This window comes from Peromyscus eremicus, chromosome 8b, assembly GCF_949786415.1.
Source record: "Peromyscus eremicus chromosome 8b, PerEre_H2_v1, whole genome shotgun sequence".
In the NCBI taxonomy this organism is placed as follows: domain Eukaryota; kingdom Metazoa; phylum Chordata; class Mammalia; order Rodentia; family Cricetidae; genus Peromyscus; species Peromyscus eremicus.
In genome coordinates, this window is record NC_081424.1 from 18,117,941 (window position 1) to 18,262,119 (window position 144,179).

Consider the following 144,179-nt stretch of genomic DNA (forward strand, 5'->3'; position numbering starts at 1 on the left):
TAAATGCACTGTATTTACCGTCTTGAAGTACAACCATTGTCTATTCCACTTAGTGACACTGAAACAAAATTATTAACTTAAAGCTATTATTATTATTAATTATTATTTTGAGTTTTTAAGACAGAGTTTTTCCGAGTAGCTGTGGCTTATGCTGGAACTTTCTCTGTAAACCAGGCTGGCCTCAGACTCAGAGATCCTCCTGTCACTGTCTCGTGAGTTCTGGGACTAAAGGTGTGCATCACCCTTCCTGGCTAAAACCCCTCTTTTTTAGCTTAAGAAAATTATGCAAGTTCTAAAAGGAGTTATTGATCTGAATATTATATTTAAAAAGCAATGAATTTCATCAAAATTACAAGTCTTAGTAGTCAAATGATAACATCTCCAAAATGATTACAATTAGCCATCCACATAGCAATTTTATAAAATACAAACATTGAATACTCAGGAAAAAGAGCTACAATTTTAAATATCCTCTAACAAGAATTCCAAGGGAAAAGATTGGCTAAGCAATGGCACAAGGAAGCATGGAGAAGAAAAGCAGGTTGGGAGTCCACTGTGGACTATAAGACATCAAAAATAGATGTGGCATATCACGCCTAACAAATTTATGCACCAGGCGGTAGTAGCACACGCCTTTACTCCCAACTTCCTGGAGGCAGAGGCAGACGGATCTCTGAGTTCAAGGGTCATCCTGGTCTACAGAGTGAGTTCCAAGACAGCCCGAGATACACAGAGAAACCCTGTCTCAGACACACATGCACACACACACACACACACACACACACACACACACACACACACACTATCTAAAGTATGTCTTGCTTTAATCTGTCGCTTTTAAAATAATTTAATTTTGCTATATTTTTAATTACAGTAAATTAAACATGGTTAAAATTATATGTAAAGCATGTAACATTAATGTTATTTATTGGCTTTGTTAGGACAGAATTATTATGATATAAACACTGAAAAGTATTCTGGTTTTGCTCATTCCTCCCAAATGAACATTGATATGACATTAACTGGCTTATTGTCTTTGTCTTACAAATGCCACAGTATGTTATAAAATTAAGTGCATTATAAAATAACATCTTATTTCAGAGCTTTAAAATAGTGTAATGGACAGTTTGGCCCCAGAGAGGGACACTAGGAAAATTGTGGTATAAAGATTTCAATTATATACTGTGGAAGTGACCTCAAGTTTTTCTAGTTTTAAAGTATACCTAATTTATTTAAAAGGTTTAGGGTTTATATTTGGATCTTATTCTATTTGCACCCAGAATGCAACTCTGCATGAACAGCTTCCAGAAGAGACTGCTGAATTCTCTAAGTTTGGGATAGAAGAAGAAATCTGTATGCAAAAAGTTACATTTTTTTCCCTTAGCCAGACCATTTAGAAAGTATTTTCTAGTATACTGTTATATCCAAATTGTTCTCCCAAAAATGAAGTGTGCACATATGTCTCTCTGTGTATAAACAATGCAAGAATTTAATAAAAGATAAAATAGTTAATAAGGTTCATTTCATCCACTTATACACAGACCTACAAGCTGTTTTTCAAGTACTATTTTTGTGTCTATTATTACATTTGACTTTTATATGAACACTTTGAAGTTTTATGAAAAATTTCCTCACCTTTGAGTTGCATTCTTTCCTCACCTAAAAACTGAAAGCAAGCAAGCAAACAAACAAAAAAATTCCTTAAAACCAGAAACAGGGGTCTAAGTACATGGCTCGACCTATTGTTCGTGAAGTCCTGGGCTACATCCCCAGTGCTGCATACACATGGTAGAGCACATCTGTCATCTTAGCGCTTGGAGTTCAAGGTTGTCCTTGGCTACATAGTAAGCTTGAGGCCAGCCTGGGTTGCATGAGACCCTTTATTAACAGAAAACAAATAAAAATCAAACCAGACAAATAACCAACCAACCAAAAACCAAAACTCAAAGTTAAAACTAAAACAACATGCCACTTCATTCTGCAAACTGCTTCTCCCATTGCAAAAGTCAACACATTTTTGTAAAATGTGAAGCTCAGCAGTCCATAGACATGCATGCTTTTGCCACATAATAAACCATCCAAATTCTAGTACCTTAAATCAATTGCTACACCTTTGTGTCAGCTATGTAGGCTGGGCTCAGCTTTTCTATGCTCCATGGAAGCTCATGCTTGAGGCTGTGGTCCAGAATGGCTCTGCTCTCCACAGGCCTCAGGTCAGGAAGTTCTCTCTGACTAGTATAACCCTGGGTGTCAGCTGCAATAACAAGCTTATCTCCTAAAAACTAGCCTGGTCAGACCACACGGTGATTGGTGGTCCTAAGGCTTCCAACATCAGCAAGAGCCCTACTGTATAAAAGCTTTTCAACTCATGCACATTTGTTGATAGCAAAGTTAAGAGTCGAGATGGCAATGAACTGACTCGCGTAGGGATAGAGGATGCACAAACCTTTGAAGATAGTACTGTGACAATACAAATATCTGCTAGGGGATCTTCAGCCAGCCTTTTCCTTCTGTCTTCACTTGCTCCTGTCTTGTTTACTTTGCACCTTCTTTGCTCACCCGGTTTTTCCAACTTCCCTCCCCCATAATTGACTTATCCTTTTAACCTTCACTTCTGAATTTCACCCCCAGATTTGGATCCTTATAATAAAGTTTGTATATCTGAGCTTGAAAAGGCTTTTTAAAACTTCATCTGCTCTTGCTCCTCCATTTCCACCATATTGCTCTTCACCCGACTGTCCCTAGTACTTTCTCTTCCACTTGCCCATGTTTTCTTACCTCTGTGCCTCTGCCTATTCTGTTTCTCTATCTGGAACACATCTTGTATTCGGTGGCACTGTGAATGAATAAAACTCCTGCAAGTCTAGAGAAGTGATAGTCTCACTAAAATTATCACTCACTTGCTGTCTGTGGACCAAAGCTGTCCTTGCTCCTGTATTTGTAACACATGCTGTATTTATTACCCTGCATTTCCCCGTATCTGCCTCCTCTACCATACAAAGAGTATTATCACAGGTACTTATTTTGGAGTCAGTATTATGATAAATTTAGCTCTGGGTTAAACGAAAAAAAGGATGTAAAACTGCAACTACTTTCCATTTATAAATATTTACTAGGGGGGCTGGAGAGATGGCTCAGAGGTTAAGAGCACTGACTGCCCTTCCAGAGGCCCTGAGTTCAATCCCCAGCAACCACGTGGTGGCTCACAACCATCTGTAATGAGATCTGGTGCCCTCTTCTAGCCTGCAGTCATATATGTTGTATACATGATAAATAAATAAATCTTAAAAAAAATATTTACTAGGTACCCACCATATGACAAATGCCATTTAGCACACATATTTAGCATTTCATACAATTTGCAAATTGTACTTTTCCCATTTTTTATTTGCACCAAGTCCAACACTCCATGGGAAACAGTTCTTTCACAGTCAGACCACACTGACTGAAAGAGATACTGGATGCTAAGCTTCAACAAAATAACAAACATCCAGTTAAAAATAGTAAAAAAATAATTTTACTTTGACTCAAGGAGTGAATATTCAAATATTTTAAATGTATTTTCCCCTCCATTTTTGACAAGGGCATTATAATAAAAATGTATTTCTCAAGTATTAACTTATTTTCTGTGCAAATATGCATATCTATTATTTTGCAAGTATCTTCTATTAGTAAATAACCAGGAGTTTATTCTTACTTATGATTTTGAAAAATCAATCGGCTTAATATTTTTTGTTTTACTTTGAAACAACTTTAATCCAGAGAATAGCACAAAGGGTAGCAAACACCTATAGCATAAACTATTCTGGTCTTGTAATTTTTCTAGTAACAAATAAGAGATGAACAATTGAATCAACCTTTCATGAGGGTCAGGTGATGAAGAATTACAAGGGAATAAGATTGCCTCATGAGACATTTAGACAGGTATTGAAACACTGTGGCTCAGGACCCACTCTTAAAGGGGAAGTCCCTGTTCTGGAATTGAAAGACATGAGTCCAGTTTGTCTTTGAAAAGATTTTCATGAAAGTTGTTGTTATGATCTGGTAATTGGGTTTTTCCATGGCTGTGGTGAGTTTTAGCAACTAGCTGAGAAATTTCTGACATGGAAAATACTTGTTACCCTCCTGAAAAACAACTTCATTTCCATACAAGACCTACTATTTGTCACCAGGAAATGCTCCTTCTTCCCACAACCATCACCAGCACAGGCCATCCACTCTGGGCCTCATGTCCAGCCCCACCTCTGTTCACTGCCCCACTGGAACCTGACTGTAGCCTCCTTGAAACTCTCTTTCCTGTCTCTCACCCTAGTTATTTATTATTTACATGGATTGATAGTTACAGAAAGAAGAACAGCTAAGTCTACATGGAGCAATAAATTTGGTTCCCAAAGTGTAAACATGTGTATAGATGACAAGGTCTCATGTAGCCTAGGCTTGCCTTCAGCTTCTTATGTAGCTGAGGATAACCTTGAATTCCTGATACTTCTGACTCTACCTTCCAATTACTGTAATGAGGTTACAGGTGTACACCACCATTCCTAGCCTGATCTCTTAATTTAATTTAATTTTTTTTTTTTATTTTTTGAGATAGGTTATCTCTGTGTAGCCTTGGCTGTCCTAAAACTCACTCTGTAGAGCCGGGAGGTCTCAAACTCACAGAAATCTGCCTTCCTCTGCCTCCAGAGTGCTGGGATTAAAGGTGTGCACCACCACCACCTGGCCTGATCTCTTAAGTTCTAACCAATGGATATAGTTTCTATTTGTTGACTTTCTAGTTCCACTTTGCCTTTTTAAAAAATCATTTCTCTCCTTACTTATCCCCTTTAACCTCTACTCCCCATCGTTCTCTCCCATCCCACACTCAATACATACAAAATGACAACATGTAGCATAATTACGATTGAAGGAGGAAGGAACCAGCTTGAAAAGGAACAGAGGCATGATTAGTTTATGTTAACCTGACTATATAGCAAGACTGCCCTCTCTGGCTGGGTCTGGGAGGTGTTTCCAAGTTCTTGGCCTTTCTTTTATTCAAAGAATCGAAAATAAGGGTCCACACAGATTTTTAAAGGAAGCAAGACACTTTTATTTGGAGTTAAGAGGTAGTACAGTTTAAAGAGGGATACATTGTTAAGATTTGCAATGGGCCTCATGAGTGAAGATATTCAAGGGCTTTGATTATTTCTCAGGGCTTTCTTTTATTAGGTTCAAGTGGAGGGACTGGTTACTAAGTGCCATAACTTGAGTGGTTGTCTACTTTGATTGATAGATTAGGTCACACATTTTTTTTCCTGCTTCCGATGTCCTTTCCCCCAATACAACTGATTTTAATCATATGTATATCTTTGCATGTGCATAAGATAGTAAATAGGGAATTCTCCCTTAAAGGTCACTTGAAGACATGATTTTGCCTTGCTGTACATGCACCCAAAACAAGTTCAGCCTGGAGTGGTTTTCCCACTCTTCCTTCCTAGCCACATTGAGAATACACTCACATAGAAACCGTCTAAATTTGATCATTACCAAGGGCATGGACACTTATGCCATTGTTCAGAGATGGGAGTGGGTGTAGCCCAGTGTAGCTGGAGGGTTTAGGGGTTGAAAACAAATGCTACTTGCACTGTTTGCAAAGGGGTGTGTACGCATAATATGTGCAGGTAAAAAACCTGAGCTGCCAAGTGCATTTATTACAAGGGGTGTGTGTGTGTGTGTGTGTGTGTGTGTGTGTGTGTGTGTGTGTGTGTGTGTTTGCATAACACCAAACCAAGTGAGGGTCCTAGGGCACTAAACTATCTCCTAGGCTTTTCTACTTCAAGATTGATAGCTCATATTTTGAGAATCAAGAATGGAAAAATTTCAAGTATTGTACATTTCCTTCTCAGATGAAATAGTAGTTCTTACTTGGTCAGAATGTAGCGGATTCTTAAGCTATTTCTTTATAATATTGCCTCCCTTGCTTTAAAGTATTTTTTGTTGAGATAAAATTTCCCAATTGAATCATTTTGAAGTGTATAATTATATAGTTTTCTATATGCCCACACTATTCAACCACTATGTAGTTCCAGAAAAATCTCATTCTCCTCTAAAACAAAGCCTGTACCCATTAAAGAGGAACTCTTCATTTGTTCCTACTTCTGGTCCTGACAGTAACATTAATTTACTTTTTGTCTCTATGGATTTTCTTGCTCTGATTATTTCCTGTGAATGTAATAATACATTGTCCTTTGTATGTAAGTTTTTTCAGTTTGAATAATGTTCTTAGAGATCACACATAATAATATCATATATTTGTACTTCATTTTTTACGGTTGAACACTATTCCCTTGTATGTTATACCACATTGAATTTCTTTATCCAGAAACTGATTAGGCATTTGTATTTTGTCACTTTTTTGAGTATTATCCATAATGCTATCATGAACATTTTTATATTAATTTCCATTTGCTTGAATGGAATGAGAATCTGAGAATGAAATTATTGGATCATATGTTCATTTTTCTTCATCTGTTTTATATTTCTGCCAGCAATGGATGAAGGTCCCAATGACTTCACAATCTCACCAACAATTATTTTCTATGCCTTGTATTTATAAGATTGTAGTAGCCTTTGGGGGTATAAATTGATACTTAACAGAGGGTTTAATGTGCATTTTCCTAATTTGAGTGATACTTATTATCTTTCACACCAATATCAAATGCCTATGTAAACATTTCATTCATTTTTAGAACACTTTTGAAGCTATTGTTAGTTCTTTGAGAATTTCATACAATGTATTTTGATCCTATTAAACCCCTCCCACATCCACTTTCCCTCCTTACTTTGCATCCTCTCCTTTTTTCTTTTGCTCATTTTAGAAATCAGGATAATGTCTTTTGATCTTGGAGCTGTAAAAGGTTTTATGTATTATAAATATTCAAATCTTATGGGATGACTTTTAACGATTTCCCATTGTGTACACAGATTGTCTACCTTCAGGTAGATGAATTCTGAAGGAATCCAGTTGGTCTACTTTTCCTTAGCTGCTTGCATCCCATTGTGTTTAAGAAGGCTGGGCCAAGTTCAAGGCCAGGGATATGCATGTCAAGGTCTCTGAGAGTTGTACAGTTGCAGATTGTATACTTAGAGCTTTAGTCTAATTTGATTTTTGAGTATTCTATAAAGTAGGATTCTACAGTCACTCTTTGATAAAGCTTTAGCGATGTTAACTGAAAAGTTTTCATTGGCTTGTCTTTCTGCCCTTGTCATAAATTGTGTGTTATTTTCCAGACGACCAGAACCAATGGTATATACATTGTTATGAGAGGGTTCATTGGATGAGCACATATAATTTTAGGCAGAAATAGATCCACGATGGCCAACCTCAGGCTGGAACCATGGAAACAAGTACCAGACTAGTTCAAGAAGCTGGAAGCCTCAGAACAAGGAAAAGAGGCCAACAGTATAGTGGCAGTCTGAGGCTGCAGGCCTGGAATTCTCCTAGAGAGGTATGGTGCAAGTTCATGTCAAAGGTTGAAGAATCTGAAATCTTATACCTATGGGCAAGAGTCCCTGCAGGAAATGCAATGGCTAAAGAACAATTGAGCACACATGTGCATATCTTACCTTCTTCCTGTGCGCTCTCCCTGGCCTCCTCCCCCATTGGATGATGCTCCCACAGTCGGTGCCTGTCTTCCTCAATCAATCTACTTACTTATGTATCAATTGCCCCAGGACACCCTCACAGAGGACTTCCACTGTGGAATGTGCCTGAGTGTGTCTACACATTAGCACTAAAGAGGCAAGCCCTACACACCAAGCAGGCTTGGAGACTTTCAGAGGACTTGGTAGAGACAAGGATGCCAAGTTGTCCCAGGTAAGGAACAGTACCCCTCTGTCTAGCATATCTGTACTGTGTATGCTTTCTGGGTTGTGTGATGGACTCTTGGAGTATTGCAGGGCTCGGGCTCCATTAACCCTTGTTTTACTTTCTTATGACTCCCAAATGAAAGACTAATGAGACAGAAAAGACACCATCACACAAAACATGGAAGGACAGACGGGCTTTGGTTCCATATGGTAACACTGCACGGCATATAGGGAATAAAAGCATAGACAGAGTTTGATACCACCTATAGTTCCAAGTAACACTGGGGACCTTAGAACACATCCCCATGGAAACCGGGGCTATTGAAATCACACATGGCCAGCCAGGATAAGGGCCGTCTTGCCCCATCATCTGAGCACTGCTGTCACTGTATCCTTGTAGAAAAGGTTGACATCAATTCTTTAAACTCTGGGTGCAATTTACTATTGAAGACACCTTGTCTTGGGATTTTTAATTTTGGAAGATTATTGATTACTGATTTACACCTTTTTTTTTTTTTTTTTTTTTTTGTTTTTCGAGATAGGGTTTCTCTGTGTAGCTTTGCGCCTTTCCTGGAACTCACTTGGTAGCCCAGGCTGGCCTGGAACTCACAGAGATCCGCCTGGCTCTGCCTCCCGAGTGCTGGGATTAAAGGCGTGCGCCACCACCGCCCGGCTCTGATTTACACCTTTAATTGTTTCATGCCTACTAATAATTCTTAATTCTGAAGAGTAGCACGAAGAACTTCAATGGTGATTTGAAAAGCAGAGTTTTTACTTTAAATTATGGCCAAAAATTTGTGTAGGGCCTTATCAGATACTAGTTTGCATTTCCATTGATCAGTTTAATTGGAAAACTGCCAAATATTCACTTAGTGTCTATATGACTCACATACACAAACACACCTTCTGAATATCAAGTGGTCTATATTTTAAAATTAAAGGAGAAAATTCCAGTCATTTTCTGAACATTTCTCTCATGGTTATGTGACATGAGTGGATAGAGCCCTTTTGTGAACACAAAAAGGACTTGCGTGGCAGAATGCACCTGAGTGTACCTCTGTTAAAGGTAGCACGCTGTACATGCGAGCACTGAAGTGAAAAGACCTACACGCTAAGGCTCCAAGGATTTCAGAGGACTGGGTAGAGAAGACAAATATGCCAAGCTGTCCTGCTTAGGGAATAGCCTCAGAACTTGGGGTGTGTGGGTAGGTGCGGCTCCAGCCTGCCTTCAGCAACCACAGGAAACTGGTGAGGAGAGCTTTGAGAGAGGCGGCGCCTTTTCCAGCAAGTGCTGTTGAAAATGGGGAAGCTGCACCCCAAGAACAATTTCAGGGGCCCTGAGGGAACGCTGCTCTTGGGGAGACTGCTCCCTGTAACTGGCCCTGCAGTTATCGACCACTCCAGGTCTCATTTTGTTTTGTCTGTGTGATTTCAATTCAATGCTATTTCATGCTAAATTCAAGGCTGATACCTCTTTCTAATGCCCCCCCAACGAAGATACAGGATTGGCTGTGATGAAATGATGGGAACCAGTGCCTGATCCTATCTTTTTCCTGGAGGGCCTGTTTGTCAAGGATATAGAATAGAATGAGGAAAACCACGTGTCAGCCGGTCAGTAGGATCCCAAATCCGCCCATAGCACCCTTCTTTAAAGAAAATTCAACTTACTTTTTAAAAAAAAACAAACACGACTTTCGTCAATTTGGACTAGAATGTGATTAAATTTAAGCAAACATCCCTTGTACCACTCACTGCTTGGCATGACGGCATGAAATGAAAAATTGTGAAGGATGCAAATCTTTTTTTTGTAATAGAACTGCAAGGAAATGGATCTTTTCCTCCCATCTCCAGAGCTTAGAGGGTTGTGAGGCCCAAGGGTCCAAGTCAGTGTGCGCGGTGCAGAGCAGAGCGCACGGTGCAGAGCAGGGTGATGTGACCAGCTCTGCCTTCCAGTCACTGAAGAGGGTGCTCCTCTATCCTTGGATTATTCTGGAAATACATCTGTCCAAAGCGGTGCGAAGACTGGCGAAGTCTGGGTGGTCCTCTAGGTTTTGTTCCCTCTTGTCCTACGCTTGCAGAGTCAAGGCTGTCCTGACGGGTGCCTTAGGTTAGGTCTCCTGAGAATACAGGTGAGGACAGTTGAAGCTTCTTGTCCCAGTACAGAGGAGAGCTGGCTAAACTTTCTGGGATCCTTCAGGAAGTTTTCCGCAGAGAAGTCGTTCTGGGCCTAGGAACAAGGTGAGAGAGAACGAATGAAGGAGAGAACAGCTCAGGCGTGACTGACAGCAGGTGGAAGTGAGCTGGAGCAAGCTTCTGCCCAGACCTGAGCCGCTCGGAAAAAGGCAGCTTGCCTCCACCCTCCCTCCTCCACCCGGCCATCTGTGCGGTGCCTGTTCACCCTGTCCCCTCTCGGCCATCGGGGGGCTCTGAGCCTGCGGCCTCCTCCCTGCCCAGCGGCCACAGGTCCCCAGCCCCGCCTCCCCCCCTCCCTGCCCCGCCCCGGGGCTCTGGGCTCTACACCGAGCTGGGCCAAGCTCCGGGCCGGCGCCGAGATCCAAGCGCTGGAAAGGATGGCCAAGGTCCCTGAGCTGGAAGACGCCTTCGTGCAGGAGCAGCCTTCGCCTCAACTTCCCTCCGAGATCGCGGAGGAGTGCTGCGCGCAGCTGCTGGGCAAGGGCTTGCTGGTCTACCCCGAGGACAGTGCGTACCTGGCTGCCGGAGCAGCTGCGGGCGCCCCGGGCAGCGGGGAGAAAGGCAGAGACCCCAGGCTGCAGGTGGGAGTCAAATCAGGTGAGTGCTCCACTCGCCCCGGCCGGCGGCCAGACAGTGGCTGAGTCCCAAGGACGTCCAACAATAAAAACAAATCCACTCTGAATACACACATAAGTGGGGCGCTCTGTCGGGACCATTTTATTTCACCAGGAAAAAACGTTAACGGAACCACTGTTAACTCCGAGGGTTTTGCTCAACTCCTTCCCTGTTCCTCCTCCTCGGGCGCCCCGTTCAACGCAAAGCAGGTAGACGTGGAGGCCACCGGACTGATCGCATGTTCTCTTGTTCTTTGTCATCCCTTAAACTCGCCCTCAGAGATGCATTTAAGCAATGGTAACTTTTCCTCGGAAGAAGAGGATGCGGACACGCACGAGGGCAAGACCAAAGCGGCCGACACTCAGCTCTCTCAGAAGAAGAGCATCACGCAGATCATGAAGGACAAGAAGAAGCAGACTCAGCTCACCCTGCAGTGGTAAGCCGGCCCTGGCGCGCGCACCCGCTGAAGTCCACCAGCCCGGTGTCTCTAGGACCCTGTCTTTGCCCAAGTTGCTTCTCCCTAAAACTTCCACAAGTTTAAAAGACCCATGAGAAATGCATCCATTTTCTTTTCCCTGCCTGTTCACACGATCCATATTCTGATCATGATAAAAAAGGATATATTTTTTAATAAACAGGATACATTTTTTAATAAAGCCACAGTGATGAATTTTTTCTGTGATTATTTGCTAAGCATGGAATCTATTTATTTGGTGTTTTTATGCTTTCCAGATATGATCCTTCAAAATAACAAAAAGTGGAGGGCAGATACTGTGTCAGTCAGAAAATAGATGGATTGAGTTAGAAGTAAAAAACGGAAAAATCGGTTAAGCTGTCATGATTAAACAATTTTGAATTTTTATAATATATCACATTTATGATTTACTATAGCAAAACATTACAAATTGAGTTTTGCCTAAGATCTTTTAAAACTAAGAGATTACCACCAGGTCTTCTACACATTAACAGCGTTTTGTAACACTCGTATAAAAGGAAGAGACATCTAAAATAAGACCGTGTCATTAAGAACTCTTGCATAATGTGAAGAATTAAGGGCACAAATTTCTCCCCTAATTCAGAATAATAAATGAAAGATTACTTATTTACTGATTAGTTATTTTTTCTAGCTATCTAGTATTATCTAAGAATTAGAAAAAAATCGAAAAATAGAATCTATAAATTCTAGTAAACTTTATTTTTATTATTTAATCAGTAGGTTCTAATTTGCATAGCCTGAAGTTCTGAAACTGTATGCTTGAACCCTTCCAACATTTGAAATATATAACAAATATTCCTGAAAAGTTTTGTTTTGACTGTTGAAGTCTGTTGTCATGATTACCAGTTAAAAATATACTGGAAGTGTAAGTAATTGAGAAATTATCTGGGATGTTTAGGAAACAGCTGCTGTCATAAGGGTAACTGGGAAAATGTTTGGATTTTGTATTTATTTTAAATGATCTCTTCCAGGTTTTCAGTTCAAATTGAGTGACTGGAAACCATCTTGGGTTTGTTTAAAATTCTTACCATATATATGTCTAGCTTAACTCAGTATTTTGAAAACAAAGCAATGACTATAAAAACAATTACCCAAATAAATGGATTGTGGGTATTATATTCCTACCTTTAAAATGCAAGTTTTTAAATAACTATTTCTCACAAGAATTTTCATGTTTTGAAGACTATAAAGCTCTTACATTTTTGTTTGATTTTCCCAATATTCTAAAAAATGAGTTAAAACCTTAAGTTATTTGGATTTTGAAAAATCTTTAAGGCTGTAGAATTGTCTTGGGAGTGGTAAAATTAGAACTGAAAATCAAAATAAAAATATGGCATATTAATTCCAACTTTTATTGTCAATTAGCTATTCAATTTTAGGTAGGCAAATTTATTTGTTTTGAAATACTACATCCTAGTTGGGTTGGATATTATTAATTAAAAGAGTATCCTAGTTAATTTGGATATTTTTAGTTAAAAGAACAATTGGTGTCTGAAACTCATGGATTAAGTCTCTTAACTTTTGTTTTGTGTGCATTGAGAGTATGTTAAATCTGAAATCTTGAAAGACTTGACCCAATTTTAATCTGAATAACACTATATTTACATTTTTCTTGTATTATAAATTATTATGATTTTATTAAGCATGAAATTAGTATAAGTGCATTTTAGTAAAGATAATTTACTGAACAATTAGAAAAAAGGGGATTGAATCTTGAAGCTTTGGTTTCTAGATTGTCATTCAGATAATTATAACACAAATATGTTCATTACATTAAATTTAGTTGAAATTAAATGGAAATCTACCCAGATTTTCGAAGTTTATATAGTTACATCTGTACTGCAGAGTTGTTATATATTTGGAGACTTCTATAGAGACATATTGTTTTAGGTATAGTAGATGATTTAGGTGACCATAGGTTTAATCACAGGAAAAAGATTTCAGAGTGGAATTAGATCATCATTTCAGCTTCTGTGAAGTTAGTTTACCCTGGTGTCTTTTCCAAACAAATACAGTACCATGTTTTCTCTTGTTGTTCAGGATTCAGAAATAGTTTGTGGATGAAAGTAAGGGTGTCTGATGATTGACAAGTTGAAGCCTGGCAATCCCTTTGAATTGAGGATATTCTTTTAAAAATGTAGCATCTTCAATGGCTCCATGTATAGTCCTAGATCAAACAGTAAACTACCGAACACTGAAAATTTATGAAGAAGTAAGACCCAGCATTTTCAATGGAGGCCTGGAAGGAGGGTTTTCTACATTAACATCACATTGTAATTGTACTAACAGCTGATCACTACGGTTCTTACTCTTCTAAAATTAATCCTTACGTTTTGTTTGTGTTTATGTAGTGGCACGCCTGTGCTTGCTTACAACACAAACATATAGCCTTGGAGCTCCTGTGAGTCAGGAGTCTAGACAGGATACCTTGGCACTAAGTTCATGGCCTTGCCAGACAGAAATTAAGAGACTAGTTGATGCTGGAATTTCACGAGACCTTTTTGCTGTCGTTTCTCGAATCTCACTGGATGTTGAGAGAATTTACTCCCTGAACTGTAGAACTGTGGCCCTCAGCTCCTAGAGGTCACCTACCATTCCCTTAGAGGTGGCCCTCTTTAGAAATTGCCATTTGCTTGTCCAGATCTGTAGAGGGTGTCTGATACTTCTTCAGACCTTCCTTCTGTTTGTGACTTCCAGACGTTGTTTCTAGGGCTTGCCAAGTTAAGGGGGATCATCAAGAGCATTTCCGTTCTTAGGAATTAATTAACACTTATACATAACCTTTGTACACATCTTTTAAGTCCCCCGTTACGTTTTGATTATGTAAACACTGGAGAGTGACAATGGGGTAAGCAGTATATCCATAGCCATAAACTGCTATGATTTTTTTTTTTTTTATGGAAAGCCCATTCAAATTCCTCTCAACAACTTTGAGATATATAGCATACAATTTTTGGTTATTTTTATCCTGGTATTATTTTAAACAGCATCCGGACAAAGAAAGCCCATTTATGTCTGCTCATTAATTCACTTGTGTAGTCTGTTTTCAAAAAGAGCATTAAGTCATTGAGGGGGCAGGGAGGTAATATTGAAAAGATTTGACCTAATTCTTGCCCTTTCCTCTCAGGCTTGAAGACAATTACATAGTGTGTGAAGGAGTTTGCCTCCCACGGTGCATTCTTTATGCTCACTATTTAGATTTCTGTAGGAAAGAGAAACTGGAACCAGCTTGTGCGGCCACCTTTGGAAAGGTATATGACATATATTGGCTACTACCTTACAACTAACAAATTAAGTTGACAATGTGTAAAACAATTCATCTGAATGAGCTCTTTCAGAGAATGTTAAGACATTTGCTTTACAAGCATAAATGAGCTTCCTTAGTGTTCGTTTGGAACTGCTATATGTTTACATCTTGATTTTTTTTTTGAGTCTCCAAATACTGGCTATCAGATCTATTGTGAGCTCAAGGCAAGCTCCATAAAACAGTAGCATGTTCCTTCACAAAGGATGCATTCAAGAATACAGTTAAACTACATTGGGAAGCAAAAGTAAGTGAAGGCGAACTCATAAATGCAGACTCTCATTATTTATATTGTCCAGCCAATATATTGAGTTTTTGATAGATTTTTATTCTGCTACTTAAGTAGCTGTCTTAAATCTTTGTTTCAGTATGAATATGTTTATGCCATAGAATTAACATTTTTATGATGGGACTGGTTAAATTTCTGTCATTTCTATCATTAGGATGGGAATCTATGAATCTGACATTAGGTGACTTACATATGTTGATATCATTTTGAGAACCAGGAAATAATATTAATTCCTTGGTAAAACACTCATCTTTGAAATCCCTTTCAGTTGTCTGTCCTCTGATGGTTTAGGATATGTTAGCAGAACTGAAGGAAGTTTTGGTCTCCAAAGTCCAGATCCTAACCTGTAGAAAACTCACTGCCTAGAAAACAATAAGAATGATGGTCCAGATTTGCAGGTTTTCAGGGCAGGAAGAGACGAGTGATTTGAGCAGAATTTTCTATGTACCCCAGGCTGACCTTAAACTAATTATGTAGCTCAGGTTGGCCTTGAACTTGTGATTCCCCTGGTCAGCCTGTTGAGTGTTGGAATTATAGGCATGCATCATTATTCCTAGCTCCCCCCTTTAAAAGGCCACTTTAACAGTGGCTCAACTCCATACTTTGAAGAAGTAATTTATTTGGGGGCAGAAGAGATGCCTCAGGGGTAAGGAGAACTGACTGCTCTTCCAGATGAACCTCTATAACTCCAGTTCCAGAGGATCCCATACTTCTTCTGGACTCTTTAGTCTGTCTATGAATGTAATACACAGACATACATGCTGGTAAAACACCTATGCATATAAGATAAAATAATGTTAAAAAGTAGTTTAATTATTTTGAAAACATGTTTTCTTGTAAGAGAGTGTAATATGGAGCGTGGTGCTCATGGGCTTAGAACCACGCCTGTGATTAGCTTATTTTATACTTGCTGATAATCGGTCTTCTCAAGGCTCAGTGCACCCTCTGAGGCTGGATGAGACAGTTTTAGATGTCCATGTTAGTCCTACAATTTTTCTGAGTCTACCTTATGGCAATTATCCTTAAGTGGGAATCACAGAGCACCTTGAACATCCGATAAAACTAGAAGTAATTAATTTCATCAAATTTTCCATGGAGCTCTCTTCAGATCCAAGGATTCTTTCAGAATGGTGATGGATATTTAATGGGGGTAAACCCCTGAATGGAATTATTATAGAGGAATCTAAACAGTCCTCCTGCGTGTGTAAATAAAGTAACTATTGCTTCGGTAGTTACATCAAGCAAAAATAGATCTTGGTAGGCTCTTCCATGGTAATCGATGTCATTCTTATCAACACACGTGTATTACTTTCCTGTAGCTTAAGTGTTCCTTTTAGTCCACCATTTACTTTCTTAAATTAGTAGGACAGGAATGGCTTGCATTAGAGCTACACAAGTTACAAACTTTATCTTTCTTTTATAGACAATTCGCCAAAAGTTTCCTCTCCTGACAACACGAAGACTTGGAACAAGAGGGCATTCAAAGTAAGACTGGAACAATGGGGTTCTCCTTTATACTTGTAGACGTAAGATAACTGTCTTTATCAGTGAATGGAATCAGATATTTTCTTTCTTGAAGTAGATGAACTAGGAAAACACATAAAAGAAAAGGGTATATATTAGAATAAAAGAAAAGGGTATATATTAGAATAAAGTTTAGAAAGAAACATCTATGAAGACCACCCATATTATCTATCATGCTTTCTCCTGAAATAGGTTAAGTGAATAGTTTTCATGATTTTAAGCCATTGTGGAAGTCACCAGTGTCACGAACAAGGAATGTACAAGACAAAATTTAATGACCAATGAGATCAACAACATCCCCTCAAGGACAAGGTCAACAAGAGAAGGGGAGCTCTGCTGTCCTCCACATTCTTCCTAGACTTTTCTCACTTAGATGATCATTTCAGCCATTTCACATCCCCTTTCCACCATTCAAGACAAAAGGCATTAATAACAACCTGCTCGATCATCTCTCACTGTTAATATGAACATACAATAAGCTGTATGCGGCCTGCATCTGGGCATTCTTGGCTTTTCTTTTAGACCTATCTCTGCAGATCTGCATTTCAGGCTCACCAGTGATTCTTCTGTCCATGTTTTCATTTTCTAACAGAATCAGATTTTTCAGACTGACTGAAAAAGCCAGCAGGTTATACCTGTCATACTCATCATCACGTTTTTGTTTTTCTTCTCTTTTTCCTTGAAAGACTAGATACCATTCACTTCTCCCACTGCTGGGCGCATTATTCTGCCCAAACACTTCTGTAACTGGGTAAAAACCCAAATAGCTTATTTCTACAATTACTCACCTTTCTTGGTTCCTCCCTAGTGCTTGCTCTTTCTGGCAATCCCCTCCTCAACACAGAACCTTGGCCTCTGGCTTCTCAGTCACTCATCTCCCAGTTTCCTCCATCATCCTATCTTACAGACTGTCTCCTGAATTTCAGTGTAGTGCTGACCCATGGAAGGGTAGTACAGCCCCATACTAATTTAAAATTTTCTGGTAACCATAGCAAGAGTAAAATGAAATGAATGGAATTAAAATTAATAAAGTTTTACTTAACCCAGTATATCAAAAATTATTTCAGTAAGTAATCCATATAAAATTTTGAGAAGATATTTTGTTTTGTTCATATTGAGTTTTTAAAATCCCGTATATATTTTTACATCCTCATTCAAAACTAGCCATAGTTAACATTTCTCCTACCTGTGCATGTCTAGTGGCTGTGCCTTGCACTGGCCAGCTCTACCACTTGCAAAAAACTAAGTCCTACTTTTTGAATTCTGCTGACTTTGTCTCTCCTCATTCTCACTTTCATAGTGTCACCTTGACTTTCTAGTCATTTAATACAATATTTCCACATTGGCTTTCCAGAGTTCTGACAGAATCACATCTCTCCCGCACTCAATGGCTTTCCCAGGCACACAATTTCAACTCTTTAAAAAAGTATCTATATTTATCTATTCTCTCTTTCATTCTCTGTCTCTCTGTTCTCTCTCTCTCTCTCTCTCTCTCTCTCTCTCTCTCTCTCTCTCTCTCTCTCTCTCTGTATGTGTGTGCATGTCTGTGTGTCTATACATGCGTCATGCATGGCACATGTGGAGGTCAGATAATAACTTTTGGAAGTCAATTCTCTTCTTCCACCATGTACTTTCTAGGATTGAACTCAATTTGTCAGGCTTGGCAGCAAGTACCTTTATCAGCTAAATCATCTCACTGCTTCACAATTTCTACTCTTAAAGACAACTTCTTACCTCTATATTCAAAGTCTATTATGACTTGGTTTCAACCCATTTTCCTATCTTACTGTTTCTCAGTATATTGCTACGCAAATATCACTAAGGATATATCACTAAACTATCACCCAGTACCCTTTAAATCACCCAAACTGCCTCTCCTCTATAGTAGCTTCCCCTTCTGAGGGAAGTCTTGTAATTGTATTTTGAAATCTTAGCTACTTAAAGGAATGAGTCCTGAACCTTCTCTTCTGAATATTCTCTTATTCTGTTCATTTGCATAGGCTCTTCACACTCTCATAGCTGTTTGTTAGTATCTATCTCAATATGACATTAATTTAGCCCCTTCCTAAGCAATAATATTTTGAGAACAGATACTTTTTCTCATTCGCTTTTAATCCTTCATGTTGTCTAACAAATAATGTATTGTCAATCAATCCTTAGTTCACTGATTTTTTAATTAATTTAAAAAATACCTTGGCTTGTGAAAGAAGAATAAAATACCACAACAGGAACAGGAAAAAAAATAGCCTTTTCCTTCTAACCAAGTCAGCTTTACGTGAAGTTAGGCTCAGTTTGGTTTGATGATTTCTAAAGCACTGTGTTTTGTGAGTGGAGGTGAGATCAGACAGTGTTTGAAGTAGAAAGATAGGGGCAAAGAGGCAAAGCAACACAAGCAGTCCTCTTGACAGGATCTGCAAGAGGGCAGGCGGGCAGGCTGCGGAGAAAGTCAATTCATCCCAGAAGGAGCCTTTAGGATTAGTGATGAATCATTAACCATGTCCATTGTGACACAGCCACACTCTAGTTCTTACGTTGATATAGCAACATTTGGAGACTTCTGGCAACTTATTTGATAATTAAGAGCCATAGACATGCTCAAGGCATGAACAATTTGAGATTTTCTGCCTTGTTGAAATACCATTTGCTTTTTATGACATGGCTATCACCCTTCCAGGTATTTATATATTGTAAGTAGAAATAATGTCCCTTGTGTAAACTAGGTATGTTGGAAGATATAGCAAGATGCATCTTGGAAATGGGTAATACTTTGATGTGATTATTCTTATCCAGGTAACATTCCTGGTTTTGTTTCTAAAAGACATCTTTTTTTTATTTTGGAAGATAGTACATCTAAGATAGCATCCCTAATAGCTGGAGCAAGAATTAAAGTCGGACAAATCAGGGTGAATGCTGTGCTCTCATTTGTGGACGTGTGACCGTTGGACAGATCACTCAGCCTCTATCAGTAAAGTGGCTGTATGATACCTTATATCATTGTTTTGAGAATTAAATAATATATAAATAATATTAATGGAGGATCAACTATGCTTTCAACTTTTAGAAAAGAGTTATAATACTGAGACAAGATAGGAACTACTATGTTTTATAAATAAGGAAACTGTAGTTAGAAGGATATTGACTTGCTTAAGGCTACAAAGATACAGCCCACTAACAATGCTAATATTTATATGAAGGTTCAACTGCTTTAAAGCTTATGCTTTATCAAGTATTAAAAGTAGGAAAACCCACTTGTTTCTAAAAATCAGTCATATTAACAAAATGATTAATTTGTTGAACTTTTTATTATCTTTGTCTTTTTAAATTAAATTTTTAAAAATTCTTTCACTGCTCTAACAGTTCTTTTTTGTTGTCGTTGTTTTTTTTTTTTTTTTTTTTTTTTTTTTCTTCAAGACAAGGTATCTCTGTGTAGTTTTGATGCCTGTTCTGGAACTCACTCTGTAGACCAGGCTGGCCTCGAACTCATAGAGATCCTCCTGGCTCTGCCTCCCGAGTGCTGGGATTAAAGGCATGTGCCACCGCAGCCCGATGCTCTAACAGTTCTTAAGATTCATTACTATCAGATTTTTTCTTAAAGACAAAAATGTTTCATTAATCTTCTCTAATTTATTTCTAGTAAATAAAATTTTCTCTAATAAATTCTCTAATATAGTCATCTCATGAATCCTAGAGATATATATTGTATATGAAAGCCAATTTGCATCACCAATGAATTCTCAGCCTCTTAATTTTAATCCTAAGCATCCTTTATGCAAATAAATTATCTTCCAACCATTATTTCTGCTAGGTGTTTAATACAGTACTCTAAACAATTGCTGAATATTTGTCAAATTACTTTAAAATATAAATGAACTTGTCAATAATTCATTTTAACTTCAAAAAATGAAATTCTATGGGTACCACAGAGTAAAACTCATGCATATTTTATGGTTATAAATAGTTCAAGAATAATACCTTAAGTTGAAATTGAGGTACAAAGCGTGGTTCTTAAGAGCTTTGGGGGTATAAAGAACTATAAGATAAGTTATCTGCTGTTAAAAATTTTCACTATTAATATTAATTAATAAGCATCATATTTACATTCTCAGTAGTGGCTAGCCTCTGGGGACACAAAATGAACAAAAAGAGCCTATATGTGTCTTTGCTCAAAATAGCTTAACAATGTAAGGGGGATGGGTGAACTCATTAATAGATAGCATGAACAGGGTGGACTGTTTGAATCAGTTACATTTTAATTTCTGGTAGACTTTGATCAACCAAATCTTGGTTTTCAGACATGATGGGCAAAAGCTATTATCTTATTTATTGGAGGTGATTTAGTGGGTTAATAAAACTGATATGACAGCTGCTCTTATCACAGCAAGTTATTGCAAGTCCCTGAGCAGCTTAACCGCATCATTTCCTTATCGGTTATCATTTGTGTAGTGTAAACAGCGAACACCAGGGCTCCTAGCTCAGCGGGAACATATGTTTCAGGAATTCTATATGAGAACTGATGAGAAGAAGAAGAAATGTAAGCATAGGTATACGCTGATCAGCTAATGAAGAGAAATGCTAGGCACAATGTGAACATGCTAGCTGTGTAAGAGAGATGTAATGGTTTCACCTCATATACTAAGGATCTGTTACAGTTATATTATGAGCCTAAGAGTTAATTAATCATTCCTGTGCATTCATAATTTACAAATGAGCTCAGTCCCTTGACATAAAGCATAAGTCAGAGGACAGTTGCTGCTAACGAATGAATACAATTTTGTCAGAAAATTAGAAAGACTAATTTTGTGACCAATATTTTCTTCTAGAGAACATAGCCAGTTATACTCAGAATGTTAGTGGTATTTATAACCTGTTTCCCTTAGTAAAATGGATGTAATCATATAGTGATAAAGAACTGTGAAATGCTAGAATGGCCCATAAAACAAGCAGCAGGTAGGGGTACGTAGATCAAACCAGTCAAGCAAATCTCATTCTTATTCACCACGTGTTAGCATAGGTTCTTTTGTTGTAATATTTCTGGAAACACTTCCTAGCAAGATTTATTTTAGCAAAATCTATTAATGACAAAGCAGTGTTGTAAAACGCTGCAGCGGAGACGAAGAATCCATGCATACCCTGCATGAACCACTCCTCCCAGTTTTACGGGGTTAAATATAAACTCTAGGAAGACAGGAGTGCTCGTGCACTATCTCCTCTCTTTTCTGAAAGACACTAAATCATCACTAACTAAGACGATAACAGGTGCCTTGTTAGACCAAAAGAAAGCTTAAGGAGAGACAATTGTTTTATTTGCTCCCAAAGAAGCTAGGTACGAAGCACGGCAGTGGATAGAATAAAAACCCTGAGCTGTGTGTCGCCACCAGCTTCCTGTCTAACATGCTGTCCTCACGTCTGTCCTACACAATACTCAAACACGCAACTTTTGCTTTGCCCAAGTGTTTTATTGGTAACGTAGAAATTCACAGTGACAGGTGCTTACTAAAGAAACTACTGGCTTTAAGAAAGTTTGTGTTTTATTGGTTTTCCAATCTCTAGAACACAATGATTTATAAATGTTTGAGGATTTCCTCAAATCTTAGTGCTTAAGCCGTGGGACGTAGATACTAATGATTGCAGGGATAAGGCCACAATGGGCTAAATAGCTGAGAGTGGAATTCAGTGGACAGAGAGATTAGTTTTGTCTCAGAGGCTAGGCAGTTCCGCACGCTAACAATATCCCTCAAAGTTGACTAAGACAGATCCTATCCCAGGAAGGGAGGGAGACATTCCCAGTGAAGAGTTCAACAGAACAAAAGTAGGAGCCAGCACAAGCTCTTTATGGAGAGCAAGTAATCCAGACAGAAATGGGTAAGTTTACAACATGCTCACTGGCTGAAAGGAGTCACCGATATTCTTATATTACAGAAGATAAAATAAGTTTAGACTTATGATGATCACACATACGTGACTATATATGTTTGACCTTAATTGGCAAGTTATTTTTTTTATAGTTTATGGCCCATTGTTGCCTTTAAAACTTTTTCCACATATTCATTCAATTATTCAACAAGTTTATTGACTTCCTGTTACAGGAAGCTTGCAGTCTAGAAGGCTTTATTTACACATGGAAGGTCAAATATGAAACATCCCAATCAATGTTCCAGGTCCTAGGGATTCACTTGATTATTTATGCTACTCTAACTCAGGATGACTCCTAGAGAGAGTGTGCATGAGTGTACACGTATTCAAACTGTATTTGACTTAAGAATTTCTGATGGTGAGTAAGCTTGAGATACAAAACTAGTTGTTTCTTCTGCATTTTGGGTTTGAGGGCAACATGCACTGTTGGAATACAGAGTGCTCTGGGAAACTGTGGCCTTGAATTTGCCTTCAACCCAATAAGGCTGTTAAATAACCTTTAAATGAACCACAGGGTTGTTAAGAGGGCATATGGGGTGAAAGAATTTGTCATGCAAGCCTGACATTTGAGCTTGGTCTCTAGAAATCATGGTAGGAGGAGAGAACTGATTCCTGAAAGTTTTCCTGATCTCCACACACAGGCACTCACAGTCACACCATACCACACACACACTCGTGTGTCATGTGTCTACATACACAACAAAAATAATAAATAAAATTTAACGTAACTCACCGATTTTTTTCAAGTTTTGTTATGAAGTGGGGATAATATTCTCCTTATAGACTGCATTTGAAATCATGTAATTACAAAATTCTTTACATGAGCAGGAACTCAATAAATGGCAACAACTTCTATTATCATTTGCTATCACCCACTTCAACTGTAGCCTGTGTTAATTTGGAATCACCTTTTTTTTTTTTTCATTCTTTTTTTGCTCCAAGACTATTATTAACTCCTCAAGGACAGAGACCCTCCTCTATCTGTCACCAATAGAGTGTCCCCATCTAGCACACAGAACACAGATTACAGCTGAAGAAAGGAAGACTATCTTTCAATGGTTCCCTATCTCTAGACATGTTCATAAGATGGCATTGATAGGATACGTTTGTCCATCTCATCAGTCATAAATAAGGAGACATTGCTAATGAGAAAAGCTGCTGCTTCTCTGCTGTAGAGGTGAAGACCACTGACCAAGTCAGATCCCTGGTGTCTGTGTTAATATGTCACTTAAATTTGACTAGTGAATAAAATGCACAAAACCTTGACATTGAATTCAAGCAGAAACAAAATCTTTTATTTGTGAACTTTCTTGCTCTAATGGTTGGATTGGTAATAAAAAATAAACAATAAAACCATTTTCTAAAAACAAGAAAGTAGTAAATACATATGAAACAATCTTAATGTCATGAATAGGAAAAAAATACAAATCCACACTAGCCAAGATCTTGAAGGATGTTGCAATTTAAAACAAATACAACTGCAGGTAATTTTAGAACCTGGAAATGTACTTGCTTCTGTGGCGATCAGTGTGGTCACTAGAGCAGGACCAGCAGGCATCTAGCTCAGGAGACCATGGACTGGGATGAACAGCTGGTCTTATCTTCCATGTCTATTTCATTCATCATTATTCTGACAACTATCACAATGGCCAGATGTGATAGACATTCTCTAATGTTTATTGAACTCATGGCTACCTCTTTGATTTATCTGGTTGTGTGCTACCTGCAAAGGCAATGTAGTTCTTTATGGACTGCATGGCAAACCGCTTTACCATGGGATAGGATTATTTTATTATAGGTTGAAAAGGGGGGTTAGAGATGAGAAACAAGAAGACAGGAGTTCTAATAGGTTTATCAGTGTTTGGAGCGATGCTTAGCGTATATTGTTTTAGCAAGTGGCTGAAGTGTAGTTGTTTAAACTGCAAAGGCAAGCGAACAAATAGTAAGCTTTGCAAAAGAATGTGAAGTTATGATATTTTTTCCATTTAAAAAGATTCTCTTGTCTTTGGTTCCCACTTGTTTATTTCTTCTAGTGCAGTGACATTGGACTGGTATCTTAGTTCTAAAGTTTAAAAAGGGAAATATTAATACTTATTTCAAACCCCCAAGCTCATAATCCTAATTCCACTACTATATCTGACCATGACCAAATGTATCTAAATCTACTAGTTTATTCATAGTTTAAGTACTGCTGTTACTGTTTATTACTCATTGTTTAACGGTTTCTGTTACTGCATTTCTTTTGATCAAGACTTTATTAATTAAACTTCTTTCTTTTACCATAGAAATGTAAAATCAGTTCAGTGTTTCTGAGCTTTCATAGACTTATTATTTTTCCATCTCCTTGCTTGTTTTAATATGCCATAGGGATCCTCTTGCCTTGTATCACATAGTATAGCTTTTACAATCTATAAAAGTGGAGCAGTTTTGGGAGTTTTCTGTTTGAGGCTACAGTTTTCCTTACCCAAACTGAGACTTTAAATCTTGTTTTCCATACTTACAAAATATCATTCTACCTGTTTCTCAACTATAACATCATTTTAATGTATATATACACATTAGTTTTAAAAACCACTATCTAACTCAAGTGACCTTGAGTCAATATAAACAGCTCTGCTGCCACGGGCCTTATGTTTGGAGGCTCTGATCCCAGTGTCTTTCAGCTGCTTGTTTTCCTAGAGCATCAGGAAGTCCATGTGTCACTCATGAAGGAGTGAATTGCCTTCATCCATAGACTGCATCTCTCCCTTGGGGCCCGTGGAGGCCTGACACTTCTCCCCTAAACAGCTTTGTTTTCTTGAGCTCTGGGGACCTGCTCCCAATCTATCCACAGGAGGTTACCTTGCCCTACTCATGTACATGACCCTAGACTGAGGAGTGGCTATGGGAAACTTGTGAGTGGTGGAAGGATCTAGAATGTACAGTATTCCTCCCTCTCCTCCACCTAGTGAACAAAGCAAGAGCTGAGAAGTAGTGTAAGGGTGGGTTCCCCCAGCCATCACACTCTCACCTGGAGCTCCATGAATCTAAGAATCCTAAATTCAAGTCTGTTTGCTAGGTCATCATGGGTGTGTCCTGTAAATGTAATAGCACAGTAATATCTTATGTAGCAGTTCATTTAATTGATTTGTATTTTTAAGTAGTTTGACATTCTATATGTACTTCTGTTCTGGGCCATCAAAATATTTAGGTATGGAACTACTACACCAAGTCCTTTTTAAAAAATTTCCTGATGACAAAAGAGTGGCTTGAAGTACATATCTCTATCCTCTACGCTGATATGGGAATGCCAAAAGTAGCATTTGACAATACAGTTAGTCTAGAGTCCAGTGGAAATGGCCTCATCCCTTAGTTTCACCCACTTCCTGACCCTGGATGCATGTAGATGGGAAAGCATGGAGGAAAGGTGGGCAGTGATACTGCCCAGAGACTGTCTTCTGGGGGTGGCAGTCCTTACTGGGTTGGTTCAGTTATTCCTACTTTTCCTTTCTCTTTCACTAACACAGAAATGGCTCATGTCTTGCTCTAGGTATCATTATTATGGGATTGGCATCAAAGAGACCAGTGCATATTACCACTCCGTTTATTCTGGAAAGGGCCTGACAAGGTAGAGTGATGTCACATTCAAGATGCATCTCTGCAGTTCTTTAAATATGCATAATATCTGTTCAATAAAATGACTTCGTAATTTTGCTTATTATGAAAATGTTTTCTTCTAATCATCAAACGTAACATCAGCTTTGTGTGAACATTGTCACCATATAGTCTATATTACTTGATAAATTATACGATTTTAATGGTTAGTGAGAAAATAACAGTGAATTAGGTGTCCCCAAAAGATGAGGAAGAGAATTCAAGGAAGTAGAATTGCCTTTAAATTTGCACTTACTCAGGAGCTGGGGAGGTGGCTCTAGGGTTAAGAGCACATGTTCTTGCAGGGGACTCATATCCTCCAACTAACAACCGTTCAAGATTCCAATTCCAGAGGATCCAATGCTGTCTCTGGCCTCCACGGGCACAGCACACACATGGTGTACAGACATCCATGCAGTCAAAAACACCCATTCATATAATGTAAAAATAAATAAATCTTCTAAATATTCTCATTTACTTATAAGATTGGCTCTATTTTCAGGTTGGATTCAATAAAAATAAAGTTAAAAACGTGATAGTTTTAAAGATACAGTTATTTTAAAAAACTGTGCACTTGAATACTACCTTACCAACACAGAAAGGTTATTATATTAATTGCTAAACACATAATCTTGAGTACCATCTTAGTAAGACAGTAATATATGATTGTCCCATTTGAGTCTCTGTGACAAAAATCCATGTTACTATAAAGAACACATTGTTTTAAGCTGCCATTGACTATCTGGAGCAGGATATTAAGACGTGAGGTTATAGTCAATAAGACCAGTGGGTACACAAATTTTAGAAGAATGTTGATACATACTAATTAAAACTGCTCCCGAGACTTCCTTGTGTTGTGATTACTGAGAATTTTTTTTTTGTTTTTTTTGTTTTTTGAGACAGGGTTTCTCTGTGTAGCTTGGCGCCTTCCCTGAGACTCACTTGGTAGTCCAGGTTGGCCTCGAACTCACAGAGATCCGCCTGGCTCTGCCTCCTGAGTGCTGGGATTAAATTACTTGTAATTCTTAAAAGAAGAAATCTTTTTAAAAGTGAAACATCTTAGGGAAAAAATAAGTCACTTGAGTTATGTCAAGATTAATTCAGATGTTGCAGTAGCAGGTTACTAGTGAATACCCACAATGAAACATAAATACAGGCCAGGACACATCTAAACCTTTAGTATAAAGTGTTTTTGTTTACCTCAAATCTTACCCAACTTCCTGAGATATCTTTTATTTTAATTTCCTCCACAAAACCACTTTTTCTTAGACATTTGAGCAGTAATGATGTTGTGAACAGACTACTTTTAATGTCCTCTGTGTTTTCTTTATAATTATAATTTATAATTATAATTTCTTTCAAACTAATGGAAAATGTATGATTTTTAAGGTTTTCGGGGAGCAAACTGAAGAATGAGGTAAGAATGCTTTTTGTCTCTGTTTCTGCTATGTGTCTTAGAAGCTCAAAAGTTTTGTTCTTTAAATATAAAAGCAAATGTTATTTATTGGGAGCTACTTGGAAACAAGGATTCCAAATACAGTTAAGTCAGATGGAGTGAGAATGTTTGCATAGACCTGCTCAACAGCTTCCAATTCACTTGGGAGGGATAATTTTCAGTGATCTAATACCACAGACTTAGGAACTTGAAAAGTAGACCGCTATTGACCTAAGAATTTTGACTTCAACAATTAGAAAACTCTAGTAGAGGATACAGAAAGAACTGGTGTTTGGATTATACTAATTCAGGAAAAACTTTTAAGAATTGTCAAGAAGCCCCAGCACTATACTGCGTTGTGGTCTGTTCTGCTACTTTGTATACACACACACACACACACACACACTCACATACACACACAAATGCATGCACACACACATGCACATGCACGCACATACATGCATGAGCTCTCACGCATGCACTCTCTCACACCCACAGGTGTGTGCACTTACACACACACACACACACACACACACACACACACACACTGTATGCAATCTTTTCCCCTTGGCTTCCTCTCCAAGCCCTCCTTAAAGAATAGATCAGCAAACTGACTTTATCTAAATGAGTTAGACTACCATTAGTGACTGCATGGCTAATTAGGCACATGATAAGACCTTCATTATCTTCAGTTTAACTAATCATTAATACAAGGTGCCACAGAACTAGATGCACAAGACAGTGTGTTGTACAGTAAATCCTAACACAAGGTAAAGTGTAACTCCATTAATTTGATGAAATAATGCAAGCACATTATTTTAAAAAAATAATAAAAGCCCCCAACCTTCTGAAATGACCAGTTTCTTTCCAGGACTTTTAAAACAGTTAATGGTTAATTATGTAATAAACTCCAGATTGCTCTTTTATCAATGAAATAATGGCTTTTTATTAAATAAACAATTATGAAACTGCAAAAATATTGACTTAGAAATACATTTTGGTTCATTAAAGATTCAGCCAATAGGGGTTTTAAGTGATTTCGCTCAGGTGTTCTTCTCGTCCGATGAGGTGTGGCAGAACTTCTGATCCATCCGCTGATCTGCCATGTGGACAGCACATCTTAGCCCACAGAGGAAAAGGAAACTGCTTCTCACATCTACCTTTTCCTCCTTAGCTGACTACATGCCTAATTCAGATTTAGCTAGTGAAGAGTTTAATAAACTATTCTAGGCACGTTATATGGACTGTGTGTTTTCTACAGGCACCTGGAACAATAGTAATGCAAGTTTGTGATGATGACTAATATCGACACAAGAAAGGACCTTTTAAAAGCTAAGAACTAAGTAATTTGTTGCAGGCAGAGGACCGAGTTCAAGGCCTTGCATGTGTTAGACAGTTTCTACTACTGAGCTGCACCCCCACCTACCTGAAGTGATTTTTAAACGATATTTGCACAACAAAGTTGAAATTTTAAAGTTATTTTGTGCTTAAGGTAATCAACAATTCCTGTTTGCTAAGGACAAGAAATAATCAGTGCAAATCTATGTATACTTAGTGTTATTTGAACATTAATAATTCTGAGATAGGTTGAGGAGCTGCCAATACTGTTGATTTACAGCCAAGGTAAGCGAGGCTAAGAGGTGCATGGGTTTAAAAAAAATCACAATAGGGCTCTGCATTTTAAACCCATGATCAAAGCTATTAATTCACATATTCATGGTACCACAGTCTCCAGGGGACAAGGTAGTATGTAGATATTCATGTGGAATTTAAGACAATCAAAATTCGTAAGACCACAAAGTAACTATGCTTACTGCCCTCTTTGTTTTTTGTTCGGTTTTTTTTTTCTTTTTTAATTGTTGTTTAGCTTCTGCTGTGGCCAGTTTTTGTTTGCTTTTACATTTTGAAGTATTTAAAGCTTTGCAAAACTTTGTAGAATAAAGAATAAAATCCCATATACTCACCATCCCGGCTAAGACTTGAGAATGAGGTGCACTTCTTCCCTTCAACCTGGAGAGAGGAAAAGCAGATGAGGATGCAAACTCTGTGACAACAGGCTGAGGCAGCTTCTGTTAGGTGGTGTTTCTCTCTCAGGTCGTGTGCCGTGAAGGAGCATGGGAAGAAAGAAGTTCGATGAGCTTTAGGAAACGCGACTCTTCTCTAGGAAAGTCAGTTATTCTCAAATGCCACTCCTAGGGAAAAAAATGCAGTCCTAAAGTCCCAGGTGCCCACTGCATGCCGGAACTCTTTTGGGTGACAGATATTAGTTTTGTATTTTCTTGAGAGAAGTAGGAAAATTCAAATAATTTTTGATACTACTTCATTTCTCATGGGTCTTCTGTTGAGACATGAGGAAACTGTAGAAAATAAGAATGGTAGGATATTATAGAATTTGAATGGCAGGAGCCAGCAAAAATGCAGAAATATTAAAAAGCATTCATAATTTTTAAAAAACATGTGTATATAAAAATTAAAATTAAAAGAGATTTTATTGATTAAGTACACTAGTTATCATAAATATTCCAATTCTTTCTAACTTATGTATATATTTATATTCTAAGAGACATTTCTATGGTAATTAATTTTTTGAAAATAATCAAAATAGCTATAAACAGTATAGAAAAAAATACAGGAAATAATAGTTAAGAGAAGCATAAACTTAGAAGAGACCATAAAAGGACATGTCTAGTAGATACCAAATATTATGACTCTGATATAAGCTCAACTATAGACAGAAAAGACAATGCAGTAGAAATTCATTAGCTGAAAAAAAATCCTAGTAGGTGTAAGGATTGAGTGTGATTAGTGTTGACCAAAATAAAAAGGGAGGAAGGTATTTTCCAGACTTGCCTTAAGTCCTTGCTAGAGGAAGTTGGGTTATCAAAACAAAAGGTAACACAAATTATTATAACTATGTCTTTGAGAGAAAAACAAAGTTATCTTTGTTGTTATTGTCATTTTGATTCTTTACCATTATGCTTAATGTTCATTTTAAAACAAAAATTTATCTCTTACAAAATTGATTTTATGTTAATATATGTGCTTGAGAGAAAGAGATGCTGATGGTAGCTTTTATAGTTTAGTTGATATAAAACCCATAGATTTACTTGTTTTTTGTTGTTGTTGTTGCTAGTTTCATTTGCTTGCTTTTTCTTCTTTTATTGTTTGAGAACTTCACACATGCATATAATTTTTTTTTTTTTATCAAATCTGCTTCCCCCCTTTACCCTCGTCAAATGAAACTTGGATAGGTTTTCACAGGTGGCATCTAAGAAGAAACTGAGTCTCCCTCCCCCAGCAAACATCAGTTACAAATAGTTCCTCAGCTAGGGGTAGGACTTTGTGAGTTCCTCCTCCAACCATGCTGGGATTTTGGCTGGCTTGATCTTGTGCAGATCTTGTGCATGTGGTCACAGGCGCTATGAGTTAATTTGTATAAAGGCACTATTATTTCCAGCAAATACTGTTTTGCTACAGGTGTGTACAATTTCTGTCACTTATAATCTTTTGACACCCTCTACTATGATGACCCCTGAGCCTCGAAGAGAAGGGGTGTGATACAGATGTCCCAATGAAAGCTGAGTACTACATAATTCCTTATGTTCTGCACATTGGCTAGTTGTAGATCTCTGTATTAATAACTATCTAATACAAGAAAAAGCTTCTCTGTTAAATATTGAAAGATGCACTAATCTATATGTATAGAAATGAGTTGTTAGGGGTTATTTTAATACTATGCACATTTAGCAGAATGAGAGTATCATGTTCTCCTCTACGACCTATGACTTGTCTAGATAGAGATAGTATTTATAACTATACTCTGGGTTACAGTAGTTACTAATCATGTGAAGCTATTAAACAAAACTTAAAATTGAAATTTTTAGTCACACTGGGTATATTTCAAGTGCTTATAAGTTATATGCAGTTAGCGGTTACTATTCTAGACAGAATAAATTCAGAACATTAACATTATCCTAGAAGTTCTGCTGAAAAGTGCTGCTGCAGGATGTGTAAAAAATTTGGCATGTTAGAAATGTAATAGGATTAGGTTAACCAGATGTCTCAGAGGTTAAGAGTACTTTCTTAACCAGTTCTTGGTTACCAGCATCCACATCAAGTGACTCACAACCTCCTAAAACTCTAGTTTTAGGGTATTTGACACCCTCTTCAGGCCTCCATGGGCACCTGAATTCATGTACACACAACTACACACATGCACATAATTAAAAATCAAAATATAAACATTTTTTAAAAAGACATATAGCCAAGTATAAAGTAGGTAACTCACATAACGATAAAAAAAAATGACTATGACAAAGTGATGATGTTCAAGGCACCTATTCTGGTTGGCTAGCATTCATATCATATGATCAATAAATATTTTGAGTACTAGCAATAAAAGTTGTCAATAAAATTTGCTCAATACAAATATTTGTTAGAAAAATGCAAACCAGGCTTGGTGGTGCACGCATTTAATCCCAGCACTTGGGAGTTCAAGGTTAGCCTAGTCTACAAAGGGAGTTCCAGGACAGCTGGGCTAGAGATATACAAAGAATCCTTGTCTGAAAAAAAAAAACTGGAAAGAAAGAAAGAAAGAAAGAAAGAAAGAAAGAAAGAAAGAAAGAAAAAAAGACAGAGAGAGACAGAGTCAGAGACAGAGACAGAGAGAAAGAAAGAAAGAGAGACAGAGAGTCAGAGACAGAGACAGAGAGAAAGGAAGAAAGAAAGAAAGAAAGAAAGAAAGAAAGACAGAAAGAAAGGATGAAGGAAGGAAGGGAGGAGGAAAGAAGAAAGGAAGAAATGCAAATTTGTTAAAACTATTATGAGTGACTTTTCACAATTATTGGATTAGAAACAATAAAAGGTCTGAAGAAATGCTGTAGTTAGGAATATTGAAGAAAACACCAATGAATACTGTCAGAGGCAATATCTGATGAAGTTGAAGGTGCCATATTTGATGATGGCATTCCTAGAGAAACCATCAGAGAACAAAGGGGCATCTATAAGGATGGAAAATAATTTAAACATCTATTGTGATTTAATCGTAATGAATGAGCTGTCTTTAGGAGTCATCTAAAACACCTAGGGAGTGGGTGACAAAGGACAGTAATGTAGGATACATACTCTATGGTGCCAATTTTAAATAATGGATATTATCCAGAACATATTCCTAGAAAATACATTTTGAAGTATGAATAGGAGTGATCTAGACCACACCCAGATTATTAACTACTCCTAGGGGAGAGGGAAGGTAGCTTGCTTGAGTAAGGAGGGCTGCAAAGGCTGCTTAAACATATACATGACTGTCTCATGTATTAGTCAGGATGGTAAGTCTACAGGGTTTTAGTATCCATTCTGCACAGCTTTGCAAAGTCACAGCAGAAGCTAAACAACAATTGAAAAGAAAACACAGACAGAAGGAGGGTAGTAAGCCAGTTCCTTTGTGAGCTTATGAATTCAGACTGACTTAAAGTTTTAGTTGATAGGCTGGGCAGTGGTGGCACATGCCTTTAATCCCAGAGCCAGGCACATCTCTGTGAGTTCGAGGCCAGTCTGGTCTACAGAGCAAGATCCAGGAGAGGCACCAAAACTACACAGAGAAAACTTGTCTTGAAAAACAACAACAACAACAACAAAATAAAACAACAAAAAAGAGAGAGAACAATTTTTAGTTGATAAATACAGGTTTTAAATGTGGAGAATTTCTCAGAATCCTTTAATTCCTTGCAATAAAATGAAACCTAATTACATTATCCTATGAAGGAAAGCTTTTCTCTTGTTTTAAGTTAGAAACTAGTTATTTTTAAAAAAATGTATTTCCCTTTATTGAAAATAGATTCTTTTCTCATATCATATATCCTGACTATACTTTTCCCTCCCTCCACTCCTCACAGTTCCTCCCCTTCCCCTCCCCTCCAGATCCAATCCCTTTCTATATTTCACATTAGGAAAGAACAGGCTTCCAAGAGACAACCACCAAGCACGACAAAATAAAATGTAGTAAGATTCAGCAAAAACTTTCATATCGAAGTTGGACATAGCAACCCAACAGAAGGAAAAGAGTCCCAAGATCAGGCACAAGAGTCAGAGACCCACTTGTTCTCACAGTCAAGAGCCCCATAAAAATACTAAGTTGATAGTTATAATATATATAGGATCTGGTGTAGACCCATGTAGACCCTGTGCTTGTTGCTTCAGTCTCTGTGAGCTCATATGCACCTTGCTTAGTTGATTCAGAGGGCCTTGTTCTCCTAATGTCCTCTACCCGCTCTAGCTCTTATAATTCTTCCACATCCTCTTGGATGAGATTCCCCAAGCTCTGAGGGGAATAATTTGATAGACTTCCCATTTAGACTCTCTCCCTCTATGTTTGGCTATGGGTCTCTGCATCTGTCCCCATCTGCTGCTTGAGAAAACCCCTCTGAAGATGACTGGATAAGGCACTGAGCTATGATTCTAGCAGACTACTAATAGGAGTCATTTTATTGATACTTTAAAAAAAATACCAGTTGTGTTTGGTTTTACCCTAGGTCTCTGGGCTATCTAGTCTGTGGTTCTTGGTTACTAAAACAGTGTCAGGTATAGGTTCCTTCTTGTGGAGTGGGCTGACTACTCCCACAAGTTTTGTGCCACCATTTCCCTAGCAAATTTTGCAGGCAGGACAGATTAGGTCAATGGTTTGTGGCTGGATTGGTTTCCACAGAAGATTGGTTTTATTAATGATTGACTTCTTGGTTTTTTTGAGCAATATGGTGTTTAGTGTTTTTTAATAATTTTCCCACAGTTCAAGTTTCTCTTTTGTAAAGGTAGGAATTCTTATTAAATTGAGTAGATAAATGATTTTTTATTTACTCTCTCTTGTCTCCTTATCACACCATTGTCATAAGATGTAGACTCCTTTGAGCGTGTGTTCAGGAGTGGTATTGCTGAGTCTTAGGGCAGATCTATATTTAATTTTTTTGAGAAATTCCCATACTGATTTCCACACTGATAGAGGCTGCCCATTTTACACACCCATTAACAATGCATTGTTGTCATTTGTTTTCTTGAGGCCAACCATTATAAAGGGTTGAGATAGAATCCTCAAAGTTGTGTATATGTTGCATGTGTTATGTGTGTGTGCAATTGTGTAAGAGGGTGCAGACACACACATACCACAGTGTGCTTAAGGAGGTCAGAGGAAAACAGTGGGTGTTAGTTCTCAACTTCCACTTGGGGACAGGGTCTCTTTGTTTGCTGCTGTGTATAACAGGTCAGCTGGCCAGAGAGATCCAAGGGATCCACTTTTCTCCACCTCTCTTCTCTTAGGAGAGTCAGGATTACAGACACAGGCTTCCTCTCTGAGACTTTATGTGACTTACGAGGATTCAAACCCTGCACAGCAAGTCTTTTAATCCACTATGTCATCTCGGCTATCAAATTCATGTTTCTTCTTTGGGGAGCATGCTTCAATTTCTTATTCTGTATCTCAACTGGGTTGTTTCCTTGTTTAGTTTTTAAAATTCCTTGTATAACCAGATATTATTTTTCTGTCAGATGTATAGCCAGAAAGGATTTCTCTCACTCTGCAGATTGTCTCTGACTCATTTAAGTGCTTCTTTTGCTATATAGAACCTTTGGAATTTCATAAGGTCCCATTTGTCAACCATTGGCCTTATTTTGCAAGCAACTAGATGGGTACTTAGACACTTCTTCGTTCTCTTCAAGGGTTTTCCTGACTTTTTTCTCTAGCAGTCTTGGAGTTTCAAATCTTGCATCAAGGTCTTTGATTCATTTGCAAGTGATGTAGTTCAGGATGAAAACAGGATCTTCTTTCATTCTTCAAGATGTAGATAACCTCTTTCCCCAGCACTACTTGTTAAAGATTCTGCCTTTTCTCCACTGAGTATTTTTGGCATCCTTGTCAAAAAAATATCAGGTGGTGATAGTAGTGTGGGTTCCTTTTCCTGTGATTCTTCTGGTTTGGGGTAAATTTTGTCTCAAACAGCTAGAATATCAGTCACCATCATCCCTTGGAGAATAATCTCTTATTTTCATAAACTAAAGGGAAGAAAATTCCCTGAGAGCCAGTTTGTTTCTCCTTCACATTAACCATTCATGGCCGGTTGAACAATGTTATATCAAGATCAATCTCAAGCTCTCCCTCCTTGGGATATGCTTTTCAAATATTTGCAGACTGTTATCATGTCCTCCTTTGTCATCACATAGCCACCCCGGGCCACTTAGTTCCTTTCTTTGTCCTCCTGACAAGTCAGACACTCGTACCTTATAACCACATTTGTCTCTTTTCTGTAGGTTCCTTCTTTTTGGCTCCTAGCAATAAGATTAATAGTTTACCCACAAATACTGAAGTCATCAGCCACAAAAGAAGAAAATGAAACAAAACCCAACAGAAACCCAAAGAAACAAAGCAGACTTCTGTGGCCAGTCTGTAGTACATAACCTGGCATCTCCTGTAGCGCAACCATAGCAAGGAGGATACGGAAAGATAGCCAGTCCCTTCTGGTCCTGTGCCACACACTCCAGAGAGCATAGTATCATTTATGACTTTTGCCATCTTTGTGCACAGTTCCCAGCATAACCAAGGAAATGTAGTTTTAAAAGTTTTTCCATGGGCTGGTGTGCCTCTTGGACATCTTCCGCCTGTACTGCTAGCTACAATTACACATACGTATTTCCAATGTGAAGATTTCCAACTATTAAGATAGAAGCATATACTCTACTCTGTGATGTTTTCTATCATGCTAAGCAATTTTGTTGGGAAATTTTTATTTATAATACCCCAATACACAGAGATACACACGCATGACCTACCCCACTCCTTGTCCTTCAATTTACTATACCCTTTTTCTGTTTAGTTAATTTTTAGAGTAAAATTTCCTCCTCAACTCTTTTTGTGTATATTCTCTGACTCTTTGTAATTACTACTTGTATCATGTTTAGTATCCTAAAGTTATAAAACTCCAGTCTGAATTTAAATCAACTAAATTTCAGTGACACATTGAAAATGACTACTTTACACCTCCATCCCTATCCTTTTCAGTTGTATTACAAATCACACTTTATACATATGTGACACCAAACATTCACTGACAGTTATTGTTTATGAAGTTATATAAAAAACAAAATGTGGAGGTAACAAACAAAAGTTACAGTAGCGCAAATGCTTTTCTTTCTATGCATTGGTCTTTTAACTCAAGTGAAAACAGAAAGCAGAGTTGAAACTGACTTTTGTAATTACCTTGTATTTATTTACCTTTTTCCTTAGCTCTTTATTGCTTCGTGTGGAGTAAGGTACTCTCTGGCATTCTTTCATTTCAGCCTGCAATACTCTGCAAGCTTGCAGAGCAACCCTGGTGATATCCAGCTCATCCTGCTTCCATTCTCTGAGAAAGCCTTACTTTCTTTCTAACTTTTTAAACAATATTTTCTTGAACCCTTGAGAACTTCATATAGTGTATTTTGATCATATTCACTCCCCCACGGAACCCACTTATTCCTCCCAGATCTACCCACCTGTCTTCCAACCCATTCCAACTTCATTTCTTCTCTTTCTCCTCATTTTTCTTTAATTATTATTTTTGTATGTATACATACACAAAAATATATAAATACAACCTGCTGGGTCTATTTAGTGTCACTCATATTCAGATATTTTTAGGGCTGACCATTTGGATAACCAATTAGGAGGCTCATCCTAGAGGAAGATTGATTCTCCCTGCTTCATAAGTCATTAATTATCTATAGCTCTCTTTATCTAGGGGTATAACCTTGTGAGATTTCCCCTATCCATGCTGACATATCAACTGATATTGTTATTATGCGGGTCTACTTTACACAACCATAATCTTGTGATTTCATAGTACGGCTTTCCTGTTCTATATAGAAGACACATTCTCTCACCAGATGTCTTGGTCCTTTGGCTCTTACAATCTGTCTGGCTCCTTTCCCATGATGTTCCCTGAGGTGTAGGTGCAGGAGTTATGTTTTATCAATTGGGACTGGGCACTTCACAGTCTGTTATTCTCTGCATTTTGACCAGTGTGTCTTCCTGTAGTGATCTCCATCTACTGCACAAAGAAGCTTCTTTGGTGGGGGTGAAGCTACACTTATCTGTGGTTATAAAGATAAGTATAGTATTTAGAATGCAGTTCAAAATGCCATTTTCCCAAAAAGGTTTGGGAAAATGGCAATAGTAGGTTCTCTAAGTTCCATGGCATCACCAGCCATGAGTAGTTGGTTAGAATTACAGTACGAGGCATGAACTCCCTCCTATTGAAGAGGTCCTAAGTTCAATTAGACAGATGTTGACTACCCTCAAGACAAGAGTGCCGCTATTGCACCTTTGAGGATGTCTCGCCCATATTGATCATTGTTGTGGTTTGTAGGTCCACAGGTGGTTAGGACTGTTACTTGCTTTCCTCCGTTGGCAGCTTGTATACTACCTCCAAGTTCTATGAGAATTAGTTCTCAGAAAGGAGGCCTCCAGGGTAATTCCAGCTCCATTCCTCTAAGTCTCACATATGAAGTGTGCGGTGTCTTCAGCAGCATAGACTTAACCTGTAAACTATGGGAGGAAACAAAGGGACACAGTGCTAACCTACATTGGCTGGAGGGGAATCTCGTGGATATCCCTGACCAACAGCTTGAAAGATTTTTCAAGCCTGGTACTGAGGATTTTGTTAACTAGTATATGACTCTTGGGGGACCATTGTCACTCAAAATGAGATAACTTCATTTAAATTACATATATGCTATACATACATATGTATGTATGTTATATATATATATATATATATACAACTTATATACATTATATATAATTTTAGGTAAACATAACATGATTCCTATGGCTTTTCCAAATTTCCTTAGTATTATTACCCCCTCTCTCCCTCTCATTCTTACTGCCTTCCCCATTTAAAAGCTCCCCCCCCCCCGATTTTTTCATTTCCCCTTTCATATAATTGTGCTCTGCTACTCCTTTCTCTAGAATACCTCCCCCCACCTACCCCTACTTGGTCCTTCTTTACTGTCCCAGTTTCTGCTGTTACTCTAGGTTACATACTCAGATCTAAAAATTCAGAGCTGGGAACTATGCATAAGAGAGAACATGTGAGTGTTTGTCTTCCTGGGTCTGGGCTAACGCATTATGATATTTCCTTGTTCCACCCATTTACTTGAAAAGTTTATGATTTTAAGTTTTCTTTATGGCTGAATAGTATTCCATAGTGTACGTGTGCCACATTTTCATTATATATTCGTCAGTCATAGAACATTTAGGTTATTTCCATTTCTTAGCTATTGTGGATAGAGCAATGAACATGGCTGAGCAAGTATCTGTGAAGTAGGATGCCTAGTCCCTTGGGCATACTCCAAAGAGTGAAATAGCTGAGTTACACAGTAGATACATTTCTAGCTTTTTGAGGTTTCTCCATACTGATTTCTATAGTGGCCGCACCGGTTTGCAGTCCCGCCAACAGTGAATGAGGGTTCCCTTCCTCGACCTGCTGGCCGGCATTTGTTTTCAGTTGTTTTGTTGATCTTTACCATTCTGACGGGGGGTAAGATGAAATCTCATAGTTGCTTTGGTTTTCATTTCTCTAACAGCTAGAAAAAAATGAACAATTTTTTTTGAGATATTTCTTAGCTATTTTTATTTCTTCAATTGCAAACTCTCTGTTCAAATCTACAGTCTGCTTTTTATTTGGATCGTGATTTTTGACTGGTTTTTTGAGCTCTTTCTACATTCTGGATATATATCCTCTCTCAGATGCATAGCTAGCTGGCAAAGGTCCTTTCCCAGCCTCTGGGCTCCCTCTTCATTTGCTTGACTGTTGCCTTAGCTGTATAGAAGGCTTTTAGTTTTATGAGGTCCCATGTATAAATTGTAGATCTTAATTCCTATACACATGGAGTTCTATTCAGAAAGTCCTTTCCTATACTGATATTGTAAAGAGTACTGCCTATGCTGTTTTTTTTCCCCTAGAAGTTTTGATGTTTCAGGCTTTACAATGAGGATAAAACTGTCCTTTCATTAAAAACTAAATTCTAGTGGTGGTGGTGCACGACTTTAATCCCAGCACTTGGGAGGCAGAGGCAGGTGGATCTCTGTGAGTTCGAGGTCAGCCTGTGTTACAGAGTGAGTTCCAGGACAGGCTCCAAAGCTACACAGAGAAACCCTGTCTCGAAAAACCAAAAAAGAAACCAACAACAACAACAACAACAAAACAAAAACCTCTAAATTCTAGCCAGGCATGGTGACGCATAGCTTTCGTCTCAGCACTCAGGAGTCAGAGGCAGATGAATTTCTGTGAGTTTGAAGCGAGCTCTAGGACAGTCAGGGCTGTTGACAGAGAAACCTCATCTTGAAAACAAACAAACAAACAAACAAACAAACAAAACCACACCAACAAACAAACAACAAAAACAAAATTCTTTATTTTCCTAAGTCAGCGTTGTTTTTCTTTTTGGCCTACAGTACTCATCTTTGATGGTCCACTGACAGTGTTCAAAATACATGGCAAACCGAAAGCATAGAAAATCTTTGAAATAAATCTTGAATTATGAAGACTAATTAAATGGAGTGGGTTGAAATCAACTTGCAATTATATCAGCATATGAAGATTATTTCTGTAATAGTTCTTGACTATTCTTAAGTTTTTATTTAATATTTATCACGCTTGAAAATAGAGATTAGGGCTAAAATTTATAGCAATTAGGAAAAACTGGTTTGCATGTTAATATAAAATTGGTTTACATGCTTATATAGAATCTTTCCATATGAAACCAGTGATTTTTAAAGTATTTGATGTTTAAAGACTCAAGAGTCTTCCAAACTTTTTTGTTGTTTTACCATGAAAATTCTAGAAGGTTGTTCAAAGCCTGGTACTGGTAAGACAGGGTGGAAACCCTGCATGTGTACGTCAGTAATCAATCTTTAGTATAGTAAACTTACTCAACACGACATAGATGAACATGAGAAACCCAGAAGTCTGGAGATGCTAGAAGACAGGACAAAATTCCTTCCTTCCCATCCTTTACCATATTTGTAATTTTATTCCTGACTCAAACTTTTGATTGTAACCACATCTATTCAAATTTTTCTGTTAGTTTTAATTTTTGTTTTCTGAAACAGGGTCTCAGGTGGTCAAGGTTGCCTCAGGCTCTCTGTGCCATGGAGGCTGCCCTTGAACTCCTGGTTCTTCTGTTCCTTCCTCCCAAGGATAACTTCCTCTGAAAAGTTGGTTAACTTCTGTTTCTAGAGCGGGAACAATCAGTTCTGGCCTGTGGGACATTATAAACAGACATCCACTCTTCCTGTGTGGGTTTCCCACAGGTGTCTGCAGTATTACACATATCACACAATATGTCTGTGCAATTTTTTTTTTTTTTTGGAATTTGCTGAAGACTGTTTTCCTCCAGAGATGCAAAAGAATGACAAACTTCCGTATTCAGTGTGTGGGGCGCTGATGTAGAGAAGTTCAAATTACAAGTTTGGAAACCAGAAGACTTGGATGCTGATAAAGTCCTAGCAGTAATTAATCCACCTGAGACTCAGCAAGTGGATCTAGTTCTCATCATCTTGCTTATGTTACTGGGAAGCACACAGTTGGGATCCAGCAACCCTTGATTTTGCAGCTAAAATAATTTTAGCAATTCCAGCAGTAGACTTTCCAAAATGTACCATTAACAAATATGAACTTAAGTTTGCTCTCTAAAAATGGCAAACATTCAAAACAAAACTCCCGAGTGGGAGGGAAAATATTTTGATGATGAAGTTACTTAACATTTGGGAGCAAATTGGCTGATTTATCTGGTTAATTCGGTTATACAATTTACCCAAACCTCTAAATGTACACAGTTTGAAATGTTCATTTCTGTTTCATTACCGAATTTGGAGTTCATAACCATGACATTTCTTTTTGTGCCTCTGTTAATTACAGGGTGGTTTTACTCGAAAATACTCCCTTAGCTCAAAAACAGGAACACTTCTTCCAGAATTCCCCAGTGCTCAACATCTTGTGTACCAAGGATGCATTTCTAAGGACAAGGTATCAATTAAAGGCACTTCCCTATCGATTTTCTGATATGTTGGCTCCGTATCTCCTTTCGTTAGGAATCTTATGGCACTTGCAGGAAGCAGTCAAAAATCTGCATTATCAAACAGAATTGATTGATTTATAGGAGAGACAAATGTTTACTAACATTGATTAAACACTTTTCAATTAATTATTTACCATCTCTATGATAGTGCATAATCAGAAGGTGGTAAAATAAATCCCAAAAGGCTAAAGATTATTTTTATTTAAAATTCAAAATTGAGGAAAAAAACTATACTGTGTTTATTGCATCCAGATTTTCAGTGGTAAGCTTTATGTTTTTTTGTTAGTTCCATTTTATTTCAATAAATAGTCACCGAACATTTCTCTAGGACGAAACCTGTTCCTAGCAATGAAGGAGATGCTAAGGAAATGTAAGGGCTACACAAGATGTCAAGGGAGAATTGTTTTCACTGGGTTCATCCTATAAGTATCCCTCAATAAGAATTTCCAATTCATCTTTAATAATGTCTCACACCAAATCTTCTCTTATTTCTGCACTTCTAAAGTCATTTGGTGGGGAATCACTGGCTCTTTATTAGTGGGTACCATTATTGAATCAGAGCTTAACAATCTTTATGTGTTTCTTTCAAGTAAAGCTCATTATATTCACATTGGATGAAAGTGCTTTTTGACACATTTCATATTTTGAGGTACAAACACACAAGGATGTCATTAATATTCAACTAAATCATTTTAGCAATAGGAGTTTTGTAAAAGAGGAAACAAAAATAGGATGTTGTTTTTTTTTTAAACTATTGATACATAAATAGAGATGCAGAGTAACTATAGGACCCATTTGAATGCCATAACGACCATGCCAGGTAAGAAGAGACCAAGTAGTGAAGATAATTTTCAGATGTTGAATATATCCATTCCCTTCTCTTCACACTTCAAATCACAGTTCTCTAGGTTAGCACACTTTTTATTTATAGATATAATTACTCCATACTAGAGAAATTGGAATCAATGTTAACATGTGGGAGCTTGTGGCGGGGGGGAGCTGTGGAAATCAGTGTTTCTTCATTTCTTGGAGGGAGAGTGCTATTGGCTCTCCTTTGTGGAGAGGGTTGCTTGCATGCAAGCATGCCATGAAAATGTTTACTGTGTAAATATACCTGGTGAGAACTAGAGAAGGAGGCAAGTGACAGAGAAAAATAGAGAGGTGAGGCACACGGGCCAATAGTTTATTTCAGTTTCTCTGCTGGCCTCCGAGGAATTCCAACCTTTCACATTAAAATTCTGGTAGGTCATTTCTCACTCAGGTACCCAGGGTGATTGATTATGAGACCCCCTGCCTTCTAAGTTCATTCCCAGTGAACTCTTTCACAAGTCCAGGGACTGACATCCTTCTCTTTGTCCTGAAATACAGCTTAGCCCTTTTACCTTCCTACAGTTGCCAAGATCCACAGGTGATCTATCTATCAGATCCTAGAAAGAGGTTGGGACTGAAGCCAGGGGCAGAAATAGTGGAGAATGCTCAGTGAGGAGCTGATCCCAGTAAATGTCATTGCCAACAGCCAGGGGGGGGGGCGGGGGGGGGACTGCACTTTCATTCTGTTGTGGTCACTCAAGGTGGAGGTCAACTCCACTCCCTGTTCACTGTCTATAATTGACCTGAGCCTTGACTCTTTCTGGTAATGACTAAAATGACATCTATCCTCAGAAAATAAAATCAAATGTGTTTCTGAAGAATGCAAGTACACTACAATTAAAGTTTAGTGTCATAAGGCATGTAAATATTGGATAAACACATGAAATACTAATGATAAGATCTAAAATGTCGGCTGAGCTGTGTGTAAAGCAGCATATTTGAAAAAAAGCAACACATAAACTAGAATTTGTAATTATATTAGTAGATTTTGGAGCCCGACATGTTAATTTTTATTAAATTATGTAAAATGAACAAAGTGATTGCATTATAAAATTTTCATACATGTATATTACTCACTTTGATCATATACGTACCCAAGTTACCTACATTTTTCTGCTTTCCCTTCTCCCACTGATACCCTTTGTATTTCCTAACAGTATCAGGATTTCGAAAATCTTATGGCTTCCCTTCCATCCTTCATACTGTCCTTACTCTCATGTAAAAGGTTTGCCTTGGTGACCTATCTGAAAATAACAGTTTTGCCTAAAGTGTAGAGCAAGTTTCATTTGCTTTGATGCGAACATCCTGCTGGAGATATCCTGTGGTCAACATAACTCCTTGGAAAGAGACTACTAATTTTCATGCTGTCATTATTTAGGGGCAAACTAGACCATAAAGATGGATGCTGTCTTCATAATAAGAGGTAAAATGCAAAATGGTAGGCCAGGCGATGACCACACCACCATAAGATGCTGCTGTGATCCAAAGAGCTAACATTCATCCTTTTTTCAAACATACACTAACCACTTTGTGTGTGTTAATTCATTTAGAACTTTTATTGAGGTGACTCTAGAGTCAAAACCTGAAACCACTACACCACACTGCTCCCAGCATCCAAAGAGTTGATGTAGTTTAGGTCAGATATGTGGTAGGACACCTCTTATTCTAGCGCTTGGGAGGAGGAAAGCAGGCAGATGTCTGTGAGTCTAAAGCCAGCTTGGTCCATATAGTGAATTTCAAGTTGGCCAGGGCTACATAGCAAGACCTTGTCTCAAAAACAACAACAAAAAGTTGATGCATTTTGATGTTGTACATTCATTTTTTCTAATAAAACATATTTTTTATGCAGAAAATTAAGATGATATTTTAGCCAATGGTTCCCTTGCTACTACCTTGTAAAATGCTCTTATTAATAGCATGTTGTATCATGTTACATCTTATCATGTTGTATGGCATCAGATCACCAATTTCCTCATCCTTTTCCTTTGCTGGGCAGTAATCTTGAGATAAGTAAGGATCTGCTCCTTGTTCTAGGTCCTTTGCACTGAGCAAAATGCCTGGCCTATAACAGGAGCATCAAAGTATGAAATAAATAAATAACAAATTAAAAAATTCCTTAGTTAAGCTTTTTCTTCCCTAACATAGGTTGATACTCTCATAATGATGTACAAAACTCACTGCCAGTGTATCCTTGACAACGCAATCAATGGGAACTTTGAAGAGGTGAGGTTACAGAATGCTTCTCTATGGCATTATGCAAACATTCACATCCTGTTCTTAATAAGTTCAATGTGCTCTTTGCTCTACAATTAGATCCAGCATTTCTTACTGCACTTTTGGCAAGGAATGCCTGACCATCTCCTTCCCCTGCTGGAAAATCCTGTTATCATTGACATTTTCTGTGTTTGTGACTCAATTCTTTATAAGGTAAGCTCCTTGGGTTGCCTTAAGCATGAAGAATTTATGTCCTTAAATTACACCCTGAATGCTTGTAAAATATTTACAATTATTTAAAAACCTTTTTACAGTAAACAAAACCAACTCAATGTCTGTTTACATCTAAGAGCAATCCAAAATAAGATGTGGTGGCTAATATTTGAAAAGTTTATGGAATTTTGTTTACCTCTATGAGATGTTTTCATATTAACATAATACAACATCTACCATCTCAGGAGAAAGCAGAATTAAATACTCTCATTGGATAAACACCTTGAAAATCTCTAACTTAAATGCATTAATGTCCATTTCTGTCCTTAACCCAATAAGAGTCTACATATTTCTTCAGAATGGTCACAAGAACAGATCCTGGGACAGATAACCTGGTTGACCCAGCCAAACATTTATTGGGGAGGGAGAGAACATCTTCCACAGTTGTAAGAAGGCCCAAACAGAGGGGGGGGGAATAATATTGCACCTTAAAATGAGCTTGCCTGCATTTACCTGCCAAGTTGTTATATGGAAAACCATAAATTATCCTTTGAGAACGTATTCTGAGTTGGCAAGAAAGTTCAAACATTTTGGGCAAATTAGTTACTTCTTCGTTCTCAGGTTTTCGGAAAACTAGAGGAGACACCAGCTATATCATTCAGAGGCAGCTTTGCAAACAGTTGACAGCTTGACTTGAGGATAGGAAGTGAGGGGCCACATGTTCATTCTCTGCTCAGTAATCACAAAGCGAGAGAATGCAGAGCCAAGTGCAGGGTTTTCTCGCCTTCACTTCAGGCTCACATTGATGGACAAGAAAGAGCAAGGACCATCTTTGTTTTGTTTCTTTTTTTTTATTAAACAAATGCCAATATTTACAAAGAAAGATTCAGTTTGCGCTACGCGATTGTCTGTAATGCTCACCACTTGAGAAAGTGGACATAAGGTGGCTCTGAATGAACACGGGAGAGACCTAGGCTCAGATACACAGCTGTCACCGTCAGAGCGACCCCATTGGGATAACAATTCAGCTCTTCTGAGAAATAACTTTCACACACCCACCTTTCCCCCAACCCATGCACAAATTATTTTTAAAATTTTAGCCCAATGCAAGAATGTCCTGTTCTAAGTATCAATAAAGACATTTAGTTCTCTTCCTCATGGCAGGACCAGGGAGGCACAAAGGGCACAGCAAATAAAGCAGTGTAAACTGAGCATCTGTAAGGTTTTTCCCCACTTACAGACAGCATCTAACTGCTAGTCTGCAAAACAGTGTGTGATTAGCAAGACCAATCCACGAGTAATTCACAGGAGGGCTGTTAACTGTCTCCTATGTTCACATACAAATCCCACATACCCACTCTTGTGGGAGAAAATTCTAACCCTCAGAAAGAAATCATGTTACTCTCTAGGAAAGTAACAAGTAAAAGTAATCAATCAATAATCATTTCTGGTGCTGGGGATGAAGCTCGCCGGGCAGATTGCTGGCCTAGCGTCCTAGAGGTCTTGGTTCAGTTCTTAGCTCTGCCTAAACCTGGGTGGTAAGACACAAGCCCACTCTCCCAAAGCTCTAATCACAATCATTTCTAAAGGTTTATATTAACTCTGTTTGCTTTGGTTAAGGTTCTTACAGATGTCCTCATTCCTGCCACAATGCAAGAAATGCCTGAAAGGTATGTTCAGCTAATAAAACAAGACAGGTCCTCATAAGAATAGCAGTTTCACCTCATACACATGTTAATGAAAAACATTGGCTTGGAATTCATTCTTTTATCAAGAATACTTTTTTTTTCTTTCTATCACCTGGAAGGGGTCTTCATATTTGGGCATCAGAGAATAAAATGGGTAAAATGAAAACCTAAAATATCTTCACTGTGAGACCTGCCAAAGTGAAAGAAAAAGTTGGTATCCAAACATGGTCGACCTCCAATGTGCTTCAAAGTTCTTCAATGAAGACTAGATGGAGAATGCATGGGATAGTCAATGGGAAAAATAAGCAAAATAATGAAATCTGTGAGGGAATTTTGGAGATGATTAACTTAATCTGCAAAATCAGGAAGTGGCATAATGAAATTACGACCTTCTTTCAGTAAAGAAATAAGATCTTAAATACTTTATTTAAAATGTGTGGGGAGATTTTTAACACAGCCATTTCCAGGGTGAAAACATAACTTTGGGGGGAAATGAGCAAATTTTTCTCTCAAAAAAAGTCTGTGAAATAATGTAAGTTATTTTTAGACAGAGGCCACAAACTAAATTATGCCTTCATGTAGTGATCAAATGCACATTGGTTGATAGAAATATTTATTTTTGACATCTTTTCTCTCTTTATGTAATAGTTGGCCTTGGTCTGGTCAATAGTTTTTTCAATTATCCATGGAGCACTTCAAGCATCTAATCTATACTCTGAGTCATTTACACATGATAATTCATGACTATCTAAAACAGTAGTAACAGCTGAGCTTCATTCAATCATTTTTTCTCAAAATACCTTTGACTATAGATAATTGAAAAACTGAAAGCACAATATTAACATTGTTGCAGTTCCTCCGAGAACATTTCCACATTATTGTGTACGGCTCAGAGCTCTCCTTTTAAGGGAAGGCATACTTTCCCATTATTCAGAGAATACTGCCATTTATTTAGTTCACACATTATCGTTAAATGAAAAATAAATGCTTAAACATTATTCAAGAGTGAATATTATAATCCAAAATTACCAAATGAGGAAGCTGGATGTGGAGAGTTCATTAATGTCCCAGCGGCAGCTAGACCCCAGAGTTTGACCGAAACTCGGCTTTTCCCTATGTTTTATCACTGCTTCCCACATACAAACTCATCAACCACACATAGACTGCTTCTGCGAAACAAATATGAGGATTTTAGAGTTTTAAATATTTATATGTTCTTACACGCTGCCAAAGTTTGCAATTTTAAGTGGATTCTATAAGTAGTACGTTTTTGATCACCTGTCACATACAATTATACTTGGATGATAAGAATATATATTTAATTAAACTGATTAAATACATATAATTTTACAGTCTCAACATAGTATCATCTAAGAAGTCAAATATGTAACAAAAAGCTGACACATTTTCCCAAGAAATGTATTTCACAGAAAATAATGAATTGTGAGTTAATAATAATAAGGAACCTATTGATTACTACTTTCGGGCTAGGCTCAAACAAGGATATTTCCCATGAGTCATTTCATGTAATTCTTAAAATAATCCCATGACCAGATACTGTTCTTAGTCCCGTTTAATAGATGAGGAAGCTGGAGTTTGAGGAAATTGAGCATTTTTATTAAGATCATATACAGCAGCTCCAGGCTGAGTCTGTTAGGTTTCAAATTCATGCTTTTGGAAGCGCTGTCCAACAGGATCCATCCATTGAAATGCAGATATTCAATACGTTTTTGAACAATGCAACACCTAACCCAGCGTTTTCTTTGTAGCTTGCTATCAGACATAAGAAATTTTGCTAAAAATTGGGAACAGTGGGTTGTTTCATCCTTGGAAAACTTGCCAGAAGCCCTAACTGACAAGAAAATCCCCATTGTGCGAAGATTCGTGTCTTCTCTGAAGCGACAGACATCTTTCTTGCATCTTGCTCAGGTATGGGGTCCGCCGAGAATATGAGTCACCCAAGTCAAAGGGAACGACTCTTCCAATTAAAGATCTTTCACAATTTGAAGGAAACGAAGCATGCAACATCAAGATGAAATGTGTAACCTAGAGCAAATACTAGACCTGAGAGAGGATGCATAGGTATAGAATTATATCTGTATGTCTGTGTTTTAGCTAACTGTACAGTACACGCATTAATATCCTGCTTTCAGAAATAGATAATGCCCATGTAATAGGATGTATATAGTATAAGAAATTGGATGGACAGCACTCTGAAATTCTCTACACTTGTTTTGCAGTGTTTCTGTGATTCTAATTTATTTCAAAAGTAATGTTACTGTAGTCTCAAAAGCAAAATATCAACTGGTACAAGGTAAAGTTGTGAGCAGTGAGGCTGTGTGGTTCCTTTTTCACATTTACCTTTTAAATTTGGTGTGTGTGTGTGTGTGTGTGTGTGTGTGTGTGTGTGCACATGAGTACAGGAGCAGTGAGGCTGTTTGATTCCTTGTTTACATTTATCTTTTAAATTCAATATATGTGTGTCTGTGGATGTGCACATGAGTATCGGTGTCTGCACAGGCCAGAGGCATTGGGTACCCCAGAGCTGGAGTTACAGGTGTCTGGGAACTGACTGACTAGGTACTGGGAATAAAATTTGGATCCCCTGGAAGAGCAGTACATACTCTTACCCTGTGAACCATCTTTCCAGCCTGGCTGTGTGATATTTAACGTTATTAAACCTTCAAGCTCTCTACTCTTTAAACTGCAACTGACAGTCCCTGTCAAATATGGAGCAGCAAAATAATTCATACATAGAAATAGCACAGACACTTGTCACTGTCACTATAATTATTGGCTCTATGAAGGTTTCGGTATCTTGAATTTAAAAAAAAAGAAACACATTAGAGATAGGTCCAGATAAGAAACGTAACATTTAAAATGTTATTTTTAAATTAATATTTAAATTTAATCATTCTTGCTGTGTGATGATGGATCAAAAATATTATTTTCATTTTGTAAATCTCAAATGAAATTTCAAATCTATCTCAAAGCTGATCATGAGTTTCAGTTATTGTTTTTAAATTTAAAATGATGGAAAAGCTGGAGCAGAGGAGAGAATTCAGTCAATAAAGTATTTGCCATACAAACAATAACGTATTTGCCATACAAACATGAGGACCAGCACCTACACAAAAGCCAGGCATTGTGATAGCTTATACCCATAAAGCCGGAACAGAGAAGACTGAGAGACAGGATCCCTGGGGCTTCCCAGCCAGTCGCTCTAGTTCAATCGATGGGTTCCAGGTTCAGTGAAAGGTTCTGTCTCAAAAAATAATGTGGAGAGAAACTGAGGAAGGCACTCAATGTAGACCTCTGGCCTCTACAGAGACACATACATACAACTACATACAAACATGTATTTACACACAGATAAACTCAAGAGTTATTAATGATTGTCTTCCTTCAAGAAACTACTTTTTAATCAAAGCTGAAGACATTCTCAGGCAGACTGTGACTGATACACTTCAGTGTCTTTTTATTTGTCTATGTGCAGATCGCCAGGCCAGCTCTCTTTGACCAGCATGTGGTAAATTCCATGGTATCTGATATTGAAAAGGTTGACTTAAATAGTATCGGATCTCAGGCACTTCTCACCATCCCCAGCAGTACAGACACGGAATCTGACATCTACAGTGAACGTGAGTCTGTTTAGCTAACAACAGAATCTCCTAGCTGACACTATCGACCCCTTGGTAGGTAACTTATCTGGGGGGCAGGGAGGCTGTGTCATTCATTGTAGGACATTTATCAGCATCATTGGCTGTGTACCCGGTGCCATGAGCAGCATTCTCTCCAGCTGTGACAACCAAAAATGTCTCTGGATGATACTGAATGTGCCTGACAGCAAAATCACATCTGTTGGAGAAACTCTTACGGAAATATTTTTAATTAGAAACAACCAAAAATACATAACCTGGAAATAATCCATATGGCTTTGAGTTTTCTGAATTTTCTCCCACTTTTAAATGACATACAATCACATTTGCTTATGTCCTGTGTTCCTGCCATTATACAGTGTATGACACGTATTAAGATTGTGCCTCAACACAATGCTATTAAAAATACAGATCTGATTTAGCCTTAGACTATTTGACAAAGTTAACCCAACCCATACGAGTGGTTAGGCATCTGTGCTCAATACTAAGGGACAGCAGCAGACTCTTTTCCCATCACTTTCTGTCTGCTAAGAGAGAACACCCTGCAGCTTCCTACAGGATATGGCACAAGCTTGTTCTTGGAGTCCGACATCAAGCCTCATTTCAGTTAGCTACATTACATCCCGGGGTTCAGCAGACCCCAAACTCTTCAACAGTATGATAATCCTAGACTATCTCTTTAAATTTTTCTGAGAAATGTCATCTGTGTAAATGGCTCAGTTCTGCAGTGCAGAGCTTAATTTGTTGAAGATAGAGTCTTTCACAAAGCAGAAAATCAACAAGCCTAGCCTGGGCCATTCATTAGCTTTCAACACTTGTAATAAGTTACTTTCAGCAAATAAAAGTGCTGAATTAAAAAGAAATACTCATTAGAGTAATTATTCCCATCAAGGACATGTATACAAATTACATATACAAAGTATAAACCTGTATTTCAGTGTATCCCAAAACAGATACAATGATGACTAAGCATTTTTGTTACAATTATCAGAAAAAGAAATTAATACATGTCACATATTTATTCATCTCTCTTTCCTCTTTATGCCATAAAATTTCCAATTATTTGTAGCTCAAAGTTCTATCTTGGGTTCAAAGTAGTGTGATATATTTTAATTTTGAATCACTGCATGCTGACTATTCATAGTGACAAGTTTTATTATGAGATTTTTCATATATGTATATGATGTATTTTGATCATATTTATCCTTAATAACCCTTCTTCTCCTTCTCACTCCCACTGATCCCCTTCCTCCTCCCAACTCTTGTTTGTTCTCATTCTGCTCCTCCCTCCTCCTCCTGCTCCTCCTTCTCTTCTTTTGACCTGGCAGATGACTCTATCACTGTGTTCCAAGAACTGAAGGATCTCCTTAAGAAGAATGCTACAGTGGAAGCATTTATTGAATGGCTGGATACTGTGGTCGAGCAGAGAGTGATTAAGGTATTTTTATAAGTAATTCAGAAAGTATTTTTAAGAAAAAATCTGAAACTGGCTGTAATTATTATTATTATTTTTACTGGTGTAAAAAAGATCCAGACTGTGGATTTTTAAATCGTGTATTGTGTATTTGTGATAAAAAGGAAATGGGACCTGCCTAGATGGCCATCAACAGATGAATGGGTAGTGAAAATGTGGTATCCAGTGGAATTTTCTTCATCTGTAAACAAAAATGAAATTTGTTGGAAAATGGCTGGATCTGGGAAGCACAGTATCAAGTGAGGTGATCCAAGCCCCAAAAGACAAAAGCAAGTGTTTGTCCTCGCACATGAGCCTGAGACAGAGCCTGAAAGTACATAGGCATTACAGTGTAACTGTGGGTAAAGGCAAAAAAGGGTGAGAACAGGTGATACGAAAGGATGAGGTGGGAAAAGGGACACGTGGGACATGAGAGAGGTAAGAGACTTAGGTGGGACTGTGGGGAGTTCAAGCACAGTGGAGGGCAAAGAGATGAGGAGAAGGAGCGTCTACTAAAATACACTTTGTTCAACTGTGCCATAATGATATTTAATAGCTTGTATGCTGATTTAAAATGCTTTGTAAAGTTTTTGAAGCCCTAAAAAATTGAAAGACCCAAATATTAAAATTAGGAACACACCAGTTTGAAAGTACTGAACACGGAGTCAGCTACAGGATGCTATCTTTTTCCTCTATCCGTTTATAAAGTTACACCTGAACTATAGCAGTAGTTAAAGACAAACATAGAAACTGGAAAGATTTGAGTCTTTCCAAACAAACGAATTTTCTTAACATTGACTGGAACTGTGATTTATATATATATATATATATATATATATATATATATATATATATATATATATACATTTGAAATTCTGAATCTGGAAGGTCACAATTTTACATTTTCTGTTTGGTTTCTTCAACAGTTTCAGTTAGCTCTCAAAGCCATCCATCATGAAGAGAGGCATTGAGAACAAATATGTCCCTCACTAGCTGGCGCGAGCCACTCCATATCAAGGAAACTGGTTACAGTCTGGGGACTTTTTGTTCTGGAAGGAAAACAGACTCTCGTTCAGGACCAGAGGAGTCAGTTAATCATTTACAGAAAAGTACAACCCTCGCTTCAGACATTACCTCCTGTCCTTCTTAAAGCTTTATCAAAAACAATTGAAGATAAAAAAATAGCCTGTGAATTATTTCACTTTATAATCTAATTCTAATAGGAAACCAAGCTATAAAAGAATAAAGACGTAGTGCCTTGGAAATAACAAGATGAAAAACAAACAAACAAACAAACAAACAAAAAAACCCAAAAAACCAACCACAGACTGAAGTTAAAAATCCGGGGGCAATCATTTTATTTGATGAAATAAGTATGGAGCCACGCTGTCCATCTGCTTGTCTGGCTGTTTGTCTTCCCAGGCATCTGAACAGGGCGCATGCGCAGTGACGTGGCCGAGTTCATAGCTTCATTTTGCTCCTTTACTTTTAGACAAGCAAACAAAACGGAAGATCCCTGAAGAAGAGGGCGCAAGACTTTCTGCTGAAGTGGAGCTTTTTTGGTGCCCGAGTAATGCACAACCTTACCTTGAACAACGCGTCGAGTTTCGGTATTCAGTGTGCCTTACGATGATTGGTTTCTGCACGATTTCACTCATTCTTCGGTTCTCCCATCGTCGACACCTTATTGCTTATTTTTCCTTCTCAAAACATGTCTGACTATCAAGCAAGTTGAGAGCGGTAGCTAGGAGCTACAGTTGGGGAATCAGATCCTGCGGTGTCAAATGCTCACAGTTTCTCTCCTTGAGACACTGCCTAAGCCAGTCTGAGGAGTAGTCTTCTCATAAGGTATAGGTATTAGAAGAGCTGGTGCAAATCAAAACACTTCCCCCTATGTGAACCTTCTGTAGAAGTGCTTGCATAGGTTTTCTGTATAAAACAAACCGTAACTGAGACACTGTTCCCCAGAGGCTCTACTTACTGCATAGCATGGGGACCACTCGCATCCTTCCCCAGTACCCATCATTATGTAGCATGGAAACCACTTGCATCTTTCCCCAGTGCCCATCATTATGTAGCATGGGGACCACTTGTATCTTTCCCCAGTACCCATCATTATGTAGCATGGGGACCACTTGTATCTTTCCCCAGTACCCATCATTATGTAGCATGGGGACCACTCACATCTTTCCCCAGTACCCATCATTATGTAGCATGGGGACCACTCACATCTTTCCCCAGTACCCATCATTATGTAGCATGACTGCCTCTTACATCTTTCCCCAGTACCCACATAGTTGCATTTGAGGAACTAACGTGTAACTTAGAAGGCACAGGCTCCTAAGGTTCTGAACTGTCTTGCCTGATCTTTAAACCCACCACGTAAACTGGGCTGTTAGCCTTTTCAAAAATTGAGTACTGTCTTTGCCCTAACCTTTCTGTGAGCTTACTAACTTTCAGTTATAATACTAAATGTATAGACAGTGAATTGGATTTTAAAAACTTTTCATGTTACAAAACAGGTTAGAGTCAACTCAAGTTTCATCTAGGGTTCAACGGGATTAAAGTTAAATAATGTGTTGCAAGGTCAAAAACAATAGTCTATTATTTAAAATAGCTTTTCTTATATTCCGTGTTTGTTAAAATGCATGGCACTGAAGCCTGACTTTAGCGCGAAGAAAAGACTTTTGTTAGGAAAACTGCTGAGCAGTTCAAAGAAGTTAAAAGTTTGCAGGTCTGCCTTTCACATGAAAATTACTCATTTGCTTTTATTTCTAAATCAAATATGGTTCAAGCTGGAAAGACATCTTATTTGATAAAATTTTCAGACAACGTTGGCCATCGTCTAATTATTTAGTGCAAAGTAAACAGAAATCAAGCAGAAGAGAGGTCATTCTCCACAGCTCAGGCTTATCATGCTCCGGTGGGTGCCCTCTTAAAGCATAAAGCCTGTCTCACTTTCATCCACATTCTCCTTTGATGTAATTAGTGGCCAAAGGGCTGGCAGGACAGTGCACACAGGGAGCTGAGCAGGAGGTACACAGAAAGATTAGAGACCCAAGTTAAGCATGTTGGTCTTAGCAGGTCATTGAAAGTCCAACACGTGTTTGTTTATTTCAGTTGTGCCTTGTAAAGTGTGGTGAGATGGTCACAAAGATAAGTTTTCTCTTTCCTTTTCTCTCTCCTTCCCCTCTTTCCTCCCTCCTTTCCCTCTTTCCTCCCTCCTTCCCCCACTTTCTGTCTGTACATGCCTCCTCTTCTATAAACGAGGTTCTTTCCATCTGATCCGGATGCTTCTGGATGAATACATCCTCCTGGCCATGGAGACTCAATTTAATAATGACAAAGAGCAGGAACTGCAGAACTTACTGGACAAGTATATGAAGAACTCAGGTAACTTCAACAGCTGTTGTACTTTTCATATTCCTTTATTTAAATGTAAGTTTAAGGATCTGTAGGTGCACACGGGGGTTCATTCATATAGTCTGTTTTCCTCCAAGCTCAGCACCACAAGCGTCCTAGCTGAACATTGATGGAGCACCCTCTTCCCTTCATTTAGACACAGCAGTGAAAGTTCCTCAATGGAAACTGGAAGTTTATACAACTAAACATTCTTAATTTCTGAGACTTTAGATAAAGTTAGAGAAGTGTCTGTCGTACCCACAAAAAATCCTTGTAATTCAAAACAGCACATGCAGCAGTACCATGTAGAAATATAACAGGAGATCGGAGGGGGAAGGATAGCCTATTTCAGGTGAGAAACCTGCCTTTTGAAGCCTGTTTAGCCCAGAGTGGATTGTTTAGTGCCCTTCAGAATATACCTGACCATAAACTACCAAACCTAGTACCATAAATATCAAAGCCTTCCAGCCTGTTCCCTGTGGAGTTTCCAGATTCATTACTCAACCAAGATCCATTTTCAATGTCTTTTGCTTGGGCTTGTTAACGAAGAGTATTTCATAATCCTGTCTTTGTCTCTTTAAAATAACATTTGCAGATGCCAGTAAAGCTGCCTTCATGGCTTCCCCGAGCTCCTGCTTTCTGGCCAACCGTAATAAGGGCAGCTCACTTTCCAGTGATACCGTGAAGAATGAAAGCCATGTGGAGACATCCTACGTCCCTCTGCCTCCCGCCCAGCCTGGATCAATACCCCCTGCTCTGCACCCATTCCCAGCTGAGAATGCTGAGAATATGCCACTTACAGGTATGAAGAGAAGCAAGAAAGCACACCTTACATTTTCCAGCACATCTCAGTGGACCCATTTCTCTTAACACTCACAAGTTCAGGAATGCCAAAGAGAAAAACATTTTATATTATAAAAGAAAAAAATCCGTTTTTTAAATTTATGAGTTTTTATTTCTGACATTTTGCAATTGCTATTTATACCATTACTCATGTGATTATCATGCATTGACAGTAACTCATATCAGAAGTATGAATAGGTCTCTTCATTTAATAGAAGAAAACCTATCTTAGATATGCATAAAATCTTTAGGATACATTAAAGATAAAACATGGGTTGCTTTCTAGGCATTGTGGCACACATCTGTAATCCCAGCATTCAGGGGACTGAGGTCAGAAGGTCATTAGTTCAATCTGGCCCGGGTTGTCTAGCAAAACCGTGTCTTTCCCTTTTTTCTTTAATAACAAATTATTTACTTCATAAAAATATACTGCATTGCACTTCAAATTAAAATCCCTTACTGTATATAAACTAATAACACACAAAGAACATTTCGATTGATAGACTTTCCAGATTCTTGCCTATTATTTTAAACATAATTTCTTCATTGGTTCTTGGGGAATTTCATATCATGCACCCGAATTCCACTCATCTCCAAGTCCTCTGTGTTCCCCCACCCCTCACCCTTGCAGTGCCCTCCACCACAAAAAAAATTAAAAAACTCTTTGCTCCTGCTCTCCTCCTTTCCCTCTTCTCCATCATCTCTTCATTCATTGGAGTGGCACTAGGAGCTGTGGTGTGTGTCATGCAGTCATCCTCTTGCCCAATCAGGCTTACTTGCAAATGTTCATTGCAATGAGTCATTGGCCTGGTTCAAGGCCTCTGGGTTCTGATGCCCCATATCACTGCACCCTTACCGAAACTCCCCTCAATATCCTGCCATCATCCTGAGTCATGGAGATCCTGTGGGTATCCTAGGGTGGCCAACCCAAGGCCCAGGATGTAGGTCTGGGTGGTGGCTGTGTGCAAAATTCTGCCTTTAAAAACTGGATTGCTTATTTGATTTTGGCTTTGGTGAGGTTGTCTCTTGTATAGGACAGCTATACAATAATTTTATGCTTTACAGCAGGATGAATTTTCAGTGATTTGAACTGGAGATCAGAGAATATTTTAAATCTTCTCATTGGCTCATGGGCTTTTTAAAAATGTCCCATTTTATACATTAATTCATTGGGCATGCAGAATTTTAAGACAAGAAGGCCTTTTAATGCCATGGTTTAATTAAACCACAGGGAAGCCCAGAGAGTTGGAGACATTTGTAAATCCCATCGCTCACCACTTGTGTTTCCTGATGTTCTCAGCTGTCTCTGAAATAATGGGCGTTACGATATCAGTGCATTTTTCTATTATTAAAGATCAAATCATTTCTTTTTTGTTATGGTACAATCACACTCCTTTGCCCTTCCTACTTGTGAGTTCCAATTAAAAATATTTTTCATTAGCTTGGTCCACAGAGAGAGTTCCAGGACAAGCCAAGGTTACACATTGAAACCCTATCTCAAAAAAACAAAATAAAAAAAGATTTTTTTCATACAGTATATTTTAATCATGTTATTCTCCCTCCTCTTTCTAGCTCCTCCCAGATTACCCCAGATCCCCCCACCTCCCCCACCCTATGAGAAAATGAAACAATCCCAGGTTTTACTCTTACCAACTCCAAGTTACCACTGCTGCTAAATATAGTTGTGTTGTGAATATACATGTGCCTATATGTTCTCCAGTTCAGTTATTTACAGAAAATGGGAATTACTAAGTTGGAACATAGGGCACGTTCATAAATCGTTTGAATACCTTTAAAGCCATGATCCCGTCTGCTTACTAGACTACTCACAGAATCCTCTCACTCTTTTTTTTTTTTCCAGGTCAAATAGAGCTTTCACAGAGTACTGGCCATCTGATGACACCACCTATTTCTCCAGCCATGGCAAGCCGAGGAAGTGTCATTAACCAAGGGCCAATGGCAGGCAGACCCCCAAGTGTGGGCTCAGTTCTCTCAGTTCCAACACACTGCTCAACATATCCAGAGCCAATTTATCCTACCCTCCCTCCAGCCAACCATGACTTTTATGGGACCAACTCCAACTATCAGACTGTGTTCAGGGCACAGTCTCACCCTTCATCAAACCTCTATACTCACCGTGCAGAGCATGGGAGATGCATGGCCTGGACTGACCAGCAGCTTTCCAGAGACTTCTTCAGTGGCAGTTGTGCTGGCTCTCCATATAATTCCAGACCACCTTCCAGCTACGGACCATCCACACACACACAGGAGTCACAGAGCATACAGTTTTTGAACACGGGAAGCTTCAATTTCCTTAGTAATTCAGGAGCTGGCAGCTGCCAAGGAGCAACACTGCCTTCTAATTCTCCTAATGGTATATAACTTTTAAAGACATTCTCTGACTTTTGAAAAGGCAGTAAAGCAATCTGATATTGAGTTTCACCTTTGCTGATCATCATGCCATCTAGTAAAAAATGGTAAAAAAAATCACAGAATCTTCACCCTTGCAGAATGTGTCTGCCACACCCAAACATATTCCTTAATTCTGGTGGACTTATTAAAGTCTATCATACATGATTTAAAAGACAGTGAAAACTTATGCCAGATACATCCAAACAATATTCTGTCATTTGAAAATATTCTTAATGGAAATTGTGTCTTCCAGAGAATTAACAGCACATTTTAAAGATTGGCTCTAAAATCAATATTCCATGTTTGGTTATAAACAAGACAAAATACCTGAAGTTAAGGAAAGTGAAAGACCTCTGAATTCATTAAACTTTCCAAAAGACTTTCTCCTAGGTGTAGGCCAGTCTTTCTCTCAGGAACATGATTCTGTAAATAGAAACTGTGTTTGAGAAGAAGTATCATTTAAAGAGCTAACAGTACTTGTGTCTTTCTTCATAAACATACTTTATAAATTTAGATAAAGAAAATATGGCAAAGATATAGTCAGTCTCAAAATGAATAATATGCCCGTTACCTTTTAACTCAAAAATATAATAGTAAACCATGCCATATGAAAGTGTAAGTCCAACTCTCAAGTTACTAATAGAAATGATATTAACCATTGATGTTTTTAGGACTATACTCCACTGTTGTTCCTACTGAATCACCTTTCCTGGGGTGATTCAGTAAAAAGTAAACAGAGTATTCTTGATCTGTTCTGTTCTAGGATACTATGGAAACAATATAAACTACTCAGAAGCTCAGAGGCTCGGATCGATGGTGAACCAACATGTTTCCGTCATTAGTAGTGTTCGCTCACTGCCTCCCTACAGTGACATCCATGACCCACTTAACATTTTAGATGACAGTGGCCGGAAACAGAGCAACTCGTTTTATCCAGACACAGCCTCTCCAGTTGCATGTCGGACTCCTGTAGTAGGTAAATTGTTTTCATAGGCATTGAAAGCATTTTAAGAAGTGACAAACTTCAGATATACAGAATGATCTGGGGGGAAGTGTACAGGTGAACTAGGCATGTGTGGCCCTAAGGTAATTTATCATTGGATCTGAAGTTGTTTTTGTATTTGAGTGAAGAGTGAATTTCCATTCCTTATTCTTTGTATGATTAGTACATGCCTGATTTAAGATCTATTGCTCCTTCCAAAAAGTAATAACTTATGTTTATTATGTATAAAAATTTTAGTATAGCTGGTTCCAAGGTATTCTAAATAGTAGTGAACTTTATGAGAACAGGAATGACACATTTTCTTCATTCTCTTATGACTATCATTGGACTCACAAGGAAGTGTCAAGAGTTATCTTTAGACCCCATAATCTCCATCAGTACCCCATACCACTGGGAATGTTTGCAAAAGTTTATCCTGTGATAGTAGCAGCTAGCGTTTTCTTAGTTTTTTTTTTTTTTTAATGAGATTGAATACCATGGCAGAAAATGTTGCTATGTTTATTGTTCTATAACACACAATTCAAGCCAAAGTGAGCAAATCAGTGTGCCTGCTATGAAGTCTTCCAGCTGCCTCTTCCAACCTGAGCCTCATCTGTGAAGGGTCTAGATGCACCACCAACTGCACCACTAGTTGGCTGCATGGTAGGAGCTTAGCAAATCCATGAGTGATGGAAGAGTACAAACCAATCCAGAGGCTTCAGGTGTGGCCCCGTGGCAGACCCCTTGACTGTCATGTGTGAAGCCTTGGGTTTGACCTCTAGCACCAAACTAACAACCTTAAATCTGTACATACATTTAGTCCACTTGAATTAATAAGTTATTTCCCATAACGTATGTTTTGAACCTAAATCTATGAGTGCGTTTAGTTTGGAAAATGAATAATGAAGTATCAAAGGGAAAGTATGCATTCATCAAGTGTCAAAAAAAGTGTTCATGTTTATATGAGAGAATTAAATCTTCAGTGGAATTGGTTTTTACACTAGTGTAAGTGAAGGGCATAGGACACCCAATAGAAGCACGGGGAAAATGAAATAAATTCCATCTCTCATCACTCAGTGTACTTTTCCAATCATTCAATAGGAAGCACTTCTTCCCTTCCTGTGACCATCACAAATGTGCCCTGAGTGGTCTAGCAGCTCATCTCCTGCTATCTGCTAATAGTCATTGCTTCTAGGTTACTCTAATGAAGCAGAAAATTCCACTTCAGGAAGTTTCCTCACCACCAGACTAAAATGTGCTGCGTTGCTATTGTTACTGTTAGTTCTGTTTGCTTGTGGAGATAATGGAAGCTTTGATGGAACATGGCTTGGAAGCAGGGTGGATTCTAAGCTTTGGCTGTCAGAGCTGCCTACTGAGCAGACTGCAAACTGGGTTTCAGAGTGGAAGAGGAAGGGAGTGAGTGAACAAGCCCAGTGGGGCCTGGGACTCACTGTCTTCATTAGTTATACATCCTGATCCTTAGAGACAGCATGCATTGCCTTGACAATGGGAAGGCATCAACCATGCCAGAAGGATGTGGACCTCTTGAATATGTTCATGAGGCTTTGTAGAGCAACTGTATATCAGACTCTAGGTATGAGGATACTGAGGGAATCAGGACACAGTTTCTGCTTGGAGGAAGTTTATGCTCTAGAAGGGGAGAGTAAGGCAATGAATGTGCAAATGTATGCATTACAAAGATAATTTCATCATCACAGGCTTTCTCTCATATGTGGAACCTGGATTTAAATAAGTATATATATGTAATTATGTATGTACACACACACACACACACACACACACACACACACACACACACACATATATATATATATATATATATATATATATATATATATGAGAGAGGTACATTTATATATGTGTATGCATATAGGATCATGAAAAAGGAGGAATAACTTAATAGATATGGAATATATATGTATATATATAATGGAATGCATGTGATGAGACAGTAAGACATTGGAATTAACTGAGCAGGGGAAACCAGCTGGAGTGGGAAGGGAGTTTGGGGAAGGCCGGTAGGAGACGGGAACAAACCAGAACAAGTATAAAGACCATAGGTGCTATGATAAAACCCGTTACTAAAAATGTTAACCTAAAGCAATTTGTTAAAAGGTAACTTTAGCTTCTCCGAAGTGTGTAAAGTGGCAGCTGGCAAAGTGGGAACTGTTTGAGACAGGTGTCAGGAGTAGAATCCTGAGGCAGGAGCATTTAAATTGAGAACTGGGCAATCCAGAAGCGTTGAGGAAATTGGATGGAGACGATCTAGACAGAAGAAATGGCCATTATAGAGCCTCTGGGATCAGAAAACAAGTTACCAATTTCTGGGGGCAGAAAGAAAATCCATGTGCCTTGAGCAGGTAAACAAGGGGGAGAGTGGAGCAAAGTGAATTTTAAAAGTCAGTTCAGGTAGGGTTTTATGAGTTATGGCAAGGAGACTGGGTTTTGTTCCTAGAGTGTAGTAAGTCATGGTTGGCTGGAAGAAAAAAAAAGAGTAGAAATACATCACCAAGATCTTTCTAGCTCTTCCCTGGAGGGCAAGAGACCGAAGTAAAGATGAGAGCATGGGGCTGCTATGTTGGTCAGGAAGCAATGGTGATCAGAGGTGCAGGCAGAAGGCAGCAGCAGACGGGAGACATATTTTAGTGACAGGAGTAATATGATATTGAGTTTCCTTTATGAAATAGTACCTGACAGGACAACAAATGGGAAAAATAGAAGAAAATATTATTGTTCTAGTGAATCATGAACATTCACATTTGAAATAGCTGATGTATGCTAAATGCAAAAAAAAACATAAAGAGGTTCAAATTGAGTGGTACTGTGTCAATTTGTTTTCAACTGTTAATTATATTTTTCCCTTCTAGCTTCCAATTTGCAAACCCAGATTTCCTCATCTTCATCCCAGTGTATGTATGGAACTTCTAATCAGTACCCAGTGCAAGAAACTCTGGACTCCAATGGAGCAAGCAATAGAGACATGGTGTCCTCTTTACCACCCATCAACACTGTATTTATGGGGACAGCAGCTGGAGGCACCTAAAGAAACACTGTGAGATGCAGCTGAAACTCAAATTCTCAGTTGCATTGATGTCACTATCCATCCCCAGCTGCCATGAGAGCAAAGATGATTCAGTGGCTGGACGTGTTTTTTAGATCGCTGATACTTGGGACAATGCCATAGTAAATGGAGATACTTGTATTGCACACAAAGAGGCTAAAATGTGAAGTCATTATTGATCATAACTTCAAACACTATCAAATGAAGCCAATGGAAATCTGAAGATGCAGACATTCCAAAGATGTACTATTTCACTTTCTAATTTATTGAAAAGTATCTATGTTCCTTCGTCTTTGGTTTCTAAAACAAGAAAATATATTCAATGCCTTCACAATATCTTTAATTTATTAGGCTCTCCTAATCATTGTTTACTATCACTTATTTGACAAAAGTCAAATGTCTATGTTCTACCTCCTGTGGAAATGTTTACAAGGTCAAGACTTAAATGTATTCAGCCTAGACCAAAGTGACTTGACTTTCTTTCCTTGTGCATTAGTGTGGTGATTTCTGTTACATAGCAGTGTTCCAATTCTATGTAACTGAATAGAAATGATAAACACTTTCCTTCTTTATTTAAAATGATGTGAGGAAATAAAAAAGAATGTGTGGAAGTGCTCACAAAAGTGTGGTTGCTCTTGGGATTGGTACTGTTCCTGAAGAATGTGGGGACTTGCAGGCCGAAGTATTTGGGGTATGAAATGAAAGAATAAATTGCTGCTTAAGACACTATAATTCGAGAGTGTTTATGTGTCAGACTCATGCCTGTACATGTTAAGAGACTCAGACTGTTTAATTTTCCGTGCTTTTAAAAGCACTTGTTTATAAAGTACCTTGCTAAACATCTGGGAAGGAATAGGTATTCAGGGATTCTCTGGATGCAAAGCCTAGTTCAGAAGTGAATTATGGGTAAGCTCATGCAACTGATAGCACCATCTATCTATATATGTTTCTTTTTCTTTTCCATATGTTGTGGCTGGGAGATTCATGGCCTACACTAAAAAACTTCTATTAACTATAAAGAATCTCTTATTATGATGGACCTCATACTATTTGTGTAGAGAATTAGGTTACGCTATTAAGCTCCAGGTACATAAGATTTTATAGTGCCTGATATCCATGGTATAAATGCTATGCTTTGGTAAAAATAAACTGTGAACCTGTTTTCAACAAGAAATTGACAATTGCTTGTGGACTTGTTGGAATATTACTACCATTTGCTTAGTAGCATGCCCACTTAGTAGCATACGGTATGACCTAACAAACAAGAAGAGAAAGTTCACAGTATTAGCAAATCACAAGAAATACGAAGCTAGGTGTTCTATTCCTTCCAATAATAATATGGTGTGACTACAAAGAATGTTGAAACTATAGGCTTGCAATGAAGTAACAGCATTAAGGAGTGTTCAAACACAGCTCTTGAGAGTTACAAACAAAAATTTCAAGGCATTGTCAGATGCTGTGTTATATAATATGGAAAAATATAAAAATGAAGATGGCACTGCCGTACCTTAAAACATCCTGGTGTGGAGACAAAGGGGTGGGGTGATAAGAAATTAAACCCTGAAGATTTAAGGGTAGAAAAACAGCATTGAATAAATGATGTTCCAGGAGCATCTTCCAGCATTTGGGGATGAAGAGAGACAGACTGGAAAGAGGAGGCTGGGAACTATTTGGAAAACTATTTTATATAAATGCCCAATAGTTGAGCACAGATAGACGTGGGAGACATAACTATAAGAGCATTTTCAAAGACATATGAGCATTCTTTCAGACAATGTAGTGTATGATAGTTCTCTAGGCTTATTTTAAGGTATCGAGTGGAAATAGTTGACCAAGGTGTATACAGAAACCCAAAAGACAGATGAGAAGCGTCCCTGGGCTTCATATGCTCCTGGCTGATGCTAACTTCAAGAAGCAACACATGACTAACTTTCCTTTTGTCCCAGAGAACGGGCTTGGAGTCTGTGTTTGTTAGATGAGTGACAATGTTTCCCAATCCCAACTATTGGTATTCACACAAGATGGCTCTGCCTTATAGAACTATTCTTGTGCAAGATTTAGTTTAAAGTCCTTGGTCCTCAAACACTAAGTTCCAATAGAACTGCCTTCCTGTGACATATTTACAAATGCCTCTAGATAGGCAGTACAAATCCTACATGATTCAAAGGAGAGATGCGTTAAACTTCACCTAAGAGGAACAAGGGACCATGATATGGCACACTTACCTACATTTGCTTATGCTCATCATTTAAGAATCGCTCCTTAGCCGGGTGGTGGTGGCGCACGCCTTTAATCCCAGCACTCGGGAGGCAGAGCCAGGCGGATCTCTGTGAGTTCGAGGGCAGCCTGGGCTACCAAGTGAGTTCCAGGAAAGGCGCAAAACTACACAGAGAAACCCTGTCTCGAAAAACAAAACAAAACAAAAAACAAAAAAAAAAAAGAATCGCTCCTTTGTAGTTCTAAGGCCTCGATGCTCACAACATTTTGGAGCATATTTTTTTGTTAATTTTAATTGCAATTTAAAGATCTTGTGTGGCTTCCAAGTGAACATTATGGAAGTTCTGTAGTGTTCATTATAAAAAAGTAGCCATTCAAACTTTGCTTAAATGAAATGCAAAATTAAGGTTATAAACCCAAGTTTTAAAATGCTACATTTAAAACTCAACTCTTAGGGTTTTTCTCTTCAAATTGTGCATAATTGTGACTCTGTTAAAGACAGGTAAATGTTTCAGTTGATTCAGTGAATCTTTAAAAAAATTTTTTTATTTTAAAATTTTTTCCTTTTATGTACCAACCACAGTTTCCCCTCCTTCCTCTCCTCCTGATCCTCCCCCACCTTTCCTCCATATCACCTCCCCATCCACTCCTCAGAAAGGGTAAGGCCTCCCATGGAGAGCCAAGGAAGTTGGGCACATCAAGTTGAGGCAGGCCCAAGCCCCTCCCCTCTGCATCAAGGCTGAGCAAGCTATCTCTCCATAGGGAATGGGCTCCAAAAGGCCAGTTCATGTACCAGGGATAAATCCTGGTCCCACTGCCAGGGGCCCCACAAACTGCCCAGGCCACACAACTGTCACCCACATTCAGAGGGCCGAGTTAGGTTCCCTGCAGGATCCCCAGCTGTCAGTCCAGAGTCCGTGAGTTCCCACTAGCTTGGGTCAGCTAACTCTGGGTTTCCTCATCATGATCTTGACCAATGCTCCCCATTCCCTACCCCACCCTGGCTCATACAATCCCTCCTCCTTCTCTTCAACTGGACTCTAGGTGCTCAGCCCTGTTCCTAGGTGTGGATCTCTGCATCTGCTTCCATCAGTCACTGGATGAAGGCTCTATGATGACATTTAGGGGATTCACCAATCTGATTACAGGGGAAAAGATCAAGAACATATGTCATAGCTGCAAATACACACACACACACACACACACACACACACACACACACACACACCCCTGTGTTTTCTACACGGAATCACAGGTCAGAATGCAGCTGGTTTATTTCCATCTCTCCAGGTAGTTTTCTTCTAGGAGAAATCAGAGATCTCTCTAGTTATATGCTCACAAGTATATTTTCCAATAAAATGTTGGCAGCTTTTGTACATTAAAGCCAACGATAGTTGTAATGCAAAAAGTCTTTCTCTTTGTTCCTGCTTTAAGAAAGGAGAATCCCGGAGATGCTGAAAGCCTCACCCAATGAGAGCTATGGAAATAGGGTTGCCACTGTGTTTTAAGGAGCAAGGACACCAGCATCTAGTGCTGGGACAAGGGCTGTGAAAATACGGTGATGTGTGAGACAGATTTACACATTAAAGAACTGTCCCACTTCAAAAACCAGGAACACTTCTATGAAGAAAGGAAAAGTAGAGCAGTGGGCTGTGAGATTACTGCCCCCCAAACTTTGACTAATAGGAGATTTTTATATTAGACAGACTCTAATCAACTCAAGCATCTCCTTGGGAAATGTGACTATAACAACTTAATCCCAAGAAACAGGGGAGCCGGGGGGTAGGGGTGGGGGTGGGGAGGATAAGTTCTGGAAGAGGGTCCAGTGTCCTCCAACAGGACACTGACAGGTCAGGCCCCTAGACCTGCCACAGAACAGTGGAATAGCACTTGTGTCGTCCTGACAATGTAGCACAATGGGCAGGGCTCCTGGGCCCACAGCATCTGCCCTCCAAGCCCTTGCTAGATGTAGTCTCTGTTCCGCCAATCAGGATACAGCAGCCTCCCTCCATGTGCTTTCAGTCCACTACAGTGTGCAAGTCTTCTGCAAATAAAGTTGAGTAGCAGTGAATTTTAGGCTGATACATTTTATTTTTGGTGAACTGAATCTGTTCTCATACAAATACAATCCACCACGATAGGATAAGCAAATACTCTTATGCTTTTTGAAGTTTTAAGTCTATTCTTAACTGATAACACAAAATTTAGATGCAAGCTGGAGACATTAAAGGGATATCATATGATAATGTCTCCTTATGTACATATTATTTCTCCAATCTCAGTCAGTCTAAACACACATATATGATAGAGAATATGTCATTATTGATGGTAAGAACTTTCAGACCCCCTCCTAGCTCCCCTTACCTGTGCACTGGGGATTGAACTCAGGGCCCTGCACAGTGAAGCAAGAGGTCTGTTACTAGGCTACATCTCTAATTTTTTCCCAGTTTCTTGAAATGCATGTTTCTCTTCTACTTTCGTTTCTTTTTCTTTTTCCAAGACAGGGTTTCCCTGTATGATAAGAGCCCTAGCTGTCCTGGGACTCGTTTTGTAGACCACACTGGCCTCGAACTCACAGAGATTCACCTGCTTCTGCCTCCTGAGTGCTGGGATTAAAGGAGTGGGACAACATGCCCGGCTATGAAATACACATTTCTTGAAAGTCAAGGTAGGTAGGTAGTGCATTTTCCTTCTCTAAGCCTCTAAAATGCACAAAGGGATGAAAAGAGAAAGAGAAAACACTGGACATAAATAAATTCTGAAACGCAAACCTAAAGGTGTTTCTTTGTGTGTTTGTTTTGTTTGTTTGCTTGCTTTTGTAGGAAGCACATGGCGTGATATGCTTGAATCCCCTGGAAAGGGATATTACAGGACTTCAGTTTTCTACTTAACACAGAGAGACATTGGTTTCCACGTAATCACCACAATAGCTCTGTGCTCTTGTTAACAAACTGTTCACACTGTCTTGTGGCAGCAGATGTATAATCCAGGGTAAGTTTTAAAAACTTCAGCAAAGACCTCATAGAAAAGTAAACAATGGTGACTGTGCCACATTGGACATTTTGTTCTTTGGGAAAGATAAGAAGTGATGAATTTAAATGAAAGGTTATTGCTTCATCTCATTCAATTATTGAACTTTAAAGTAAATCCTCAAGTTTATAGATGGCAAAGAGCACAATCTGCATGCTTCAAAAGCACATCAATTAAATAAAAACACTTTTCAGTCTTTCCTTGATTTTAGGGACAAATGGCTGAAAAACATGTTATAAGTGAACTATGATGAATGTACTCACTGTTTTTAAGGTATTTGATGTTTAAAGAGAGTTTGTCTTAATAAAAGTTTTTCCAGTAGTATTTGACCTCTGTGCCATACCCCCGTGATTCTTTATCCTTTTTTTTGAGACAGGTTTATACTAAGTTGCCTTTGCTGGCCTTTATGGCATGATCCTCTTGTTTCAGCATCTTGAATGCTGGGATATCTGGCATGTACAATCTTGCCTAGATGAATCTCTTCAAAAATAATGATTTCGGGCAATATGAGCAACTTTTAGTAAAATTCTGTATTCTTTGTGAATGTGCATGTGTCTGAGGTGTATCTGTGTGTTCCTGTGCCTGGCTCTGTGTGTATACAAGTGTGAAGGTGCTTGTACATGTACATGTTTGTATGTGCATGTGGAGAGTAGAGGCTGAAGTTGGGTGTCCATATTGTCCTCCACTTTGAGCTTCTGAGAAGATGAAAGATCTCTCTTTATACCTTAGGTTCACCAATTGGTTAGACTGACTGGCCAGCACATTCCAGGGGTCCCCTCATCTCTGCCTCTCCAGCACTAGGATTACAGATTCTCACCACCATGTCTAGCTTTTTATGTGGGTGATGGGGATCAAACTCAGGGTCCTCATGTTTTCTGGCAAGTGCTCCACTGCTTGAGGCATCTCTTCATGCCCCATGTTCTCTACTACATAGCCACAAACTCAATCTCATAGTACTTCTCTTGAAAAATGAACGTGACAAGGAAGAGAAACGTGTATTAATGCGTTCAGAGGACATTGTTGTCCTCTCATATTGTTGGTATATTTTCACATTGAAGCTGAAGGTAACTGAAGAGGAAGAGGCCCAAACCAAGATCTCTCAGTGTAACACTATGGTTTTTCATCTTTTCTTAAGATACTTGTGGAACCTTCAAGGAATCAGCGAACACATTTACAAAAGTGAAAAATTAACTACTCAATATGATATCCGCTCTAAAGTAAAGAGAAGCTATGCCTTTTATTAGTTCAAAACAAGGGTGCTGTTCTCACCAATCAATAGTCATGGTGAGGGTCAGAGATTTACAGCCTCTAAGCATCCTTAAGCACACGGAGGCAAATATGAGCTTCGTGGGCAGTTCGTTAATCAGCACTTGTCATTTGGATTTGTGTGCTTTAGCTTATTAACGCTCTGCATGTGACCTCTGTGGAAAATAAAACTGTCCCCACATTTTAGATTGCAAACTGTCAAGCTCTCTCGCCTTTGTATTTGTGTATATGGGGGATGATGCATTGGTGCTGTTGGACACATAGGCAGTTTTTCATCCATTATTCATTGTGTGGCCCCTTTACAATTCACAGCATCCATTGTGACTTTCTGTTGTTTGAGGAAACTACTTAGAATCTAGAGACTCTACCTGGGAATGATACTTGCTGTGTTTTTATGGATAGCTGAGTAGTCGCTTGCCTGGGGATTACAGGACAACAAACCAGCAGAGAAAACCCTCTGAGGGCATACCTCTCCCAGAGAAGAAATATCCCATGGCACAGCTGTGTTTCTATCGTGTGTGGTTGCTCTCTAAGAAACACAAGGGCAAAGTGCCGTGGAACCGACTTGTGAATCCTGACCTGCTCCTCTCCAAGCCAGTCATTGGCACAACTTGACTGCTAAGAGATGCAGTGTGATGCCTGTGAGGCTTGTGCCGGGCTTACTGCTGTTGCACAAGTCTTCAGTAGGGAGCAAGATGTGTCAGGATGGTGTGGCCATGCCCAACGAGTTCTAAGAAAAACAGTTCCTAAGTCCCAGACTCACTTCTTGAAATGCACAGGAATGAGTTTCCAGCTTCTTGTTAAGAGATAAAATTGATTCAAAAATATGATTTCTGGACAGGACAAACACAGCACTTTATTTTCATTAATTTTTAGGCTAAATTACAAAAAAATGGGTTTCATTATGGAATTTTCATATTTGTGTTTTATTTATACACAGCTATTTAAAGCATGACAAAGTTCAGCAGATCTGCGTTAGGGATTTTGTTAGTGTATAGTAAGTCAGGTAATTTAGCTTCTCAGATGCTCATTTTCCTCATCTGAAAAATGAGATAATTGAGCTGTTTAGCACTATGGTTCCCGACATGCCCAGGCTCCCTTAGTGCCAGCTGTTATCATCACCGTTATTCTAACCTCATAGAATCATTCAGTGCAAACCGTTCTTTTGTGTGTTTATGTGAAATGTAGACTGCGCTCTTGCTAGAGTTCTCTCGGAAGAGACTCTAAATAAGAATGTTTTATTTTGCTGAGTATTGAATTCTCTTTAGTGCCACTGATGTGAACTCTGAGATTAGTAATAAAATATATTTTGAACTCCTGAAAAAAAAAAGAATGTTATATACAAATAAAAGAAAATGCAAGATCTCGTATATCATTAACTTCTGCACAGTAATTTTACAAAAGCAACCCTTATGGGATAAAATATGGTTTACTTGTTTGACATAAAAATAAAATTACAACCAATATGTACACATATTCTACTGATATCATTCAATGATATTAATTTTCCTCTATGAATCAGCAGTCTTACGAGGGGCTGTATCAATGTTTATTTCAGTCTGATGGTTTTTGTTTTCCACAGATCTGCAATAAACACTAACAACATTAAATTTTTAGTAAACACTTCCACAAGTGAGAGAATATTTTTTCATTTTAAAAGTCAATTAATTCGTATTTATAAAGTATAGCTGATTAATCCAGATGGGAGGGGAGGTGGGAGGAACTAGGAGGAGTAAAGGGAGGTGAAATGATAATCAGGATATATTATGTGAGGAAAAAAATCTATTTTCAATAAAAGGAAAAAGTATATATAACATATTAAACTAACAATCAGAAATTATTCACGTGTTGGGCATTTCTAATGCCTTTTTAGCAATAAAGTTAGGGACAAGATGTGTTTGTTTGTTTGTTTGTTTTCACAGTTGTAAGGGAAACCTTTGCCAAAACCATTCTCCCAATGCACTAAGCTAGATGTCAACAGTCATTGCTGAAACCCCCCATAGGTGTTCTGCGGATGCCTCTATGTACACACCCTGGAAATTTGCTTCCTTCTGGATCACATCCCATCATGTGGCCCTGGACCTTGTTATGCTGTGAAAGTGACAAACCTGAGGTCATTGTTAAGTCTCCCTGCTGTGCCCTTTCCTAGGCATTCTATTGCTATATTCCTGAGCTCACTCACCTTCCTCACAGCCCAGAGCAAACTCTCATTGCTTGTGAGGCTGATGTTTTTAGTCTCAACTCCATCAGTCCTTCCATCCCTTCTAGAGTACAAATCAGGCCTCTACTTATGATCCTTCACTGGTTCCCCTTTGACCTTAGAACAAGGTCCACACTTGTGTGTAAGATTCACCATAACTTTCCAACTTGGGGCTAATATTGATTAATGTCGTGTATGTGGTTTGGAGGAATTTGTCTGCAATCTGGTTTACGGGAGTTTTAGACAGCAAAGGGAACCACTCTGCTATTTTGGATCTGCACTGTGTTTTGTAGACCAGCTTAGGAAGTGTTGGCATGGGAAAGACAAATGGTTAATAGAGCCAGAAACGCTTATAAAAATCAAGTAGCTACAATAGCTATATGATATTTCAAGACATTGGCATCTGATACAAACTACATTGAAAAGAGAACATTATTTAATGGAAGTTTTAAGCTCAATTCAGAGTCTTTCTAATGTGAGGCAAAGCGATATTGAGAAGTGACATAAAGTCCAACACTAGACACATAAAGGCCCAAACTGATACTGAACCGAGGTGAGAAAGCTAATAGTGCGAGAATTCAATAAGCTCAATAAAGTTTATTCTTCTTCCTTATGCTTCTCTTGAGCCTCGAGGATCCTTGTTTAACCTTCTAGACAGATGTTGCCTTCTCTAAATCTGTCCTGAAACCCCAGAACCTCCCCCATATACTCCCCGTACAATCCCATGACAGGTATACACACTCAACAAGTGCTTGTACCTTTCCTCAGGAGACAGACGTTATGATGTGCAATCTTCGAGATGCTTTCTCTTCAGCGAAGCTGCCTTTACAGTTAGTTGTTACTCTGACTGTATCATCTTGACTCCATATCATCTTGACTCCAATAAATAAATATGTTGTGGAATGTTTAATTATGCAAAGAAGTGTTGCATTTGTTTAATTAAGTAAGGATGTGTGCTGTTTTACTTTTCCTGCCTAAGGTACCTGATTGGTCTAATAAAAAAGCTGAACAGCCAATAGTGAGGGAGGAGGTATAGGCAGGACTTATCGACAGGGAGAGTAAGTAAAAGGAAGAATTTAGGCTAGGGGAAGAAAAAAATATGCCAGAGAGACGAGGGACCAGCCAGCCAGACATGGAGGAAGCAGGAAAGTAGTACATACAGAACAAAAGAAAGGTAAAAAGTCCCAGGGAAAAACATAGATGAATAGAAACAGGTTAAATTAAGTTAAAGGAGCTAGTGGGACAAGTCTAAGCTATGGCTGAGCATTTATAATTCATAATGTCTCTGTGTTTTTATTTGGGAGCTGGTTGGTGGCTCAAAGAAAATGTCAACAACATACGTGGAGTTTTAAAAGAACAAATATGTATGCAATGCAACACTATAATTCAAGAAAACAGTAATGAAATCTAAACACAGTAATAAAATTAAGTTGAAAATGTTGACAAAATACAGCTCAAAGGAATAAATTTTAATAGCTATATATGTTTCAAAACCATAAAAATTATTATTTATAAGCGAACATGTTATAAAAGTACAAACATGAAATTGGGTAGTATATAAGTAACCATAGTCATGCACACACACAAACATACATATATACATACATATATGTGTGGTCAGGATAATGATTACTTCTGAGAGGGGAAGAAAAGCTTGGAAAGATAGCTCCGTAGTTAAGAGCACACACTAAGTACTGTTCCTGCAGAGGGCTGAAATTTAGTTCCTAGCACCTATGTTGGGTGGTTCACAACCACCTGTAACTCCAGCTCCAGGGAAATCAGGCACCTCTGGCTTCTATGGGACCTGTATTCATATTCACATGCACAAAATAAAAGTAACAAAAATAAATATTTAAAAAAAAAAAAGAAAAGAGAGGAGAAGAATGAGATCAGGTCATGAGCTTAATTTTGTATCTGAAACACCTTGGTTCTAAAAAAGTGAAACAAATTTGACAGACTATATTTGTTAAAGTTTGACCTTAAATGCCCTGATGTTTGATGTGATAGTAGACATCCTTTTCAATAAGTTAAAATATTCCATACTATGTTTTGCATGAATAACTTTTTTTATTAACTGCTGATGAAAATTAGAGCATATCTGGGCTCCCCTGACAAGACGGGCTCAATCTTCGAGATGCTTTCTCTTCAGCGAAGCTGCCTTTACAGTTAGTTGTTACTCTGACCGTATCATCTTGACTCCATGTCATCTTGACTCCAAACCTGGTATTCTGTTCTTGGTCCGATCCTCAGATTTTAGAAGCAGCTTCAACCCGAAGAGAGGTCGTTTTCCACAGTTCAGGTCTCTGAAAACATCCATCTATCCCCTGAAAATCACAGGCCAGCTGTGAAGCAGCCACATGCTGGAATTGCTGGCTGGTTGGAAAGCATAGGAAAGCTCAAACTGGCCCTCAGAAGGGTAGCCTCGTGCGTGGTGCATATACGCAGTTTAGAAGAGGGCAATAGGAAGGTCTGGTCACCAAAATCAGCAACATAAAAACAACCAATAATGAATACCGATCACTAGAATTCAGATCGCCAGATGTTCTAAAGAGATGGTGTGACAGTCTTCAATGTTCACTCCGAATACCACATTACAAAAGAACTATTTAAAAATAATAATAATAATAATAAAACGGGCATTGAGGGAAAAGGAAATTTACAAAGAACATCTAAACCGTGGAATGACCTCCCGTTTGTTCCTGGTAGACTTCAATCATGTCTTCCTCCTCCAGCCCCAGCTCTTCAGGAGTGTGGTTATCGGCGATCCTCTGGCCTTCGAAGAGAAACTTCAGCGAGTTCGATGGGACGCCCTGCCTTTGACAGTAGGATTCCTTGAGTTTCCTGAGTTGCGTGGTCATTTTCATCTTGAAGTGGATCTCGTTTCCGTCTTGTGCGATGACTTTGACTTCGATAACCTTCCCTTCCTTCTTATCCTCTAAGACCACACTTGAAGGTTTTGCCTCCTGGTGAGACATGGAGCCGGGTGGTTTCCCCCAAAGGAGTCTCCGTAGCAACCGCCTGCGAATCCGACTCTTCACAACAGCCCAGGTCGCCGTGGCTGGAGGACTTCCTGTACATCTTGTGTCACTTCCGGGTTCCAGAAGGTTAGCATGCATAACCATTGTGGGGGAGGGGTGGTGGTAGCAGATAGGCAGGCTGGAGCCGTCCCCCATTTCAATCCACAAGGAAGAGACAGCGAGCACACTATTTCATATGATTTTAATTTAAAATTTTTAAAAAACAAGCTTTAAAATGTGTAGCGCAGGCTGGCCTCAAACTTGTGATCCTCCTGCCTCCACCTCCTTCAGCAAATCCTACCGGACTGATGAGGGGTCCCTGGCAGTGGGACCTGGATTTATCCCTAGTGCATGAACTGGCTTTTTGGAGTCATTCTCTATGGAGGGATACCTTGCTCAGCCTCGATATAGTGGAGAGGGGCTTGGTCCTGCCTCAACTTGATATGCCAGAGTTGGTTGACTCCCCATGGGAGGCCTTACCCTCTCTGAGGAGTGGATGGGGGAGTTGAAGAGGGATTAGGGAAAGGAGAGGATGGAGGGGGAACTGTGGTTGGTACGTAAAATGGAAAAAAAAAACTTTCAAATAAAAATTGTTTTAAAAAGTTACCTTTGAAAGAGGAGAGCTTCCTCAATTTTAAAATTAAGATTTCATCTATATGCATTGGTTGGACAATATAGCAGTGAATGAAACAGAATTAGTGCTATTAAGAGTTAAAGAGAAATGAAATCCCACTAGCAATGTTTGCCTCTTTAGAGAGATCAGTTAGGCAGTAATTAATATGTTCTCAGCAAAGATGGAGAATGTTTTTCCTAATAACAATAGTAAAGATGCTTAGGAATTAAAAAAGAAAGGAAGTCCCACATACAATCACTCATAAATAAAGCCTACATGTATAATTTTATACATATACAAATGTCCGTGTGGATACATGATTTAACTCATCTCTGTACATACTGGTATATACTTACTGCTTGTGAACCTTTCTGTATTGTATAGTTGATTTTGACAGAAAATTGTTGGGAGCTGTATAGTCTTTTCATTTGAGTATGTTATAACAATCAATTCCCAACCACTGTATCTCCCCACCACATATACCCCTTCAAAAGAGTCTCACTACCTAGGTCAGGCTGGCCTTGAACTCACAATCCTCCTTTAAAGGAGAGAAGGAAGCAGAAAACTTCCGAATGCTAGGATTATAGGTGAGTACCAATCAGCCCTGGCCAATTGGTGTGCGTGCGTGTGTGTGTGTGTGTGTGTGTGTGTGTGTGTGTGTGTGTATGTGTGTGCTATAGGTCAATGTCAACCGTCCTAGTATACATTTACTGTCAACTTGAAACAGCCTAGAATCCGCTGAAAATGGAGTCTCACTCAGGTAATTACCAGGTTGTTCTGTGGGTGTGCCCGTGAGAGTTTGTCTTGAGTGATAAAGGTGGGCACAGTCCTCTGTGAGTGGCACCATCCATAGAAGGTCCTGGGTTATCAAGACAACTATCTAATCATGAGCTTGTACATCAGAGAATAAGTCAAAAATCACCATTCTTCTGTTTTCTGCTACAAGCTCCTGCTGGAGCTCCTCCTTGAATGGAATCGTAAACTAAATAACCCCCTTTCTCACCCACATTGCCTCTGGTCTCAATGTTTATCGTAACAACAGAACATTGGGGGTCTCATTCAGTTGCACTTCATTCTTTTGAGACAGGTATGTCTAGGGTGGCTGGCCAGCAAACTCCAAGAAGCAGACTGTCATGGCTTCCCCAGCCCTGGGAATATCTCAGTGCTTGAGATCTGAACTCAGGTCCCCATGCTGGCTTGGCAGGAAACTTCACCAACTGAGCCATCTCCCAGCTTCCCAACTTCACTATTTTTAAAAGTGGTTTATAGTCTTTATGAAGAATAATTTCTTAGCTCACTGGAAATGATAAATAATAACACCATCTTAGTTTTCATTGAACTTTAATATGTAAATTCAAGTATAAAATAGTCCTGATCACAAGGAGTTGTCTAGATGGTGGAGGACTAAACTTCTCGGATAGTTTCAGCCTCAGCTGTGTCCATGCCTAATGCCTGTATTATCCTAGTTGGCTGTTAGTCTTTCCAGTGAATGGCATTTTGGGGGTATGCATATGATTTTTGCCTGCCTTGGAGTTAGAGAAATGGAGCTTAACATTAAAAATACTTAAAGCAAAGTTCTTAAGATATGACTAATGTATTTCACTATTCTGACAGAATTCTTTCTAAAATATTAACAAGACACATTAATAATTTTCACAATAATATTTAATATATTGGTTTATATTCATGCTGAGCATTAGGAGAAACTGCTTTAGAATATCTTAAAAGGAGGTTATTGTCAATCAATAGCTTTGTTGGTCTGAATCTTCCTAAAAGACCTTCAAAACACAAACATCTGTCTGTGTTCAAATGAACTATATCTTTAGAGACAGGGAGATCTATGAAGGGATTGTAATAGAGTAGGTAAGAGATTAAAAACGCCACACATAATGGGCAGCAAGTAAAGTGTAAGTGAGAGAAAACAGCAATAAGCATCCATGCTATCGAAGTCTGGGCATGATAGAGGACACAACTTGACCCACTATCAATGGCTATGTCACAATTCATACTTTCAAGTTCAGTGAGTATTGATGAGGTTATAAACATATGGCTTCCTCCCTTGAAATTATTCCTCCATGCAAACAAACCTCTCAATAGCCTAGCAACTTGTCTGCTTGCAATGTTGGGTGGCTATCTCACATTCCCTTAGACAAGAGAAACTATCCAGACACATCTTCCACATGGACCTTCCCAAGGAATCAAATCCAATTTCCTGTCAAAGGTCAGAGTAAGCATTATTCATCAAAGACTTTCCCAAGTCATGCAAAGATAAATCTTTTGCTTGAACTATTTTTGCTGGAGACAATTTTGTCTACTGGAGCAGAAGCAAATTCCAGGTCCAAGCCTTAGGTGTAAAATGAAAGTTATATTTGGTTCTTAAAATTCCTTGGGTTACTACAATTTCTTAATCAGTGGCAAATGTACTATGGTATTGTAGGCATGATACAGTTAAGGCCTCAACACTTGCAATAAATGTGATAAGTTTAAAAAACAGACTACTAGCCAGGTGTGAGGATGTACATCTGTAATACCATCAGTTGAGGCTGAGACCGAAGGATTGAGGGTAACCTGGGCTACATAGTGATTTTGAGGTCATCATGGGTATATAGAGAAACCAAAATGCTAAAAATAAGGAATAAACAGAAAGCACAGAGAATATTTAATTGATGGAGCATTAGAGAAGGAGGAGGCAAGAGATGGGAGGCAAAAAACCTGATCAGGAGACTGCGCATGTGCTACTAACTGACTAAGAGCTACAGAAGGAAGTGAAACGCTCCTGGAGTGATACCTAATGAAGAGCAGAAAGAGGAATAACCATTTTAAAAAGGTGGACCTTGCGGTGCCTTAGGAGCATGCCCCAACCAACTTACTTTCCTTCTAGAACTCTTGGGAACTGTAATTGTTGGATTATACACATGTGGTCATTAAGGTGTTTTTTTAATTATGAGCAGTATCAGCAGCACCATGACATCTTCTGCATATGCTGCCCACCATGTTTTCTTGTACCTCATCAAGACTTGCAACGTGTGTCTGTTGATAAACCTTGTTCTTCAAAGTCTCCCCATCCTGGCAAATGAGTTCTGGAATAGTGCAAGAAATTAGTGAGTGGAGATAAAAATCCACATCAGATCCAGTTCCTTATTTGATTGATTATCTCTTAATTAGTACATCAGCAATAAAATGGTGCAACCAGATTGTGTATCCTCCTCCAAGTTTAGTGTTCCTCATCCCCAAAACAAGCCCCGTTATCAAAGCAACAACACCACAAAAATAAGGCAGGATTGCAACGAAATCCAAGTCAATGGATATATCTCACATCATTCAGAGTGTCTGAACTGAGTTAGAGAGGATTCCAAAAACATATAAATCATTTTTCCTGGTGAAGCAGAATGATGTGATTCAGCCACAGGTAACCGTGAGCAGGCTTGCTAGCAGACATTACACTTTTTTTTTTATTATCCAGTAAAAGGTACAGTAGACCCCCACACACTTCGTTGCTGATCTCCAGCTCATCTCTGAGACCCACTGGCATGTGCTTGTAGACATTAAGATAAGTCTTATGATTACAAGCAGTAAAGTCGCTGCTCATGTAAGGTATGTGCATCGGACAAAGCAGTGATGGAAGGAAACCCCCGAGGATGCTTATATCTAGAGCACTGAGCCAGGTTTAGAAATGTGTCATAGTGTCCTGTTTTTGCTTTGATTTTTGGTTTTTCGAGACAGGGTTTCTCTGTGTAGCCCTGGTTGACCTGGAACTCACTCTGTAGACCAGGTTGGCCTTGAACTGACAGAGACTTGCCTTCCTCTGCCTCCTGTGTGATGAGATTAAAGGCATGCGCCACTGGTGTATTTCATTGGCTGAAGGTTTAGTCGCTTGTCCTTCTGGCTCCGTGAATGTGTATAAATGTCAAACTAGCCTTGTCAGAACATGTAACTTCCTTAGACTCCCTTCTTCTAATATCTCTGTGCTGCTGAAGTGTTCACATTTCTTTAAATCAATTGCCATACCCTAGTTTCCTTTTTCATCTTTCTGCTTTGACATATGTGGCTGATGCGACAATTCTTTATCCACTCTGCCTTACATATTGCCAACTGTCATTACCTTTCATTAGCAGCTCTAAGTTCTTTTATGAATAGATCAATCAACACACAAAGCACATACTGTGAAGCACCAAGGCTTGTCATCTGAAGAAAGGGAGGAAAAGTTTCCAGAGCCAACAGCCTTTGCCTGACAGACCTCATTTCCTATCTGGTGCTTGACTGTCATACAAACAACTAAGATCTGTGTCCTGGGAACCAGAAACAAGGCAAGGAATCAGACATGGGGAATAAATGAGTTTGTAGCATCTGAATGACCCAAAAATCTCAGTGGCCCTTAATAAAGTTGTACTGCATGATCTGAGAGACGTTAAGTATTATTACCACCTGAATGGCATGTATCCAAAAGACTATTCATAGAAACTCCACCATACTTTATACATTTTATTCACATGCTTCAAGAAACGAATTAATGCAACAAACACCTAAGGCATTCTGGAATAAATTTGCCCCTACATCATTCTCATAAAAAAAATAAAGAAATAAAGAGCATTTATTCTGGAAGCCATGACTAGTAAATACATAAACTGTAGATTACGTAAGCACATTTTGGGGTTTCTTGGCATAAAGCTGAGATATGTGCCCTTTGCTTAAAATGCAAAGAAGAGAAAAAGAGAACCACGGAGTCAGAATGATGACATAGGAAAAGAAGATAATAGATAAATTAAGTTAGCAAACACGCAGAAGCAAACATTCTGTGGCTCTGTGGAGTCACAGGACAGATTTCTAACCATCGAGTGACAACTCCTGCCAATGTGTATCTGAAACCATTTTAAATGTTCTGATCCCGGTGCACCAGCCGCTCTACTTCCGGAGAGGTTTTTTTTTTTTTTTTTTTTTCCTTTTTGGCGATGGCACAGATGGACTCACAACTGGAGAGAAGGTACAAAGATTCTATCAGGCAGCTGAGCTAGGCCAGCTGACCTATCTTCCTCTGGGCTTGGTTGATCATTACCTTTGATCAAATAGAAGGCCACATGTTCCAGCTGCCCTTATGCCCTGGTTACTACAGTGGGAGAAAGGAGGGCGAAAGCAAGCAAGACAGCAAATTTAGGGCAAGGTAGATATGTGAATTTGCATATCTGCTCCAATCCAAGCAAGTCATATGTGTCCAAATTATTAATTTAAAAAAAAACAGACATTTAGATGAGATAGAAATGACTCCCAATAAGTTTTATATGCTTTCTGTAGTGGAAATGATGAGTTCATGAAAGGAATTGGAACTACTAAAATTAGAAAAGTACATAGAAAGACTTTTTAAAGTACATTACAACATAAAAGTATATGAAACTTAGAATTACATACATACATAGAAAATACTGAATGTTTGACTGGGTATAAAGAACAAAAGTGCATGGGGTGAAAAGGTTTATGCTGACAGCAGTTACTTTCTATGCTTTCATACTGAATCTTTGTTGAACGCAGACATGTAAGGACCACATCCCCGGCAGACTTCCCACTGGTATATTATCATTTCAGGCAGTGGCTCTCAACCTTCCTAATGCTGCAACCCTTTAGTACAGTTAGTTACTCATGCGATGACCTCCAACCATAAAATTATTTTCGTTGCTACTTCATAACCATAATTTGCTACTGTTGTGAATTGTAGTGTAAATATATGCTATATAGGATATCTGATACGTGACTCCCGTGAAAGGGTCATTCAAGCCCCAAAGATGTCATGACCCTCAGGGTGAGAAAAATTGGTTTAGGAGTATCATATTGTCACTGAACAATCTTTGTTTTCTATATGGAGCTTGCTATTTTGGTAGATCACAGGATGTACCTAGATACTTCTGCAAGCAGTGTACAAAATTAAGGCTTTCTTCCCCAAATGAGTTTTAAAACTTAGTGTCATTTGAGACAGATACATACAAAAAAGTAGTATGAGAGAACAACTGACAAATTAATATGTATAAAAGCATGCTTTTTTTCTTTAAAATGTGCAGTTTGGCATAAATATGAAGGAGAATGGAGTAATTGAACTTCAGGTCATTGACAGTGACTTTCTATGATGTGAGAAACTACAGGAGACTTTGAGTTTATAATTTTCTGTATCCATTAAATGATGACTGTTATAATAATTAGAAAAAAATCTAAAATACTGTATACTATAGGTTGTACTCAAAATTTGTCACTAAATTGGGCTTGTGATACCATATCCTACAGATTGTTGATGTTTTGCTGATAACCAGGAACTAACTAATCAGTGCCTTCTTGAAAAGTCTCCTGCTTGCTCTGTTTTAATCTGTTGAGTCAGGGCTGAGAGAGTCAAACCCTGAATACTTGCCTTGCCTTTGAAAGACCGCTTTGCATTAGAAATGGTAGGTATTGGTCAGTAAAAGACAGGTACACAATAACTTTTTTAGATATTAATGCAAAATATAGCAGACAATATGGACGGTCCCAAACCAAAACTTAATTTGGATAAAAGGAAAATATTTGGAGAATGTGTCCATGGAGGTAAATGAATAAACTCAGAATGTGGGAAGCCCTCACATCTGGAAGACAAGAGGAGTGGGTGGATGGGTGAGAGGTCATGGGAAGCTTGAACAAAGCCCCAGAAGTGATGTCACTGAGAATGCGATTGCTTGAGCCTTCGAGATAAGTCTATCTTCTTTCAATTTTTAACGGAAAATGAAGCTGAGTAAGAGCTCCAGTTTTATTCATTAACTTTGAAAGACTAAAGACTAAGACTTTAAGCCTTGACATGAAAATGTGTGATTACATAGCAATGCCATTTTCTTTGACGCTTCTGCTCAGACAAGGATTATTTCCATGTCAATTCACCAGCTCAGATGTGACAAAGTGGCCCAGTTCATCCTTATGACACTGACAAATTCATATGTTCAATTCTGAAAGTGTGGTTTCTGTTTTAGATTTTGTAAATTTTATTAGGAAAAAAAACCCTTGCAAACCAAAAGCCATCACACACCAAAATTAACCAGACCCTAAGTGTATGTACTCGGTGAAAGTCTATGTAGTTAGAATAGACATTTGGAAAGGAAGCTGGGGAGCTTTACATGGATTTTACGTTTGCAGGTATAAAATGTGTGTAAAGACAACTTTGCACATTATGGCAACTTGAACTACTCACACCTTGGACATAATATGCTCACTGTGAGAACAGCATTGTTCCACCAACAGTGGCCAGCACGAAATCTGAATCTCCTTCCTAAATAGCAAAAGTCAGAATGGGATTTCAGGACTCAGATCCCATCCCTGTAACTTCACTTTCAACCATGTATTGTAATCCTGCTCACTGTCAACAGCTGGGGGTGTTCTGGCAGAAGACAGAGCACATTTTTTTCCTAGCCGCTCAGCCCAGTTCAGCAACAGCCTCAAGAGCTAATAATCCCTCCAGTATGACTCTCATATTTCACTGTATACAACTGTCACTCAGTGGTTGCTGCTAAATTTGGTCTGTCTTAAGAGGGCTGTTGTAACTCAGGTAAATAGATGCCTTCCACTTCACAGTCACCCCATTTTTAGGACTCCTAGGAACGAGTGTGTCTGGAGTAGATAGCTGTCCACGTACACACCGTAGAAGATAGCGTCTCTCCAGCACGGCATTGTCTGAAGTCGCTGTCTCCACGAAGAGCATCTGCAACCGGCTTTGTCAAACAGAGTCAGGTCAGATCAAAGCCAGGCTCTGTGAGCAAGGCTCCTGGCAAGACGAAGACAGGCCATGGAGAACAATCTGGCGGCGGCGGCACAGCTGATGGGTTCCCGTGCTCCCTCTCGCCTCTGATCACCTTCATTTCACACAGGCTGATAAGAGCGAGAAAAAGTATCAGAACAGGACAAAGACTAATGATAGGATATTTTTAACAGGATCACACAAAACCTAGAGAAACAAATAAAAATCCCCAAGGAATAAATAACAAGATCTTTTCACGATGAATTGGATGAATTGTATTGACCGCATAGTTTTCCCTACAAAGCTATTTTAAGGACTTTTACCCCACACCTTCCAAGACTCAGGAGAAGTAGTTGGTCTGTGGAGCAGTTTGTCAAGAACGCATGCACCAATGATCTATGACTTTCGGAGGGGACACCTAGATAGGACGCTAGGAGCAGGTTCATAAGCATGGGTATACCCTAGGGACCCTCTCAGCTCATGGGGATTGTAAACTAGATGATGTTAAAGGCACAAGCAGTCCCAGTGATATTCAATGTTCTAGAAAGAATTGCTTTTCTGAACTGATTATGTACTGTGAAAGAGAAGTTTTTACTCTGCACCCGATAGGAACCCAGGTATTGACAAGTCTCCAGTCCTTTGCCCTTCCTTTCCTCGGGCTCTTTCAAGCTCGTACACTTAACATGGTTCCCTAGGTTTTGATTCATACATTTTCCAGCGTGTTTCTGCATTATTATGGGTTTATATACTTTCAATAGGTTTTAGGATTATTATAATAACTATGAGTTCATATTACCAAATCAAAATAAAAATACATCTTTTTTTCCCCTTAAATATAAGTAGGACCAAATTTTATGAAAATTTTGCCTGTCTTTAAAGGTTTGTTTAACTAGTGGGCTCTCATGAAATTTAGACCAACGCCTGTGGAGCCTCCACGGGACTGGACTAGGACCTCTGCATAGTGAGACAGTTGTGTAGCTTGATCTGCTTAAGGGCCCCCCTGGCAGTAGGATCAGGATCCATCCCTGGTGCATGAGCTGGCTTTTTGGAGCCCACTGCTTTTGGTGGGACACCTTGCACAGCCTTGAGGCAAGGGGAGGGCCTTGGATCTGCCTCAACTGAATGTACCGGGTTCTACTGACTCCCCATAGGAGGCCTTACCTTCTTGTAGGAGGGAATGAGGGGTGGGTTTTGAGGGGAGGGAAGGAGGGAGGCTGGAGGGGCCAGAGGAGGGAAGAGGGGGGATCTGTGATTAGTATGTAAAATGAATAAAAAAAATTAATAATAAAAAAGAGGAAAAAAAGGTTTGTTTAATTTTAATTTGTATATGTGTGTGTGCCCACTTGAATACACACAGGTGGCTTACTAAAACTGGGACTCCCACCCCTGGGGTATCTGCTGAGTCTGCTCTCCGCAGGCACCTGCACTCATGAGCTCATGCCCCCACACAGACGTGCACTCCACAGACATAATTAAAATTAATAAAATGAGAATTTATAAAATAGAAATAAGAAACTCATGTGCTCCCATCAGTAGTGCACTGGACGTGGAAATCCACCAAACGTCTGCTGTGTACCTGGGAGCTGCACTTTATGCCTTCCCTCAGCGGCCCCAGGAGCCAGGAGCCACCGTCCTCTCCATTTTACAAATGAGGAACCTGTACACTTACATATCCAGTAAGAAGCAGCGGCTGGAGTTAGAACTAGGCCCCTTGAGATTAAAGCATGCCTTCTGAAGTTTTGTGGTTCCTCCGAGAACTGGACTGTTTGTGGCCTGTTGCTACCTACTCTCGCTTCTCCTCACCCTGATACCTTCCCCGTGTTATAGTCATCTATTGATGGCTTGTCGTGAACTGTGTAGGCAGAATATCTGATGTGACCTTGACTGAAAGCCTTCAAATTATTTGGTAGAGGGAGGGGGAGGAAGAGGGAAGGAGGGAGGGAGGGAGAGAGGGAGAGGGAGAGAGAGAGAGAGAGAGAGAGACTTTGATCATCATTCATATCATTCATCATTGGCATTTATTTTCTTATTTTTTCCTATCTGAAATAGACATATAAAATACATGTCAGAACTACTACAAAATTGCTTTTTAAGGACCGCTTTTAATCACGTATCAATTAGTTTTTGTTAAAGAACCACATTGGGGCTTAAGTGTCTTCAGATGGATGCACTGATTGCAATAAACTAGATTGCTCATTTTGCTTCCTAACTATACCAGATACCTTGAGACGTTATTTTACAAAGACATCAAATGACCTCAGAATGCATGTGCTTTCATTTCCAATGTTTCATTGATGACAGGGTCTCGGGTTTTGTAGGTTATGTGGCTCCCGAGGGGAGGAGTAGGTATGCCCAGTCTCCTTACTGCAGCTCCTGAAGGCTGGAGGGGGATGTGACCACTCATTCTCTCCTTCAGAGCGTGGGGGGATGTGAGTTTACCCACCTTTCACTTGATACTTATTTCTGGGATCCGAGGCAGGGCCCGCCAACTATCAATACCAAGCCAATGTTTGTCATAAAAAGCACAAATTTTCCTCTAGAAATACTTTCTTCTTTCCTGGAAAACTCACTAACTCACTATTGTAAGTATCTGTAGATAACACACCCTATTAGATTCTTGAGGCCACAGAACATATGCAAGAAACATATCTAACACTGAATAACATCCAAACCTGTCTTTAATATCACATTACCTCTAATAAACTATGCTAAGTCAGCACACACGGAGGAAAGGTAGTATCTTTGAACAGGAGCTCCTGGTGACAAGAAACATGCACCTGCAGTTAATTTTAATTCTATGACAGCCCGACCCCCGCTTCATCTCCTGGGAAGAATTATTTCTCCTCTTCCTTCACCTCCTGGTCCCATTAGGAAAATAGGGTCCTATAAATGGGACTCTGGAGTTAAAAATAAGGTCATTGTATTTTTTTTTTTTTTGTACCTTGAGGTGGGGAAGAGTTTACCTTCTCACCACAACAGATGGTTTTAAATGCAGTGATTACAAAATTCTGAAGGTAAAATGGTTTAATTACAAAGTCAATACTGCCTCCAACCTGGGCTGAGCTTCAGCGTAAAAACAACAGACGGCGCAGAGCAAACGCTAGGACAATGTTTAACCAGAGCTGTGCATAGTGAACGTAGTGGGCTTTTCACGGGGCCCCAGTAAACGACGGAGCACACGCTTGTGGGCTCCTGTTTGTTGAGTAACCTCAGGGAGAAGAAATATATGTGTGTGTATACGTATTTCACCACGCTACATGCACATGAACACAGTTCAAACGATGCCTACTGGAGCTAACACAGGAGGCAAGTTTTGGTTTTAGAAAGATGGTTGGAAAAATTCTAGGATGTGCATAAAAGGAGTTTGTCACAGGGACAAAGGTATAGTTCTTCAAAAAAGGACGTTATATGTTAGTAAATCCTGTTCAGAAGTTAACTTGCCCTCTTCCTCTTAAAACTCAAAAGAAATTCAAATGTTGGTAAGTCATTCGATTGCTAAGCAATTGAGAAGTGTTTTTAATTTTTAAATCATACAAGAAGGGACTAAGTTTATTCTCCTCCTAAGTAGTATAGTTCTCCAAAGCAGAAGAGATGGTAGGATTTTAAAAATTAAAGTTAAAGATTAAATGTCTAAAAATTAATTTAAATAATTTTAATTAATTTTATTTATAGTAAATTTAATGAAAATGTCCCTGTACTTCAATAGACTGATTTACCAAATGTGTTTTTCAGTTTTAATCTCTCAGTAAACCATGCATGAAAGTAAGTGTAAAATACATGCACTTTCCTTAAGGTAGTATGTATATTCTTGCCTCCCAGCTGCTGAACATTTGACATGGGCAATTGGAAGAGAGTTTGGATCACTGGGCTGAGCAGGTGTGGAAGGGTCTGCGTAGTTAAGTAAAACAAACATTTCTGATCGTCTTATCTCTGGGCTTTCTGATCTTAATAAATGTCACCAGGATAACCCAAAGCAACTCTCCTAACGACTCTATGGGGAATTAAACTCAGAAGCGCTTTGCAATTTCTAATCTGTTTAGTTCTGGAAGGAGAACGGCTCTTTACAGGTGGAAGTGGCTACATTTATGTGGAGATTTGGGTACTGAGATTAAACGTGAAAAAAAAAATAAAGGCAAACAAATCCTACCTTCCAAAGCTAAACGTAAGAAAATATGGGTTTTTTAAAACATACTAAAACATCAAAGTAAGAAAATACTTGTATTATCGTCATCATATTAACATAAATTGTAGAGAAATATTAATATGTAATTATCTATATACTTAGTGATGACTTGCATAAAATTGCTTACCTAGTTTTCTTTTGCACCATGTTTTCTAAAACTTCTTGACACACAGGCAAATTGTTTTATTTTCTTAAATCTCAAATAGTACTCAGAAAAAGTATGCTGTTCTTCCTTGGCAAACTCTTGAAAATCATACCTTTGAAATTCATTCACGTACTCGATTTTATTTTTTTCAGTACCACGCCTTCTCTGCTGGCCACCGTTCTAATATATCATTGCACTGAACAACAGTATAGATAAAAACAATGACACTTACTGTAAGCAGATTGCATAATGACTTTTTACAAATGAATACACCTCGTGCAGCCAGCCTTGGGGTCAGAAAGCAAAAGTCGCCATCACCCCAAAACCCTAAAACATTCCACTCCCCCAGTCATTATCAGTGCATAGCAACTACTACCTGACTTTATGAAGAAAAGATAGTTTTTGCTTATTTATACATGATTTAAATTGAACTGTACTAAAGTGTCTGGCTTCCCCAGCTCAACTTCTTACTTTTGAACTATGGATATTCTTTCTGTTTTGCAATTTTATATATATACAATGTATTGTGATCATATTCACCCCAATCACCCTCTCATAGCTCCTCCCCCTCTTGCTAACCCTCTTCCTCCCAACTAGTCCCTCTCCTATTTGTGTGTGTGTGTGTGTGTGTGTGTGTGTGTGTGTGTGTGTGTGTGTGTGTCTGAGTTGCTACTTATTGGATCAAGGAAAACTTATCCATGACTATACCACTGAAAAAGTAACTTCCCCTTTCTTGGCAGACCAGCTACTTACAGCTGCTCCACAGGGGGTCTCATGAGCTCCTGCACCCCTCCACAATAGAATACTGAAGGGCCCCATCTTCTGTGGGTCTTATGCAGATAGCCACAGATACTGAGTACTCATGATGGCCACAGCCATGCCTTGTTTAGAAGCCAGCATTTCAAAGCACTCTCCTCTGGCTTTCACAATCTTGCCACCATCTCTTTCCTGATGTCCCCTGGGCCTTGAAGGGGGCCGTATAGGTGTCCCAGTTAGTCCTGGGCATTCAATGGGAACCTGTTCTCATCACTTCAACACTACATTAATAGTGTCTCTTCCCCAGCAACCTGCACAGGAGCTTCCAGCACTATGTATACTAGTGAACAGGAAGCTTGCAGCTCAGTTCACACTTGATTTCTCTGTGGCCTGCATCCAAAGTGTGTGATGTCTTCAACAACTCACCATCTAGTTCTGTAGGGGAACTAAAAGTAACGCTGGCCATGGTTTTGTGCAACAAGAACAGTTCATTCTTGCTGCTGTGCACCTATCTCATTGGGTGAGGACATCACAATTTCTCCCCATTCGCTGTCAGCTTTGTTCTCACCACTAAGGCTGGTTCTGACTCACCTCTTGGCAAATGTATTCCTATTTCTGTTAGATGCACTCCTAGGTAGGGGACACTTATGGCAAAATATAGGTAATATGTTCACCTTTAAGGAATGCAGCCAAAGCTGTACCATGGACTGTTTGGGCAGCATCCTCTGTTTTTATGTTCTTGGACTGTGTGAATTGCTTTGTGTGAGCACAATTTCATTTATATGAATGACATTAGGGAACGGGGGATCTGACTCCATGGCATAACACTTACCTAGCACATGGAAAGCTCTTGGTTTGATCCTTACTACCACAAAATTATCATAATTATGTTTCAATGGTTTAATGGTATATTTTTATTGTTTTCTACCAATCCTTATTTATAGATTTAAGATCTATGCATACTGACATGTGAACAATGTCTGTTATTTCTCATTGCACATATCCATAGGATTATGAAAGTAATATAATGTATAACAATGAGAAAATTGTTTCATCCAACAATGAAGTATTATGAGCTGTACTTAAGCCACTTCTTTTTAAAAAAGACAGGGTCTCACTGCACACCCCTGGATGGCCAGGAATTTGTTATGTAGATCAGGCTGGCCTTGAACTCACAGATCTCTGCCTCCCTCTGTTCTGTGATTGAAGGTATGTCCCATCACACTCGACTTGGGGCCAATTAATTTAAGGACTATTTTATTTCATGAGAAAATATTTGTGGAAATTAGTATTTGGCAAGTGGAAAATATATCATTTACAAGGTATGATACAGTTAAAAAATACATACACTGAAAGGAAATATACCAAATACAAATGACTATTATTATGGTAGAAGAAATGAGACACTTTTAGGTTTTTCTCTTTATATTTTTCTATATTTTATACTGATAGCATAACCAGGAAAATATAAATAAAAAGAGAACATAAGACCTGAAGCCAGGAACCATGTAGAAATTCTGCTTGCTAATTGACTCTCTGGCTCATGCTCAACTTGCTTTCTTCTCCAATTGAGACCCACCTGCCCAGGGATGGTGCCACCAATTGTCAGTCAAGATAATCTCTCACAGACATGTCGACAGGCCAGTCTGATCAAGGGAATTCTTCAGTTGAAGTTCCCCTTTTCAGATGACTCTAGGCTTTGCCAAACTAGCCAGGAGGCTGGAGAGATGGCTCAGTTGATCGAGTGAGTACTGTTCCTGTAGAGGACCGAGGTTTGGTTTCCAGCACCCTTTGGTTTCCAGCACCCACATCAGTGGACTCACAACCACCTGTATCTCCAGTGTAAGGGGACCCAACGCTATCTTCTGGACTCAGCAAGCACTACACTCATGGGCACAAACCCACTTTCACATGCACACATATACATAATTTCAGAAATAAGAACAAAATTGTTGCTCAAATTTCTAGAGATCTTATAATAAAAACCGAGACCTAGATATTGGAGTAAGTGTTGAAAAGATCAGAGAGGCAAAGGAACAAGCCCCTGCTACATCTACCTTTGGAACTCCTCAGCCTGAAAAGCCTTTAGTTCCTGTCTCCTCACGCCTTATATACCTTTTTCTAAGAGCCATATCACTTCCTTCTTTGTGCTGGGATTAAAGGCGTGTGTGCTTCCCAAGCAAAGGTATGAGATCTCAAGTGCTGGGATTAAAGGTGTGTGCCACCACTGCCTGACTCTGTTTCTCTCCTAAACTGAATCAATCTCATGCAGTCCGGGGTGGCTTTGAACTCACAGAGATCTAGACTGTTGTCTGCCTTCCAAGTGCTAGGATTAAAGGTGTGTGCCACTGCTGCCTGGCCTCTATGTTTAATCTAGTGGCTTGTTCTGTTCTCTGGTTTGTTTGTTTGGTTAGTTGGTTTTTCGAGACAGCGTTTCTCTGTGTAGCTTTGCACCTTCCCTGGAACTCACTTTGTAGCCCAGGCTGGCCTCGAACTCACAGAGATCCTCCTGCCTCTGCCTCCTGAGTGCTGGGATTAAAGGCGTGTGCCACTACCGCCTGGCTTGTTTTGTTCTCTGGTCTTCAGGCAAATTTTATTAGATTACATAATATATCACCACACAAAATCTTTAAAAAGTGCTAAAATGAAAAAGAATGCTTTTAACATTTTTTCTTTTAAATTTTCAACACTATTCTAAAGAACCAATCTTATTATCAATACCATCGTCACTTTCAATTTCTTGAAAATTATATTCCTCCTCGTGTATATTAAAACACACACTGAATAAGAAGTTCTGAGTTTCAAAAGAGGATTTATTTTTACATCTCTCTTTAAATCTTTGACCAGTATTGCAACACACACATACACACACACACACACACACACACACACACACACACACACACACACGGCTGATACGAGTGTCTTAGTCATTTGTTTCCCATTATATTTTATACCATTGTCATGATGATTTATTCCTTTGTGTTTTTATTTGCATCCACTTAAAAACCTCATTTTAATGACATCCTCTCTATGGAATCTTCATCTTTTACTTCACTGTCTTCTTCATTATAGAGGTATACTAGAAGTCCACACATCTTCAGAGAAGACACAAAATATTTTTTGTATTTCTGAGTGCTATGGAAATTTTTCATCTGTGATTTTGTGCTAAGATGCTGTTTTTCTTCTAACACTCAGTTATTAGTTAACTTATTATATTTAAATCATATGTCTAGCATTTTATTATTTTAATTAAAATTTAATTGCATCACTTTCTCTCTTCCCTTTACTTCCTCCAATCTCCCCACTTTCTCCATACGTTACTTGTATGTATATGATTTCAGGGATGACCACTTGGTATTGGATAACCAATTAGGGGGCCTAATCCCTGGGGAGGACCATTTATCTGACTTTCTTCATTGTTGAGTGGCCTGTAGTTCTCCGTCTATGAGTGGAGCCCCATGAGATTTTCCCCTTCCATGTTAGCATGGCTACTGCTCTTAAACTTCCTCAGGTCTTCTTTGGGAAGCTGTATTGTTGAGGTGTCATTGTGAGGGTTCCTGGTCATTTCTAGGAAACAGAATCTCACAGCAGCTTTCCTGGTCCTCTGCCCTTTTTTCTGCCCCCCTTCTGTGATGTTCAGTGAGCCTTCAGAGCAGGAGTTATGTTGTAGATATATCAGTTGGGGCTGGGCACCTCAAGATCCTTTGGGTTTTGTGTTTGAAGAGCATGGTGTCTCCAACCTCTGGGAGGTAACAATAGCTTGTACTGTTTTGGGAGTCTCTTTGGCTCACTTGAAAGGCGGTTTTCTCATACCTGGTTTCTCTCTCTCTCTCTCTCTCTCTCTCTCTCTCTCTCTCTCTCTCTCTGTAAGATAATTCACGGCTCTTGTGGAGAGTATTGTCAGTCCAAACTGGAGAACTTCATTTGAACTATATGTGTATATGTATACTCATAGATTTCTATGCGGTATATGTAATTTTGGTAAATAAATAATAAAATGGCTCCTTATGGCTTTCCCAGATATCCTTAGTGTTATTTTACCCCCTTCCCTCCCTCTCCTTCTGTATTAACATCCCTTCTTCCATCCCAAATAAAGCCCTGCCCATTCCCACTTTCAAATCACTTGTATCTTCACCCAAATGGAATCATTTTACTTCTCTAGTTTCTGTGGTTACCCTACTTTATATACTCATATTTAACAATTTGGAACTAGGAACCACAAATGAGAGAGAGAGCATGTGGTTTTTGTTTTTCTGGGTCTGAGTTACCTCACTCGATTTAACATTTTCTAATTCCATTCATTTGTCTGCAAAGTTCATGATTTCATTTTTTTTTGCAGATGAATAGTATTCTATAGTGTATAATACTGCAGTTTCACTACCCATCCATCAGCTAAAGGATATTTAGTATGTTTCCATATCCTAGGTATTATGAATAGAGCAACAATGAACATGGCTGGGCAAGCACCTGTGGAATAGTATGTCAAATATATCTGGGTCATATGATAAATTTATTTGTAGCTTTTTGAGAACTCTCCCTGGTGACTTCCAGAGTGGCTGAAAATGAATGTTTTTAACATAATTATTGTTATTAGATAGAAGTAGAATTCCTACAAATTTTGATTCTTATTGACCAACGATTTGGGCTTCTTGGCTTTGTTTCTCCCTTAACTTGCCTTTTGTCTTCAACTATAAAAAGAAGTGAGTGAGGCCATCTGTCAAGTATAATATGAATCAAGCCCTTTAAAGTCAGAGAATGTCTCTTATATGACATAGATCGGATAATCAAAAGCATGCTATTCCAAGGATGACCACACACGCTGAGGGACTTTGAGCCTTACACAATGGAGAAAGCCCCTGTGTCCTTTCCAAAGCTCTGTCAGCCATCATATGCAGCTTCTACCTCACTCTAGCTTTAGAGGTGAAGTTACTCACTCTCTGGTTGTTGTTGATCACTAACAAGGCTTGGCGTAGAAAATCTATGTTTTGTAGCTTTGATTGAAGCTGTCTTTCACCTCCTCGTGTTCATTTTTCAATCAACTGTCTTACATTTCAATCTCAATAAATAAAATCTGAATCATAAAACAGACGATAATTCATCAAGGGACAATATACAAGTAGGACTATATCATGACTTTCATGGATCTGTGCATTTCCTCTATATACGTTTCTTACTCCACATTAGAAAAAATATCTTAAAAATTTGAAAGAATCTTTAAATCCAAAATGATGGAGAATAGAGAAATTGAATGAAAAAAAATGACTATTTCAATCTTCCCATAGAGCTAGCTGAGCAGACTGCTCCTCTCATGAGCTGCCCTGGCAGCTGACTTAAGACACCCTAGAGGGCCACAGCCACTGCGTTCCAAAACCATCCAACTTGTGTACTTTTCTCTTTCACAGAAGCTTTCTGTTCTGCAGCTTGTCTCTCCAGGCTCCTTTTCTCTGTCATCTAGCTGATGTAAAGACTGAAGTGTCATAACAATAAAGGCCCCAATGTATTCATTAGAGGAAGTGCTATTCCCAGGGGGCTTCACCACTTTGTCCTTCTGCTGTGGGATGGTCTTTATGTCAAATTGCTCTGATTGGTCAATAAATAAAACACTGATTGGCCAGTGGCCAGGCAGGAAGTATAGGTGAGACTAACAGAGAGGAGAATAGAGAGAACAGGAAGGTGGGGGGAGTCACTGCCAGCCACCGCCATGACAAGCAGCATGTGAAGATGCTGGTAAGCCACGAGCCACGTGGCAAGGTATAGATTTATAGAAATGGGTTAATTTAAGATATAAGAACAGTTAGCAAGAAGCCTGCCATGGCCATACAGTTTGTAAGCAACATAAGTCTCTGTGTTTACTTGGTTGGGTCTGAGCGGCTGTGGGACTGGCGGGTGAGAGAGATTTGTCCTGACTGTGGGCCAGGCAGGAAAACTTTAGCTACATCCTTCCCTCCTCTGTACTATAAAACAAAACAAAACGAAAACAAACAAACAAACAAAACCTGCCTCGCTGTCCACAAGTTAATCTATCACATCCTGGTCAACCAACTGTAGATTCTGAAACTATCCAGAGCTTAAGATTTCTTACTGGCAAAGCAGCATTCTTTACGTGAACAGTGATGCAGTCCGTGGATCTTGTCTGCATCCAAGACTAAAGCATCTCTGTAAGGCATCACTGTATTTTGTTCCTTTGAAAAATGTTTCCAAAGCCGTATTCAGTCCAAAGGTAAATAAAGGAGAACATGAATACATTTTAAGCCTTCTCTTGGTGAACAACTTTTACTAATTATGGCAACAAAATTATTGAAGCCTGTAATAAGCCATCCAGTGCTTGCATAGGTCGCCTATGACCACTATTAAGATTTAAATATCTCCTAAAATTAAACACTTTGGGGTTATTAATGTTTCCTTTCCTCTCAAAATTTTTGTGTTGAGAGGAGGTATGGGAGGAAATGTGTTAGCAACAGTAGGATGTGGAGGATAACTCTAAGTACATTAAACATCTGTCGATGGAGCCATTAGCACAGTTTGTAGCGACTGCCACCTGGCCCTTATTCCACTTTGTTCCAATTTTAGTATCTGAAAATACACTGTAGCAATCGTGTAACACTTCTTTTAAATCTTTTACTACTGCATTAAGTGAAGCCTAAGTACCAATCAGTTCTCACTGAGATGAAAAAAAAAAAAATCTGCTTACAGCCAAAATCAAATGCCAATAAGTAAGTAGCAAGGGTCAAACATCACTTAGCATTTCAAGCTGGCTGTGTTAGTACCTACCTGAAAGGAAGTCCTTAACAGAGCAAATGGAGGCAAAGGTGAGAGAGACTTTCTGCCATCAGTCTGTAGGTTGTTTTCAAGTACAGCATTAGACTGATCGGGGACAGAGAGCTAAATGTCTCTCAAAGGAAAAAAAAAAAAAGCCTCCATTTTCACTGAGTGCTCAGCCTAAATTAGTTGCTCTTTCCTGGAAAAGGCACAAGAACCAATGTTCTTCCTGAGTCTCATTAGACTTCCACAGCCCTGCTCCAGACAGTATTTATTGTTGCCCTGATTTATAGTCTATACGTCCATCGTCCTCTATAAACCAGGGTCCCAAAGCTGCAGAAACGCTGTTCCGATCCTGAGAAAAACCAAGCTTCCTTGTTTGCTGGCACCTGGGTTCCTTTCCCATGACCATTTTTTCCCTATAAAATAAACCCCATTGAAGGGGTTCACCACATTCGACAAGGTGCTCTAAAGGATCTGCAAAATCAGAAATTCACTTTTTCCAGATCTCCCTGTCAGTGTCCCCATTTCCAGCATAATCATCAGCTATTGGGGGCCCCGGTCTAGCAATGTTTATGAAATGGACTGATGGAGTCGCTGACACAGTTGTTTTCAGTGAAGCTGTCCTAGGTTCATCCTCTCTTATGCTAAGTCCTGCAGCTGCTTCTCCGGGTACCACATGCTATATATCTGCAGTGTTCCTAGAAATTAAAAAATGGAGAAAACAGTGTCTGTGTCTGTCTGTTCCTTAGACCTTGTTACACATCTGTCCTTACATTAGGACAAAGATGTGCCTTTGACCAAGGGTTGATGTAGTTGATCAGTTCTCCAGTCTTATGCAAGACACAGACATCTATTTCCCTTCTTACTGAAGACTGATGGTGTGAGGACATTAATGTCCTCAGTGGTCTGTGACAATTTGATCTGCTTGCTTTCATTCAATTTCAACTGGCTACTTTATCTTGAGTTTCTTTCTTTGTAAAATAAGGAAAATAGATACTTTGGATACCTACTTCATGAATTGTAAGTATAAAATAAAAACAAAATGTATCTCAATACCTGGATAGGAACGATGGTGAATGACCAGGCATGGTGATTTGCTCCTCCAATCCTAGCACTCAGGAGGTGTGTGTGGGGCAGGGGGGGGGGGCAGTAGGACAGCCAAGAGTCCTAATCAAACCGGTTACTATAAAATGACACCCTGTATCTATCTGCAACAATGACACTAAATGAGGACATTGTCTACCTCCTTTTCTCTCCTCCTCCTCCTCCCTCAGGACCGCTGTCTGCCTCTCTGCCCCACCTCTACACTCCAGGCTCCCTGTTGCTCTTCCAAATGGTCCTTCTCATGTACTCCACTGACCCTCACAGATGCGCTTGGAGTTCTCCGTCAGCTTCCTAAATACTCCTCTAGGGTCCCCAGATGGGAGCTCTTTCTCACAATTCCACTAATAACTGGACCCATCCTCTTTAGAGTTCTCCTGGGCCACACAAGTTAAGGTAGCTCCTCCTTCCACCCACATTATCCTCTCTCGGTCTCTCTCGGTTTTATTTATTTTAGAAATTAGACCTCTCAGAAATTATTCATTATCTGTTCTCACATTTAGAGTCTGCCTCCTCCAACCCCTCTGTGAACAAGGCCTTTTCTCTTTACTGCCATAACTCTTGCATGGCATGTATGTGTGTGTCGGGGGTCTTGGTTTATAGTAGGTGCTCCATGGGCATCTGAATTGAATTGTTTCCTTTACTTAGTGACTTAGAAAGCAAGCAATCCTAGAGCATCTTTAGGGGCTGTGTGTGTATGTACTGAGGATGTAATCTGATAAAATATGGCTCCATGTTCAGGGCACTCAGACTGCAGAGGAGAAGCATGGAGAGAAACTTCAAATGCTTTCCTTGCTGAAAAGGAGTTAGTGGTCATTCCCACTGGAATGTATTTTCATTTTTTCTGCTATCTTCAAGATATTTTCACTGTCCCCTTTTCTGCTATCTTCAAGATAAATGAAACTTTATCAATTCTGATCTTTCTCAATATTGGTTTTTATAAGTGTATTATAATCGTTTATATAATTTTATGGAATTCTACTGTGTTACGTTAATAAACATCTTTAAAACATTTAGAATATAAAGTTAGTCTAATCACATAGATGTTCAATTTCTGTTCAAAAATTTCTAATCATGAGATGTTGAGGTTTTCAGCTAACTTCATGGTTTATATTCTCCCCCCCACACACACACACTAGTATCAAACCCAAGTCCTTATGCATGCTAAGCAAGTGCTCTGGTATTGAAAAACATTCCAAACCTTGATGAAAGAAAAAGAAAACCCCATGCTAAATTAAGATTAAATATCATTGTACATGCTTTATCATTGATAACAATAGAATAAATAAAAAGCGAAACATGATGGGAAACTGAGTTATCTCACTGCATTGATCATGAGAGTGTGCTCAGCTCAAGAACCCACATACCAGCAGCCAGCATTACTTCATAATTTAAATAGACACTTGGATTCCACAAATTAAATCACCTGTTGCAATAAATGCAAATGTTAGTAAAAATGATGCTACAGATATAAGCACCATTATTAATAAGTTCACATGATGGAGAGGGTCCCTGAGAGTCTTGTTCCTTCTTAAGTTTTCAAACAGCCAGTCTATTATTGTGTGATTTGATAGATGCTGCATCAGACAGGAGGTTGTATGCCAGTAATATAAAATGAAGACAATAATATTTGCATTGTGGTGGCACACACCTTTAACCCAGCATTCGGGAGGCAGAGCCAGGTGGATCTCTGTGAGTTCAAGGCCAGCCTGGTCTACTGAGTGAGGCGCAAAGCTGCACAGAGAAACCCTGACTCAGAAAAACCAAAAAAAAAAAAAGTAAAAAAAATATTTGCATTGAAATTAATATGAGTGTAACTACTCCATGAAATATGCATCCAGTGCTTTTAATTTTTAAATTATTCTAGCATCAAGCATCTTAGGCAAAAAATGTAATTTTAACAATTTCCTACATGATGCTGTTGGAGTTGGTTCATAGACTCCTCACTGGACCCTTTTAGCATCTCTAGCCTTCCTCCATAACCACATTTTTATGATATATTGGGATCACTGCAACACGTGTTAAAATGTAACAAGAGCAATCTAAAATTCAGTTTTTCCTGTGCAAGGGAGTTTCTCTCTACAAGAAGGACTCTGAAGATGAACATAGATGGCACCAAATGGTAACAGTAAGGTGATTTCAGTGGGGGCATATGGACTCAAGTGTTCTCCTTGTGATCTGTAGAACTGTCAGATGGCAAAGCAGCTGATGCCCAGGACGGTCACTCACTGTCCCCGAGGTAGCTAAGCTGGTGACGGTCTCCCTTGCTTTTTATAGAATGAGCATTTGATACAGCTGGGCTGGAGTGTTCTTAGAGTGTTACCAACTAGGCCAAAGTGGATCAGCTGTTCCTGAGGTCCCTTTAAGCCTTTGTTTTTATGGATTGGTTCATTTTCAAAGGCAGCATGTAGAAAAAACTTGAAGTGGCTCAGTCTGCCTCGCCCTGCTAATTGTCCCAGCACCAATCCAAAAGCCCCCATATGCTTCGCTACTAAGCGGATGTGGAAGCCCACTTGTCCTAGACATCCTCTGGAAGAGTTTGTAAGACCTGTCTGTGTCCTCAGCCAGCTCAGTTGGAAAGAGCAGAGGGTATTTCCCAGCTCATGAATTTGTGTTTATCTAAATCAGGCTCGACACAATGTAGACTGATTCTTAATCCTACTTTTGGCAAAGCTACGAGGAAATAAACATAAAGAAGAAAGAAGTATTGCGAGTTAAACGATGCGGGAAGATAAGATGAAAATTAAAAAGGAGGGGGGAATTAGAAATCACTAGAAAGAGAATCCTAATTTCATGTCTTCTGGCCCCAACTTATCATAAGAACCTTTGTATCGCTAAGAGATGTGGATGTGGATGCGGATGAAGTAGGGCCTTCTTATAACACTCTCATCAATGCACAAGTGCAGGGTCTATAAAACAAGGGTGAAGAAGCAGTCAAGCCCTTAAAGAGACAGTTTCTAAAAGTTGTCTGATGGCAGTAACTTGGTCCTCCTCTGGATAGACAAATTCGTGCTCAGTGCTCCCTCTACTGGCTCTAGAAGAGTAGGTTATCAGGTTTATAAAACAAATCAGCCTTTCACTTCTCTGTGATTTAAACAGTTTGCTCGGAAACACCAACACCATTTTGATGGGATGTGGACCACAAAGCCAACATACATACTCCCAACAGTTTATGATCTTCAATTTTTAAAGAACCATGACTCATCTTTCATAGAAGGCGCAGGTCCCAGGTGGAGCTATCTTCTCGGTAGGAATGGTGTCAGGTGTGCCTGGAAACAAGACGAAAGCATTCTCAGGGGCTAATGCAGCTGCACCTGGCAGCCTCTTCCCCTCCTTCCTTTCTGCTCATGCCATATGGAGAGTGGCAGTCTCCAGTCTTTGTTTGGGCAAACTGAACTACTCTAGACATGCTGGCTTCTGTAGCCAAGAACAGGACCATTCAGAATGTCATGGACAAGTGCAATGCCTAGAAACATGCCCTCCTTTGTTCTTCATCTATAAAAATTTCATGATAAAATCCTCCACAGTATCCAATATCTCCTTCCCATCCTACTGACAGAGCATACATACATACATATTTGTGTGTGTGTGTGTGTGTGTGTGTGTGTGTATTCTTACTAGTTTTAAAAAAATTATACAGTTTGCATTGATCATATTCAGCCTTCATCCCCCAACTCTTCCCAAATCCACTCAACCTCTTTGCTTCCTACTCAACTTAGTATCCTTTTTACTTTTATTTTTTCCCCATCAAGGCCAATTTATGCTGGCCAAATATTCTTGTATGTGTGGCCTTCCACTGGAGTATGGTGACTCACCAGGGGGCACCTTCTTAGAGGAAATTCACCCTTTCTTTCCCAGTCACTAAGAATTACCAACAGCTCCCCAGCTAGGGGTGGAACTTTGTGCCCAGCTCCCCTCTCCATGATAGAATTTGGTTTGGCTTGGGTGTGTACAGGTGCCGTGTATATTGTTATATCCACTGTGAGTTCATATGTTAATCTGACCTATGGAGAAATCAAATCCGTTCTTACCTGGGATGTTCAGCTGTGTTGGCTACCTTTTCTGATGCCGAGGGTTGCTATGCATGATATCAGAGGAGAAAAATAATCATCTTACCCAGCTGTGAGCTACAAGACACTGCTCATTAGTGCTATAGTGGCACAAATGTGCTGGGGGTAACCAATTGCTTTATCCTTAGACTTAAAGCCCACTCCACAAGATAAAACTTGCACCTGACACTATTACTGGGCCAATAACATATGGGTAGACCGATCATAGACCCTAGGAAAGAACCTACTACTACTACTCTGCTAAGTGAAGAAAACATTAAAGCCACTCCAAATGACTTATCATTATACCCATACATTAGGGCATCTCTCAACTTTCAACAGAGAAGCTGCTTGCAGTAGATGGTGATCAACACAGAGACCTACATTTGGCCAAGGCACGAATAAGACACCAAAGGATACCCAGCCCTAAATAGAACATATATACTGCACTACTAGCTCCCAAAGCTCAGGAATCATTGTAGAATTAGGTGGAGGGAAATGTAAGGGCCAGAGGTGGTGGACAACTACAGAGCTTTACAAAAATGAGATAAAATTTCTTTTTAAGTTTCATAATGGATAATTTATTTTAAAATTGTGTTTGCTTGTTGTAGAAGGGCATACATGTGGGTGATGGTATGTGTATGGGCATTGGAGGACAATCTATGAAAGTTGGTTCTCTCCTTCTACCATATGGGTCCTGGGAATTGAATTCAGGTTATCAGGCTTGGCAACAACTACCTTGTCCTGATGATCCATTTGTTGGTCAATGATTATGGGTTATTTCAAACCTATACAAAAAGAAAAAAGAAAATATTAGCCCATTTCATATGATCCAACAGCTGGAGTCAGAGGACAACACATTTTAAGACCAATCTGCACTACACAGCAAGTTCAAAGCTAACCTAAGATACACAAGACTGTGTCTCAAGCCAAACAAAAATGAACTACACATGGTCAAACTAAAGTGTTTCACTCACCAAACTCCCCACAGCTGTGTTATCTTAAAGTCTACCTCATGTGTTATTTCACTATAAATATTTTAGTGTTTATTATAAAAGAAAAAGCCTGTATTGATACATGAAAACAATATTAATCCAAGCTTAGTGGCACATATCCCTGATTCTGGCATTCAGAAGGCCGTGGCAGAAAGAGGACAAATTGGAGGGCTAGCCTGGGCTGCAAAGCAGGACCCTGTCTCAAAAGACAAATTAAAAAAGAGAACAATGTTATTACACACATAAATTATTAGTATTTAATATTCAATAAGTTTTCAAGTTCCCATTGCATAGTAGCTGTCATGTCTAAATTAATTTCCAGAAAGGGTCCAATTACGTTTGATTGACATGTCTTTTAAGACAGTTTGGTTTATAGATTCCTACTCCTATTTACCTTTCCCTTGCAGTTTATTGCCTTGTGGAATTCTGGATTGTACTGGTTGTATCTCTACACTATATTTTAAGAATATTTTGGTCCTCTGTATATTGATATTTGTATATGATATTATATACTGGTACTTGGTCTTAGGGGCCTGATAGGCTTAACTTCACTTTTTTCTCAACAAGTGCATTTGTAAGAGGTGGCCTGGACTTACACAGAGACACCTGGTTAATTTCACCATTACTTGTTTCCAATAGCAGCCGTTGATGCTAAATGCCTGAACAATTAGTTCACTGGGGGCTGGCTGATACTCTGCCATAGTTTCTTATTTATTTGTCCTACAGAAGGAGAGTTATGTGGTTACCAGTAATACCATTTGTGTAGGAAAAGAAAGCTGAATGACTAAGTCTTAACCTTTATTTTCCAACCATCAAAATAATGAATTGAGTCCCCAGAATATTCCACAGATGATGATCAATTAGTTTTGTTTATGGTCATGTCTCATACGCCTCAGGCCAGTCTTGCAGTATCTAGGGTTTGATACAATTCACAGCTTCTACAAAGTGTCCTTTCTCTTTCATACTCACATCACACTTGGTGATCATACATGTTTATCTTTTAACCTTTCATTGAACAGGTCTCTCCCTTCCTTTATCTTGAGGGTACCAGTTCTTTATTGAAGAACCTTACATATTCATGAACATTCAATTCTCTCTTAGTTTGTCTCACAAGTGAACATGTTTATTCATATTTCCATTCAGTTATTTATTCATTCATTAAACAATGCCTATTAAGTAGTATCCAGCAGCCAGGTGTTGCCATAAGCCTCAAAAAAAACTTCCTTTAGTTTTGTAACTACATTCTAGTCAGGAATATAAGAAACACATGAGAGAGAGAGAGAGAGAGAGAGAGAGAGAGAGAGAGAGAGAGAGAGAGGAAGGGAGGGAGGTGCTGTTTTCAATGTCATCTTCCCATTTTTCCAGTCCCTTTCTCCTCAACAGGGTAGGCATCAGTTTGGAATCTCTGAATTTTAATAATGAAGCTGTGTTTTGACTGGAAATTGGCAAGAAGCTGAAATGCAGGGGGTGGGGGTGGAGGAAGAGTTGGCTTTTGTAATTGTGTGTGTATACATGTTTCTGCACCCATCTTGGTGCAGAGTGTTGCACATGCATGGTACAGAAGCAACAGTTACTCAAGACTGGGGCTGGAGCTGTATCCCTAATAACAGAAGTGCAGAAGCAGCAACAGAGACTGTGCTGAATGCTCTGGAGCTGAGAGCCAACTCTGTTTTTATTAAGACTTGATTTCTCTGGCTAAACTGGCACTTCTTAATATGATGCATGTCTGAGTCTCCAGGGTATTGTATAAAACCTTCTGATGCAAGACACACTATATATATATATAATATATTATTATATATATATAATATATTATTATATATATTATCTTTTACCCTATATTTGACCCATGGACATTTTCCTTTCCTTCTACTTCCACAGCACTTGTAGAACTGGGTTTTTATGGGCTTTTCAGGTGATTCTGAAGTACAACTAGGGTTGGAAAAATGAGCCTGGATTAACTTGAGCTGACTAAATCATAACCGGATGAAACAAGTTCTCTGATACTGTCACTAGAGGGCAGCACTACCCCAAAATTCAAACTCCTCTTGCACTAGCCTCATTTATTTTTCAGCATTTTAAATATACTTTTCAACGTCTATAAAATTTCAGATTTTGTTCCCATTATGCCATAACGTTATAAATTTTAAATTAACTAAACTTTTTAGTATAGATTCTGATTATAAAACAGAAATTTAAAGCTACTTTTTTTTTTTTTTTTTCCTAATTCAGTTTTTGAGACAGGCTGAAACCCAGGCTGGCCACAAACTCACTATGGAGCCAGACTGAACGTGAGCTCTTTTTACTCCTACTTTGCCTTCCCAAGTGCTGGGATTATTGGTGTGCACCATCACGTCTGCCTTTAACACTCCGTTGTTTTAAGTTAGCGTTATACACTATGACACCACAATGAGCAGCTCAAAACTATTATCAAAATGGACAACACATAGTCTCCTTTCAAAATTTGTGGGAAACATTTCCTAATTTGGAAATTACATTTTAATTTTTAAAATGGCATGAGCTGTCAGCATGCCCGGTTTCCAATCCTAGAAGCTCAGAGAACAAAACCAGGTAGGTTCAGGAACGAATTTACAGAGGTGTTTCACAGCCCTGTGTCTATACCCATGAACAGAAAACAAATGCTTACTTTATGAATTGGATTCAGTAGATGAATCAACAACCTGTTGAGTCAACAACCCAGCCTGATGGGATACAAAGCCTTTCGTGTATTTAGAACATATAGAAAATGCAGGGTGTTTTTAAATGGCTTGAATTCACTATACTTCAATATGAGTAGGGTCCTGAAAAATAGTATGAGGAAGAGTGTAGTTTTTCTGTAAAAGATGATATGCTAACTCTTAGTAGATAGGAGAAAGGCCACAGCTTAATAGAGATTGAGATGCCATTTTTGTTTTATATCAAATTTATGGCAGCAAATGGACCATCCCTCTTTCTCACCCTCATTTGCTGTGAATAGTTAATGTTTAATAATACTTTATTAATTTGTTGAGAATTTCATAAAATGTATTTTGATCAAAATAATTGTATGAAAATATGAGTTTTGAAAGTGAGAACTCTTCTAAAAATCAAAAAGAAAAAAAATCCCACAACAGAAGTCTAAAATTCAAGGGTCTCATTTTGCAGTGAGACTGCTGATTTTTCCCAGTAGTCTGAGGTCTGAGGAAGTCTAGTAGCCTGAAGAAGTAAACATGGCAGCTGGGTGGTGGTGGAGCACTCCTTTAATCCCAGCACTCACTCCGGAGGCAGAGGCAGATGAATCTGAGTCAGAGGCTAGCCTACTCCACAGAGTGAGTTCCAGGACAGCTGGGGCTACACAGAGAAATAAAAACAAACAAACAAACAAAAGTAAATATGGATGAAAACAGAAAAATTAAAATAGTTCTCTCATTCATATACATATATTAGTCATTTTATATGTAGAAACCATCCCCAAATACACATGTACATTCTATTGCCACTCACGTTAGACTCTGATAAAATGATGCTTCTGTTAAAATTGTCTTCCTTTCGTGGTAAGGATCAAACTTAGGGCCCTGTTTCTTCTGGGTAAGTCCTGAACTACATCTCTTGCTGAACTGAACACTGAGAACACTGACATCCTATGTCCAACTCACATTGCAATGCTTTACTTGAGGATACACTACACACAAGACGTTTCACCCATAGACTAGACAAACAGCTTATAAACTGCTTGGGGCCACATTTGTTTAGTAGAGAGTTGCTTAAAGCACCTGAAGGCAGACAGCAAAGATCAAAGACAGATCCCCCTCTAATGAATAATCATCTCTTCTCTTGGATAAAATGACTTTGTGCTGGATCTCTATGGGGGACACATCTCTCCTCGTGAAAGATGCCAAGTTGTCTGCGTACGCACGACACCCAAGCTTTAGCAAGGTAAAATAGTGTTAACAGGAGGCTCTGGAGACTTCCTCATATGGATACAAGAAAAATGAGGACTCCTAATGCCACTTTGGGAACACTGTGTCATCCAAGTCTCCTAACCTTCTTTCCTATAGTCATGGAAGCTCTTTGGACATTTCACTTTAGTGGGTAAGGGTCAACTGACTCCCCAGTCTCTTTGCCATAGGCTGGCAAGTGCAGAATGGAAAACAGTTTCGGCAGTGGGCACCTGGATTCTTGCACTCGGCAGCACATTTGTTGTTGGTACGTGGACTTTTGGCTGCCTTCTTTACCGGCCATCTGTTAAGAAGGGCATTGTGCCTGCTCAGATGGGTCGGTTGCCACTGTTTCTCAGAGGCTCGTGAAAAACAAACAAACAAACAAACAAAAAACTGCATGTGCTTTAACTATCTCGACTTGCCAAAGTTCAAATCACATTTGCTTGCTAGATTTGAAATTTTTGGTGTCTTTCCATTGTTTTTGTTGTTGTTGGGTTTTGTTTTGTTTTTGTTTTTGTTTTGTTTTGTTTTGTTTTGTTTGAGACAGAGTCCTGACTGTTCTGAAACTTGCTTTGTAGACCAGGCTGGCCTTAAACTCACAGAGATCCATCCGCCTGCCTCTGCCTCCTGAGTGCTGGGATTAAAGGCATGTGCTGCCACCACCACCACCACCACCTGGCTCCATTTTTTTTTTAAAGCCATAATTAAAACTTCATTTTGTTCCCAGAACAGTTTTAGGTTCACAACAAATCTGGGAGGAAGGTGTGGAGATATCCCACAAAGCTGCTGTTCCCATATATGCCTTCTAAAACTCTGCACAACTAAGAAATACTGACCTCTGTGTCTGGAGAGACAACTGGTGATATTCTCCAAAGAAAGATTCCAGACTTGATGTCCCTGTGGCAGGCAACGACAGTGAATCTGCCTCCTCTGTGATTGACTGCAGCTGACCCATACAGCTGTGCCCATCACAACCTTCTTGTTTCATGGGACCGCCTCTGAGAAAATGGACAGTGGACACTTGTCATCCTGTTAGCCTCAGGACCATACATGTCTCATCAATTGGCAGAGACTGCAATATTTGATTTGTATATCATTGATCATAGCTTCAACTCATGGGATTCCCTGAGTAGCACTGAGGTTTCCTGTGTGATGGCTGATTTGCTTATGGGATACCCAAGAACTAAGAGTCATTTCAAAGAAGCCTGGGCACAGCCTTTGTGCCTCAGACCCTCAGTAGCTTTTGAACTCTGTGATTTCCCTTTTCAGAGTCTGAACACGCTTCTCTCCAGATTCCTCAGCATCCCAGGGTGGAATCTAAGCTTCTTTTTCAGGTCTCTGTTGGGTCTTCGTCTTTCCATTGCAGAGATCATCATGCTTGGCAGCCACCTTGTGTATCCTTCTGCATTTGACCGAGGAGCATTCCACACTTTACATCTGGATTTGAAAGCAAAACTAATTTAGGAATCAAGCCTAACAAGCCAGCAGATATTTCGTGAATGAGCTCTCAGCACCAAACCACACAAGAGTCTTTTCTTTCTCTATACAAAGGCCAGATTTCATCATTTCTAAATCTCTCTAACTCAAAATTACAAGCAGAAAAGTAGTGTTTTCTTTTTTTTCTTTCTTTTTCTCCTTCTTTTGTTTTTATTTTTGTTTTGTTGTTTTTGAACCAGGGTCTCTTTATATAGCCCTGGCGGGCCTGGAACTCACAGAGATCCACACGCCTCTGCTTCCCAAATGCTGACATTAAAAGCATGCACCACTATGCATGGCTAGAAGTGATTTTTTAACTAACACTAAATGAAATACACAAAAAATGAAATACACAAAATTATGTTCTCCTTTAAAAAAAAGTAACAAGTCAGGCGGTGGTGGCACATGCCTTTAATCACAACACTCGCACTCGGGAGGCAGAGCCAGGCGGATCTCTCTGAGTCCGAGGCTAGCCTGGTCTACAGAGTGAGTCCCAGGAAAGGCTCCAAAGCTACACAGAGAAACCCTGTCTCTCAAAAAAAAGTAACAAATGTATAATACCGTCATTATGTTCCTGATTAAATGAATATTAATAGTTAGATTTTATGTAGAAAATGGACTTCGTAATTTTCTCCAAAGGTCTTTTAACCTGGTCCCCGTAGGAACTTCTGAAACTAACTACTGAGCTGTTGTGAGTGAAGCAATTGTCCAGTGTGTGAGGAAAATTATGCAGATGAGGGACAAGTGAGCCTTCTAGAGGATGTGTAGCTGAAGAAAGAGGCGAGAGCGGAGGGAAGAACTCATGAGCCGAACAGAGGCTGTGGGCCAGGAAGCAGGAAATGAGCTCCCTGAGCACTTCCGGAGGCCATAGTGGGGTCCTGCGCATGACAATGAGGACCACACTGTGAGACCAGAGACTGATGAGGCCAGGACTGGTTCTGCAAGCTGCCTGGGGTGTGGCATTCCAGGTGGCTATGAACTGAATGCTTTGTGTTTTCCAAAGTTCCAATGTTGAAACCTAATCCCTAATTAGTCATCTAGGGAGTGGGACTTTTGGGGTATATGATAAGATCACAAGGGTGGAGTCCTACTGAATTAGATTACTACTTTTATCAAAGAGATTCCAAAAAAAAAGTCTCTTCTTCCTTCTACAATGTAATATTACAGTCATGACAACCACCTGTGAACCAGGAAGTGATGTCCTCTGTTTACCACTCTCATTGGCTACGTGAAACTGGGAGACAAGGGCCTAAAAATGAGACGGACTAAAGTCTTATGCAATAGCTAATTTTATTCATCGCATCAGACAATTTATACTCTGAGGGTTAGGAAGAGTCACCTGAATAAAGTATAAAATCACAAGGACAAGCCACATGTGGCAATAACATGTTTTCCATAGAGACATATGAATAACAACAGCTGAAGTAAGCTCACTCCTATCTACTACACCTGGGAGGAACAGGAAAACACATTCTAAGAACAATTTTGTGTTTTTAAAGAAACTGAGGTCACAAGACTCTTAGCTCATTTTCTTGGAGTGTTCTAACAAGCACTCAGAATTCTCACAAGACTCCATTCTCGGACCATGTTCCAACAGTCCTCAACAGACAACAATTTCTCTGGCTCTTTGAGGTTAGACTTCTCAGCTTCCAGAACCAAGTAAAAAAAGTTTGTCACCTAAAGCTACCTTGCTTATGGTATTGTATTATAGGATCCTGAGGTGGATTTAAGACTGTCTAAGCAAAGTACAATTTGAATTCATCATAGTAGGACAGACTGTTAAGAATGATAAGCGGCACTGGTTATTGTGGGGAAAGGTCATGAGGCACGAACCATGACAAAACCCACTATCAGAGCTTTATTGGGGGCAGGACCCAAAAGAACCAGGCCTGGGGGAGATGCATGTGCAGAGAGCAGAGAGAGAGAAGGATAGAGATAGTGGAGTGAAGAGAGAACAGAGAGAGAGAGAGAGTGAGAGAGAGAGAGAAAGAGAGAGAGAGAGAGAGAGAGAAAAGAGAGAGAGAGAGAGAGAGAGAGAGAGAGAGAGAGAGAGAGAGAGAGAGAGAGAGAAGGAGACTATGTCTGGCCTTTTAAGGCACAGGTGGGCTTACGGAGCTACACCATGCATGCGATAATTGCGTGACCATGACTCATGCATATAATCACCAGCGCACACTCATGACATAAGATGCAAGACCCCTTACTTTGCTCCTGAACTGCACATGTGCAGTCATGCATTTGGAGCAGTGGCAGAATCCCAACACAGACCCTAAACAGACTGGCAGCTGATGACAAGACTGGAATAGTGTAACCTACAGTGGGATTCACCTTTGACTGAGCTCTGTGCAGGGGAGCACCATGCATATCTTATGCATCGTTACTTTTTCCAGTCTGAAGAAAGAACCTTGTGTACACTTAGTGCTCAGAAAACACGACCAAACACAGGAAGGAATAAGAGAAAGGGGTTTTGTGTGATGGTTTGAGGAAGAGAATATTAAGATTTGGCCATAGAACTTTAATACATGAATGACATTACCAAGCATCTTGGGTAGGACAGATAGATTTGCCATAACTCCCACAAGCTTGAACTGCGGGGTCATTTGCCTGCTGGGCCCTAAAGGATCTGAGAGTGATCTAATGATGTACGTGTTTTAAATCTATAAAATTAATAAGTGAGACATATTTTAACAATAATGGTTTAAACTACTGTTCTTTTCTACACTGGGTTTGTCCTTTGTCACGCTGTATTGGTTCTTTTCTCATTTCTGTGACAAAACATCTAACAGTTATTTGAGCTCAGAGTTTCAGCCTATCAAGGCCAGGAAGGCAGGGCAGTAGGAATGTGTGGCAGACATCAGTCACATCTTAGGGAATGGAGTAGCAGAAAGCCAGAACCATAGTGACTACCACTGGGGAAAGTGTATCCCCAGCTAGGCCACAGTCCCAAATGTTCCACAGCTTCTCAACACACCACCACCAGTGGAAGATCAAATGTTTACACTCAGGAGCCTGGGGAACCTTCCACACTTAAACCATAGTACTCATCCTCATCTTGGGAATTCTATTAGAATGCCTGACTGTTCAGGAATCTCACCACAAGGATGTTTATATGGTTCTTTTTTATTTACTAAGTTAGTGGTATGTGGTTTGAAGTATTATTTTGGTCTTGTTGATTCACAGGAATACTCCTTCTTCTGTCCACTGTGATGATTCAGTGGCTAGGAACATAGGAGAACTCAAATAAAGCCACCTGTTGTCAGTGACATTAGTATGTGTCCTACAATATTGTCCCCAAAGGGTGCACGGAACAAATAACACAAATCTTTCCTCTTATGTGTAGTTACAAATCAAACTTTCCATTTTTATTGACAATCAATAGAAAAGGTGTTATCCTGGGGGATTGTGCCCCACAATGCGGTACAGAGAGCATCATGTCCACTGGTATTCCTTTTTGACAAGTACATAATGGCACAGAAGTTGTCAAAATATGTATACAAAGCACACATTTTTGCTAGACTATAAATTATTGATATGCTCGTGTGAATTCAAATACTTTATGCATTCCATCTGTTGTTAATAACAACCAACTTTTTATTAGTTGTACAAATTTGAGTTAACTTTATATTCTGATTATAAGAAATAGTTTTTAATTAGGCAGTTAAAAAAGAATCCCAATCTAAGTGTGGTGGTGCTTTCTTGAAATGTCAGCAAGGAAGTTGAGGCAGGAGGTTTTTGAGTTCAGAAACCTAAACAGTCTAAGGTAAAAATAAAAACAAAGAAAAAGTGTTTCAGAGGTACATTGTTACATAATAAAAATACTATGTCGTTTTTCTTTAATTTCATTTAACAACAAGGTTATTTTTATATAATATATTCTGATCCCAGTTTTACCTCCTAGATCCTCTGTACCTCCCCACCCTTCCAACTCAGTGCCCCACCTCTCTCCCTCTCCTAATTGGCACAGATTTTTTTTTTCATCCAGTATATTCTGATCACAGTTTCCTCTTCCTCAACTCCTGGATCCTACCCACCTGCCTACCCACCCAGATCCACACACTTTCTTTCTCTCTTTCATTAGAAAACAAACAGGTATATAAAATAAAATAAAAACCAGCATAGGATAAAACAGAAAAATGAACCGGAGAAAAAAGCAGAGAAAAACAATGACATCATGAGGTTTGCAGACAAATGGATGGATCTAGAAAAAAATCATCCTGAGTGAGGTAACCCAGACTCAGAAAGACAAACATGGTATGTACTCACTCATAGCAGGATACTAGATGTGGAACAAGGATGACTGGACTGCTACTCACATCACCAGGGAGGCTACCTGGAAAACAGGACCCTAAGAAAGACACGGGGATCGTCCAATGACAGAGAAATGGAATGAGATCTACATGAACAGCCTGGACATGAGTGGGGGTAGTGAAGGGCGAGGGTCGAGGGAAAGAGAGCTTGGGGGAGCAGGAGATCCCAGCTGGATCAACAACAGAGAGGGAGAACAAGGAATAGGAGACCACGGTAAATGAAGACCACATGAGAATAGGAAGAAGCAAAGTGCTAGAGAGGCCCACAGAAATCCACAAAGATACCCCCACAACAGACTGCTGGCAATGGTCGAGAGACAGCCCGAACTGACCTACTCTGGTGATGGGATGGCCAAACACCCTAATTGTCAAGCTAGAAACCTCATCCAACTACTGAGGGATCTGGATACAGAGATCCATGACTAGGCCCCAGGTGGATCTCTGGGAGTCCAATTAGCGAGAATGAGGAGGGTTTATATGAGCGAGAATTGTTGAGACCAAGGTTGGATAAAGCATAGGGACAAATAGCCAAACGAACGGAAACACATGAAATATGAACCAATGGCTAAGGGGTCACCAACTGGATCAGGCCCTCTGAGTGGGTGAGACAGTTGATTGGCCTGATCTGTTTGGGAGGCATCCAGGCAGTGGGACCGGGTCCTGTGCTCATTGCATGAGTCGGCTGTTTGAAACCTGGGGCCTATGCAGGGTCGCTTGGCTCGGCCTGGGAGGAGGGGACTGGACCTACCTGGACTGAGTCTACCAGGTTGATCTCAGTCTGTGGGGAAGGCTTTGCCCTGGAGAAGATGGGAATGGGGGGCGGGCTGGGGGGAAGGTGAGGGGGGCAGGAGGGGGGAGAACAAGGGAATCTGTGGCTGATATGTAGAACTGAATTGTATTGCAAAATAAAAATTAAAAATAAAGTAAAAAAAAAAAGAAACACATACAGACATAGAGACACATTCACACACAGAGAAATCCCACAAAAGCACAAAATATGAAGCAATAATATATAAGCAAAAGATCTGTATGGCAAACAAACAAACAAAAAGTAACAACAAAACCTCCAAAACCTTCTAAAATACTATGGAAATTGTTTTATGTTGGCCATCTACTGATAGGCGTGGGCCTGTCATTAAGTGCCCTAAAGTGTGGTTTGTATCCCCATTAGACTCCACTGGAGAAAACTAGTTTATCCTAAATGAGTGGCTATCAATTGGAGATAACATCTGGGTTAGGGATGGGGGCTTGTGTCCATTTCCTCTCTTGTTGCTGGGACCACATCTGGCTTAGACCTGTGCAGGTCACATGCATGGTGCCGCAGTCTCTTTGAATTTATATGTGCATTGGCCCTGTCGTATCTAGAAGGCCTATTTCCTTGAGGTCTTTCATCCCCACTGGCTCTTACAGTCTCTGCCTCCTCTTCCACAGAGTTCCTTGAGCCCTGAAGTGAGAGAGACTTGATGGGGACATCACATTTGGGACTCAGTGTTCCAAGGTCTCTCACTCTCTACACATTGCCCAGTTGTGGGTCTCTATTTGTTCCCATCGACTCCAAGAGGAAGGAGGCTTCTCTGAGGATGGTAAGTACGACATTGATCTATGAGTGCAGCAGAATGCTGTCAGTTATGTTATCTGTTATGTTCCTTAAGCAGAACAGTAGCACTTTGTTATCTCCTAGGCCTATGGCCTATCTAGTCTCAGGTTCCCGGCAGCCTGAACAGTGTCAGGAATGGGTTCCATCTCATGGAGTGGGCCTTCAATCCTACCAGATAGTGGTTAGTTACTACCATAAGCTTTGTGCCACTATTACACCAGCTCACCTTGCAGGCTCATCACCATTGTAGATTGAAGGCTTTGTAGCTGGGTTGCCGTTGACCTTTCTGTTCTAGTAGACTGCAGAATACCCTCCAGTACCGTGCACACTAGTCAACAGAGACGAAGGCTCTAGTTAGGTGTTCAGTGAGTTACGAAGGTGTGGTCTTCAGCAGTGGGGCCTTACCATCAGTTTGTGGAGAACAACCAATAGCCTTGGCAACACCTTGGTATGGTTTAGGTTTCCATGGGGCCCCTTCGGCCAACAGCTTGATTAGATATAACCCATTCCAAGCACTGGAGATTTCATTTGGGGGCGAGAGACATCAAGTAGTTAGGGCTTTGTGAGCCCATTATTTTGTGATTACATGTAGAGTTACATCTATGTATTTTATGAAGCTTCCACTGTATTGTTTCCATACAAACGCTCCAGTGGCCCTTGGTTTTAGCTCTTTGTTGTCACATGCCTTCCCTTACCCTCCCTTCACCCCTCCCCATTTGATCCTCCAGTTTCCAGTCCCCACTGGTCCATTCATAGCTATCTATTCTATTTCCCCTTCCTAGTCTCTTATCCCATAACTAATCTCTGTAGTTATGTGGATTACATCCCGTTTATCAGACTTAACAGCTAACATCCACATATAAGCAAATACATATCATATTTGTCTCTTTGGGTCTGTGTTGCCTCACTCAGAATGATTTTTTTTTTCTAGCTCCATCCATTTACCTGCAAATTTCATGATTTTGTTGTTATTGTTTTTAAACAGGTGAATAATTTCTCATTGTGCAAATATACTACATTTTTCAGATCTGTTCATTCATTGATGGACATCGAGGCTGTTTCCAATTTCTGTCTATTATGAATAGAGCAGCAATGAACATGATTGAGCAAGTGTCTATGTAGCAGGCTTTAGAATCCTTGGGGTATATGCCCAAGAATGGTATAGCTGGATCTTGAGATAGATCTATTACCCGCTTTCTGAGGAACCCCCACACTGATTTTCACAGTGGCTTTCATTTCCTCCAGCAGTGGATGAAGATTACCTTTACCCCGCATCCTCACCAGCATCAACTGTCATTTGTTTTATTGATTTGTCCATGCTGACTGGTTTATGATGAAATCTCAAAGAAATTTACATTTGCACTTCTCTGATGGCTAAGGGTGTTGAACATTCCTTTAAGTGTTTCTCAGCCATTTGTGTTTCATCTTTTGTAAACTCTGTTTAGTTCTGTGTGCCATTTTTAGATGGGTTATTTGTTTTCTTGATGCCCAGTATGTTGAGTTCTTTAATATTTTAGATATTAACCCTTTACTAGATATGTGATCGGTAAAGATATTTTCTCATTCTGTATCCTACCACTCTGTTCAGATGATGATGTCATTTGCCATACAAAAGCATTTCAATTCTCTGAAGTCTCATTTATTAATTGTTGGTTTTAGGGCCTGTGTTATTGGTGTTCTGTTTGGAAAGACTTTGTTTTGTGCCAATGAGTTCAAGGTTATTTCTCACTTTCTCTTCTATCAGACTCAAGGTATCTGTCCTTTCATTTAGATTTTGATCCATTTGGACTTTAGTTTTGTATGTTTTGTAATAAGCATGAATTATTTGCATTCTTTTACATGCAGACATTCAGTTTGGCCAGCACCACTTACTGAAGATGCTGTCTTTTTCCAGTGTGTATTTCTGGCTTCTTTATAAAAAATCAGGTGTCCATAGATGTATGGACTTATCTGGGTCTTCAATTCTATTCCACGGATCAACATGTCTGTTTTGTGCCAAAATCATGCTTTGTATTACTATAGCTCTGTACTACAATTTGAGATCAGGATGGTCTTCCAGGGTTCTTTTATTATGAAGGATTGTTTTAGCTATCTTGGATTTTTTGTGTTTCTATAAAGCCACAAATTGTTCTTCCAAATTCTGTGAAATTGTGTTGGAATTTTGATGTATTGAATTTCTAGATTGCTTTTACAGGTGGCCCTATTTTCTCTATTAATCCTACTGATCCATGAGCATGGGAGATCTTTCTATCTTCTGATATTTTCTATAATTTCTTACTTCAATGTCTTAAAGTTTTTATCACACAAGCCTTACTTGGTTATCAAACAAGCTTGCTTGGTTAGAGTTACCACAAGATATTTTTGAAGCTACTGTGAAAAGCATTGTTTCCCTGATTTCTTTCTCAATCTGTTTGTCATTTGTATACAATAAGACTATTGATTTTTGTGTGTTTAAGTTGTATCCAGCTATTTTGCTGAAAATATTTATCTGGTATGGAAGTTTCCTCTTGGAGTTTTAAATGTCATTTATGTTTATGATCATATCATCTGCAAATAAAGATAGTTTGACTTTTTCTTTTCCTATTTGTATCCACTGGGAGAATTTTATTATTGCTTCAGTTGTCTTGTTTGTTACAGGTGTGATCCAATTGCTATAGTTGATTAAATTATTGATCTCCACATTGACTATAGTGAGTCAGATGCATCTAGAAAATCATACATTTCTTTTAAGTTTTCTAACATTGATTTTAAAATATACCTTTATAGTTCTGAATATCTTTAGTATTTGTTATAGTGTCTCATTTTTCATCTCTAATTCTCTCTTTCTCAGCATTTATTATTTGCCTGCAGCTTTTCATCGATGTGTGGGGTCCTGTGAGATTTCCTCTATCCATGTTAACATGTTAACTGGTACTGTCATTATTCAGGAAACTGTATGATTGAGATGTCATGGTACAGCTTCCTTGTTATTGTCTCAGTAGACACTGTGTGGTGGCATGAGTCCTGGTCCTCTGGCTCTTATAATCTTTCCATTCCTTTTCCAGGATGTTTCCTGAGCTTTAGGTATAGGTTTTGCATTGTAAATATGCTGTTTGGGGTTTGCCATCCCATGACTGCTTATTCTCTACCTTTTGATCAGTTGTGCCCATCTGTTACAAAATGGAGTTTCTTTGATGAGGGGTTATAGCTACACTCATTGTGGGTAAAGGAATAACTATTTAGAATACAATTAGAAATTATGTTGATTTGGGAAAACAGCAGTAATAGACTCTCCTTTATATTCTGTGACTTCTTCAGCCACAGGTTGTTGGCTACATTTATAGTACCAGATACAAACTCCTTCCTATTAAGCCAGGCTTAAGTCCACTGAGACAGCTGTTGGTTATCCCCAAGATAAAAGTGCCACTACTGTGCCATTTGGAATATCTTGCCAGGCCAATCATTGTTGTGGCTTGTAGGATTTACAGCTAGGTAGGATTATTGATTACTTTTCTCTCTTGACAATTTGTGTAGCACTAGTGGACACTATAAGGGCTAGTCTTTAGGGGGAAGCTTCCAGGTCCATTCCAGCTTGATTCTTCCAAGTCTTATGTGTGAGGTGTGTGGTGTCTTCAGCAGTAGTCTTACACTTAGGTTCTGAGAGGCAACCAAGGCCAATAGAAATAGCTCACATTGTGTTGAGAGTCTCTTATACTCCCTCGGCCGACAACTCCAAGAGAAGTTTACCATGCCTGTTACTGGGGTCTTTGTTAGATTATGGCTCTTGGTGGGAGCATTATCACCCTGTGTGATGTAAACTCATTTAAGGTGTGTGTGTGTGTGTGTCTGTGTGTGTGTGTGTGTATGTGTGTGTGTGTGTGTGTGTGTATTTGAGTATGCTTGCAAAATAATGTTTCCCATTTTCCTATGGATTTTTCAGATATCCTCAGTGTTATTTACCCCCCACCACATCACCATCCCATCCCCTTCTCCATTAAAAGTCCTTCTTCATTTTCTCATCTCTTCCTTCATAGCACCTGTGTCTTACTATTCCCCTCTTTAGAGCTCCCACTACTCTCTCTCTCTCTCTCTCTCTCTCTCTCTCTCTCTCTCTCTCTCTCTCTCTCATAGTCCTTTTTTGTTTCCCTAGCTTCTGTGGTTACTTTAGATTATTTGTCCACATCTAAATATTCACAGCTAGAACCCACAAATAAGAGAACATAAAGTGTTTGTCTTTCTGGGTCTGGATTGCCTCACTCAATATAGTAGTTCCCAGTTCCATCCATTTACCTGTAATAGAATTCCATTGTGTGTGTATACCACATTCTCATCACCCAATCATCAGTTGAAGAGCATTTAGCATCCCCGCCCCGCCCCATTGTCAAGGTATTGTGAGTAGAATGGCAATGAACATGGTTGAGCAAATATCTTTGTAGCAAGTTATTGAGTCCTCTGGGTATATGTTAAGACATAGTTAGGGCAGATCTACTTTTAGATTTTTGAGATTTCTCTACATTTAATTCTAGAGTGGCTGCACCAATTTGAAGTACCCCCAACAGTGAATGAGGGTTGCTCTTTCCCCACATCTTCACCAGCATTTTTCATCAGTTATTTCTTAACCTTATCCACTTTGACTGGGGTGAGGTGAAATCTCAGAGTAGTTTTATTTGTACTTTCCTAATTGCTAGGTATATTGAACACTTTTAAAGAAATTTCTTAAACATATCTATTTCTTCTTTTGGGAATTCTCTGTCCAGATAGTCCACTTTTTAAAAATGAGTTTTTTAAAATTCTTTGTTTGTTTGGATTTTGTTGCTATTGTTATTGTTTCTGCATTCTGGATATTGGCCATCTATCAGAGGTATAACTGCCAAAGATTATCCCATTCTGTGGACTTCTTCACTCAACCGATTGTTTAATTTGCTGTACAGAAGCATTCTAGTTTTATGAGATTCAACTGATTGATAATTGTTGGTCTTAATTTCTTAGCAAATAGAGTCATATTCTCTCTAAAAAGTCTTTTCCTGCACCTATAGCTTGTAGATCACTACCTGTTTTTCTCTGGAAGCTTTATTGTTTCATGTTTCACATTGAGGTTTTTGTTGCATTTGGAGTTGATTTTTTTGTGCAAGGTGGTAAATATGGATATAATTTTATCTTCTACATGTGCACATCCAGCTTTATAACACCATTAGTTAAAAATTCTGTATTTCCCCTAACACATTTTTTTTTTTTTGAGACAGGGTTTCTTTGTGTAGCTTTGCGCCTTTTCCTGGATCTCGATCTGTAGACCAGGCTGGCCTCGAACTCACAAAGATCCGCCTGCCTCTGCCTCTGCCTCCCGAGTGCTGGGATTAAAGGCGTGCGCCATCACCGCCCGGCCTCCCCTAACACATTTTTTAGTATCCTTAATTTGCAACCATGTACTCATGTTGGGGTCATCTTTTTGTTCCATTTATCTCTATGTGTCTTTTTGTGCCACTACTGTGCTGTTTTGATTACTATATCTCTATAATGTAGCTTGAAATCTGGTATCCCTTCAGCATTGTAATTTTTTTCTCAGAATTGCTCTAGATATCCAGGGTATTTTGTGCATCCATATGAATTTTAGGATGGAGTTTTATATTTCTTAGAAGAATGTCATGGAGTTTTTATTGGGGTTGCACTGAATCTATACATTTCATCATTTGGTATGATGGTGCTTTTAGCAATATTAATTCTATCCAATACTTCTTGTTTGTTTGTTTTTTTTAATAGAAACAAAAAGATCACCTCTGAACTCCTTCTATGAAGCAAGTATTACTCTAATACTAAAACACCACCACAACAAGAAAGAAAACTACAGGCCAATATCCCCGATGAACATAATTGTACAGTTTCTCAGTTAAAATACTGCAAACCAAATGTAGGTATATATCAAAAAGGTCATCCACCATGACCAAGTTGTCTTGATCCTGGAGATGCAGGGAAGGTTTCACACATGTAAATGAAAAAAATGTAAAAATTTACACAAATGCACATAAAGGCAAAGATTGCATGATCATCTCAATGAATGCAGAAAAGTCTTTGACAAAACCCAGCAAGTCTTTGTATAAAAGTCTGAAAGAAAAAAAAAAGAGTCTGAAAAGTCTGAAATAGCACACTTCATACCTCAACATAATAAAGGCTGTGTATGAAGAACCCATGACCAGCATCATCCTAAATAGAGTAAAACCTGAAGCAATTTCATTAAAATTAGGAAAGAGACAAAGCTTTCCACTATCTCCACTCCTTTTCAATACAGAGCTTAAAGTGCTAGCTAGAAGAACAGAACAAGAGAAGGAAACTAAAGGGAAACACATAGGAAGAGAGTCCAATTATCCCCATTTCATATAATATGATACTATACATGAGACTCCCCCAAAGCCCACCAGAAAACTTCTAGAAATAGTCAACACTTTCAGGAAAGCGGAAAGAGTTCATTAAACACTCCCATTAACAACAGCCTCAAAAATTAAAGTATGTAGGAATAAACCTAACCAAATAAGGTAAAATACCTCTATAATGAAAATTATAAATCTCTAAAGAGTGGAGGAAGACACACACTAACACACCATGCTCATAGATTATTTTTTCCAAACTCTTTGGTACATGATGAAGTTGTTGAGTTCTCTCTGATTTTTTTTTTAAATATTGACACTTAGAACCCAAAACTTCTCTCTTAAGGCTAATTTCATTGTATCCCTTAGGTTGGGATATGTTGCGCTTTTCATTATAATTTAGTTCTAGGAATTTTAATTATTTTTAAAAATTTTTTTCAATGACTCATCCATCCTTTAATATGATTTCCATGAGTTTGTGCATTTTTTTATCATTAATTTTTGCTCTTTGACAATGTCTTACATGTATGTAATACTTTCTGGCTATTCTCCCCACATACCCTCTCTTACCTTCCTCCTCCTTCCTACAAATTTTGTTCAAACATTCATGATTTTTTTATGTGCTCCGCAGAGTTAAACTAAGGCCATCTTCATGACCAAGGACTTGGAAGTATCCATTCGAGCCAGGTGGGCTCACCAATCTGTGCACAACTAGAAATGATGCACCCCCCCACTCCCACCCCCGGCTCCGTTAATTGCTAATGGTTCAGAAAGTGCTAGGGCCCCATGAGCCCTTCCCCATCCATTGCTGCCTGTTTGGAGATTTCAATGTGTGTAGGCCCAGTGCCAGGTGCAGCTCTTATAAGTCCATGATTGCCATGGTTGTGTTGTTCTTAGAAGACGGCATTTCCCAGCCTTTCTCCCAACGTTCTGGCTCCCATGTACTCTCCCAGTCCCTCTTCTCCAATGTTCCTCAACTCTTAAGTGGGTTGTTTAGAGCTGTGTCTTTTACCACCATTTTTTTATTAACATTGTGTACAGCTATGGGTCTTTGCATTTCACCTCCATTTACTAGAAAAAGATGCTTTTCTTATTAAAGCTGAAGGTAGCTTTTGTCTGTGAATAAAAACAGATACTTAGAAGGCTGTTTGATGCTATGCCTATTTAGCTAAGAATCAGTTCACCACTAGGACCAAAAGATCTTCTCAGTCATGGGGTGTTTGTTTACTTGTGTGTTTGTTGTTAACCAGATTTATGGTAGTAGGGGTGGATTCACTCTTGTGGAGTATTCTTTAAATTCAATCAGGGTGTAGTTGGTTACCTCCATCATAATCATGCCACTGTTGTACCATTGGGCAATCTTTCCTGGAAGTTTTGTCATTCCCAAAACTAGTAAGACTATTGATTCCTTTACTTCCCCAGAAGTCTGCATAACACTATCTGGCACTGAGAAAGCTTGCCAGTAGGGAGGAAGCTTCCAGGACAGGTCCCACTTAATTTCTCTGTATCTTTCATCCAAGGTATATGCAGACTTCAGGAATAAGGTCTTGTCAGAGACTCAGCACTTGCCAGACAACCAACCTATTGATTCCTTTATCTTTAACTTTTTAGCCACCAGAACTATCAAATAGTTTTCTGGTCTTTGTAAGTTACACACACTCAAGTATTAGCTTTAACAAAGACAGGTACCAAAATGCCTTGTCATACAACACTTAAAGTCAAAAGTGTATGTGGTTTTCTAGGAATTGCGAAAGGCAGATTTTTGAGAAAAGAACTAGCCAGTTGTATAAACACTATGAGGAAGTCAAGTAGAAGAAGACAAGGAGAGTCAGGTAGATTTGACAAGCCACTGATGTATCTGACACAAATAGTTTTAAATTCATTTAAAATAGCTGATTTGTGAGGGTTGAGGGATGGATACGGGATGAGAATTCTAGACTTCAAGTTATGAATTTTAAATATATGTTCAGTTGATATACATGTGTGTTCATGCATGGGTGTATGTAGCTGCTAAGTAATAAGGGTTCAAAATTCATAAAGTAGGTCATGCAATTATGGTCCAATTAACTAACATCTAATTAAAATATTTGAGTCATATTTTAAAGTAATTATAGAATTGGCATGTGATTTTCTCCCTACCAAAAAATTTCAACATTTTACTCCCTCTAGATTTTTTCTTCTTGTATTAGCTACTTAGTTTGGTACTCTTTCAAGTAAATAAATATCTGTTTTAAGCAAATAAATATGAAATATAATTGGGGAAAACCCTAAGAATTGCTTGGTCATTTAGCTCTGAGCTGTACTGTCTGTCAATCAGTCAATCTCACATGGTTCCTTGGCAATCAGATTTGCTGGTGATCTCTTTCTTAAAACTCATAAGCTCATTTGAATGGGTACCTGTGATACAGATGGAATTGTGGCTGCTAAGACCATACTTTTCCCTCTGCCCTTCTTTGGTTCACTGTCTGAGTCTCCTTTTGATCTCTCCACAAAAGACAAGGGGTTATTTGGCTTCCAGTCCACATGCAGCTGAAGTCTGGACTAAAGACTAAAGTCATCATCTGCATTCAAGTTCTGTCTGTAAAAAGCCAGTTATCACCTCGGAAGCACAAAGCCTATCTCTCTTTTTACTGACAGAAAACTTAATATTTTCATTTAATTAATAAGTGGTTAATGTCCTCAATGAAACACATACACAGTAGAATATTATTTTAAGGTGTGTTACTTTTGTTTATGTTGCATTTGTTTAACTCTGTGAAGCTGTGTTACTGTGCCTGTCTAAAACACCTGATGGTCTAATAAAGAGCTGAACAGCCAATAGCAAGGCAGGAGAAAGGATGGATGGGGCTGGCAGGCAGAGATATTATATAGAGAAGGAGGAATCTGGAAGAAGGAACGAGAGAGCTAGTAGCCAGAGAAGGAGGAGGACTCCAGGGGCCAGCCACCCAGCTACACAGCAAGCCACAGAAAGAATAAGATAAATGGGATAATTTAAAGTTCAGGAAAGCCGGCAAAAAACTAAGCCAAGCTAAGGCCAGGCATTCATAAGTAATAATATGCCTCCATGAATGATTTATTTGGGAGCTGGGTGGTGGGCCCCCCAAAAAAGAGTAAAAAAAAAAAAAAAGAACAACAACATTTCACATATGTGGGTTTAATAGAAAAAATAACAGGCCTGATAATCAGAGAAGTTGATCTTCAAATTAGTTTTTCTCCTTACTTATGCGTTCATCTCTCTGATCCTTGGGATATTTATGTGTATAATAATGTATAGGTGTAAAATGGATGTGTTCATGGCAGTGCAGAATATTTTGATAAAGATGAAAATGAAAGAGTTGATGTAAAGTGCTTAGACTTTAAAAAAAAAAGGCAACAGAACAGAATAAAAGAGGGAAATGGGAGAGAGGACCCAGTAAGGAGATTCAAATGATGTGCAATAAGAAACAATAAACATGAAAGCATGAACAGCAGCAGAAATGACAGATTAAATACACTCACAGGGCCTCTGGAATCCATTTCAGATGAAGGAATGACAGTCCGTTAGAAAGAAAATAAGGGAGGACTGTGGAAGAAATGTGGATTATGGCAACCAGAAATATGTTTTAACATGTTAAGAATAAAATGATCACTAGACATCACAGTGGTGTTCAGGAAACATGTACAGATTGGAAATACAAACACTCATTAACATATAGACAACACATAGAGCCAAGCAGCCAAATGAGTTCCCCAAAGATGGGCACTGGTCTGACCTTTAGGACTAGTGAGTCTGACACAAAAGGAGATGAATGAAAACTAACTTCCACCCTGAGTCCATTTATATATTAATATCTTTAGATATCATTGTGCTACGGCAGAATGGTGATGATGTTACTGTTCTTGCTTTTAAACATCTAGAAAATAGCTAGTGTGTGTTATGATATAAATCCAAAGAATAAAGAATAAATATGTGTATGTGTTTCCATGGCATTCCAATTTTTTACTCCAATAAAAAGGGTTTAATTTACACTGAAGTTTAAATTAATTAATTTTTTTCCAATCTCACTTTCTGAACCTTTGTATTTGTAGCGAACACTACAGAAAGACAAGAGGTCTGCCTCAGAGTTTGTCCTCTGTGTTATCACAAACACAAAGGTTCGAACTTTGTGTTTGAAATAAAGGGTCCATTTCAACCACTTCCATTTTCCTAAGGACAGTCAGTCAAGAAAATGATGGTGCACAGGAAGGAAGACTTCGTGTGAGCTGGTATTCTGTAGCAGCGTGTTCAGCTTTCTCTTTCTCGATTCCCTTATCGGCAGCTATTCATCACACAAATGCTTTTGTCCTTCCCCCCTTCTCTCTGACACAATAGACCAAGTAATTAACCAAGTGAAGAGGCTGTCAATTAAACACTGATACTAATCTCGGCATAAAAGCTTCTTTAGGGAACATTGGTTTGAACATATTTGCGGCATCATCAGCATTGATTTTATTCAATCCAATTCTCATACAATTGAGTGCTCCAAATGTTTACATGCCATCTAGGCAACGCGTGCAACATGGATGACCCACACTGTAGAAACAGTGCTCACAAAGAATGTGCAAAGAATAAGCTCTCTATTGTGACTGCAAGGCCTATTTTTTCCAGGAATAGATGTTCCCTCATTAATTAATGCCCCACATCTTTAATGATAAGATTGTCAAGGACAATTAAGGAAATGATTATAAGTGTCCTTGGTAACTGGAATGCCCCACAGATTTTAGCTTACTTTCCCTAAGTGTGGCTTAAAGGTCATTTCTTTGAAGTGTGAAGAATTAAGCATGCCTTCCATTGGTGGCATTATGTACAAATGCTGCACACACAAAAAAAAGATGACATCTTTTGGCTTTGATTTTTCAGCACAAATAAGAAGATATTTAAAAATAATTGAAGCATTGAGTCATTGCATAAGCAATTCAGTAATAGCTAGTTGTGAACTTTTTTTTGGAATTGCTAGGGTTTATTATTACCCCTGTCTAATCTGTTTGCTAAATTCATATACTGAATACTACAATGTTTCCTTCAGATACACTTTGAGCTCTGTGTGTGTTATGTATATCAGTGATATGCCTCTCTCACTTTCTTCTTCACCTGTTGATAACGTTCATTTGGAGGGTGGAGCTTTGCCCAAGTACTGTATCAAATCCTTGTTAGTTCAGGAGAAGTCCCCTTTCCAATCCATCATTGAACTATAAATAGTCTGTAATTTTATGCTATCTTCAAGTTATTAAGCTAGTCTAGCACAGTTCTGTGAATGCAAGCAGAAGCTGTGAGTTCAGGTCAGTATTCAAGCACTCTGTTACTCATGTCTCAGAAAGCAGCAATACGCCATGTCTGCCATGGGTTTCCCTGCTGCTATGCAGTACTGGAAATCAAAGCCAGGCCTTAGCACATGGTCAGTAAGCTCTCTGCACTTGGACCCCAGCAACACTGATCTTTCTAATAACCTTTGTTGAGTTTGTTCTTTGGCAGTATTGTACATGTGTGAGGAGCACGCTGATTATTGTAGCCCCTACACTCTTCAATCTCCTACCATTGTGATCCCCCTCCTCCCTTCAAGTCCCCTTTCTCACATTCATCTTATCTATGTGGGCATGTGTGTGAAACTATGCATTGGACCTTTGATGGGTACAATACTTTAAACAATGACTGCCCCTCCCTCATGCTCCATCAGAAGTCAGGATGGTAAGGGTTTTGGGGGATTTAGGCAACCTGAGCTCAACCCTAACCCATGAGTAACTGTTGGCTGGCCTAGTCTCCTGTAGACCCACTGCAGGCAGCTAGGACTGCTACAAAGTCATAATTGTCTCATGCCAAAAGCATTGTCCAGCTCTTCTTCCTATCCTCTGGCTCTTCCAGTCTATCCAACCCATCTTCCAAAGTGATCCCTGAGCCTTAGAGGGAGTGGTATAAATACTCAGTTTAAGGCTCAGCACTGAACTGTCACTTACCCTAGAAGCCTCTGTTGTACACAATATTGGCACAGAGTTGGGCTATTCAACATTCCCTGTGGGAGGACCCTCCTTGAAATCTTTTAACCGGTTGAGAATTATTGTAAGTAGGCACTGTGAAAGCAAATCTCTCTCTGTCTTTTTCTTGTAAGGGTATTGAAAAGAAATAGTCTTTTAAATCAATAACTATGAGAGGCCATCCTTTTGGTAACAGAGTAGGCAAAGGAATTCCAGATTGTAGAGAGCCCATTGGCTGAATTACTTTGTTAATTGCTCTAAGGTCTGTTACCATTCTTCATTTACCAGATTTCTTTTTAATAACAAATACAGGAGAATTCCAAGGGCTGGTTGATTCTTCAATATGCTGAGCATTTAATTGTTCTTCTACCAGCTCTTCTAAAGCCTGGAGTTTCTCTGTTGTTAAAGGCCATTGCTGAACCCATACAGGCTTGTCTGTTAACCATTTTAAAGGTAGAACTGTTGGTGTCTTTGGGAGATCATCAGTTTTTGTGTCCTGTTCTTGTATAATATGGATGGCTGGTGACCACTCAGAATAATGCCTTCTAATATTTTTCTCAGAAACATGTGCTAGTTTATGATTTGTTTCTGAGATTGGAGGGATGTTAATCTGAGTATTCCATTGTTGCAACAAGTCTCGACCCCACAGGTTCATAGCTATGTTAGTCACATATGGTTTTAATTTTCCTCTCTGTCCTTCTGGACCTATACATTCGAGCCATCTTGCACTCTGTTTCACCTGAGATAATGTCCCAATTCCTAACAGTTGAACATTTACCTCCTGAAGAGGCCAAGTTATGGAAAAATCCTTTTTTAAACCTTTACTATTGACATGATGTTTTTTATGAAATTCTGAGGCCTCCAGCACATTTCCTATCAATAATTTATCAATCTCATCATTGCCTTGTGCTAGAGGGCCTGGCAGACCAGTATGGGATCAAATGTGAGTTATATATAAAGGATGACTCCTTTTCCTGATTGTATCTTGTAATTGAATAAATAGTAAAGTTAATTCTGAAGCATCAGAGATAAATTCTGCAGTCTCAATATGTAATACTACTCTTTCAGCATACTGAGAGTCAGTTACTATGTTGAGAGGTTCTGAAAAATCCATTAATACCAACAGAATAGCATACAATTCTGATTTTTGAACTGAATTATAAGGACTTTGAACCACTTTACTCAAATTTTCTGATTTGTAACCTGCCTTTCCTTGTTTATTGGCATCTGTATAAAATGTACGAACTCCAGATATGGGTTTTTCCCATACAATTCGAGGCAAGATCCAATCAGCTTTCTTTATAAGATCAATTCTGTCGCTTTTGGGACATTTGCTGTTAATTTCTCCCAAAAAATTACTGCAAGCTCTTTGCCAAGGTTCACTTTCTGTCCATAATTTTTCAATGTCCTCCTTAGTTGAAGGTATGACAATTTCTGCTGGGTCTATTCCTGCTAATTGACTCAATTTTCCTTTCCAAATCAAGTCAGATTTTTTCCACATAAGTTTTTAATTTTTTATTTGGTTTGTTTGGTAAAAATATCCATTCCAATATAATATCTTCCCTCTGCATTAATATTCCTGTAGGAGAATGCCTAGAAGGTAAAATAACCAAAATGCAATCCAGCTTTGGATCAATACGATCCAAATGCCCTTCATGTACTTTCTTTTCTACCAAGGCCAATTCTTTCTCAGCTTCAGGTGATAATTCTCTTGGACTATTTAAGTCCTTGTCACCTTCTAAGGTTTTGAACAAATTATTCAGTTCATCATTTTTTACCCCAACAATAGTTCGTAGATGAGAAATGTCTCCAAATAATCTTTGAAAGTCATTAAGTGTCTGTAGTCGATCTCTCCTAATTTGCACCTTTTGGGGTCTAATTTTTTGTAGCTCTATTTTATATCCTAAATAATTAATAGAATCTCCTCTTTGTATCTTTTCAGAAGCAATTTGTAATCCCCAGCAAGGCAAAATTTTCTTTACTTCTTCAAACATTCTTTCTAAAGTATCTGCATTTGAGTCAGCTAGTAAAATATCATCCATATAATGATAAATTATAGATTTAGGAAATTTTTTACGTACCACTTCCAATGGCTGTTGCAAATATCCCAAAAAGCCTTGAACAGCCATACATCTCTGCATTCACTGCAAAGAAAAGCTTTTTCTGATTAAGGCTGCCTATCCACTTATTCCATGGTCATTACACTTTACAGACTGGAAAAGGGTAAAAATAAAGAGTATCATAGCGATGACTAGAATTGCATCATTCTAAATTCACATTGTTCAATGGTAACAACAGTAACATATTTATTATACTAAATATAAAAAAGATAAGAAGAAAAACCTAAGTAGTCACACCATGGCACTCTTTGAATATATATGTTGACCTATATTACATATCTAAAGTTGTGTATGTATATTTACTGATTATTTTATTTGATATCATTAGTATATTCAAAATCTGCCACCAGTGCTACTAACATGTGATAATGACAAACCTTCAGCATACCACACTACACACAAACACTTGCCCTCAACCATGTTCTTGGGGTGGTGAGATGGGCGATTTGAGTTGCCACCTTGATTGAACCAATATTCCCAGGTGTACTGCTTTCTGCTGCTGAAGGGAAACTTCGGCTTTCCTTAGGACTCTGCTAGCCTCCACCCCAACTAATGCAGGAGCATTCTGAGTTCACAGCTGACAGCTCCAAGTCAGTGCTCTATAATCCTCTGAAACTCCGGAGAGTCCTCGTTTAATTATGAATTCTCCTCCATACCAAGGGGAGAGTTCTGACCCTAGTGAACATGTTGAAAACTATATTTCCAAAACACTAACAGGGCTTCATTTTGGAATCTCCTGGGAGAATTTTATAGGATTTTATGACAATTTACACATGTATTACCACAAAGACGTCTATTTCAGCTAACTTGGTTCACCCAATTAACTATGTCTTTTGAAAGAATGCTAAGTTCGGTTGCTAAAAATGTTAAGAAAGCATTTCTTTGGCACCAAGTGTTTTCATTTGACTCAGAGCAAGAAAACTGTCTTAGCTGCTGTCATTCTGTAGTTTGGAATTTTTGTAATATTAGGGATAGATAGATATTTGATATTGATAGATATTTGTACTAGAAGAAGCTCAAGATTTGTTATTTCTTTCTTTTTTTCTTTTTTCTTCTTTCTTTCTTTTTTTAATTTCTTTTTTTTTTTTAATTTGTAGAGACAGAGTTTATCTGTGTAGCTTTGGAGAGCCTGTCCTGGATCTCACTCTGTAGACCAGGCTGGCCTCAAACTCACAGAGATCTGCCTGCCTCTGCCTCCCAAGTGCTGGGTTTAAAGGTGTGTGCCACCACCACCTGGCAGTATTTCTATCCTAATTGAATTTACAAGTTCCTTTATTTAAGATTTTGCTCATAGCAAAAATGTCACAATAAAAGATTTTTTTTGCATTTTGATAATTTATTCTTTTTGAGAAAAAATATTGATGCTGTCCCTTAGAATTTCCTTTATTAAAAAGGAAATTTTGTGGCTGAATTTTGCCCACTTACTGTAGAGAGAATTCATTTTCCTCAGTTACTTGTGATTTTGCAACATAGCCACTTTTTAAAAAGGAAGCATAGGATTGTTTGATTTTTTGTGAAGCAGCGTATTTAGTAAACAGTCTCAGTGACTAGAGGAGCACTTGGCAGCTTCCCGACAAACATGTAGATGCATGACTGCACATCTCTCCACAGAGGAAAAACAAGTGTGACTGCAAAGGCTGCCCAATGAGCACACTTACACACACACACACACACACACACACACACGTGCACATTCACACACACACACACACACACACACACGCAGGCATGCACGCACGCACAGGCACACACACACATGTGCCGACTTACTCGCACAAACACATCACTCACAAAAACGTGAGGATGTCAAAAAGGTACCTTGCTACTGTAGATCATTATCTAGTCTTTACATTTGTTTTACAAGGTATGCTTTTCTCATCTGTTTTCCAGGGGTTGTTTGATAGGCAATAAAAGTGATGCTAAAAATCCACATTTCCACTGATAGTTTCCAATGACATATGGATAGGAATCTTGCAATTTCCAACAAAACACTCATTAATATACAAAAGGGAAAAAACAGTGTTGCCACTTAAAATTAAAACTTATGATTCATCCATTTTCAAAGTCATGAACTATCCATAGGGAAGACGTCGTAGGATTGGGAAACACAGTTGGCAGCCTGCCCATGCTTCATTCATCAAGTAGCCACACGGAGGTGAACAGATTTCTCATTTCACTCCCTGACGGGAAAACATGTAAACAGATGCACGTTGGATCTGTAGTTCCTGTTACTCACAGGCAGTACTCATCTCTGAGAGCCACAGTCCATCCTAATGCTAAAACTGGTCAAGCTTAGTGAGGCCTCTGCCTATACTTTCCTTTCCTATTCTCTGTCTTAATATATTCATGGTCCCTGAAAACAGGCAGAGGGAGGGGTGGCGTCATGGTGCTGATTGACTGCTGATGGCTTATCCCATCAGGAAGTTTGGAGAATGAAGTACAATTAAGATAGAAATATCATCCCTTGAGCTTCTTGCAGTCCAATCATCTATTAATTCCTAATTTTACAAAAATCCCAAATGACAATGTTTCAGCAGTTAAGGCAGTCCACCCGCTATGATTCAAATAAAACACTTGGTGTCAAACAAACGCATCCATAACGTTGTTAGTAACCAGGCTTAGCATTCTTTTAAAAGACGTAATTAATCGAATGAAGCCAGTTAGCAGACACAGACATCTCTGTGGTATAACACGTGTAAATTGTCATAAGATCTTATAATATCCTACTGGTAATTTTCAAAATTAATCATTCCTAGTGCTGTGGAAATACAATAATAATTTACAATTACTATAAGCTATATGGATCTTGAAATTGTAGAGAAAGTTAAAGCCTTAGAAAAATTCATTTTTTGAGTCTTGTTAACATTATTCTAAATTTTCAAGTAGGACAGAAATGAAAACCTAGTCAGTGCTAATACAGGGAGGCCTCACTGTGTGATGTTGTAGTCAATTAGACATATAAACCAAAGGAGCATTCACTGCATCTTAAAATCACATACTGCTAGATAGCGTTCCTCGAGCTTCTCAGTCCACAAGCAAGTATTCTAAATGCTTATTATTGTAGTAATTTCTTTGTATGCCAGGCAAACCCATCTCCAGTTTACAAGGGAGAAAAAATGAGAGGTTTTTTTAATAGGAAAAGTCAAATGAGAGCTCAAATTTTTCTTGACCGATTTAAAATAGCCTCCCTGTCTGATAGCATTGAATCAGAAAGGATTACAAATGATCAACAGAGACTAGCAGGTCTCATCTCACAGGGCTGCAACTTTAAGCAGCTATTTCTGACTATAGTCATTAATGGTAAGACAGGAGAATCTTGGGACCAGGATTCCGAGAAAAGGTTTGCAGAAACCGAGAAAAGTCAAATGAAAGAGGTAGAGACAGCCGGAACAAAGCGACCAAGCCGAAAGGTCTAACTCTATAATTGCTGTGGATGCCAACGCTTCCTTTTTTTCTCAGGCAGGAAAGTTCGTCCGGACAGAGGCAATGCAGGAGGAAGCTGAGATCTGGCTCCTGGCACAAAAGCCCCCGCTCCATGGATGGCTTTCATCCCTTTGCTCTGACAGTTACTCTACTCAAGGAGCTGCAGAAATGAACTCGAGTGACAGCTATTGCTGCCCTTCCAGCGTTAATACACCCGCCTGCATATCGCTATATTAGAAATCACAAGTTGGTTTTGCTTTGTGTGTGCTCAATATCCTTTGAATGTGAACGAATTAGCTGAATGGCTTAAAAGGGACACAAGAGAACAGTCCTTGGTTTCAGTGTTTAAAGCTTGCAGGAATGAGAAGAATGGGAGGAAATCAACACCTTCCTGAAGGGTTCCTCCAGCACTTGACTTTGTTGTGAGTGCGAGCACGTCTGCAATATTGTTTGTTTTAAATGGCTTCAATTGTGGTGTTCTGTTTACTTTGAACTTTTTGGAATTCCAAATCCGCAAGCTGCATTCCAACCCAGCAGTGATGTACCCCTCAGAGAAAAATCCAGGCAGTAAGAATGAGATCAGTTCTTTTTACTGAGAGATAAGTTCATTAGGAGACTTTGTGAGACGATGGAATTATAGCAGTTTGAGTTAAACAATTTAAAACATTTGACAATGCACATTTATTGACTGTCTGGTGCAAAGGGATACACAGACACGGGTAAGCTGATGCCAGCAAGAAACTCATGAGTCTGTGAAGTAGGCACTTGTACACTTTTTTTGAGGGGGCGGGAGGGGGGGCAATACACTGTTCTGTCTGCATGTATCCCTGCACGCCAGAAGAGGGCACCAGATCTCATTATGGATGGTTGTGAGGCACCATGTGGTTGCTGGGAATTGAACTCAGGACCTTTGGAAGAGCAGCCAGTGCTCTTAACCTCTGAGCCATCTCTCCAGCCTCCACTTCTACTCTTAAGAACAGTAGAAGAAGAAGAAGTTAGTTCTCTAAACACAGAAGGGGTATTGGTCAGCAGGGACGGAGACTAGGAAGACTTCATGTTTGGACCTTACAAGGTTTTTTGGTGACAAGAGAGACATTACCGACACACTGAGAACGACAGGAAGAGAATCGCCTGGGCTCTTCATAGTTGACAGAACTGTGCTGCCAGCTTGCCCAGCAACCAGCTGCCCCTGGACTTCGTGACTAGGAAGAGGAGTGCCATGAGGATAATGTCACATTCGGTCCAGCACCCAGTGCTTGCAGTTACAGCCATCCCAGATTTGGGGGTTAAACGTGGAGGCACAGCGCAGGATTTCGAGTGCCTGTGGTGAGCACAGGAGGGCGCCACAAGGGGCCGAGAGTAAGAGAGGGGGCTGCACTTCTGAACATGGAGAGTAGAAAGGACTTTTCAGAGCCGACTGAGTGTATAACCACTGCGTGTCTCAACAGAGACGGGAGAAAAGAGGTGTGTTTGGGGTGTGTATGTGTGTGTGTGTGTGTGTGTGTGTGTGTAGGGGGGAATAGTGTGAATGATTTTGGCATACAATTAAAGAATATCAGGAAAAAAAAGTAATTTCACCTAATGTTTTTAAAACTAACCGTGCCATATTTTGTGGGTGGACAAGCATGGCAGCATGTATAATGAAGTATACAGACCCATTTAAACTAAAATATCTACTCACAGCTGTTTTAAATATTGCAAAGGCAACATGGGCATACTTCTATTGTGTATGTGTGCTAAATTTTTTAAATATTTACAATACTATCTTAATTAAAATACCATTACATCACTTCTCCCCTTCCTTTCTTTCTCTTGAACACTCCCCATGTTCCCCTCTCACTCCCTCTCAAGTTAATGGCCTCTTTTCTTTTATTATTATTGATATATATCTATGCATATATACATGCATAAGTACACACACACACACACACACACACACACACACACACATATATATATATATATATAAAACCTTCTGAGGCCATTTGGTTCTGGTTCTGTGTACACTATTTCAGGGCTGACCAAATTGTATGGGATAACCAATTAAAGAGGCTCATCCATGGAGGAGACTAATTTTCCCTCTCTCGGGAGTCATTAGTTGCCTGTAGTTCTTAATTTGGGGGTGGGACACCATAAGATCCCCCTTCCATGTCCTCAAACCTATTGCTGTTGTCATTGTTCAAGTCTTGCTTAGGCAGCTGAATTGTTAAGGTATCATCAGTGAGGCTTCTTAGTCATTTCTAGGAGACACAATCTCATAGAATCTTAAATATTTCTACTGTTCCTTCTGCAATATTCCCTGAGTCTTAGGCACAGGAGTTGTGTTGTAGATATATCCACTGGGGCTAGGCTGCACGCTCAGCTGATCTCTGCATTATGACCAGGTGTGGACTTCTGTAATGGTCTCCGTCTGCTGCAAAGACGAGCCTCTCCCATGCTACACTTACCGGTAGGCATAAGGTTGAGTTCTACAAGATAGCAATTATTCTGCTCTGTGAACATGGTGGTAGTAGGTTATTCAATCAGTCTCTACTTCCTTCTAAAAACTGGGATCAAAGTATTTAGAGGCATTGAAATCTGTAAGGGCCAGAAAAAGTGGCTAACTCTTTGTCAGCAGAGTCCTGGAACCCGTTAGCCAAACAAACAAGGTAATGACTCAAGAGGAGGACATGGGACTCTGATGTCAGCATGGATGGCTCAGGACAGAGATATTCAGATGGTCAGATGGAGTCACTGTGGTGAACGAATGGATCAGGGAGAGGAACAGTTGTGCAGATTATTTCAATAAGCCTTCAAGAGTTATTTGTCCTTAAACTGAACAGACACAAGGTTAATAAAGGAAAATTTTAGGGAAGTGAGATGAAAACCGGACGGGAATGCTTTCATATAAAAAGATAAAAGTCCGGTGACTTAAATGAGAAACATCCCCCATAGTCTCAGGTCTTTGAACACTTGATCTTCAGTTGGTGGTGCAGCTTGGGAAGGTTTAGGAGGTGTGGCCTTGCTGGAGAAAGTATGTCACTGAATCAGGCTTGGCATACCTATTGTCTTGTTCACTTTCAGTTCCCACACACTCTCTCTCTATGTGTTTTTCTTACGTTTCGAGATGTGAGATCTTCGCTTTCTGCTTCTGCTTCCACGCCCGCCATTCACTGCCACGTTATCCTAGCCATTACAGATTCTAACCCCTTGGCACCGTAAGCCAAAAATAAACCCTTCCTTCTGTACGTTGCCTTGGCCATGGTGCTTTATCCCAGCAACCAAAACATAACTAATGCATAATAATAATAATCCTCTTTTAAACTGCTGTTCAATGAACTCTCCCCACTCTGCTGCTGGCTAGACTGGAGATTCAGCTTCAGTGTTCACCTTCCCTCTCTAGGTCAAATCTTAGCAAAGCAGAGCCCTTGCAGAAAAACAGGTAGGACCGTACATGTCCTGAACACTGTTCAGCTCTGATCTCCTTTCATGTGAGTAACCAAGGCGAGGTATGCCACTTGAAGCATTTTACATCTTCATTCAAAACTGTCACAAGCTTTTTATCAAAACACTTTGACCAGTGGAAACAACTCTGGCAAGCAAATCATAAAATTTGAGCTAGATGAAGCTACACTAAGAAACCAAGACTGTGTTATTGGGAATACCTGGAAGCCAGACTATATGCAGTTAAAACGCCAAATTACATGTGAACAGGTTGTGCTTGCTAAAAAAAAAAAAAAAAAAAAAAAAAAAAGATGATAGACCTTAGGACTCTTCGTCTATGAAAGAATGTAAAGAGTCTGTCAGATGGCAAAAGGGAGGATTGCAAATATAAATACTGCCTACTGGATCTGCTTTGCCAAAACAGAATTTGAACATTACAGACGAGTGCCATGAAAAGGCAAGTAGTCTGATATATTGATCTGTAGACATCAAAGGCCAGAAAGGAAAGAGACTTTCTCAGAACACAAATCTACCGAAGAGCAGCGCATAGAACGAGGCGGCCTATGGACCTATTGTCTGTCCACACTGAGTGCTCCCTTCCTCTGCCCCACACACTGTTGCTGGGCTGGAGAGCGAGGCTGTTGGCTAGAAAGGGCCCACGAGTGTGGGCATCTCAACCCAGCAGCAGGTGAAATGCACAAAGAGAGCTAAGTTAATGTACCCCAGAGTGCGGCTCAGCTGAGAAGAAACCCCTGAGAGCTTTCAAAGGATGCAAAGCACTTGGGAGCTTGTTTTAAAGGATCACAAAGCTCCGTCCTCTCTTCTGCCCCTTTCATGTGCTCCGTGAAAGCGCAGAAGTGTTCCATTTCCAGTGTGGGCTGGGGAGTGTGAGACCACGAAAGCTTTCTGTGGGGATACTACTCTTCAGTGACAATGTTTCAGCAAGGCCCAGGGCAGCCAGTGCGGTGGCCACATGACTGTCCCTGTCAGCCATCTGACACCAGCTTCAAGACCGCCTCTCTCACATGTGAGCTCTGAGTGTTGCCTGCAGACATGTTCTCATTGAGGAAGTCACCACTTATAAGTACATGCATGAGTATGTGCTCCACACTCCTCTGCCAGTTGACCTAACTAAATTAAAGTCTAAACCTCTCTCTCTCTCTCAGTGTCTCTCTCTCTCTGTATCTCTCTGTGTCTCCTCTGCTTGTTTCTGTCTCTCCCTGTCTGTCTATCTGACTGTCTCTCTGTCTCCTCTGATTCTGTCTGTCTGTCTCTCTATGCCTACTTGTCTCTCTCTGTGTGTCTCTTAGTCTGCCTGTCTCTGTCTTTCTGTGTCTGTCTCTATGTCTCTCTGTCTCTGTGTGTGTGTGTGTGTGTGTGTGTGTGTGTGTGTGTGTGTGTCTGTGTAAGGACCAATATCCCTTTCATTCAATTAGTATGTACTCTGGCATTTGCTTTAAGGTTTCTGTTTGGGAAGTTTCATTGTTAAGGTTTCCTTCGCCTCTAAGTTAACTGAGCTTGCCACAGTCCATTAAGGTTGTCATTTTGTCTGAGGACCATGGGCAAAGGCCGACAGGTAGGGTTTCACTCTTATCTCTGTCTGATCAGAAGAGGAAGTCTGGCCACTCTTCCCCGAGCTGCAAGCTGATTACTGGCCTCCCAGTCACACAAAGGGAGACGCCTTCTCTCCACACCTGAAGGCATTTGGGGTGCAATTTGTGTGGTACTTACAGAGCTGCTAAAAGGAATGAGTGGCTGTTTTCCTAATCTGAGTGTTTGCGTTTGTCCGCGTAAAGAATGCACAATAAACACGCTGAAGCCCAAACTCCCAGGGGTTCAGTTGGACATAACAACCTCTGACGAGAAGGAGACAAAACCTTTGTACTTGTGTGCTTAGCCCTCTCGGACAGGCCTTGGGAAACGACGAGAGTTGGCCATTTCCAAATACATGGAGTCAAACTATCATGTGCAGGAGAAGATTTCTCACTTGCTAATTTGAGATATTCTGCCTCCTTTGAAAATGTGGGACGTTCGGCATACAGACACTGTCAGACAGCCAGAAAATAGGTTATAATCTCAAAGCCAGGGATGGACACAGAGACCCTGGATGATGGGCTTCTGTTGGATTTGTACAGGAAAAGACATTCTGGTTCCTGAAATCTGAGACAAGTTCGCACTGAGGGAACGAAGGTCCTTTTTACTATTTTGCTTACCTCTCCTTCGGGTGCATGCTTTCAATATCAACTTTTATGATTTTTTTCCCTTTTATTGAAAATAGATTTTTTTTTCCTTTCATAACATGTACTGATATGGTTTCCCCTCCCTCTACTCCTCACACCTCCTCTCCACCTCCCCTCCCATCTGGGTCCACTCCCTTTCTGTCTCTCATTAGAAAACAAACAATGTCTATGGGACAATAATAAAATAAAATATGATACGATAAAACAAAAACTAGCACAGAATAGGCCAAACCAAACGAACAGAAGGAGAGGAGCCCAAGAGAAGGTATGAGAAATGGAGACCATTCATTCGCACACTCAGGAATCCCACAAAAGCACTAAAAGAGAAGAAAAAAATATATATCTATATATCTATGTCTCTCTCTATAGATATATATTAAAAGTACATTTAAAAATAGTAAGATAAAATGTAAAAGGAAAAGGAAAAACCCTAACATGACATTACAAGTCAAGGAACTTCCAAAAGTGTTGTTGAGTTCATTTTCTGTTGGCAATGCACTGCTGGGTGTGCAGCCTACCCTAAAGAGTAGTCTGTTTTCCCGGGGAGATTCCATTGGAGTACACTAAGTTTTCATTTGGAGGTGATGTTATCCACTGGGATTGCTTCTGGGTTATGGATGGGGACATGTGTCCGCTTTTCCTTTCATCTGCAAGACCCCATCGGGTGCAGACCTGTGTAGGCCCTGTGCATGCTGCCAGTCCCTGTGAGTTCATACGTGCATCAGTCATGTTGATTTAGAGGGCCTTGTTTTCTTGGTGTCCTCCATCCCCTCTGGCTCTTATACTCTTTCTGCCTCCTCTACTTTGGGGTGCCCTGAGCCCTATGAGGAGGGATTTGATAGAGACATCCCAGTTGGAGCTGAGTGTTCCAAGGTCTCTCACTCTGCATAGTATTTGACTGTGGATCTCTGTATTTGTTCCCATCTGATGCAGGAGGAAGCGTCTCCGGTGATGATTGAGCAAGGCACTTTGCTTTGAGTATAGCAGAATGTCATTGGACATTGCAGTCTTTTTTTTCTTTTTCTTTAAATAATAATAATACTTGGTTTACCTTAGATCACTGGGCTATCTAGTCTCACGATCTTGGTCACCCAAGCTGTGTTAGTTATGGGTTCCATGTGATAAAGTGAACCCTAAGTCAAACCAGATATTGGTTGGTTATACCCACAAACTTTATGTTATCACTGCAGTAGCTTATCTTGCAGGCAGGACACCATTGTAGGTCGAAGGGTTTGTCATGAAGTGGTGTCTACATTTCTCTTTTGGTAGCATGCAGAGTGCCTTCCTGCACCAAGGACACTAGCCTGTAGGGGATGAAGCCCCTATGTCAGCACCAGCTCGACTTCTCTGCATTCAATGAGTTGTGTAGCTGTTGTCTTCAGCAATGGGGCCTTGCTGTCAGTTTGTGGAGAGCAGCCTATAGAATTGGCAACAGCCTGGGCTGTTTGAGGGTTTCCATGGGACCCTTTGGCCAACAACTCAATTAGATGTAACCCAATCCCAGTACTGGAAGCTTCATTTTTATGACAAAAAAATTCCAGTTAGGACTCTGTCTCTCCCATGATTTGACTATTTCTTTTAGATCACCTTCATGTACGTGTATATTTTAGAAAGCTCCTATTGTATTAGGTTTCCAAACTACCCCTCAAATGGCCCTTAATTTTAGCTTGTACTCCTCATTTTCCCTCCCTCCCCCCATTCTCTTCTCCTCTCCACTGATCCTCCCATTTCAGACCCCCCCATCCACTCACAATTATCTATTCTATTTCTTTTTCCTATAAAAATTTATCTGCACCCCTCCCCAGACCCTTACTTTATACCTAACCCCTGTAGTTCTACAGATTGTAGCTTGCTAATATCCACATATTAGTGAGTGCATATCGTATTTGTCTTTCTGGATCTAGGTTATCTCACTCAGGATAATTTTTTTTTAGTTCCATTCAAGACTTCCTGAACAGAATGCTATTAGCACAGGCACTAAGATCAAATATTAATAAATGATCCCTAATTTATTACTCATATAATATAAAAAAGCTTCTGTATGGCAAAGGAAGCTGTCATTCAGACAAAGCTGTAGTCTACAAAATGGAAAAAGACTTTTACCAACTCCATATTTGAGAGAGGGCTAGTGTCCAAAATATGCATAAATATCTAAAAAAACTAGATATAAAAATAGACACAAATAACCCAATCAGAATTGAGGTATAGATCTAAACAGAAAACTCTCAAAAGACGAAATGCAAATGGCGAAGAAACAACTTTAAAAAAATGTTCAACATCCTTAGTCATGAGGGCAATGCCAATCAAAACTACTGTCGTCTAGCACCAATCAGAGTGACTAAGAAATAAAACAAGTGACCGTTCATGCTGGCGAGGATGTGGAGCAGGAAAAGTGCTGGCGGGAGTGCAAACTTGCACAGCCACTTTGGAAATCAATATGGTGGTTCCTTAGAAAGAGGAGAATTGATCTGCCTAAAGATCCAGCTATACCACTCTTGAGCATACGCCCAAAAGATGCTTCATCTTACCATAAGGACACTTGCTCAACCACATTCATTGCTGCTCTATTCATAACGGCCAGAAATCAGAAACAACCTAGGTGTCCCTTAACAGAAGAATGGATAAAGAAAACATGGTACATTTACACAATTCAGCCATTAAAAAAATAAAATCATGAAATTCATAGGTAAATAGGGGGAGCTAGGAAATTTTGTAAATTCTTAATCAAAATCTCAGCAGTGGCCTGAGAGTTAATGCTGACCTGGGGACCTGGCGAGTGAGTGTGCTGAGAGATTCTCAACATCCTGCCTCTTTGATAGTGTGTGTCTTGCCCTTGATACCTGGAAATGATTGAGCACCTACTTGTCAATCACTTAACAATATCCAGAAATTTTGGGATTTTTTATTCTCTTATTTGAAGAAACCAGCCTTTATATCTTTGCTCCGTAAGTAGCTATAGAATTTTTTCCCCTAAGGTTTTGTTTTGTTTTTGCTTTTGTTCTTTATTTCCTCAAGCACCTCAGCAAATACTCTAGCAAAATCCCAAATCTATGTTTCCCAAAGCAAGGATATTGATGTTGGCCTGGAAAACTATATGGCTGAAACAGCCTATCATAACTCCAGCATGAGAATGGTGATAAGTAACTAACATCAGTTTAATTTTTTAAATGAGTCTGGTTAGAATTAAAAGTCTGATGAAATAGCATTAAAGAATTATTCATGCAAAGGCTAAACTATCTGACTCAAACAATATTTTCATGTGTTTTACATTAAAATATTTTTCTGTAAATAATTACTTATCATGTTTTGGTATCTCTTCAGGTCTCCTGATGATCCTGTCACACCAAGGTCAAGAGGAAGATTCTTCTCTATTTTATTAGTGGCTAGAGTATTTTCACTCAATATATATGACACCTTTTTCAGTCAATTAAAAATACACACATTAAATCTGCTAATATCTCAGAGTTCAATGATGAATTCTACACAAAATGTACTATTTTAGGTGAATGAAGGACTTGAATATACCTGTCTTGGATTTTGGATTCTAAAAATCAATATTTGACCATTTAAAAAATATTTCTTAGCCATTTTTATTTCTCCTTTTCAGAATACTCGGCTCCATTCTATAGCCCATTTTCAGTGAATTCTTTTGTTTTCTTGATGTTTACTTTTTAAGTTCTTCATATATTCCAGACACTGGAATATATTAATTGATATGAATTGTCTGTCCTGTGCATAGGTGGGAAATACTGTTTTCTCATTCTGCAAGCTGTGCCATTACTTGAATGATAGTGTGATCAGCTGGATAGAAGCCTTTTGGTTTTAAGAAATTGCATTCTTAATATTTATTCCCACAGATAAGTGCAGCTCTCATCCTTCAACAAAGAAACTTCTCTTTGCAGCAGACAGAAAACCACAGCTGGTTGAAATGCAGAAAACAACTGGCTGTGGGCATGTCAAGGCCCAATCAATACATCTACAACACAACCCTACTCTTATGACTCAAGGAACATCATGGAAGAGGGCCAGAAAGATTGTAAGAGCCAGAGGACCAGGACATCTGACGTAAGATTAAGGTTGTGTCTTCTGTGTATGAATGTAAAGCTATACCCATGAAATCTCAACAATGTGGTTGCCTAGGCAAGACTTGAATAATAATAACACTAGTTAACATGTCAATGTGAATAGGAAAATCTCCCAGGGTTCCACCCCCAGTTGAAGATCTACAGGCAGTTAAAAATTGCTGAGAGAGAATCAATCTTCCTCAGGGATAAAGGCCCTAATTAGTTATCCAAAACTCAGGGGTCATCCCTAAAAATAGACACATATGATCAACACTAAATGGACTCAGCAGATTGTATTTATAGACATGTATGATGATAATAGAATTAAAGAAAAAGGAAGGCCGGGCGGTGGTGGCGCACGCCTTTAATCCCAGCACTCGGGAGGCAGAGCCAGGTGGATCTCCGTGAGTTCGAGGCCAACCTGGGCTACCAAGTGAGTCCCAGGAAAGGCGCAAAGCTATACAGAAAAACCCTGTCTCGAGAAACCAAAAAAAAAAAAAAAAAAAAGAAAAGAAAAAGGAAGACCATGAATTTGAGAGGAAAGGGGGCACAGAAGAAGTGAGAGGGGGAAGAGGAGGATGAAATGATGTAGGTACAGTACATATATATGAAATTCAAAAAGTTAATCTTAAAAAGTCATGTACTTCTCTCACTGTGGCCTTTGTGGAGATGGGAGATTGACAGAATGTGGAATACCATGAGGTTGGAAATCAAGAGTAGGTGATTACCAGCAGCCTTGTCTCTCTCTAAGGAGTGGATACACTTTGTCTATTCCCCCAAATTTTGAGAACTGAGTGCTGGAATGAAGTCTGAGTTGGCAGCAGCAGCAGAAGTTGTGCCCTCAGAGGACGATGAGTCCCGAGTATCGGTACCTTGCCACCAACTCAAGGTTCTGAAAGCAACCTCTTCCAGCATTCACACATAAATACTCCAAGGACTGTGTCTGACAACTTTGTTTGAGGACAGACACATTCGAGATCATTCGTCAACCTGTCCAACAGGAAATTCTGAACCTTTTAGTAAAAATCATTTACAAAAATGTCATGAAGTAACTCGATTTGCTTAATTTAGTTTGTTGATAAAACCATTCTGCTACTTAATAGCACTACACCCAGTTATCAGACAATGACTATAAAATGAAAACTAAAATATATTTCTGGCTTGAATTACTAACAATATAATATCTTTAATTAATAATATTATCAATAAATAAAATAATTAACAGTAATATTAATTATGATTATTTCATTCTTATTGTCATTTATTATAGTATCCATGGCTTCCTTAGGGCAATACTTTATGTAGTGTATTTATTTATTAGTTTATTGAGAAAAGGTGTATGGCTCGGACTTACCTCTGAACTTGCAATCTTCCTGTCTTGGGCTCTTGAGTGTGCAAGATCACCATCACAGCTGGTATCATTTATTTCTAGCAGTTGCAAATCAATTTCTCACTAAAGAACGTTATCAGACAGAAAGAAGCTGAAGAAAAGATATTAATACGGGGAAAGAACACTTTATGCATTGAGTCATTTCCTGTGTGACAAAATGCAGCTAAAGGCTCACATATAAAAAAGAAAAGCCAAGTGACTATTTTACCTTTCTGAAAACACGTGGTAAAAAAGAAAGTGACCATAAGAAAATAAATGTATAGTTCTTAAATCACTTCCTTGGCCTTCAATAGACCTCTTTTAAGGAAAGATGTCCGGGAAGCTCACTGTCCCCTTTAGCACGGACCTGCATCAAATACTTAAAGAGAGAGAACAAAAATAACAAAAGCCTTGGTTTGGAGCTTGTTTTCTATAAAATTATGGTTTATGCATCTTTTATCCCCGTGGTAAGTGCAATTTTTGTCTGAATAAAATGATTTCAACCAATTTTCAGTCATCCATTTTTCAGAGCACTTCCCATCATATTCTAAAGATACGGCTTGTTAATTCTGAAAATGTAGACCCACAGTTCACACAAGCACAGACCTGCGGGGACAAAGTGTGGAACTTCATCAAGCGAGAGCTACAAGGACGTCCCGTGTGGACAGGGCTTTTCAATAGAGGATAGAAGCCCCCTTCACAATGAATTGAGGGATCTATTTGTGGTTTCATAGACACAGTTTGAAAGCTCTCAATTGTGGTTTCAGTATCAAAATAATGAAGTGTCAATGGCATTTCTTCTCACAGTAAAGAATTAATTAAACAACAGCTGTAATGATCTGCCTTCTAATAATGCTGTTTCTGACACAAGACCCTTTTACCTTGGTTCTGAATTGTGTGAATCCTTGTGAATGCTTTGTTGTAAATACTCATCTTGCTTCCTCATGTGTGATATGGGTTTCTATGATCATAGGATCACAATTATCCCCTTATTCCTTTCAGAGAATTTGTATAGCTCTATGAATAAGAGAAACTCAAAGCACTTTGCAGATACACCGAACCCCAACCAATATGAACACTGACTGTCCTTATTTTGTTCAAATAGCAATACTCCCTTTCAGACAAATTGTCAGGCAAAGGAAACCCTCAAGTCATACCTAAGAACAAGGTACAAGGACAGCCAGAGAGCTCATTTGTGGAAATCAAGTGATTTTTTTCCTAATGTGCCTTATTTTATCTAATAGTTGCTTTAAATACTTTTGTAAATAAACGGTTTTCAAGTCAAATCAAATGTTAATTGCATCAAAAACTGTTTTATATGAAAATTTCTGATATTCTAATTCCCAGCCTTTTAAATTAGAGATTGTAAACGTATGACGTTATGTAATTGAATGTGCATATTGAAAAGAGGGTTAGCAAAGGTAAAATATTTCTAAATGTACATTGATCAAAAATTAACTGAAAATCAAATGCATGATGAATCTGAAATGTTTCAGGCAGAGCTAGCCCATGTTGCATCATGAGACTTAGATATGTAAAACTGATGCTCGAATTTGAATGTTTGTATCTCCCTTAAGTATCGTATGTTGAAATCTAGCCTGTAAAATGATAGTATTTCTGTATAAGCGCCAGGTTCCAAACAGCCAGCACATGCACTGAGGACAGGTCCCGGTCCCACTGCCTGGATGCCTCCCAAACAGAACAAGCTAATCAACTGTCTCATGGCTCAGCCTGGGAGGGAGGGGACTGGACCTGCCTGGACTGAATCTACCAGGTTGAACTCAATCCTCAGGAGAGTCTTTGCCATAGAGGAGATGGGAATGGGGGGGTGGGCTTGGGGGAAGGGGGGGCGGGAGGGGGGAGAACAAGGGAATCCATGGCTGATATGTAAAATTAAATTAAATTATAAAATAAAATTTTAAAAAAAGATAGTATTTCAAAGTGGGGCCCAGACAGGCAATGAGGCAGTAAAGCAGTCCTTACCCTTTCTGTTATATAAAGACAGTGAACTTGGAAGCTAGCCCTCACCAGACACAAACCTTCTAGCACCTTGACCTTGAACTTCCCTGATGTGAGAATTGTGGGCAATGCATTCCTAATGTCTATAAGCCACCTCGTCTGTACAGTATTTTGTTATAGCAGCTGAAATAGACTAATACTTTTCTTTTATTGAAGATTCAACAGCTCATTCTTCTTATCTGCCCTTGATTTATAAGAAAATGACTGTTTTGAAGGGAACAAAGTTCAAAGGAGATTCAGAAAGCCCTTTGTCCTCGCCTATGCCATGGCATGCAGCATTTTTCTTCCAATATAAATTCAAAGCTGGAAAGTTGAAAACAGAGAAATTTGACTTCCTCTTTCTCCTTTTTCTGTGATTCTATCCTCTTTGCTATGATGGTTAACATTATATTTAGAGGATAAATTTACTGTGCTGTGTAGGCAGAAGTTTTTGTCTCACCGGCAACTCCCAAATACTCAGCAACTGCTTCCCAAACAATTGACTCAAAGGCTTAATATTACTTATAAATGTTTAGCCGATAGCTCAGGCTTATTACTGACTAGCTCTCACACCTAAATTAAGCCATAATTTTTATCTATGTTTAGCCATGTGACTTGGTACCTTTTCTCAGTATGACACTCTCATCTTGCTTCCTCTGCATCTAGCTGGCAACTCCTGACTCCGCCCCCCTTCTTCCCATCATTCTCAGTTTGGCTTTCCCACCTAATTTCCTGCCAAGCTACAGCCTGTCAGCTTTATATTAGCAAATGAGAGTAATACATATTTATGGTATACAAAAAGATTGTTCCACAGCAGTGTTGGGCTTGTAAAAATTAAATTATTTTTAACTTATATAAGCCATGAGGAAATTTGTAGCTAGAGTTTTCCTGCCTGGCCCACAGTCAGGACAAATCTCTCTCACCCGCCAGTCCCACAGCCACTCAGACCCAACCAAGTAAACACAGAGACTTATGTTGCTTACAAACTGTATGGCCATGGCAGGCTTCTTGCTAACAGTTCTTATATCTTAAATTAATCCATTTCTATAAATCTATCCCTTGCCACGTGGCTCGTGGCTTACCGGCTTCTTCACATGCTGCTTGTCATGGTGGAAGCTGGCAGTGTCTCTCTGACTCAACCTTCCACTTCCCAGAATTCTTCTCCTCCTTGTCCTGCCTATACTTCCTCCTGCCTGACTACTGGCCAATCAGTGTTTTATTTACTAACCAATCAGAGCAAAACATTTGCCATACAGAACATCCCACAGCAGAAGTTGCTCCTACCTTGTCAGCTGCCCCAAATGGTGCAGTTGGGCTATTCTTTGAAAAAAAATGCTGACTGTTGTAAAGTATTTCTCTACCTTAGCTATTCCTACAAGGTAACAGATCACAAGATTAAACAGGTTAATTTCTAAGTTCTACTTTCGTAGGAAACACTTGCTTGCTTGAATGGCCAAGGCATTGCTGGATGTCTGTTACAAAATCAAGCCTTGCCCACAACCCAGACAGTACATGAGTTAATTTGACTCCCCCAAATTATAATTTTGTGGGTTTTGCTTTTATAATCCTTGGGCTAACAAAGCTGGGGCCTACCTAGAGAACCCTCTCTGGTTCAGTCCTGGCCAGTCTTTTCTTAATAAAAAGCCTCTAATTTACTAAAACCAAAGTTT

At 39.2% G+C, this 144,179-nt stretch overlaps 2 protein-coding genes, 2 long non-coding RNA genes and 1 other non-coding gene across 7 annotated transcripts; 2 read left to right on the forward strand and 3 right to left on the reverse strand.

The window, feature by feature from the left end:
- The first annotated feature begins 7,189 nt into the window (after nt 1-7,189).
- Nucleotides 7,190-10,336, forward strand: LOC131918460 (uncharacterized). Its single transcript, XR_009380984.1, has 3 exons — nt 7,190-7,487; nt 7,714-7,855; nt 10,046-10,336. It is a non-coding gene; the product is annotated as an uncharacterized LOC131918460 (long non-coding RNA).
- An 11-nt stretch (nt 10,337-10,347) lies between these two features.
- On the forward strand, nt 10,348-62,903 carry Rfx6 (regulatory factor X6). 3 transcript variants are annotated; one of them, XM_059272571.1, is made up of 19 exons: nt 10,348-10,638; nt 10,936-11,092; nt 14,280-14,403; nt 16,169-16,230; nt 25,712-25,789; nt 27,205-27,232; nt 41,194-41,301; nt 44,369-44,446; nt 44,537-44,650; nt 46,271-46,320; nt 48,108-48,267; nt 49,835-49,979; nt 51,326-51,435; nt 52,943-53,060; nt 54,721-54,843; nt 55,448-55,654; nt 57,557-58,069; nt 58,871-59,083; nt 61,978-62,903. In XM_059272571.1, exons 1-19 carry the CDS (start codon nt 10,419-10,421, stop codon nt 62,151-62,153), a joined length of 2,784 nt encoding a protein of 927 aa, XP_059128554.1. In that variant the 5' UTR covers nt 10,348-10,418; the 3' UTR covers nt 62,154-62,903. The 3 variants fall into 3 exon arrangements, with proteins under 3 accessions (XP_059128554.1, XP_059128552.1, XP_059128553.1); XM_059272569.1 differs by lacking the exons at nt 10,348-10,638; nt 10,936-11,092; nt 14,280-14,403; nt 16,169-16,230 and adding an exon at nt 18,827-18,956; XM_059272570.1 differs by lacking the exons at nt 10,348-10,638; nt 10,936-11,092; nt 14,280-14,403; nt 16,169-16,230 and adding an exon at nt 18,932-18,943.
- On the reverse strand, nt 15,538-18,753 carry LOC131918459 (uncharacterized). Its single transcript, XR_009380983.1, has 2 exons — nt 18,462-18,753; nt 15,538-16,332 (listed from the first exon to the last, which is right to left on the reverse strand). It is a non-coding gene; the product is annotated as an uncharacterized LOC131918459 (long non-coding RNA).
- A 10,452-nt stretch (nt 62,904-73,355) lies between the features above and the next one.
- LOC131918804 (small ubiquitin-related modifier 1-like) lies at nt 73,356-73,951 on the reverse strand. Its single transcript, XM_059272983.1, has one exon. It carries the CDS (start codon nt 73,857-73,859, stop codon nt 73,554-73,556), a length of 306 nt encoding a protein of 101 aa, XP_059128966.1. The 5' UTR covers nt 73,860-73,951; the 3' UTR covers nt 73,356-73,553.
- A 16,133-nt stretch (nt 73,952-90,084) lies between these two features.
- Nucleotides 90,085-90,211, reverse strand: LOC131918936 (small nucleolar RNA SNORA40). Its single transcript, XR_009381154.1, has one exon. It is a non-coding gene; the product is annotated as a small nucleolar RNA SNORA40 (small nucleolar RNA).
- Nucleotides 90,212-144,179: the final 53,968 nt, after the last annotated feature.

Bases quoted from the DNA above. Each gene is read 5' to 3' on its own strand.
- LOC131918804 (XM_059272983.1), bottom strand. From the start codon at position 73,859: ATGTCTCACCAGGAGGCAAAACCTTCAAGTGTGGTCTTAGAGGATAAG.
- Rfx6 (XM_059272571.1), top strand. From the start codon at position 10,419: ATGGCCAAGGTCCCTGAGCTGGAAGACGCCTTCGTGCAGGAGCAGCCT. The intron at 44,651-46,270 runs GTAAGCTCCTTG...GCTTTGGTTAAG, and splicing joins GTGACTCAATTCTTTATAAG to GTTCTTACAGATGTCCTCAT. The intron at 58,070-58,870 runs GTATATAACTTT...GTTCTGTTCTAG, and splicing joins GCCTTCTAATTCTCCTAATG to GATACTATGGAAACAATATA.